Source organism: Martes martes (genome assembly GCF_963455335.1).
Source record: "Martes martes genome assembly, chromosome: 4".
NCBI lineage: Eukaryota > Metazoa > Chordata > Mammalia > Carnivora > Mustelidae > Martes > Martes martes.
The window spans coordinates 87035159-87174618 of record NC_137891.1 but is presented as its reverse complement, the minus strand read 5'-3'; the positions used below and the strand labels follow the sequence as shown (position 1 = coordinate 87174618).

Sequence of the window (139460 nt, the reverse complement as noted above, 5' to 3'; positions counted from 1 at the left end):
ACTGCTACAGCTACAGCCCAGGAACCTTGGCAGTGGGGAAATCAACAGTGCAAAAGGAATCAACAGTGCAAAAGGATAAAATGTCAAATATGTCAAAACAATTAAAAAAAAAAAAAAAGGATAGCACCCTCCACATTTCCTATTTCAGAGACCTTGGTAAAAATAAGCACCCCCTCGACCTGGAATCCTAGTCAGAAAATTTCACTCATTTCCTACAAATGCTAAATCCTTAACACAGCAGAAATGAATTCGTTCTTAACTCATAATATTCTCGTAAATGGTATGGGGTGGGGGGAGTGCAGAACTAAAAATGCTGGACTTGCACTGACTTCTCTGCCAGAGTTGCAGAGTGATTGTAATCGCTGCTTCCCTTGCAGATGCTAGTTTTCCCTGGTGCTGCTCTCATTGGTTCTTAAGTATAGTTGCTTCAACTGCAGTTCCTTCCAGTACACTTACAGGTTCTTCTACGAAGCCATCTTCCTCAGTCACAGCTGTCCATAGAAGTGATACTGAGCTCCCCTGAGCACACTGTGCTTCTCTGTGCTAGCTTCTCTGTGTCAAGAGAAGACTGGGAGAAAATGCCTCCACACAGAGAAACCCAGTCGCCTCAGGGAGCTAACTCTGGGGCTGTGGAATGAGTTTATCCAGCTGAAGTGGAAGCACAGATCATGGCTGTCATCTTGCAAGATGGCACCGTCTGAAAATTTAATAGGAGAATCACAGAAAATAGGGAAGTGTTGAGTGTCAGTTACTTCTTAACAGCTGGAATGGGTTGTTTGTTGTTTTTGGGGTTTTTTCTGCCAGCATTGCGTGCCTATTGATGGCCTCTGTCAGGACTGACCAGTAATGTGAATGTGTTCATTTGTCAAATGATGACCTTAAGCAAAAATTTGAGTTATTGAGTTATTTGTAAATATTCATACATTTGAATAAGTCATAGTTGCTTCTGGGGTGCCTGGCTTAGTGGGCTGAAGCCTCTGCCTTCGGCTCAGGTCATGATCTCAGGGTCCTGGGATTGAGCCCCGCATCGGGCTCTCTGCTCAGTGGGGAGCCTGCTTCCCCCTCTCTCTCTGCCTGCCTCTCTGCCTATGTGTGACCTCTCTCTCTGTCAAATAAGTAAATAAAATCTCTTTTTAAAAAAGTCATAGTTGCTTCTGATTCTTAGTCAGAATTGCTGTTATGGGGTAACCCTGCTTCAGGCTTATCACCCGAAACAGTGACTAGATTTGTATGAAATAAAACTATTTTACCAGTATATATGCTATTTTTAAAGATACTCCTGGAGATCAACCCATTTTATAATTTCCATTTTGTGGTATAACCTGTTCTCCTCCTTCAAGTCAGGACTGATCAATAGACTAACACAAGTCACTGCCTCGGGCCAAGTCACCCAAGCCGGGTTTTCAAATCTTAGGCTGATTAGTACATGAAAGAGGAATGCAGTAGTAGAATGCTATTATTAAGTAACAGCTGCAGAATATCGTTGCATCCAGTACTAGGAACTGAGGGGAAATTTTCAGCAACTGGGAGAATGCCACATGTTCCAAAGCCTCTCTTTAAAATACAGAAGGAATAAACACTACTTAAGTGTTTTGAATCACAATCTCACAGAATTGCTTCATTATCTAACACCACCAAAAACCTTTAGTGTAGTTCTATCATTTTCTTTAACCAAGGGGAAAAAGGCTTTGAATCTTTTAAGACATAAAACACATGCACACAAAAATACTAATTTTAATAAACAATTTCTATAGTTGAGATATACTTCAATATTTTCCATATCTCAAGGAGCAGAGTTCTGTAATTAAAATACCTTTTCAATATTAAACCGTAGGCAATCATGAAAACATTACTTAACATGTTTGTGCCTTGACTTTGTAAGATACATTCCAGAGTTGTCTATAAATGAAACATGATAAAGATTTTTTTTAATTTGACAGAGAGCACACAAGCAGGGGGAACAGCAGAGGGAGAGGGAGAAGCAGACTCCCCATTGAGCAGGGAGCCCAACGAGGGGCCCGATCCCAGAACCACAGGATCATGACCCGAGTCCAAGGCAGACACCTAGCCAACTGAGCCACCCAGGCGCCCCAACAAATGAAACGTTAAAAATCACTTCTCCCTTGAAAAACAAGAGACAGCAGAAAAAGCGTTGGTTCAGGTTTCAATCAAGGTGAACACGTAAGAGTTGTTTGTATTATATTATCTAAGGATTCTGAAGAAAAAACTCTGCAGCATAAATGAAGACTTTAGATTCATTCGTTAAAACTATTGGTATACAGGGGTGCCGGGGTGGCTCAGTCATTAAGTGTCTGCCTTCGGTTCAGGTCATGATCCCTGTGTTCTGGGATCGAGCCCCATGTTGGGCTCCCTGCTCAGCAGGGGCCCTGCTTCTCCTTCTCCCCTTCCCCCTGCTTGTGTTCTCTCTCAAATAAGTAAATAAAATATTTTAAAAAAAAAACCTATTTGTGTACAGCAGATTTATAATCACCGTAGTTAACTGTAGATAAGTTACTTCAACTATAGGTAACAAAGTTACTACTTCACACTAAAATACAGAAAGTACTGGCTCATTTGCCACAAAGTGAATGGAACTAGAGGGTATTACACTAAGTGAAATAAGTCAATCAGAGAAAGAATTATCATATGACCTCACTCATATGTGGAATTTAAGAAACAAAACAAGAGGATCAAAGAGGATCATAGGGGAAGAGAGGAAAAAATAAGATGAAACCAGAGAGGGATTCAAACCATAAGAGACTCTTAAATCATAGGAAATAAACTGAGGGTTGCTGGAGGGGAGTCACGGGGGGTTGGGGTAACTGGGTGATGAACATTAAGGAGGGCATGTGATGTAATGAGCACTGGGTATTATATACGACTGAAGAATCACTGAACTCTAATTCTAAACTAGTAATACATTATATGTTAGTTCACTGAATTTAAATTTTAAAAAATTTAAAAGTACTGGCTCAGTTTGCAACTCCGAAAGGAAAATTAAGGGAATCCAGAACTTTTTCTGCTTCTTGGACAAAAAAAAATAGGCAGATGATGGGTTAAATTATTACATTGTAATACCTCTTATGACATCCAAGTGTTTGAGAACTTCCAAGCTGTTTGTTTTTAAAAAGACTTTCAGGGACGCCTGGGTGGCTCAGTTGGTTAAGCGGCTGCCTTCGGCTCAGGTCATGATCCCAGTCCTGGGATTGAGTCCCACATCAGGCTCCTTGCTCAGCAGGGAGCCTGCTTCTCCCTCTGCCTCTGCCTGCCACTCTGTCTGCCTGTGCTCACTCTCTCTGACAAATAAATAAATAAATAAAATCTTTAAAAAAAATAAATAAAAAGACTTTCAAAGCCCTCAGCCGTGGTGTTCAAAAAGTGAATGTCATACACTGAAACTAATAATTAACAACAAATCTTCCATTTATTTGAAGCAATTCAATTTCAAAACTTTAAGTTACAGCAGTCACAGAAAAAAAAAAACGGGGAACGGTCAGAAACAATAAAAGAATAATCAGGAGTGCTGCATTTTTTTAACACTGTCATGGCTTTATTCAAAACACAGTTGCACAAAAGTATTAACTTCAAAGTTTTTAAAGGAGAGTTTTGAGGAAATTTAACACACTATATACATACTGCCATACAAAGAGCATTAAAATAGGACCAAAAACTTCTACAAAATATAAAACCCACCCTTCCTTATTTGCGTGAAAATACCACCCACAAAGCTAAATAAGTCTTAAAAAGTTATCTGGAGGCTCTAAATGTTGTTTTCAAACCAAAGAACTCTAATTTTGATTGCACAATAAGATGATTGATAAGAAAGTCAGTATATAGATTTCATTTTAAAAATAAGTATTTTATAGTCTGGCATATACTATGCAATGAGAATTCTTAGGGACTATAACAGGGCATTTCAAGTGTTAAAAAAGGAGTAAAATGTTAGCCTTTTGGAGATACCAGTCCCCCCACTGAACTTATTCCAAGAGTTTTATTTCAGTCACTTGTACAACTTTTTTAGTTTACCCACAAATAACTTTGTAATTTTTACTTTAAAACCCCAAGTCATACATCTGAAACTAAAAAAGAAGCTCTTCACTCCATTATTTAAATGTGTCCCAGTATAGAAGTATAACTTCAATTAATTTGCTGATGCGAACATTAAAAAACTCAGATATTCAAAACAGTGGAAAAAAACCCAAGATTTAAAAAGCAATTGCCTTGAACACGGAGCCTCTGCAAAAAAAGGGGAATGTACTTGTCTACTTATATTATCATATTTAGTAGCTGTATAAAGAAACACAGCCAGCCTAAATATTTTTCTACTTTTAGTGGGTTTCCACTTGAAAACAAATCTTAATTTTAGCATTTAGTTTCAAATATTTTTCCAATTGCCCAGTGTATTCCAATTAGAAGTTATATCTGGTAATACCTTAAAACTGTAGGAAGAATAATTAAAGGTTCTACTCCAAAAAATTAGAAATACTTTGCAGTGTGGTATCTAAACCATTTGGGAAGCTAACCTCCCCCCAAATTTGACCTGAATGTCTCACTAATTATCAACAGGCAATTGTTCTAACTTTTGTGGAACAGCAATGCTGTTTCTGAAAGCTTCCTCTGCTTTCTTTCTTCACCCTATTAATACAGTCTATACATCTTGTCAACCAAGAGAGTTACAATAACCAGAATCTGTTACATAAAACTGTATTGATAATAGTATTCATAGCTCAGAAAATACTCAATTTCTTTCATTTAGCTTGTTTAAAACTGAGACCGTCTGAAAAGGTTGCTGAGGTATAAAAGACTAAATAAAGGTCTTCCTGGAGAGCCGTAAGTTTCCCAACTTTTTTTGGAGATAGAGAGAAGGGAGTGAAACAAGGAATGAAAGTGATCATAAAGGAATTGCTGGGAGGAAGAAAAAGAATGCACACTTAAAAACAAAACAAAATTAACAACCGCTGGCATGTCGTGATTTTCAGCTAGAAAAACAAAGGGCTCACCTGCATGTCTCTGAACTTAATACAAGCATTTTTCCTTCAAAAATAAAATCTTATTAGTCACCTGGCTTAAAAGGTTTCAGAAGCCTCCACAAAAGCCTTGAACTATATTGTTGAATAGAACCTTTGCTATTCTGCTCCTACTTTCTAGGTTACTCATGTGACAAAAAAAGCACCCAAATACCCATACCCCAAAAAACAAAAAACAAAAACAAGTCATTGCCTTCAAACTAAAGATCTCTGGGTCACCTCTAAAAATATAACCAACTTATCAGTCAAGAGACTATTTTCATTTCATATTCCAGCCGACTGTGATTTCAGTTGACTTATAAATAACTTTATAACCTTATGAATGAAATGCACCAAACTACACCTGTGTAAAAGTGATCATGTTTTAATTATGGGCTAAAAATAACTAATACAGTGAGCCTGAATGAGAAAAATGAAGATTCTAAATAAATTTCACAATGGGGTCAAGGAAAACTTTTTCTCTACATATGATATGATCATTAACAGACTAGTAAATCTTATTTGGAATGATAAGGCAAAAATAGTAAAACCACACTTTTCCTATAAAAAGTTACAGGTTATCTTCCGTAGGGATCGCTATGGTACATGAAGAAACAAAGAAGATGGGATCACTCTATTGCACACCCAGGAACATTAGGGAATCTGGTCTTAGAATGATCTAGTCATCTTCTTCATCTCCATCATCTTCAGCATCTCGTTTCCTTTTTTCCCCTCGAAGACCTTCTTCTTCTGAAAGAAGAATGAAAGAAAAATTTACAATGTATTTTCCACAAATGAATATTTATCAAATTACAGTTGTGAATCTATCTTATTGAAAACTTAATGGCAGGGGCACCTGGGTGGCTCAATGGGTTAAGCCTCTGCCTTCGGCTCGGGTCACGATCTCAGGGTCCTGGGATCAAGCCCCACATTTGGGCTCTCTGCTCGGCAGGGAGCCTGCTTCCTCCTCTCTCTCTCTGCCTGCCTCTCTGCCTATCTGTGACCTCTGTCTGTCAAATAAATAAATAAAATCTTTGGGGGGAAAAAAAAAAGAAAACTTAGTGGCATAAAAAATCATACGTCAAGTTTCCTCTCTGAATTTCTTTCAATTTTGGTGTACTGAACAGACTTAATAGACTTAGAAATCCATAAATAATGATAGTTTGCTGTGCACCCTTGTGGCCAAATCATGAAGTACAGACCAAGAACTAGGGGTCAGTCATTAAGAGTCATTAGTAAACTTTTAAGTTTATTTTGAAAGGCCTAGGTAAGGAGTACTAGAGAGCAAATCTCAAAAGAACATTATCTCGGAGTTCAACTGCTCTTCTCTTAGGGACAAGGCTTCATTCATCCTCTTCAAAATGAAAGACCTAAGAAAATAATAAATTAAGCTCAAGGTTATCTCATCTCTTCATACCAGTTTTGAAAATAAATGTTATAGGCTGGGGGTTTTTTTTAATGAAATTATTGAATGCCTTGAGAAAATTACTTTTTTAAGATTTTATTTATTTATTTGATAGACAGAGATCACAAGTAAGCAGAGAGGCAGGCAGAGAGAGAGGGAGGAAGCAGGCTCCCTGCTGAGCAGAAAGCCCGATGCGGGGCTCGATCCCAGGACTCGGGGATCATGACCTGAGCCGAAGGCAGAGGCTTAACCCACTGAGCCACCCAGGCGCCCCGAAAATTACTTTTTTTTTTTAAAGATTATTTATTTGACAGAGAGAGAGCACAAGTAGTCAGAGAAGCAGGCACAGACAGAGGGAGAAGCAGGATCCCTGCTGAGCAGAGAGCCCCATGCTGGGCTCAATCTCAGGACCCTGGGATCAGGACCTGAGCTGAAGGCAGATGCTTAACCGACTGAGCCAGGCGCCCCAGAAAATTACTCTTTTAAAAGGTTTTATGGGGCACGGTGACTTAGCCAGACATCTGCCTTCGGCTCAGGTCATGATCTCAGGATCCCGAGATGGAGTTCCACATGGGATCCACGCTAGACCTGGAGCCTAAGATTCGCTCTCTTAGGGCACCTGAGTAGCTCAGTTGTTAAGTGTCTGTCTTCAGCTCAGGTCATGATCCCAGGGTCCTGGGATCGAGCCCTGCATCAGGCTCACTGCTCGGCAGGAAGCTTGCTTCTCCCTCTCCCACTCCCCCTGCTTGTGTTCCCTCTTTTGCTGTCTCTCTCTCTGACAAATAAATAAAATCAATCTTTAAAAAAAAAAAAAAAAATCCCTCTCTCCCTCTCTTACAACCCCCACTACTACTTGCACGCTCTCTCCTTTCTCTTAAAAAAAAAAAAAAAAAAGAAGGTTTTACACCTCTCAAGGCACTCTATGTTACCAAAATCAAATCAGGGGCCAGTAATAATTTGAATTATTATAAACACATTCTTTAAAGCATGTGAATAATAGCTCTAACTTTAATGTCAGGATTCCTTTTATGGCTAATGCAACTCACCCTCTTCTTCCTCTTCTTCCCCTTCTTCAACATAGTCATCATCATCTTCTTCATCCTTGAAAACCAAATATTCAGTTTGAGAATAAAAAGCCTTTACATACTTTTTCATCGTTTCGTAGTAATACATTCCAACAAAAGCAAAAAAATCTATGGTTATTCTGTGAATGTTCTAACAACCTCTGCCTAACATATAAGTCTTTTTTAAGAACGCAACTAAATCTAGCTTATGAAAATAAGTTACATTTTAGACCAGCGCTGTTTAAAAGAACTTTCTGGAACAATGGAAATGTCCTGCATCTGTGCTGTCCACACGTGGCCACTGAGCATTTAACATGTGACCAGCACAAGGGCGCCTGGCTGCCTGAGTCAGTAGAGCATGCAACTCTTGATCTCAAGGTTGTGAGTTTGAACTCCAGTGAGTGTAAAGATTACTTAAAAATAAAAAATCTTTAAATAATTATAAAATAAAATAAAATGTGACCAGTACAAATGAGGAACTCAATTTTTCATTTTATTTAATTTTAACTGAAATAACCAAAATGTGCCCAGTGGCTACTATAACGGACAGAGTTAACTTGACAATTTCAAAGAAAGGTTTCCTATTTTATAGAGTGAGATAGAAGTTACCTGAATCCTAGCCCCAACATAGTTAACATGCATTGAATAAGTCACTTAATCTCCCTGGACCTCATTTTTCCAATCAATAAAAGAAAAGTGTTCATCTAGAAAGATCTCTAAGTTTCTCCTACATCTAAAAATGTACACATCAAAATAGCAATGTCAATAAACCACAAAACTTGATCTACAACCTTTATGGAAGGAGCTATTCTGGATAGCTAAGATGTAAACACAGCCTTGAAACATCATAACAGGTTTTTTTGTTGTTGTTTCTTGTTTTTTTACTTTAACCAATTGGGATAGAAATCTCTAAAGTGCCCTCCTACCATTTTATGCTAAACCTAACAAACCTTTCTCTTGAATAATCAGTCATAATCATTTGATCATGAACATAACACTAATTAGTATTTCCTGATTCCCTCAGGGCCTATCAAAATATGTAGGATGGTTTTCTCCTTTTAAAAACAACCTTGGGGGTGCCTGGGGGGCTCAGTTGGTTGGGCGACTGCCATCAGCTCAGGTCGTGATCCCGGACTCCCGGGATCGAGTCCCACATTGGGCTCCCAGCTCCATGGGGAGTCTGCTTCTCCCTCTGACCCTCCCTCCTCTCATGCTCTCTCTCTCATTCTCTCTCTCAAATAGATAAATAAAATCTTTAAAAAACAAATTAAATATAATTTATTATATTTATTATTTATTTATTTATTTTATATTTTTTAAAATAAAGTAAAATAAAAAATAATAAATTAAAATGACCCTGGCCTCTACTTTAAATTGTATCTTTTCCTAGTTTTCATGCCTTGTTCTTTTCAATTTCACTACTTCAATTTTAATCTGCTATAGATTCAGAAAATAGACTGACAAGCTTATTAGAGAATTGAATATAAAACAGGTTTAGAATAACAGCTTGAACACTCACCTACGTAGAAAGAAAATGTCTTTTGTTGCTATATTTTGGCTAATCAGAGGTCTTTTACACTTACCGCCATGTTCTAAATAGTTGAGTTCTACCATATGTTTGAAAAAAAATGGAACAAATCTAGGGTCTCCCCTCCAACCCCACAAAAGTTTAATGCTCCTTAAAAATACTTTTAAGTGGCAAATGTCAAGAATTCCTGGGTAGTTAGGGGAAAACTTGGACAACCCATCCTTTTCATAGTATCCACAGCCCCATTTGTGTCTAAAAATACTAAACAGAACCTAATTTCCCAGCATGTAGGTAGAATCCCCTGAGAAACTCGACTGTAGGAAACTTGTATCAGAAAACAATCTTATACAACCAATTCAAACACTGGAAAGCATTCTGTACCAGAACACCATCAAGATATAAAGAGGAGAAGGAATAAATGGGGTAGTCAGTAGCATAAAAAGGAACCACAATAAAAATCAGAAAATCTAAAGCTTTAAACTAAAGTGGAAAAGAAAGGAAGTAGAGGAGAGGGGACAGGGAAGGGGGAGGGAGGGGAAGGAAAAGGAAAGAGAGAAAAGAGAGAGAGAGAAAGAAAGATAAGGGACACATTTTAAATATCTCAGATCTGTGGAGAATGATAAATGAGGATGTTTAAGTATTTGTGATTTTAAAAAAAAAACACTTGAGATACTAATCACATTTATACTTTGACAATTTAGAAAACCCCAAGTCTCAAAATCTAATAGCGTCTCCAGATTTTGTTTTAAACAAAATATGCTTAGATTACTTGATTCATACTTTTAAGCCTTTCTTAAAATGGGAAGTACAGCTGACATACAGTATTACGTGAATTTCAGGGGCACAACACAGTGATTCCACAAGGCTGCACCTTAAACTTGGCTTACCACAAGGAGAGCTATCATCCAAGCCTTCAATGTTTATAGTGTCATCTATTAGATGATATCCCTCAATAAAAACAGCTTTTACCAGCTTGTTCAGTAGTAACTATGATCTTTCCCTAACTAATGGGAAAGAACTCTTTGCTCATTGTACTTTGTATAGTCCAGAGGGATTGCAATTCCCAATTCTTCTAAAGTCCCCATCCCCATTTTTAAAGAAATATACTACAGAAACATAAAGCCCCTCTTTATACACATTAATTTCTGACCTCTGAAGAGTAACTGAAATAAAAATGATAATCAAACCAAAAACAGCTACTCAATTCCCGTTTCCATCTCCTTCTACTTTCTTTTTAAATCTCAACAGTCTCGGAAGCTTGTACTGACTTTCATCTTCTAAAAATATGTTTAAAACGTAACTAATTAAAAATACTAAAAACATCGTTTTTAGTATTCAAACCATTCATGTTTGAAAGCTTCTGTAGCCAGGTACTACACTGACCTGACGTTGTGGTTATCATCTCAGAGATTTTTACTCTTTACTTGACTGTGCCACTTTTATTTTACTTATTTATTTTTGAGGGAATCTTTTTTTTAAAAAGATTTTATTTATTTATTTGACAGACAGAGATCACAAGTAGGCAGAGAGGCAAGCAGAGAGAGAGGTGGAGGCAGGCTCCTTGATAAGCAGACAGCCCAATGCAGGGCTCGATCCCAGGACCTGGGATCATGACCTGAGCCGAAGGCAGAGGCTTTAACCCACTGAGCCACCCACGCGCCCCAAGAATCTTTTTTATTTTTAAGATTTTATTTATTCATTTTTGCAACAGAAAGAGAGAGGGAGAGAGAGAGGGAAAGCATGGGCAGGGGGAGGGACAGAGGGAGAAGCAGACTCCCCACTGAGCAGGGAGCCCCACTGGGGACTCAGTCTGGGAGGGAGCCCCACCTGGAACTCAATCCCAGGACCCTGGGATCATGACCTGAGCCAAAGGCAAATGCTTAACCAACGGAACCTCCCAGGGACCCTGACTATGTCACTTTTAGTTAATGTTCCCCAAAATTCAATGGAATGATAAACACAAACATCTGCAGTTGGTTGAAAGTCATTTTTAAACTACTTAATACTATACAGACTTAATAAAGAATTACTGACAAAGACAAAAGCCAAATAACATGAGTCCATTATTTTATTAAATAACTTAAAACTTAGGGGAGGGACACCTGGGTGGCTAAGTCGGTTAAGCACCTGCCTTTGGCTCAGGTCATGATCCCAGGGTTCTGGGATCAAGTCCTGCATCCAGTTCCTTGCTCAGCAAGAAGCCGCTTCTCCCTCTGCCTGCCGCTTCCCCTACTTGTGCTCTCTCTGTCTATCTAACAAATTAACTCTTTTATAAATAAACATACAAACAAACAGGGGCAAAATATTCAAGCTGTATGCTGATGTAAACTGAACGGGCTGATTTTCTCTAGGAATGCTTATTGTACAGCTGCTGACTCACTAAGGCCCCAACCAAGTTTAAGTTCTATTTTTCCACATTAGTTTCATATTTAAAATGGTATCAGAAAAAAATTATCATTGATCAGTGATATTATCTATCTAACCAATGTAAAGGTCATTAGGAGAACAAATAAGAATACTAACAATTTCTAGTCTAAATAAGACATATTATTTTTGATAATAAAAAACTTGAATTATGAAAATAAAACTCAGTAATTTAAAAACATTAGGAGGAAACTAATTCCCAGGAGCTAAAGATCATTTGTTCAAGTCAACTGACACTTCCTGTGAGCTTACTATGTCCCTGTCAGTGCACGAGATGCTGAGATACAAAGACAGATGAGCGTCCCCTTAAGGAGCTCACCATCTAGGAGAAAGTGGCCAAACAAACAAGTTTTTACAAAAGTGCCTACAGGCAACAGAAGACTAAATGAGATTCAAAGGTAACGGAGGAAGGAGAGATTATCTATAAAAAGTTACAGAAAGCTTCAATAATGAGACAACTCCAGAACTAAGTTTTTAAAGAGCTCACAAAGCATGCACAAAGTGTGCTCTCTCTCCCTCTCTAGTATATATGTAAATAAAATGTCACGAATGTGTACATAAAATCAGTGCACTTGTCAGGCTTCAACTATACTTATGTTTACCTTCGTAAAAAAGAAAATAAAGTTGATCAGAGAGCATGGGTAGAAAGTCTTTTCAGATAAGAGCAAACAATGTATCTACAGACAGAAAGGCAAGAAACAGCCTGGTATGACAATTAAATTTGGTATTGGGGGAGAAGAGGCTGGAGAAGGAAGCAGGGGCCAGATAATGATGGGCCTTGTATGCCTGGGTGGCAACAGGGAAACATTAAAGTGTTTCAACATTAAAGTGATACCATCACATCTGCATTCAGGCTAGGCAGGTACAAACCGAACCATTGAAGAGACACTTAAGTGGTGACACTGTTTTCAGACAGGCCATTTGGAAAGCTACTACAAAACTGTAAGCAAGAAATCATCAGGGCAACGAAAGTTTTCCTGAGTGCCTACAATGTGCCAGTGACTAGACACTTGACATATATTATCTTGTTAAATCCTTCAAAGAAGCCTAAGAGGTTGATACAATCTTTGTTTTACAAAGGAAGCTGAGGCTCTGAAACTTTTGTAAAATGTTTCCACCACACTTTGAAGTACAGCTCCGGGCAGACTGGATTTGAAAGATACCTGGGCAGTAAAATCAATATGCATTTAGGATTATCTGGATACAGTCTGAGCTGGGGGACAGTGAGGAAAAATGACAGGCAAGACAGATACACTCAGACCCACACGTTAGGAACAACTTTCAGATTTCTACACAACTCACTATTTACAGTACTTGGCGCTATGCCTAAATAATTAATTTTCAGCACACATAAAAGGTGCCCATTCACCTGGATTTCTTCTTTCATTAAGTATGAGAGGCCCACTTCCTCTTCTCCCTCTCCCAGTTCTGAGCCTGCTTCATCTTCATCCTCATCCTCCTCCTCCTCCTCTTCCTCCTCCTCTTCTTCATATTCTTCAGGTGGACCGGCTTCATCTTCCTCTTCCTCTTCATCATCTTCATCTCCATCTTTAATAATATTTTAAAAGATGAGCAAATGGCTGAGCAAATTTTCTTGCAAGTATGTTGATCCTATCCACCCTTGCTCCAGTCACTTCAAATTCTTAAGCCAACGGGTAAGCGGAAAGTATCTCAGGGTGATTTTCTTTTTTTAAGATTTCCCTTTTAAGGGGTGGGTGGGTGGCTCAGTCGGTTAAGCGTCCAACTCTTGATTTCAACTCAGGTCATGATCTCAGGGTCATGAGTCAGGCTCCATACTCAGTGGGAAGTCTCTTTGACTCCTTCCCTCTGCGCCTCTCCCTGCTTATGCACACATACGTGCTCTCTCTCTCTCTCTAAAATAAATAAGTAAATCTCTTTAAAAAAAAAAAAGATTTCCCTTTTACAACATCCATATTTTCTATTTGAGAAATATGGTTTCTATTTTTTTTTTAAGATTTTATTTATTTATTTGACACAGAGAGAATGAGGACAAGCAGGGGGTAGGGACAGAGGAAGAGAGAGAAGCAGACTCCCCACTGAGCAGGGAGCCTGAGGATGTGGGGCTTGCTCCCAGAACACTGGGATCATGACCTGAGCTGAAGGCAAACACTTAACCTACTGAGCTACCCAAGTGCCCCAAGAAATATGGTTCCTATTTTATTTATTTATTTATTTATTTATTTTAAGATTTTATTTATTTGAGAGAGAGCGCAAGCAAGCTAGAGCATGAGCCGGGGAAGGGAGAGGGAGAAACAGATTCCCCTGCTGAGCAGAGAGCCCCATGTGGGACTCAATCCCAGGACCCTGGGATCATGACCTGAGCCAAAGGCAGATATTTAACCCACTGAGCCACCCAGACGCCCCAAAATATGGTTTCTAAATACTGAAATATTTCCAACATACACATTTTCATTGAAACATTACATGCACTAAAGTTTGTTTTACCTTGTGGACACTTCAAAACCACCTTCTCTATCATTCTATCATTTTCTATTAGATTTCTTTTTACAGTAAAAAAATTTTCAACCAAGAGTAACAGTGTCGGGACGCCTGGGTGGCTCGGTTGGTTGAGCGGCTGCCTTCAGCTCAGGTCATGATCCCAGCGTCCTGGGATCGAGTCCCGCATCGGGCTCCTTGCTCAGCGGGGAGCCTGCTTCTCCCTCTGCCTCTGCCTGCCTCTCTGTCTGCCTGTGCTCACTCTCTCTGACAAATAAATAAATAAAATCTTTAAAAAAAAAAAAAAAAAAAAGAGTAACAGTGTCCCATTACTAACAACAGCCATTCCATCATCTGATCTGTTAGTCACCCATTTATCCAATAATATATATTCACCATCTAATACTAGAACATTTCCATCACCCCCTACACCCCCCCCTCACTTCGAAAAAACCCATAATCATTAACAGTCACTCCCCATTCTCCTCTCACCCAGCCCTGGAAACCACTACTCTACTTTCTGTTTCTATGAATTTGCCTATTCTGGGCATTTCATACAAATGGAGTCACACAAAATGTGGCCTTTTGTGTCTAGCTTCTTTCACTACACAGAATGTTTTCAATGTTACAGCACGTATCAGTAGTTCATTCATTCTTAGACTGAATAATATTTCATTGTATGGCTATATCGCATTGTTCATCCATCAGTTGACAGACCATTTGGGTTGTTTCTATTTCTTGACTATTATAGATAACGTTACAAAAAGGAACGATTCCTTTTTTTAAAAAAAGGTACTATTTAACAAATTCCCACTTTTACCAGGTAGTGGTTAAACAAGTTCATACGGATATAAAATTTCACAGAGCTTGACAGTATAATAATCATTTAATTCCCCAAAGGTATCAGAAACCTGAAAGAACAAATACAGGATTAGGACTGTGGGTTTTGTAGTTTTTCTTGTCTTACTAACATCTTTTTTTTTCAACACCTAAATATCCAAGCCCAATCGAAATGGCATAGCTAGGCTGGAGCCTATATTTACAAGCATCAAGAATGATTACCCTCATCCTCCTCTTCTGAGTCTGGTGCTTCGTTATCCTCCTGATCAAATCCATCTAAGTAGGTGATTTGCTGCAGCAGCTCAAAAATACTTTCTCTGTAATCTTCCAGGTTTGTGATCTCACAGTTAAACAAGTCGAGACTTTTCAAATTTTTAAGATTTTGCTGGAAAAGTAAAAAGTTAAAACTTAAACATTTCAAGATTTTAAATACTATGTTCTTTCTTTTTGATTCATGAACCAGAAAATATATATTTGAAATCAAAAGAATGACTTGGGGGTTTTTCAAATTTTATGACAAAGAGTTTTGGTATCAATTATCTCTCTTTTTTAAAAGATTTATTTATTTGAGAGGCAGAGAGAGGGAGGGAGCAAGTGAGCACAAGGGGAGGAGAGAAAAGGGAGAGGAAAAAGCAGGGAAGCAGGATCCCCATTGAGCAGGGTAGGGAGCGGGGCTCCATCTGACCTCAGAATCACACCTTAGCTGAAGGCAGAAGCTCAACCAGCTGAGCCACCCAGGCACCCCACCCCCACCCCAAATAACAATTCTCTTAATGAGGCCCTGTATGTAAACTCCACAAGAATAGGAACTTTGTTTTTCCACCACTGAATCTCCAGCACCTGGCTTAGTGCCTTACTATAGTAGCCATTCAATATATTTTGTTGACCAAGTAGGTACATAAATAGGCAACAACAATAATGTGTTTAGCTTAAATCCAGTCAAGCTCATTGTCAACAATTTCAACCTCCTCCCAAGCTTTTTTAAATTGGAGCAACAATTTTTGTGAGTTTCACTTCATCTCATACCAGGAAAGAAAGGAGCAAATAAAATAACTAAAAAAAAAAAAAAAAAAAGAAGGAAGGAAAAAGAATAGTACTTAAGAAAATACTGGGAAGTTTAAAACCAGATATTCAACTCCTGAAGTTAATGATAAATAAATTTCTCTTAGATTTAAAAATTTATCTGTTTCACTCTAAGAGAAAACAGTAAAACATATAGCTACATATAGATAAAAACCTCTAAGAAATTCAGAAGTTTCAAAGAGTGAAATATAAATCAGCAAGATAAAACACAATCAAATCTCAGCAGAACAACCAAAAAAGACCAAGTTCGGAGACTTTCCACTCACCAAAGCTTCTACTGTACTGAGATCTTTGATTTTATTTCCACTCAGATTGAGGTAGGTAAGATTAGGACATTTCTCTGCCAGGACTTCCAAACCTCCAGAAATTATATTGTCACTAAGTTCCAACTATATATTCAACATGGAGGAAAAACAAACAATGATGAAGGCTTAGAGCAAATCAGATTTTTTTTAAGTTTTTGTTTTTTAAATAGTCTTTACACCCCATGTGGGGCTCAAACCCACAATCCTGAGATCAAGAGTTACATGTTCTGACTGAGTCAGCCATGTGCACCCAGATTTTTAAAATATACCAATTTGAAGAAGAAAAACAACTGTCATTCTCTCTAGCTTCAAGAGACTGTCACAACTTATTAATTTCCAAATTCCTACCCATAATCACCAAATAATATATTAGAACTTCTATATAATAAGTTTCTAATCCAAATTTGGTTCCAGATGTGTTACAGATAGATTTTATGTTTCAGAGAAAAACATTTGGTAGATATTAAACCCAAATTGATATCATAAAACAATTTCATTATTAAACTTAAATTTGTAAAAGCTGTATTAGAGCTGATTCTAAAAATCCTACATAACCCATTCTCTTATCTCTAAAAATTTAGAACCTTCTAATTAAAAGGCAGAATGGTGGTTTCATTTGGCCAAAACCTAGACATACTAGCCCTTGGCATCAGAACTATGATGATTTCACACTTAATACCAACTTACCTTTCGAAGTTTATTTAAGCTGGGCAACCGGGCCAGTGAACTTAGTTCCACATTAGCCATACTCAGAAACTCTAGTTTTTTAAAAGCATCATTCAGGCCTTCAATTTCCCCATTGACACACAGGCAATTATCAAGGACTAACTCTGTCACCTGTAAGACAGAAAATGAATGATTCTTTACTCTGAGTCTGTTTAGCAAAAGACCTGGGTCAAGACACACTGGAAATCTGAATATTTAAACCATGAATCCCCCTTACACAGATCCTTTTCATTCTCTCCTCCCCCATCAAAAATTTAAATACAATCTAAAGTCATCATTATAAGTTAAACTTTTAAATTTAAACTTAGACCAAGAAGTTCAATGCCTGCTCAAATACGTGATGCATAAAAAATAAAACTTTGGGGACGCCTGGGTGGCTTAGTTAAGCCGCTGCCTTTGGCTCAGGCCATGATCCCAGGATCCTGGGACTGAGTCTCACATCGGGCTCCTTGCTCCACAGGGAGCCTGCTTCTCTCTCTGCCTCTGCCTGCCACTCTGCCTGCTTTTGTGCGCTCTTTCTCTCTCTCTGACAAATAAATAAATACAATCTTTTTTAAAAATAAATAAATAAATAAAACTTTGAAAAAGGTCCCATGTGAAACTTGCTTCCGCCCCTGATAAGAAGGATTCTCAGGGCATATATTTACGTAGTGAGGGGATGCCCAGACTACTGGGAAAGGATTCAAGTGAGCTGCCCTAAAACAGCAGGGAGAAGAAAGGAAACTATTTTATTCACATTAAAACCCCCTTATCTTCAGTTGATAAATGCCACCATAGCTCAAAAATACCTTGTTACCTTTCATGAAGAAATGTTAGAAAGCTCATTTTGAGAAAGCTGGCTTTCGGAGGTTATTTGTTCTTAATGGCAGGGCCAAACAATGTCGCCCAGAACAATACATCCTTGACAAGATGTTATTTCTCCGTAACACCCTGGTAGCATTTTTGTGGACTTCTCCCCATTGGGGGGTGGACGGGGTAGTTAGGCTGCATCCCCTTATCACATCAGAGTTGTAGAACAAAACCTGCTGGTTTTGTTAGACTTAATCTAAGGGGGAGACAGGAGATCCCGGATCTCTACTCCCAGTGCAAAAATATGTTTGAGGAATTCTGAGGCTAAAAACTAAACAAGGAATGCCACCTTCTTTATTTGAATATGACTTTGACATAATTATTTTAGAGACAGGAGTAGACATATGATCTCCTGTTCAGAAGTAAGGAAGCCAAGGGGCGCCTGGGTGGCTCAGTGGGTTAAAGCCTCTGCCTTCAGCTCAGGTCATGATCTCAGGGTCCTGGGATCGAGCTGAGATGGAGTCCCGGATCAGGCTGTCTGCTCAGCAGGGAGCCTGAGCCCCCACCCCACCCCCAACCCCAACCTCTGCCTGCCTCTCTGACTACTTGTGATCTCTCTCTGTCAAATAAATAAATAAAATCTTTAAAAAAGAAGAAGAAGTAAGGAAGCCAAGACCCAAAGGGTTAGAATGACTTGGCTAGGGTCACACACTTAGTATGACAGAGCTGTGCTTCCACTCTAAATTTTCTGACTCCTAGTCCAGGTGAATGGAGGAGAGAGGGCCACCAGATTTGGTATCAGAAAACCAGTTCTTCCACTTGAGTAAAGAACTTCACTGCCCTGGGACTCCGTTTGCTAATTTGGATTCTAGAACAATACAATCCACCTTACAAGTCTGTCTGAAAGAGAAAGGTAAATAACAAACACAAAAAGTGTTTTGTAAACTATAAAGAGCTATACAAATATAAGAGATGGTTATTACACCCTAAGGGAGGAAGGAGAGGCTGCAAAAAGACAACGTCTGGCGCCCCCCAAAATTGTAGAGGAAATTCCTATGGGTAGCATAGGTAAACAAAAGAGGGTGGGGGAGCAAATCTACTTTTCCAACCCAAGACATACAAAAAAGCATTCTAAATGTGTGCTCCTGAGAGGAAGTTTTTAAAGTTTGATTTTGTTTGTTTTCCTGCAGCCCCCAAAGAGTAGGCCCTAGAAAACTCCCAGTTCCCCTCGGATGATAGTACCGACTCTTTCCTTCTCCTTGCCTTTTGCTAATTTCAGGGAACCAGAGACTTAAAAAAGAAAAAAAAAGGTATATAAAGACCTTGGGTTCCCACTCTGCACGCCGCCACAGCCCACCAAACAGACCTACTCATCTTCTGCTCTGGTAGGCACTGGCACCACCCTCACCCGTTGAAAACAACTACATCCCTTAGAATCCACTTCTAGTGTTTATTTCAGAGGCCGCAATTAACAAGACTCTTGACGCTCTCGTCTGCGGTCTGAAGTGCCAGGTTCCTAGCTGGCCAGAGGCCGCGCTCTCGCGACCAGCGGCTCCGACCCACGGGAAACCCCACACGGGGCGGGGACTCCTCAAGAGAAAGAGGGGTCGCCTCCCCGCCGGCGTTCCCAGCGCCTCCGCCCCGGGCGGGGAGGGCTGGGAGAAGCCGAGGAGGGTGCCCTCGAAAAGGAGGCGGAAACGCCTCCCGTCCGACCCCCGAAAAGTTGGCCGCGACCAGCTTCACGTGGCCCCTCCCAAACCCGTCTCTTTAACTAAGGAGACAGCAGCCAGAGAGCATCATTTCGTTTCCCCGAATCCATCTTTAAAGCACAAAACTACTACGACCCATTTGAGTTTTTTGAGACCTTTTCCAGGGATCAAATTCGGAGTAGCGGCCACTACGACACGACACGCCGAATATCGTGACACCGCGGGGGGACGAAGAGGATTACGCCTCGCGTCCCCTCCTCACCTCTAGTCTCTGCGGCGACTCCCAAAACTTACCCGCGTTGGGGGAACCGACCGCTGACCCAGATTCCGCCCCACGGCGGTCAGCGCGCGCCGCTTCCCCGGGGAGTGGGCGCCGCTAGCAGCAGGCGGTCCTGAAACCGCCGGGGACCCCAGCCCGCGCCCGGCGCGACGTCAGTCACCCGGGCCTCGAGGCGGGGGGCACCCCCCAAAAAAGAGAAAAAGAGTTGGCAGCATTGCAGAAAAGTTGGACTAACTTCTCAGGCGACGATGGCTGCGGCAGGGGCAAGTGGGACTGGGGGGTCGCGCCCACGCCGCCGGCCCCCGGGAGGAGGAGGGAACCAAGCGGCGGAGCAGACCCCAGCACCCCGCTTCCCGCCCCCACCAGGCCTGGACTCCCGATTAGTAGAGAGCCTAAAGAGGCTAAGACCCCCAGACACACAAAAACGCCCCTAGAAACTTAAACCCTTCGCCATTTTAAGTAGAAGATTTTAATGATTTAACACTTAAAATTAAATATCCCCCAACCCTAATCCCAGGTGGGGAATAATTCATTACCCCTCCGCACACACATACCCGGACCCCCAGAAGCCCGAACCTCTGAATACAAGTCTGGTGGGGAAGGGAAGGGGGCTGAGTCATCTCACCTCCTCCGGGGCTCTGTTCCTTAACTCCAGGTTAATCCTCTTCTTCATCTCCATGTCCTCCTCCTGCTCTTCTGCTACTACTCCCTTCCCTTACCCTTTCCTGCCTTTCCCACTACCCCCAACCCTTAAATTTTAAAAGATCTGGAAATGAATGAAAAGAAAAGCAAATATAAACGCCCACCACCTCCAGATAGGTGTGGGGGAGAAAGAAGAGAATAGCAAATGGAGTCCAAGGAGTTGGGACTCTAACTCGGCTGCCCCCACCTCCTTGTCCACACACTCGCGCGCACTCACACGCACGCACACACACACAAGCACGCACACACGCGCGCGCGCGCACACACACACATACACACACACAAACACACACACACACACCCACACCCACACACACACACACACACACACACACACCGCAGTTCCTTCCCCTTCAATGGCTGCTCTGAGACTGAGCCTCCATGACACGGCACAGCCAACCCCCTGGCCTACACTCCACCCACCTCCCGAATGTATTGGTTAATTCTTCAGCATCACACTGTTTCATTGGGCCGCATAAGTGTCCATCAGTCTTCTGGGTGGACCTGAACCAGAAACGCTGTACCTATTGGCTACAACCAAGCGCGCAGTTAACTCCGATAGGTTCGGGAGGGTGTTCGTCCTGGGGAAACGATTTTGAATCCCAGTAGCCCCCCTCCTTTTCTTTGTGTGGTTGGCGCGCTTTCCCTGGGCGTTCGGACGGTTTTGATACCTGCTGGATTTGTTTCTTTCGGTTTTGTTTTTAGTGTGAAAGGGAGGAAGAAAGCAACCTTATTTTGGGCCCAGGTTGCAGGACTGATAATTTTGCATACAAATACGCACTAGCTCTTGGTTGTTTTAAAGCCCCTTGCAGCCGAGGTGCACGTGAGCTTTCGTGGCACTGCCCGGCTGGGGATAGGCTTCTGGTGCAGAGCCAGACGCTGGATAAAGATAGTATTTTAACTTCCAACATGAAGGACTGAACGTTTTTGAAAACATTTGGGTGAAGTATATAAGTTAGGCATCTTTAAACAAAACTAGCCTGGAGGAATTGTTACTGAGGTAATTGTTGCTGTAATGAACACTAAGCAAGACCTTGGAGGAAAAACAGTGCTGGACTAGTGAAAATCAGACTTCAGTTCGCATAGAAATGGTACTGCAATGCCTCTCCTTTCTCATTTCCCTCTGGTTGGTTTCCATGGATATCTCTAGGTTAAATGTGCTTTTATATTTTTTAAGAATTTTTTTTTTTAAGATTCTATTTATTTGACAGAGTGAGAGAGCACAAGCTTGGGCGGACAGTGGGGAGAGAGAGGGAGAAGCGTACTCCCCGCGGAGCAGGGAGCCCGTTGCGGGGCTTGATGGGGGGTTCGATCCTAGGACCCTGGGATTACGACCCGAGCGGAAGGCAGACGCCCAACCATCTGAGTCACCTAGTCGCCCCTTAAATATGCTTTTCAAAGTCTATGAATGGGAGATATAAAAGAGCAGGATAAGAATGATTTTTTTTTAAATTTTGTTTTGAGAGTCTAACTTCTTAGTTCTTGCTTAAATTTGCCCTTTTCATTCCCTTAATCCGTTTTTAGGATAAATACCCAAAGAAATTCCAAATGATTTGGGGAGAAAGTGGGTGCGTTAGTACAACCCCTCTCAGAGCGGGGTGCTTGCTTGCAGTTTTAAGTTGTTTGGCGTTTTCATTTTCTCTGGTTAGAGACCGTAGCGTTTCAAACAGACTCCTCACCACTTTGCCACCACCCCTCCTCCTCCCACACAGAGACACACAACTCCTCAATTAGGCTTACATTTAAAATGTAGATATTTGGTAGTTAGCATGTTAAATACTTTAGGAAAACAAAATAGTGATTGTCTTCTCCTGGATAAGTGTTTCCTTTGAATTTTTGTTTTAAGATTTTATTTATTCATTTGACAGTCAGAGATCACAAGTAGGCAGAGAGGCAGGCAGAGAGAGGGGGAAGCAGGCTCCCAGCTGAGCAGAGAGCCCTATGCGGGGCTCTATCCCAGGACCCTGGGATCATGACCTGAGCCAAAGGCAGAGGCTTTAACCCACTGAGCCACCCAGGCGCCCCTCCTTTGAATTCTTGAAAAGGAAATTTTGTGAAGATGAAAACAGAGGGAGAGGGAGAGCTTTTGGTATAAAATGACATCTTTGCAGGGCAATTTGGTGTCGGTTAAGTTTATTTGTTTTCACACAGACTAAAAGAAGCCAGATGATAGGAAAACAAGGAAAAGGGATTGAGGAAGAGTTTTAAAAGGGAGGAGGGGGGCAAAAGAGATAAAAACAACCCGGAAAGCATATTTTAGTACCAGCTTGGGAAGAAGCCATGTGGTCTCATCCCACCAGCCACTGGAACTCTGGAATGGAATCCCAAAGAGAGTTCTGGAAGGAGATTCAGAGTTAGGAGTCATAGACACATGAGTGATAGGTGACCCTGTGAGAAAAAAAATAAGATGCCCACAGAGAATATATTTAGTAAGAAGGCTATCAGGCAAAGGGGAGCAAAACATGATTGAGGGGAAAGAGGAGAGAGGGATTGTCTACCAAAGTAGTGGAAGAAACTGAGAAACAGGTAGAAAAGAATGAAGTGAATTTGGGGTTGGAGGTGGGCGATTGTATGAAGCCAAAGAGTTTCAAGGGAGACATGATTACTGAGGTTAAATGGTAGGAATCAGAATACATTAGACAGAATGGGAGAGTATGTTGGAAATAATGAATGTGAAGATAGGCCATGAATTCATTTTACCCTTGGATAATAGTTTCGCAAAATACACTGTAGGAAGCATAAACAGGGGTCCACCAAAGTGAGCCTCCCCCCCCATACCCATGGTCCCCACCCTCATGTCATCTCTCAATGCCTCACCACAATACCTTGAAACCCACCTCTTTCTAGTCTATTTTTTTTAAGATTTTATTTATTTATTTGAGGGGAGGGAAGAGGGGAGGGAGAGTATGAGAGGGGGTAGGGCAAGAAGGAGAAGCAGACCCTCCTCGGAGCCAAGGAGCTGGATGTGGGCCTCCATGCAGGGCTCAATCCTGCGACTTCAGGATCATGACCTGGGCGGAAGGCAGACACTTAACCCACTGGGCCACCCAAGTGCCCCTCTTTCTAGTCTTAATCAAGAAGCCAGGATAAGGGGACCCTGGATGGGTTAGTCATTAAGCATCTGCCTTCAGGTTGTGTCATGATCCCAATGTCCTGGGATCCAGCCCTGCATCGGGCTCCCTTGCAGGGGGAGCCTGCTTCTCCCTCTCCCACTCCCCCTGCTTGTGCTTCCTCTCTCAATGTGTCTCTCTCTGTCAAATAAATAAATAAAATCTTTAAAAAAAAAAAATCTACACCCAAAAGGACAGAGAGAGTGAGCAAAAAGAAGACAGCTGATGAGAGAGTGAAAAACATCTTTTTTAAAGATTTTATTTATTTATTTATTTGAGAAAGAGAGCACAAGGGGGCGGGGAAGGAGCAGAGGCAGAGGGTGAAGAAACAGACTCCCTGCTGACCAGGGACCGCAATTCGGGGGCTTGACCAGAAAACCCGGAGATCATACCAGGAGCCGAAGGCAGATGCCTAACAGACTGAGCAACCCAGGCGCCCCAAGAGCAACAAAATCTTAACATCTGGAAAGTGATGTACCATGTAGTTTAGAAAGGCTTGCTTACTCCTAAGGTCTTACTTCTTGTGAAAAGAGCTCAGGTAGTGTAACTGGGTCTTTCTCAGACATTTATTCACCCACCCTAAGTGGAATGTTCGGCCCTGCTCCATCCTCCTTGCTCTTGGGAGAGGGAGCCTGTTCCTCAGAACACAAAATTCTGCTTTGGTCCTCCACAGGGAACCCTGTCTCTGTCCAGGCTGTCTGGTTCTGGGCACAGTTAGCAGGCCCATTAACGCCCATACTAAAGTACACCTCCAATCTGTCCTCTAACAGTAATAAAGGTGATGTGTTTACCTCCATATTTGCCTTATTGATTTATTTCTCAACTTGTTCAGGACCCCTGCATCAAGAAGGAATGCCATTATTGGGATCCCCTTCAGAGATCCCGGTAGATTAGAAGTAATCAGCTTAGAAGAAAGGAGAAAGTTGAAACCTAACAGCCTGCAGGAGATTGAGATACAAACTAATTCACATTAGAACTACCCAAACATTTGGAATTTGGAAGCACTAAGAACCCTTGAAGATGAGGGTGAGGGGAGGGCTAAAATAGATTTGAAGTTCATGGTTTTTTTTTTTTTTTTTGAAGATTTTATTTATTTGTTTGACAGAGAGAGACAGTGAGAGAGGGAACACAAGCACAGGAAAACTGGAGAGGGAGAAGCAGGCTCCCCGCTGAGCAGGGAGCCCAACTCGGGACTCAATCCCAGGAGGATGGGATCATGACTGGAGCTGAAGGCAGATGCTTAATGACCAAGCCGCCCAGGGGCCCCTGAAGTTCATATTAAAAGTAACTGAATTCCTTCCCAGCTCTGACCCACAGAGGTCAAAATAAGGTATTCTAAACTCAGAGACACCTGCCATAACAAAGACCAAGTTAAATGTAATGAAAATTGGCAGGAAAAGCAAATAAATCTATATTTCGAACAGTGAGAACTCACCGCCACAAACCAACCCCTTTCTGTCCTCCATCCATCATACAATTGGGTGTACCTTCAGGTTAAAAGTTGAGCTTTCCTGTCTGGAGAAACTGATCAGCCTAACAGACAGTCCAGAAGTATTGACAAAACAGTAGGAAATAGCCAGATACCTGCCCCATCCCCTCACAGTACAGTCTACCGGTCAACAAGCTTCCATGCATGGTAACACACACTCCTTAAATGCCTCACTCTTAAATGTAAATGGATAGGTAAGGATCACCAAATATTTTAGAAAGACTTTTCACATAAAAGCAGAGACCAAAAATAAACAAACTGGGGAAAAAAAATAACTAGAGGAAAAAGAGAAGCAGAATACAATTCTTGAAAGAAAGCCTAAATTAGCATGATACAAGATAATATATTTGTGAAAGCTTAAAAAAAAAATAGTGCTATAGAAAAAACATTCATGGGACACCAGGGTGGCTCAGTCAATTAAGCATCTGCCTTCAGCTCAAGTAAAGATCTGTGAGTCCTGGGATTGATTCCCACATCAGGCTCCCAGCTGAGCGGTAGTGGGCTCCTCCCTCTCTCTCCCACTCCCTCTGCTCATTTCCTCCTCTCCCTAACTCATGCTCTCTTTCTCCGTCAAATCAATAAATAAAATATTTTTTTTAAAAAGAACATTCATGGAAGAAAGAGCTTATGAAAATTAAATAAATGAATGCAGAAATTAACAATTTAATAGAGGTGACAAAATTGAGCAAATCTCCCTGAAATTAGAATAATAAGCAAAAACATGGGGGGAGGGCGCCTGGGTGGCTCAGTGGTTTAAGCCGCTGCCTTCGGCTCAGGTCATGATCTCAGGGTCCTGGGATCGGGTCCCGCATCGGGCTCTCTGCTCGGCAGGGAGCATGCTTCCCTCTCACTCTCTCTGCCTGCCTCTCTGCCTGCTTGTGATCTCTCTCTGTCAAATAAATAAATAAAATCTTTTAAAAAAAAAACAAAAAAACATGGGGGGAGACTGGCTGGCTCAGTCGGTAGAGCATGCAACTCTTGATCTTGATCTTGATGAGTTCGAGCCCCACATTGGGTGCAAAGATTACTTAAATAAATAGATAAATAAGAAGTAAAAAGATGGAAAATATGGGCGCCTGGGTGGCTCAGTTGGTTGAGCGACTGCCTTCGGCTCAGGTCATGATCCCGGACTTCCAGGATCGAGTCCCACATCGGGCTCCCGGCTCTTTGGGGAGTCTGCTTCTCCCTCTGATCTTCTCCTCTCTCATGCTCTCTCTCACTCATTCTCTCTCAAATAAATAAATAAAATTAAAAAAAAAAGATGGAAAATAGAAGAAAAAGTTGGGAATATTAGAGACCAGTCCAGAAGGTTCAACAAACAATTAATAGGAGTTTCAGAGGAAGAGAACATATAAAACAAAATTATCAAGGAAAAATTAAGAAAACATGGCAGAGCTGAAGTGTATAAACTTTTAGGCAAATGAGCGCACAAAACACTCTTCCAAGAAATAAAAAAGACCTACACTATGATACATTATCATGAAATTATAGAACATCCAGGGTAAAGGAAATATATTAAAAGCTTCCTGAAAGAAGTCAGTCTAACTTCAGAACTGAAGGATAGAGAGTTCCATGAGGAATATTCCTTTTAAAAAATGTTATGACCAGTTACTTGATACATTTGAACATGAAAAGAGTTACATTTTCAACAGTGAGTTTAGAGATGAATAAGCAACTATTAAATTAAAGCAAAGAGAAGAAGGAAGGGCATTATCAATTCAAGGGAAATTAAAAGTTGTACAAGAAAATACACTGCTGCTTGGCTCAGCTGTGAGTAAATATTGATGATTTTCTAAATGCTGACTTAGCTAAAATTATGATTCAATAACTAATCACCAGGGAAATGCAAATCAAAACCACAATGAGTTATCTCACACCTGTCAGAATGGCTAGAATCAAAAAGACAAGAAATAACAAGTGTTGGGAAGGATGTGGAGAAAAAGGAGTCCTCAAGAACTGTTGGTGGGAATGCAAATTGATGCAGCCACTGTAGAAAGAGTATGGAGGTCTTTCAAAAAATTAAAAATCGAATTACCATATTATCCAGTAATTCCACTATTGGCTACCTACCCAATGAAAACAGAAACACTAATTCAAAAAGATATATGCATCCCTATGTATTGCAGCATAGCCAAGATATGAAAGCAACCCAAGTGTCCATCCATGGATAAAGAAATTGTGATGTATGCAGTATATAACACAATGGAATAGTCTTTATCCATTAAAAAAAAAGAGAGAGAGAGATTTTGCTATGTCAACAACATGGATGGACATGGAGGGTAGAATGCTAAATGAAATGTCAGACAGAAAAGGACAAATACCGTATGATTTCACTCATATATAGAATTTAAGGAACAAAACAAATGAGCAAACGAAGAAACCAAAAAAAACAGACTTTTTTTTGTTTGGTTCCCAAGTTTTATTCAAGAACTCATATAAAATATTCCAGATAGGGGGCCTGGGTGGCTCAGTGGGTTAAAGCCTCTGACTTCGGCTCAGGTTGTGATCCCAGGGTCCTGGGATCGAGCTCTACATCGGGCTCTCTGCTCAGCAGGGAGCCTGCTCCCCCGCCCCTCTGCCTGCCTCTCTGCCTACTTGTGATCTCTGTCTGTCAAGTAAATAAATAAATAAAATCTTTTAAAAAAAATATTCCAGATAAATGAGTTTTAATCTCCATCTTCCTCCTCTTCCTCACCCTGATAAATCTAGACGTAACAATTCCTAACTGCTGTTAGCAACTAGGTACAACCAATCACGTAGATTATTTTTCAAATATTTTTCGGTGAAATATTTCAAACGTCTGCTGGAAAAGACACCTCAAAAGGTACAATAATCTTGCTCATGTTCCCTTCCATGGTTACAAGTCCTCCCCCAAGATTCCCAGCTTTTCTATTCACTTTGAATCTCTCTTGAATAAACCGCTCAAAAGGGGCAGCATCCATGATTCCATCTTCAAGGGTAAACTTCAGAACTTGCTTCTTTTCTTGCCCCCCTTCCCCACAAGCTTTTCCAGGGGTCTCAGTGTGTCAGTGGAGGCAGAAAGGGAGGTGGGCATACTACACAGAGGCAAAAAGCTCACCAAAAAAAAAGGTGATTTTTTTATAAAGATTTTATTTATTTATTTGAGAGAGAGAGAAAAAAAACAAGCAGGGGGAGAGGTAGGCAGAGGGAGAGGAATAAGCAGACTCCCTGTTGAGCAGGAAGCCTGATGTGGGGCTCCATCCCAGGACCCTAGAATCAAGACCTGAGCAGAAGGCAGATGCTTAACTACTGAGCCTCCCAGGTGCACAAAAACAGAGTTTTAAAGACAGAGAACAACCTGATGGTTTCCAGAGGGGAGGTGGATGGAGGGATGGGTGAAATAGGTGAAAGGGATTAATAATACACTTACCTTGCTGAGCACTGAGCAATGTACAGAATTGTCGAATCATGGTATTGTACACCTGAGACTAGTGTAACATTGTTATGTTAATTATACTTCAATTAAAAATATAATAACTGTATCAGGAGGATAGGGTAGAAATATGTGTTAGGGAGTAACACAAGATGAGGTAAATCCTCATCTTTTGTAGTTGGAAATTAAAAGGTAATAATATCTGGGGTTGCCTGGGTGGCTCAGTCGGTTAAGCTTGGACTCTTCATCTCAGTTCAGGTCTTGATCTCAAGGTTGTGAGTTCAGGTCCCACATTGGGCTCCACTCTGGTCATGGAGTCTCCTTAAAAAAAAAAAAAAAAAATATATATATATATATATATAGGCACCTGGGTGGCTCAGTTATTAAGCATCTGCCTTCCACTCAGGTCATGATTCCAGGGTCCTGGGATCCAGCCCCACATCATGCTCTCAGGCTCCCTACTGAGCAGGGAGCCTGCTTCTCCCTCTCCCTCTGCCTGCAGCTCCCCCTGATTGTGCTCTCTCAATCTCTCAAATAAATAAATAAAAATATTTTTAATAAAAAATATTAAAAATGTCTTTTAAAAGATAATATCTAAAACTGAAAAATTGGCGCGGCTGGGTGGCTCAGTGAGTTAAGGCCTCCACCTTTGGCTGGGGTCGTGATCCCAGGGTCCTGGGATCAAGCCCCACATGGGGCTCTCTGCTCAGCGGGGAGCCTGATTCCCCCTCTGTCTCTCTGCCTGCCTCTCTGCCTACTTGTGATCTCTGTCTGTCAAATAAATAAATAAAATCTTTAAAACTGAGAAATCAAGAAATAGCAGTATAGGGGCACCTGGGTGGCTCAGTGGGTTAAGCCTCTGCCTTCGGCTGAGGTCATGATCTCAGGGTCCTGGGATCAAGCCCCATGTCGGGCTCTCTGCTCAGTAGGGATACTATTCCCCCTCTCTCTCTGCCTGCCTGTCTGCCTACTTGTGATCTCTCTCTGTCAAATAAATAAATAAAATCTTAAAAAAAAAAAAAGAAAGAAAGAAAGAAACAGCAGTATAAACAGGTTTTTGGAAAATTTGGAGTTCTAGGGGTACCTGGGTGGCCCAGTCATTGCACATTTGCCTTGAGCTCAGGTCATGATCCCAGGGTCCTGGAATCCAGCCCCATAACAGGTTCCCTGCTCAACGGGGAACCTGCTTCTCCCTCTCCTCCCCACTTATGCTATCTGTCTCTCTCTCTCAAATAAATGAAAATAAAACCTTTTTTTCTAAAAAGAAAGAAAATTTAGAGTGCTAGACTGCAAGACACCATTAAGAAGTTGCAATTATTGAGGAAATACAAGTTGGATATGGGGAGAATAGAGTATTATGACTTTTAGCAATCTATTTGGCTTTTTAAACTATGTACCTATACTGCTTTGATAAAATTAAAAGTTAAATTTAAAAAATTAATATGAGGTAGCAATTCCTGGGTGGCTCAGTCAAGTAAGTGTCTGACTCTTGATTTTAGCTCCAGTCATGAATTCACAGTTGTGAGATTGAGCCCTGCGTTGGGCTCCAAGCTGGGCACGGAGCCTGCTTAAGATTCTCTATTTGCCCCCCTCTCTCTGCCCCTCCCCACTCCTTCCCCCTCTAAAAATAACAACAACAACAACAATATAGGAGGTATCTAACAACTGACTTGTGGATCTTCTACAAAGAAGAAAATAAACTGAGTGTTTTAGTTTTGCTTTTCTTATTCTGTAGTAAAAGATAAGAATATACATATATTTTGTTATAGAGGAGTTTAGCATGCCAAAGCCAAACTCGCAGTTACAGGGTAGAGAGCTTATTCAATGCACAATGCCTGTTGACGGGATTTTGGTATTTTCTTCTGCCATGTGTTTGCATAAGTGTGTTCCTCTGTTTTTTTCTTAATACAGTCTGGATTTTTGCCAAGGCTGTGTTTGGGTTTCCATTTAACTTTAGTTCAATCATGTCAACAGCTTCCACAAAATACCAAAAACCAAGTCTTAGTAACCCAAGAGTTTAATGCAATTCTACTGAAATATATTGAAATTTGACAGAAGCTGAGTGAACTGGTGCAATGTGGTTCATTGAATTCAGGTTTTCTCCTGCTTGGTTATTTGAGCTGCTTTGACAAGCAGTATTTTGTATTAATATAAATTATTTTGGTGTTACTTTTTCTTACAACATGGTAGGTTTACTTTCAATATATGTCTTTTATTTGTTGCTTTGTTTTTGTGCCTTTTTTTTTTGTTTCTTCTTCATTGTTTCAATGTGTCTTCGAACAGCTTGCTATACTCCCTAATGTAGACTTTACTCAACTTTAAACCAAAATTTCCTCCAATTGAACATATCTCTTACTTTATGCTGAAAATCCATGAAAAGATGGGATTTGTTGTACAAAAATTTAACCATGGTACAAGTGAATCTTATTTCTGCAAAATAGCTAAAAGGTTATGAGGGAGAGAAAAATAATAAATTTTTGCCCAGCCATGGAACACCAATTGTAGGGTCCTTTCTCTATCTCTCCAGAAAAAGAAGGAAAGAGTGACAACTTATGTATATACCATTGGAGGAGTATGACCTTTAAGGGGGGCAATATTACAATAAATATAGAAAAAAAAAACTCAAAAGGAGCACACCCCAAATTAAAAAGAAATACTGCAACAGACCTATTAGGATGGCTACTTTTTGTTGTTTTGTTTTATGTATATACACGTGCATATACATATATAGATGTATCACAGACAATGCCCAATACTGGAACAACTGGAGCTCTCACACATTGCTGGTGGAAATGAAAAACAGTACAATCACAACGACAGACAGTTTCGCTGTTTCTTACAAAGTGAAACATACACTTACCATACAACTCAGCACAGGGTGTTCACTCCCACTATTACTCCCACTCAAGAACAATTAAAAAAATAGGCTCATTAAGGGGCGCCTGGGTGGCTCAGTGGGTTAAAGCCTCTGCCTTCAGCTCAGATCATGATCCCAGTGTCTTGGGATTGAGCCCCGCATCGGGCTCTCTGCTCAGCAGGGAGCCTGCTTCCTCCTCTCTCTCTGCCTGCTTCTCTGCCTAGTTGTGATCTCTGTCTCTCAAGTAAATAAATAAAATCTTTAAAAAAAAAAAGAATAGGTTCATTCAAAAACTCGTACCCCAATGTTTACAGTGGCTTGATTCTTGGTGGCTAAAAACTGGAAACAACCCACATGTTCTTCAACTGGTAAATGGATAAACAATTTGTGGTACACCCATAGAGTAGAAAAATGCAGCAATAAAATGCAACAAATTTCTGATATGCAACAACACGAATGAATGCTAAGTAAAGAAGGCAGACTCAAAACACTACATACTGTATAATTTAATATTTAAGACATTCTGGGAAAAGCAAAATCATAAGGTCAGAAAACAGATCAGTAGTTACCAAAGGATGAGTGTGGGAAGAGAAGCTAACAACAAATGCACAAGGGAATTATGGAGAGCAGGCATGATGAATTGTTCTGTGTCTTGATCATGATGGTCGTTACGGGAATGTATGCATTTGTCAAAACACATAGAATTGTACGCTAACAAGGACTAATTTTATTGCATGTAAATAACACCTTCATAAACCTGACTTTTTAAAAAGGATTGGGGACACCTGGGTGGGCAGCAGGTTAAGCGCCCAACTTTTGGTTTCTGCTCAGGTCCTGTTCTCAGGGTCGTGAGATCGAGCACTGCATCAGGCTCCACTCTCGGCATGAAGTCTGCTTAAGACTCTCTCTCGCCACCCCTCTGCCCACCCCCACCATGCACGCACTCTGTCTCTCAAATAAATAAATCTTTTTTAAAAAGGGTTGAGTTTGGGGCACCTGGGTGGCTCAGTGGGTTAAGCCGCTGTCTTCGGCTCAGGTCATGATTTCTGGGTCCTGGGATCCAGTCCCGCATCGGGCTCTCTGCTCAGCAGGGAGCCTGCTTCTCTCTCTCTCTCTCTCTGCCAGCCTCTCTGCCTACTTGTGATCTCTCTCTCTGTCAAATAAATAAATAAAATCTTTAAAAAAATAAAAAGGGTTGAGTTTGAACTTTTTCATAATAAAAAGTAAAAAGAAAAAGCATAGACCCTCTTGCAGTTCTAGGAAACAAGGGGATGATGTGTAAATATGTATAAACAAGAATATTCTCATTGAAGTATTATTATAGATACAAACTGGAAAAAAAAAAAAACTCTAAAAATCCCAAGGCAGAAGAGTGGTTAAATATACTAGGTTATTTCTATACAATACTATGATGCTTAAATTGATGACAGAGAAGGGGAGAGTGGGTTCATAGTGAACTTCTTTGTCTCACTGTGTTCATTCTGAAGTATAAACATTTCCCTATCAGAAAATCCAAACATATCTGGTGCTTAGAGGAACTCCAGAAACACATGCGAGGTTACTATGTTCTGCTTAGTTAGAATATTGATAAATGTAAGATTAGTAGGGGAAGGGGGGAATGTAAATTATAATTAAAGAATTTTTTGAGGGGCGCCTGGGTGGCTCAGTGGGTTAAAGCCTCTGCCTTCAGCTCAGGTCGTGATCCCAGGGTCCTAAGATCGAGCTCCACATCAGGCTCTCTGCTCAGCAGGGAGCCTACTTCCCTCTCTCTCTCTGCCTGCCTCTCTGCCTACTTGTGATCTCTGTCTGTCAAATAAATAAATAAAATCTTAAAAAAAAAGTAAATTTTTTGATACTGATAATACTCTGTAGCTCTAGTGAATATGAATATATATTGCATGTTATATATATTCAATAATTTAATATGTAGGTCTCATTCCTTTTGTAACTAAAGAAAAGAGCAAGCCATCTGTTAAAGCAAAAGAAAGGGGCACCTGGGTGGCTCAGTGGGTTAGGCCTCTGCCTTCAGTACAGGTCATGATCTCAGGGTCCTGAGATCGAGCCCCACATCGGGCTCTCTGCTCAGCAGGGAGCCTGCTTCCCTTCCTCTCTCTGCCTGCCTCTCTGCCTACTTATGATATCTCTCTGTCAAATAAATAAGTAAAATCTTCAAAAAAAGTATAAGAAAGAAAAACAGGGATACATATTTATGGACATTGAAGAATGTTCACAAAATAATGTTAGAAAAAAAGGTTACAGACCAAATATGTGTATGGTATGGTTCCATTTTTGTAAAAAGTACATTTGTACACATAAATGTATGCATTTTTTAAAAAGATTTTATTTATTCATTTGAGAGAGAGAGCACACAGAAGCAGAGGAGAGAACTAGAGGGAGAGAGAGAAGCAAACTTCCCGCTGAGCAAGGAGCCCCATGCAGGACTTGTTCCCAGGACTCTGGGATCATGACTTGACCCCAAGGCAAACGCTTGACCAACTGAGCCATCCTGGTGCCACAAAATGTATGCATTTAGATGTAACTTCATAGAAAAATGATTACAGAGGCAAGATGGCAGAGGAGTAGCAGACTGAAATGACATCAGATCCCAGGAGTTCAGCTAGATAGGTATCAAACTATTCCAAACACCTACAAACTCAACAGGAGATAGAAGAGAAGGAGAGCAATAATTCTAGGAACAGAAAATCGACCACTTTCTGAAAAGGTAGGATGAGCAGAAAAGAGAATCCAAAGCATTGGGAGGATAGACCATGGCAGGAGGGACCATCTCCCAGCAAGTGGTGGAGCAGTGAAGCACAAAATCAGAACTTTTGGAAGTCTTCTCCACTGAAGGACATCACTCCAGAGGCTAAGCGGGGGTGGAGCCCTTGCAGGGACAGTATGGTCTCAGGTCCCACGGGGTCACAGAAAGATCAGGGGTGTATGAGTGTGGCAGAGCTGCCAGGTATCAGAGCGGGGATGCCAACTACAGAGACAGAGCCAAGGAGTGAGCTCTCAGTTGGGGTTACCTTAAACCATGAGCCAAGGCACAGTCGGACCACTACTCTTCAAGCAGGGACCCCCCAAGTGGCCAATCTGGGAGACATACCTTCCTCCTCTGGGAGGAGCAGCGCGGCAAGAATCTGCTGGATTTGGAGACTCCAAGTGGGGCCATGCGCCACAGATAGAAATGCTTGGTTACAGACCAGGTGAGCTCGGAGCACAGCCAGAGACCAGGGAGATGGGAGTGATTGCTTTTCTCTGAGGGCACACTGAGGAGTGAGGCCCCAAGTTCTCGGCTTCTCCAGGCAGGAGCCTGGGAAGCTGCCATTTTCATTCCCATCCTCCAAAGCTGTACAGAAAGTGCTCAGGGAACCAAAGCTCCCAAAAGTGAACCTGAGAAGATTACTTAGCCCGGCCCCTGGCAAGGGTGGTGCAGTTCCACCTCGGCCAAAGACATTTGAGAATCACTGCAACTGGAGCCTCTCCCGCAGAAGATCAGCAAGAACATCTAGCCAAGACCAAGCTCAGCAATCAAGAACAGCGGAACTCCAGAGCTAGGGGAAAGCAACTCATAGAAGTCACGGCTTTTCCCCCATGATCCTTTCGTCTTGCAAAGTTAAATTTTTTTTAATTTTATTTTTTTCTTAATCTATTTTTTTAACTTTTCCTCTTTCCTCTTTTAATGTTTTTCAACTAGTTTATCTTAATAACACCTTTCTTTAAAAAAATCTTTTTAGACCTTCATTGTTAATAGTCATATTTTATCCCTTCATTGTTTTTAACCTTATTTTTTGTATACATATGGGTTTTTTTTTTTTTCTAAAAATTTTTGGGATACAATTTCTTCTAATAGATCAAAATATACCCTAATCTAGCACATGGCTTTGTTCTAGTCTCCAGCCTGAGCACATTCCCTCCCTTTTTTTTTTTCAACTAACTTAACTTATCAATTCCTTTTTTTAGAATTTTTTCAAAATTTTCATCTTTACAGTCACGTTCCATCCCTTCATCGTGTTTACCCTTATTATTGTATACATATAAGTTCTTCATTCTTTAAAATTTTGGGAGGTAGTTTCTTCTAAGGTAAGGGAGGTAGTCTGGGATGTAGTTTCTTCTACACCCAAAATCAAGTGGGTGGATCTGTTCTATTCACCAGTCTAATATATATATTATTTTTTATTTTTTATTTTTATTTCTTTGTTTCCCCTTTCTTCTCCCCCCGGTTTTGGATCTCCTTTGATTTGGTTAGCGCACATTTTTCTGGGGTCTTTGCCACCCTTTTAGTATTTCATTCCCTTGCGGAAAAACTCACCACCAAAAAAAGAACAAGAGGCCGTAATGATGGCTAGGGACCTAATCAATACAGACAATGGCAATATGTCAGAACTAGAGTTCAGAACAATGATTCTCAAGGTGCTAGCTGGGCTCAAAAAAGGCATGGAAAATGTTAGAGAAACACTTTCTGGAGAAATAAAATCCCTTTCTGGAGAAATAAAAGAACTAAAATCTAACCAAGTGGAAATCAAAAAAGCTATTAATGAGGTGCAATAAAAAATGGAGGCTCTTGGGCGCCTGGGTGGCTCAGTGGGTTAAAGCCCCTGCCTTTGGCTCAGGTCATGATCCCAGGGTCCTGGGATCGAGCTCCACATCAGGCTCTCTGCTCAGCAGGGAGCCTGCTTCCTCCTCTCTCTCTGCCTGCTTCTCTGCCTACTTGTGATCTCTGTCTGTCAAATAAATAAATAAAATCTTTAAAAAAAAATGGAGGCTCTTACTGCTAGGACAAGTGAGGCAGAAGAGAGAATAAGCAATATAGAAGAACAAGTGATGGAGAATAAAGAAGGAGAGCAAAAAAGAGACAAACAACTACTGGACCCTGAGGGGAGAATTTGAGAGATAAGTGATACCATAAGATGAAGTATTAGAATAATTGGGATTCCAGAAGAAGAAGAAAGAGAGGGGCAGAAGGTATATTGGAGCAAATTATAGTAGAGAATTTCCCTAATATGGCAAAGGGAACAAGCATCAAAATCCAGGAGGCACAGAGAAACCCACTCAAAATCAATAAATGTAGGTCCACACCCAGCATCTAATAGTAAAACTTACAAGTCTTAATGACAAAGAAAAAATCCTGAAAGCAGCTTGGGACAAGAGGTCTGTAACATACAATGGTAGAAATATTATTTTGGCAGCAGACTTATCCACAGAGACCTGGCAGGCCAGAAAGAACTGGCATGATATAGTCAGAGCACTAAATGAGAAAAATATGCAGCCAAGAATACTATATCCAGCTAGGCTATCATTGAAAATAGAGGGAGAGATAAAAAGCTTCCAGAACAAACAAAAATTAAAAGAATTTGCAAACACAAACAAGCCCTACAGGAAATATTGAAAGGGGTCCTCTAAACAAAGAGAGAACCTAAAAGTAGTATATCAGAAAGGAATAGAGACACTATACAATAACAGTCACCTTATAGGCAATACAATGGCACTAAATTCATATCTTTCAATAATTACCCTGCATGTAAATGGCTAAATGCCCCAATCAAAAGACACAGGGTATTAGAATGGATAAAAACCAAAATCCATCAATATGCTGTCTGCAAGAAACTCATTTTAGACCCAAAGACACCCCAGATTTAAAGTGAGGGGGTGGAAAAAAATTTACCATGCTAATGGACATCAAAAGAAAGCTGGGGTGGCAATCCTTATATAAGATAAATTAGATTTTAAGCCAAAGACTATAATAAGAGATGAGGGAGGACACTATATCATACTTAAAGAGTCTGTCCAACAAGAAGCTCTAACAATTTTAAATATCTATGCCCCTAACATGGGAGCAGCCAACTATATAAACCAATTAATAACAGGGAAATACAAAGCAAAACCACAATGAGATACCACCTCACCCCAGTCAGACTGACTAAAATTAACAAGTCAGGAAATGACAGATGTTGGTGAGGATGTGGAGGAAGAGGAACCCTCCTATGCTGTTGGTGGGAATACAAGCTGGTACAGCCACTCTGGAAAACAGCATGGAGGTTCCTCAAAAAGTTGAAAATGGAGCTTCCCTAAGACCCAGCAATCACACTACTGGGTATTTACCCTAAAGATACAAATGTAGTGATCCGAAGGGGCGTGTGCACCCGAATGTTTATAGCAGCAATGTCCACAATAGCCAAACTATGGAAAGAACCTAGATGTCCATCAACAGATGAATGGATAAAGAAAATGTGGTATATATATATAATGGAATACTATGCAGCCATCAAAAGAAATGAAATCTTGTCATTTGCAACAATGTGGATGGAAATACAGGGTATCATGGTGAGAGAAAAACAATTATCATAAGATCTCCCTGATATAAGGAATTTCAGAGGCAGAGTAGGGGGTTAGAAAAAAATGAAACAAGATGGGATCTGGAGGGAGACAAACCATAAGAGACTCTTAATCTCATGAAACAAACTGAAGGTTGCTGGGGGCAGGGGGGTATAGAGAGGGTGGCTAGGTTATGGACATTGGGGAGGGCATGTGATATGGTGAGTGCTGTGAAGTGTGTAAGCCTGACAATTCACAGACCTGTATCCCTGCGGCAAATAATACATTATATGTTAATAAAAATAATTAATAAAAAAGAAAATTGATTATAAAATACCAAATAATAACACGGTTATTTCTTTTTTTTTCCTGAAAGATTTTATTTATTTATTTGACAGAGAGAGACACAGCAAGAGAGGGACAGTAGTAGGGGGAGTGGAGGAGACAGAAAGGCTTCCCACCAAGCAGGGAGCCCAGACAGGAAGCCCATCTCGGGGCTTGATCCCAGAACTCTGGGATCATGACCTGAGCTGAAGGCATACATTTAATGACTGAGCCACCCAGGTGCCCCCTACACGGTTTTATCTAATTGAAGGAATTTCTAACTGAAGGAATAGGACAAAGTGATGTTACTTTTTTTCTTTTTGAATCTTCTATTTTCCCTAAATTCATCAGGTATTACTTGTATAATTAAAAAATAATAAAGAGGGGTGCCTGGGTGGCTTAGTGGGTTAGGGCTTCTGCCCTTGGCTCGGGTTGTGGTCCTGGAATCGAGCCCCTCGTCGGGCTCTCTGCTCAGCAGGGAGCCCGCTTTCCCCTCTCTCTCTGCCTACTTGTGATCTCTCTCTCTGTCAAGTAAATAAATACAATCTTTTAAAAATAATAATAAGAAGAAGAAGAATTAATAATAACTAAAAGGAAAAGTGACAAACCATTGCTAAGATCCAATGTTTTCTACCATTCTAGAGCCAACTCCTAGTAATTATTTCCTTTGTTTTTATTTATTTATTGTTTTAAGTAGGCTGCATGCCCAGTGTGGAGTCCAAAGTGGGCTTGAGGGACACCTGAGTGGCTCAGATGTTTAAGAGTCTGCCTTCAGCTCAGGTCATGATCCCTGGGTCCTGGGATCAAACCCCATGTGGGGCTCCTTGCTTGAGGGGGAGTCTGCTTCTCCCTCCACCTGTTTTTTCCCCTGCTTGTGCTCTCTGTCTCTCTCTCTCTCTCTCTGATAGAATCTAAACAAGAAATAAAGAAGGAAGGAAGGAAGGAAGGAAGGAAGGAAGGAAGGAAGGAAGGAAGGAAAGAAAGAAAGACAGACAGACAAGACAAAAAAGGGGTGCCTGGGTGGCTCAGTTTGTTAAAGGTCTGCCTTTGGTTCAGGTCCTGATCCCAGGGTCCTGGGATTCAGCCCCGCATCCCGTTCTTTACTCAGCGGGGAGCCTGCTTCTCCCTCTCCCTCTGCCTGCCACTCCCCCACTTGTGTTATCTCTCTCTTTCTCTGTCAAATAAATAAATAAAATCTTCTAAAAATTAAAAAAAAAAAAACCACGAAGTGAGGCTTGAACTCACGACCCCAAGATCAAGATCTGAGCTGAGATTTAGTCTGAGGCTTAACCAACTGAACCACCCAAGGGCCCGCCATTGTTTTTTTTTTAAGGAGGAAAAAGTCAATTTTTCCCAATGTGAATGGATTTATAACCACCCTGTGAAAGTACTACTTAATTAAAATACATGTAATACCTGAAATAATAAGTGCATTGGAAAGTAGAACAGTAGAAAGAATGCAGGATCTATGAGCTCATTAATAGCTGCATTCCACTTTTGCAGATGTTCCTTAGAAATTACTTGAAGTTGGGGCACCTGGGTGGCTCAGTGGGTTGAGCCTCTGCCTTCGGCTCAGGTCATGATCTCAGGGTCCTGGGATCGAGCCCCGAATAGGGCTCTCTGCTCAGCAGGGTCCTGCTTCCCTTCCCCTCTCTCTGCCTGCCTCACTGCCTACTTGTGATCTCTGTCTGTCAAATAAATAAATAAAATCGTGAAAAAAAAAATTACTTGAAGGTTAAAAAAAAAATAGATTTGTTGGGTTTTGGACTTCCTCCTCCCAGCAATGCCTCCTCAGCTACTACAGGGAACTAACTGAGGCAGGAGCAACAGCCAGAACCAGAAATGTCCTTTATTTAAAAAACAAAACCAAACCCTCTATTTTCCTTAAAGGTTTTTGGTTTTGTTCTTTAAAGCATTTTAACATGTTTTGAGTGAGGGATCAGTCAGAACCTGATTCTTTGTCCCAGAAATATTTCTATATGACTTCAGCCAAGTCACTTGACCTTTTAAGACTCACGTCCTTTTATTTTCTTTAAGATGTTCTTTATTTATTTTGACACAGAGAGAGAGATCACAAGTAGGCAGAGAGGCAGGTGGCAGGCAGAGGGAAGCAGGCTCCCCACTGAGCAGAAAGCCCGATGTGGGGCTCGATCCTAGGACCCTGAGATCATGACTTGAGCCGAAGGCAGTAGCTTAACCCACTGAGCCACCCAGGCGCCCCTAGACTCCTGTCTCTTTTAAAAATGTGTTACTTTTTGATTAAAGTTACAAGAGTGTGAACTGGAAAGCTGAGAAAATGATCCAGAATTTTGACCAGCCCTCTCCCAAATTACTTGGACTTTAATTTTTTTTTTTTTTTTTTACTCTGACTTCAATTCTTGAAGTTCTTGTGTTTGCTTAAGGGGCTTCAGTACTCATATGTTAGAAGACAAGCACGTGATAATAAATGTGATCATCTACCAAATTAGAATATCTCTGCGTCTACATTATTTCATGGCACAAAGTTACTTGCTCTTTTACGAAATCGGATTCCATCTAATTGTCTCCTCATTGGTTCTCTTTTCTCAGTAATTAGTTACCAACTGTATTGCTTGAGTAAGTTCCTGCGTTGGCCATTCTCCTTTCTTTTTGCTTTTATTATTATTATGTTTTAATTTATTTGCTAGAGAACATGAGGGGTAGGGAGAAGCTGGCTCCCTGCTGAGCAGGGAGCCCGATGCAGGGCTGGACCCCAGGATCCTGAGATCACGACACAAGCTGAAGGCAGACCCTAAGTGACTGAGCCACCCTACTTGCCTACTCACAAGTAGGCAGAGAGGCAGGCAGAGAGAGGGAGAGAGGAGCAGGCTCCCTGCTGAGCAGAGAGTCCGATGCGGGACTCGATCCCAGGACCCTGAGATCATGACCTGAGCCGAAGGCAGCGGCTTAACCCACTGAGCCACCCAGGCGCCCACCCTCCTTTCTTTTTGATTAGTCTCCCTCCCACACTGAACTCTTGTATACCCACCACACAAACTCAGAGGTCTTAGTGGGCTCCTGTAAGGTGTTTTAGACTATTTAGGACATTTATTGAGCTTAAATATCCTTTTTTTTTTTAAAGGATTTTACTTATTTATCTGACAGAGAGAGAGAAAGAGTACGCACAAGCATGGGGAGCAGCAGTCAGAGGCGCCCCCTAAATATCCTTTTTATTTATTATTTTTTTAAAATTTTATTTATTTATTTGACAGACAGAGATCACAAGTAGGCAGAGAAGCAGGCAGAGAGAGAGGAGGATGCAGGCTTCCCGCTGAGCAGAGCCTGATGCGGGGCTCAATCCCAGGACCCCCGGGATCATGATCTGAGCCAAAGGCAGAGAGGCTTTAACCCACTGAGCCACCCAGGCACCCCCTAAATATTCTTTTTAAAAGGACTTCTTAATGGGATGCCTGGCTGGATCATTTGGAAGAGCATGACCCTCTTGATCTCGGGGGTTGTAAGTCGGAACCCCACATGAGGTGTAGAGATCATTTAAGTAAAAATTTTAATAATAAAATAAAAAGGACCTTTTAAGAAAGAACAAACCAAAAAGCTACCACAGTTGGACACTTGATTCTCTGACCTGTTCACATTTCACTGCATTTGAAAGGACAGGAGATGGCGCCAGAAGGCAGTGGAACGCCTTGGGTTTAGCCAAGTTGGGCTAAGGATTGTGCTGGAGAAGTAGGAATTAAAACAGAAGTGCCGAGTTTGAGTAGCTACTAAGGTGAAGGGAGTGGGAGGTGGGATGGCATTTTGTTTTGTTTTAACGTATAAAGGTCCTCTTGACACATACTCCAAATTAGCTTGGTGACAACAGAAATATCCTAGTGGAGCCAAAGATCAAAATAAGGACAAGTGCCCTGTGGTCAGTGCTTACCTTCTTTCTCCCTCCCACCCAGAAACCAAGGCCTTTGTCCGCTTAGGAAGCACCAGGGCCTGGAGAGGCTGCTCACTTAGAAGTGGGAAACTGCTGGTCTGGGGTTGGACATTTTTGTGAAACAATGTTTATTCCTGTAGGCAAAAATCCCAAGTCCCACCAGCAGCAAAACACTTCCCTGAAACAATCACACACACACACTTAAATTAAAATTTTAGAATTTAGGGGCACCTGGGTGGCTCAGTTGGTTGGGCCTCTGCCTTCCGCCCAGGTCATGATCTCGGTCCTGGGATCGATCCCGCATCAGGCTCTCTGCTCTTCCGGGGAGCCTGCTCCCCACCCCCCTCTGCCTGCCTCTCTGCCTACTTGTGATCTCTCTGTGTCAAAATAAATAAATAAACTCTTTTATTAATTAATGAATTAATTCTTGGTTTCAAAAAAAATTCCTGAGACAACCAGGAGGTGGCGCCTACAGGCCTAGGGGAAGCTGAATTAGAATTCCAGCTTCTGGAAGGGAACTCTGACCTGGCGGAGGTCATTCTGTCCAGGCCCACTCTTTACCCCCAGGCAATAAATGTCTCCGCTTTTCTTCTTTTCTGTTTCTGTATTTAGCTCTGTTAACTATCCTGATTCCCAAGATGTCTAGTTTACACTTTATGCCTTGTACTCTTCTTAGACGAGAGGGGTGGAGCTTTGGGGGAACCTCAAAATATAAACTGCGCCTTGGAAGGGAAAAATAATTCTGAGGGTGATGATGAGAAAATGAAGAAGGAAATGATATCTGCTGAATAGTTTTGCATCGCAGATCAATGAGGGTGGGGGGTGCCAGGAAAGCATGGCGGCTCCTGCCTGGGCAGGCACTGATGAGCCGGCGCTTGCATCATTCTGTTCATTTGACTTTTCTCCTGCTCCCTTATTAACTTCTGCTCCCTTTGTTTTGGCTATTTCTTGCTCCTTGGCAGGAGGGACCAGCGCAGAGGGAGTTCGAATGGGCGCATCCTCGGGCCGGTGACTCTGGCGAAGGGCACGGAGGAGAAAGAGGTCTCGGTGCCTGGCTGGAAATTATTTCACATTCTCTAATGGGGGATTTAGGATGTACATTCCGATCGGGATTTCCAGTCCCGTGGGGAAACAGGCACCAGCCCACATTCCTGAGACCCAGCAGCCGCCATGCTCTACACATCCAGCTCCCAGTGGTAGATTTCACTCAGTCCCACAGGTCGGGCCCCTCGGCCCTTTGTTGAGCGGGAGGGAAGACCCTGGGCCCCACTTCCAACTAGATCACATGGTCTCTCAGCTCCCTCCCCTCCCTTTCTCTAGAGTCCGCCTTTTTTTTTTTTTTTTTTTACGGTGGTAATGATTGTTTCAGAGGTCTCCCCCATCTCTCCTCCTGCCCTGGCCTCCCTGCCAAGGGTCAGTGTCCTCTTCAATGACAAAAGCCGCCCTAGATCTGGGCTCCCTGGGGAGGGAGGTGCCTGGGTCTGGCAGTTGGAGCCGCTGTCTCTCCATGGTGCTGCTGCAGCCCCTCCCCCGCTGGGCACACAAATGGGCTTTATACAGCAAACAAAACCACCCCCCCACCCAGGCCACACAGGCACGTGGACCCAGGCCTCACCGTGGGAAGGGGGTGGTGACAGGCGCATTAAGAGATCGCTCCAAACAAGTTCTCTTGCCTCACTTCTCTTCTTTATTTTCCAAAAGCTGGGTTTTAGCCCTGGACTTCCTATCCTTCACCTGCACCTGGGTCTCCAACTCCTATCTCGGAACTCTGGACTCTTCCATTCCGGGGCAGCTCCGCTTCTGCAGGGGACAGGGAGCAGTTCTTCCCGCCCTCTACCCCAGGCCACCCAGAGGAGTTGCTCCTCCGAAAAGCCAGACAGACTGGGAATGAGAGCACAGTGTCCCCCTCAGGGGCCTGCATTGGACCCCCAAGCCCTCCTTCCATGCCCCAGGCCTGCTCTAGGGGACACCCACCTGGCCAGTGCCCATGAGAAGAGCAGAGGAAGGAAGAGCGAAACCCCAGCTGCGCTCCTGAGCCAGGGCCAGGGCTCCCCGTGAACCGGCTGCGCGCTCCAGCTCCGCATGCCTAATAGGCTATTTAAGGAGCTGTTCGCCAGCAACCCAGGCAGCACCCCACCACCACCACGTACACTCGTCCAGAGCCACCTTAAAAGCAGGAGGCAATTGTGAAGTCACCGGCCAGCAAGTGGAGTGAAGACTGTAGAGGTAGATTAAATAAGAGAGAGAGGAAGCAAGACATTTGTCCCAGGGACCCCAAACCCTACGCTATCCTGAAAACCAAATCCCCTGGAAGCCCACAGAGACACAGAGACAGCTAGAGAAAAAGAGATAAATACAATCAGTTCAGCTCCAAGAAATTCCTCTCTCACTTTTTCCCGCTCTGTCCCTCCCCCCTTCTCTATTTTTCTCTCTCTCTCACTCTCACTTTTTCTCTTCCCCCCCCACTGTTTCTCGGCCAACCCTAGCCCTCTATTCCCCAAACTCCCAGTACCTGCTTATTCCGGGGATACCATGTTGTTCTTCACTCTCCTGCTGGAGGTGATTTGGATCCTGGCTGCCGAAGGGGGTAGGTACATCTGGATATCTGTGTGTCTGTCTGTGCTGATGTCCATATGCTGCCAGGTTTACTTAATGGAGAGGGGGGAGCAGGGGAGGGGGGCGGGAGGGAGAGAGATATAAAAGGAAGACTAGGAGCTTGGATAATAATGGACTCAGGGATGTGAGAGAAGAGAGAGGAGTGGGAAAAAGAGCACTTTCCTTCTTTCCCCTATCCAGCCTTGCTGTTTGTGGGGATGGGGGAGGGTTGGGGAGCTAGCTGGGGAACAGGATGTGGACACACACTGCAGGAATCTCCTTGCAAGCTACAGATTCTCTCCACATTCTTTCCTGCACTGCCTAGTCCCAGGCAACCCTCCTGGGCCTTCTTTATTTCCGACCTCCCTCAACTAAGGGAGCCAAGGAGGTAGGGAATAAAAAAATAGAGAGGACTGATGGGGGTGGGGGGCATCCCCTGCACCTCCTGACTAACTCAGACCCTGATCCCCACTCATGAACCTCATGGCCAATGTCCACGCTTGATTCTATGGAGCTACTGCCTTCCCAGTCTCTCCCTGAAAGCAGTAGCAATAATCGTCAACATTGTTGGGCCCTTTACAGCTTACAAAGGATTTTCAGAAGCTCCCAGGAGATGAGGAGAACAGGCCTCGGTGCTCCCAAGAGAGTCCCCAGGACCCCTACCCCCTCATTTTTGTGTTACCTATGCCTAGCACAGTAGCGGTACACAGTAGGTGTGTAATTAAGATCCCTTGGAGGAGCAGGGTGAGGGCAAGGGCCTGGAGAGCAGAAGGGGACTGCAGGGAGGATGAAGGAGTGAGGGGGCCAGCCAAATGGAGAGTTGGAAAGTACATCTGAGGGAAAAGAAAAAACCAGGGAAAGAAGAGGAAGAGGTGAAGAATCAGCAGGTTGAGGATCTGGCGGGAGGGAGGGGAAAGGCAAGGCTGTGAGCCTGCCCCAGACTGCGGAATTCAAGTTGACTGAGAGTCCCAAGGAGCTGGTGAGGGAGAGGCTGCCTCCAGTCCTGCCCCTTGGGCTGCCTTTCAGAGTTGTCTGAACCAAGGGATGGGTGAGAAAAGAGCTCAAGGATGAGATCAAGGATATCTCAGAAGTCTGAGGAGTTTGAGGGAGCAAGAGAGAGATCGGAAGGAATTTAGGATTTTTTTTTCCCCAGAGCTTGAATTTGAACTAGAATGGGAATAACAGAGAGAAAACCTGCGGGAAGGCCTTCCTTTTCCCGCTGAAGCCCTTTGGCCCTGGGTGAGACTGGACCAGAAGACCCCCCCACCCCACCTCAGGCTTTCAGCCTGAGATAGGACTGCACGGGAGCCTGGCATGTGACCCAGTTGGCAGCTCTCTGTTCTGCACACAATGCCTCACTTTCAGCCTGTGTCTGCCAGCCTGGCTGGCGGTGCCCACCCACCACCACCCTCAACATGGCGTGGACCCTGCCCCAACTCCCACCTTCCCTAGCCATCTGGGGATCTAGAGAGCAGAGGCTCCTGGTAAAGGGCAAAGTTTCCTTTAGAGCTCCGAGGACCCGAAGAACTTGAATGTTAATTCACAGCCAAGGGCCTCGCCTCACGCCCGGACGGGGTGCTTCAGACCCAATGAATAATGGCTCTTCTCCCCTGGGGAGCAGCATCTGTCCTCCGCCCCCCCCCCACCGCCCTCTCCCCCGGACACAACCTTCCTCCCCTCCCACTGCCCCGTTCTAGTCTCTCTCTTCCAAATCCTCTGTCCACACCCTCACCTCACCCTAATCTTCTAAGGGTCCGACTGGTTTGGCTCCGGCGGGAGCAAAGGGAGGGCGGGGCAAACTGCACTTTTGAGTCCGGGTTAATTTTAGTCTCCGGGCTCTACCTATTCCTCTCTCCTCCCCCCTCAGCTCAGCACGCTCCCTCGCCGCAGGGCTGGTGATTTTAAATAGGGCCCCCGACCTTTCCGCCGAGGTGTCCGGTTTCAGGGCTTCCTTCGAGAAATGCTCTGGGAGGAGGGTGAGGAAAGAAGAGAGGGAGGTGGGGCAGCGCAGTGTCCGCGGGAGGGAGAGGGCTGGCGGCCACCCCGCTCTCTCTGCCTTGCAGGTCAACACTGGACATACGAGGGTGAGAGCAGAACCCAGGGCCTTCCGCTACCCCTTTCGCACTGGGACCTCTTCACCTGCCGGGAAGACTTCTTTCGAGTGGGTGGGGAGTTGCCTTTAGCTTCCGACCCCAGCTCCTCCCTCCCCCAGACCCCCAGGCCCTACCTTTTACATATATGACTCCTAGACCCGGTTCTGTCAAATCCCACACCTCCGGATTCAGCAGAAAGGCCAGTGATGTCCTCAGTCACTGTGTGTGGGGATGAGGGAGCTGGGGTGGAGAGGAAACCAGGTAGGGAAAGGAACACTGATCTTAGCCGCCCATCCACCACTTCCTGCTTTTTCTGACCTCAGAGATCCTACTTAATCTGGAATTGAGACAGAGTCTGAGGTCCGTCCAGGAGGCTGGCAGGATAGTTGGTGACCCTGACGGAGGCAGACTCAATTCCTTTGAATTTCTGACTAATAAGCAAATTCCAGAGTCAATGCAAAGTCCTGTGTGAGAGTGAAAAATGAATGGTGGAGAGTCAGCAGAGGGAACTGAATCCCCAGGCCATTTCCTAGGGGGGCCCCCAAGAATCATTCTAGGATCATTTTATTTCCCCAGCTTTCCTGCTTCCGCTCTAGTCCCACCTTTCCAGGCATGCAGGTTTTCTATCCATCCCCTTTTCCTTTCATTCAGCTTTCTTGTCCCCAAACTACAGGTAAGTAAAAGCCACTACTCTTATCTATCAGAAAAGCAGGGGAATCATCACTGTCTCAGGGAAGGTGAAGGGTGCTGCCACATCAAGTCCACCAGGGACCCCTTCCCCACGTAGCCCTACACCTGGGGTCTTCGCCAGAGGTTGGGGTGGGGGGGAGTTCCTGAAGGGTGGCTGGGGCTTGGAGGGCAGGACAAATGACCATGGTAATCTCCACCAGGCCCACATGGTCAAGACCACTGGCCAGCCTCTTACCCTGAATGTGGAAGCAATGCCCAATCCCCCATCAATATCCAGACAGACAGTGTGACTTTCGATCCTGAGTTACGTCCCCTGCAGCCCCATGGATATGACCGGCCTAGCACTGAGCCTTTCGACCTGCACAATAATGGCCACACAGGTAAAAAGCCCAGGCTCCACGGAGGGATAAACTCCAGTTCCAGTCTTAGGAGTCAGGGAAAAGAAGCATTTGCCTAACTTCTAAATTCTCAGAAGGCTTCATCTACAAATCTGGAGGTATGAAAGCCAAAGGTGGGGAGTGAATGTCTACAATCAGGGTGGATTTAGCATCATAACATCAACTTGATCCTCACTGAGAAAGGGAGAGATATGCTAGGAAAGCTGTGGTGGGAAGGACTGGGTGCCACTGGGGAACGGAGGCAGAAAAGGCCGGCCCAAGTCTCCCAAGGAACAGTGGCATCAGAGGGGTAGGAATGTCTCCACACTCCTCCACCAACCCTAGCTTGCTCTCTTGTCATCACAGTGCAACTCTCTCTGCCCTCTACCATGTATCTGGAGGGACTTCCCCGAAAATATGTAGCTGCCCAGCTCCACCTGCACTGGGGCAAGACAGGATCACTGGGCGGATCAGAGCACCAGATCAACAGTGAAGCCACAGCTGCTGAGGTACCGGGGAGCAAAGCGTGGACTGGGACATAGCGACTGGCATGTTTGGTGCCAGGGAAAGGAAGAATCTGGAAACTGGGGAAAGTCATACTTGGAGAATAAGGCCAACCTTCATGGGACAGGTTTAGGGCACTCTGGAGGTGGCGGTGGTGGCTAGAGTCAAAGCCTTTGGGAAGGGGTAATGGAGAAACATTAAATGATTTAATTCCCTCTCCCCTCCCTCAGCTCCACATTGTACATTATGATTCTGATTCCTATGACAGCTTGAGTGAGGCAGCTCCGAAGCCCCAGGGCCTGGCTGTCTTGGGCATCCTCATTGAGGTCAGTGGCCCCCCCAGACCCTCCCAGGTTTCTCTCCAATCTCTCTACACCCTTCAGTCCTATTCTCCCCATGTCTATTGCTGCTCTCCCTCCCTAGGCTAGTCAGCAACCCACTCTGTCAACTTATTCTATATGTGAACATCATACTTCAAACGGGGACTCATTCCAAACTCTCTCCCTTTCCAGGTGGGTGAGACCAAGAATCCAGTTTATGAACACATTCTGAGTCACTTGCATGAAATTAGGCATAAAGGTGAGCCTGTGAGATTGGACCTCAGGGGTACTTGCCCAAAAAGGCCTATGAGGCCTAGGATGACAATGAGTTAGGGGCCAGGGGTTTTGCTTCTGGGAGCTCTATCTAAGTAAGCTGGGGTAGAGTGAGGGGAAGAGGAGTCCTAGTCTGTTCTCCTCCAGATCAGAAGACTTCGGTGCCTCCTTTCAACGTGGGAGAGCTGCTCCCCCCACGGCGGGACCAGTTCTTTCGCTACAATGGCTCCCTCACCACACCCCCCTGCTATCAGAGTGTGCTGTGGACAGTCTTCAATAGAAGGGCTCAGATTTCAGTGGAACAGGTGAGTCGTGGAGAAGTGAGGCAGCAGGGACATAACCTCAGACCCTTTCCCGCTCCACAAAGTGACAATTCTCCCCTCAACCCACCCTTCTACTCCTCAGCTGAAAGAGCTTCAGGAGACGTTGTTTTCCACAGAAGAGGAGCCCTCTAAGCTCCTGGTGCAGAACTACCGAGTCCCCCAGCCTCTCAATCAGCGAACAGTCTCTGCTTCTTTCATCCAAGGTGACTGCACCGGGCTTGGAAAAGGAGATGGGAAATTGGGGGGCACGGCAACAGGAACTAGGGCCCCATGGGAATACAAGAAAGGCTGGGAGAGGAAGGGGTTTCTAGGACTTGCTTGGACTAGGACTACCACCAGTCCCTTGAGTGCCAAGTGATGATCTCCCCCAGCATGGAGGTATAGTGTGCTGCTCCCAGCTGGAATGGGGAGCTCAAGTCCCACTGACTGGCGTCTTCTTCCCTTACAGTGCAATCCTCCTATACTACAGGTAAGACACCCTGAACCAGGTGGAGGCCAGGGGGGCGCACCACAGTGAGCGAGGCAAAGTCTCAGTATCTTTGTCACTCTTGGATGACACCTTCCGTGTTTGTCTCTCCCAGGTGAAATGCTGAGTCTAGGAGTGGGAATCTTGGTTGGCTGTCTTTGCCTTCTACTGGCTGTTTATTTCATCGCTAGGAAGATCCGGTGAGGTCCTACTTTCCATTCCTTCGGTCCTTTCTTTTCTACTGAAAAGCACTCTATTCTATCTGTAATCTGTTTCACCTAGGACACTAGTAATTTCCATGAACCATTCCCCCTTCCAGAAAGAAGAGGCTGGGAAACCGGAAAAGCGTGGTCTTCACCTCAGCACCAGCCACAGAGGCGTAGATCCCCCCCTTCCTGCCCCCTGCCCCATTGCCAACATCATGGATGCCTTCCCCTTGTGCCAATTGGAGAGCTTCTAAAATGAGGTGCAGGGACTGGTAAGAAAATGCTGTAAGAGTAGTGGGCAAAGAAAGCTCCTTCCTCCAGACAGCCCCTACAGAAAGGCACGGACAGGCTCTGGTTCGTGGACTAAGAGCAGAGCTTTCAACCTCTCAAAATGTACAGATCAGGACAACCCTGTGTTGACAATGCAAATGGCAAACTGTGTTTAGCTGTGGAGGAAGTTGGGGATGTACCTCCCAAAGTTCTCCACTCCCTTACCTTTATGTCTTTTTCCCTAGATATAGGGCAGGACCTCCCCTTAGGAAAAAGAGTTGCTGCTGTTGGGGTTGTATTTTTTTTTTTTTTTGCTCAATATATCTGGAAATGAAAGTTTCTAATCCCACCTCTGGTCTTCCTTTGGGGCTCTTGAGAGTGGAGGAGTTCCTTAATCCCTCAGATGGCAGAGGTTGGCAAAGGACAGGGGAAAAGAAGCATAGGTAAATGACTCTCTTTACCCCAGTCCTGCAAGGGAAGATCTGCCTCTGGAAAATACTTAACCCAAAGTTCCTGACATGTGAGAGCGCCAGCCCAGATTTCTGTCCTCATACCAAAGCTATGCTGGAAGGAATCAGAGGTTGCCAGATAAGGAAGGAGGTTGGATAAGAGATGTGGGAGGGCAGAGGTCTCAATTAACATGTTATCCCCTCCCTTAAAAGCCAAGTTCCCCCACAATTATAAAGTCCTTTTTATTAGTCAAAATCACAATCACCTTGATTAAAAGGATGCGATATGCCATCCTCAGCAGAAAATGGTACAGTTTATAGAAAACCTCCCCACCCCCCCTTCCCATCCCCCATTTAAAAACTAGAAAAAAATCTGCCCTCCTTCCCTTTGATGTCATGGTAGTCTGACTTCTCCAGTGGCATTGCAGCTCTGGAGTGGGCCAGCTCACCGCAGCACCCTCCACTTCACCTTGGGGAGGGGAGGGATGCTGGTGGTCAAGGAGGTTAAAACATTAGTTCCAGTAATACCAGTTTCCCCAAACATGCACTTCCTTCCTTTCCCCCAAGGCCTGGGACAAAAGGGAAAGGTGGATAGATATAAGCCCCACCATGAGGAGCAATTTGGGGAGGAAAAAATATAGTTCAAGGAGGTTAGAAGAATTCCAACACACCTCTTCCCTCCCCCACTCAAAAAAAAGAAGAAAGAAAGAAAGAAAAAGAAAAAGGCAGTTTGGGGTCTTTATCACACCAAAAATGGTTCCCCTCAGACCTGAGAAAAAGACCAAGACGCCCAGTCTGGGGAGGAGGTACTGGGAAACTGAGAGCTCATCTACCCTTGAGCCTCCATTAATTTCATCTCCACAGCAACGGCTAAGCTAGGTCCCTTTTCTTGGCAACCTGCACTGTCCAGGACTGGAGATGGAGAAATACAGGGCGAGGAGATCAGGAGGGCACCCCAGGCCTAGGGGTCCCCCCCACGTTCCCTCAGTCCTCGGGTGGGATGCGCAGGGCAGAATACACCATCACCCGACTGTCCTCCTGCCGGCGGCCTGCAGAGGGGAAGGGGGGTGAGTCTTGCGCAGGACGAGAGCAGAGCACTGACACATGGGGAGTCCTGGACAACGAGGGGGGTCCCCAAATGGTGGGGATAAGTACAGATTCAAACCCACCAGTCACTGACTGGCTGAACCCAGGCTGCTCCTGGTGAAGCCTAGAGACTAAAGGTGATGAGTGGACAAAGCAAAACCCTGAAGGTGGTGGGATGGACCGACGAGGAGACAGAGAATGGTGGGCAATGGACCCGGGCTAGGGCTGGGCTCAGTCATGGGCAGTGGGAAGGCAGGTGGGATCTGTCAGGCGATCAGTCCAGGTAGTCAGTCCTTACACGAGAGGCTGCGCTGGATACTTCGGAGAGAACCTCCAGCTGTGATGAAGGCCCAAAGCCCCATGGAAACAGTGACTGCATAGATGGGCAGCAGGCTAGCCTCGTACCAGGGGTTCAGGAATGTCTAGGGATAGGGTAAGAGTAGAAAAGAAGTTAGTTTCTCCCTCTGCCTAATCCCCACATTCTCTTCGTGCCTTTGACCCAAACCTCCCCCCACCGCAGGTGGCTCACTCAAACCCTCCCCACCCCCCACCCCTCCCCCATCCTTCCCTTCAGGGCACCAACATCATGTGGTTTAAGAGGACTTTTGATTTTCAGCTACCCCAAAGGTTTCTGACCCTCCTGCTCCTCTCAGCCATTTGTATGACAGTCGGACTAACCCATTCAAACTCCTCCCAAAGCATCCCCAGAGCAGGTTATACTACTGATGCTGAGGTGAGAGACTTCTAGACACTTACCTTTCCGCCGCCGGTACATTTTAAAATGTTAAGAAGTGAGAATCTATCTCCCCTCCATCCCACTCACCATTAAAGTTTTTTCTCTCTAACTCGGCCCGGTATCCCCAACTCACCAGTCCGGATGTCAGTAGGTGACTCCCAACCACCAGGCCCAAAGCCCAGTACCGTCTCCTCTCACAGGCATCAAAGAACACAACTCCCCAAAAGGTATGGAGCAGGATAATGGCTGCTGTCAGAAAGGCTGCAGGGAGGGAGATGGGGATGAGCTGCATCCCTCATCTTCTCCCAGCCTCCTGAGATGTTGAGCCAAAGAGGTCTCCCAGCGAAGGCTAATAAACCAGATCAAGGCCAGGGATGGATAGGGCAGGAAGGCAAGCCAGAAAGCAGACCTTACCTGAAGTCAGGAAGTAATAGGGTGAGTCTCCATGGATGCCAACCACACCTGGCCCAAGTGCATCAGCCAAAATATTGATAACAGAGAAGACACCACTGATGATACCGAAGGAAAGACCAGAAACTGGGGGGAAGGAGGGTCTCATCAATGTTACAGATCTCTATAACCTGATTACCAGTGATCCTGCCCCGTTCCCAGTGGCAATTCCCCCACACCTACTCTCCCCTCCAGACCACCTCTCCTTGGAAGTCAGGTATGAAGGAAAAGCAGCAGCCACTTAGAACACGTGGATGTTTTTTACTTCCCTGGGAGGGGGGGGGGTGTCCAATTCCCTCCTCCAGTCCCTCTCCCTTGGCTCACCATAGGCCATCTGGCGGATGGAGATGGGTGATCTTCCGTCCTCACTCAGCGATGCTAACCCCTCATCTGCCTTCCTGAGATGGGGCAGGGTGGGGTGGGGTAGGGGAAATATGAGGGAGGGCAGGAATGCTCCTTTCCCTCTAACGTCCTCCCTTAGTTCCTCCTCTTCCAAACCCACCAACCAGCATTTTGCCCCACTTCTCATAGTGCAGTCCTCTGCCCTTCTCCCCTCGGAACCATCCCATCTTCTTACTTAAGCAGCTTGTAGTAGGCAAAGCGGAACACCTCCTGTAGAAGGACGGAGACCGCAGCACCAAAAATCAGGAGGCCATACTGGAGCCGGGCATCTGACCGGTCGGTCACATGGACCAAGACGAACCAGACCACAGAGGCCAAGAGCAAGGAGACCAGCCAGAAAAATGCCCTGAGGAAAGACAAGGGCAATCAGAGAGGTCAGGGTAGGGAGAGCCAGAGAAATCAAGGAGGGGAACCAATCAAGGCTGCAGCATGGAAAGTGGAAGTTAGACTTCCGGATGGTCAGGGAGACTGGGAGGAGACAGGATCGGTGTCTCCACCAAGGGAGTCATACAGGGATCTGGACGCAGGGGAAGGGATAGAAATCTGATTAATGAGTCTTCAGAGCGATGAAAGCCAGAATGTACGCGCGCAGTAGCGAGAGGTATCCATTCCCGGATCCTCCCGTAGGCCGCCGGAGGTCAGCACACCCCCCTCACGAGTCTTGGCCTTGGGCCTCCTCTGACGTCGCCGGGAGGAGTATAGGAGGAATCTGTGCAATCCCTGGAAGGCGGAAACCAACTGCGGGAAAGGGCAAATCATCTACACCCCTGACTCGACGCTTTCCAATCTTCACCTCCGACTTGTCTCCCCCAACTCAGGCTCCCAAGCTTGCCCAGCCCCTTCCGGATATCTCTCTCTCTCTCTGGCGCCCTCCCGCGTCTCCTCGACCCCCTACTCACCCCGCGACCAGGATGATGACGCGAAGGGGGTCCCCAGCCACAGTGATCAAGAAAAGCGCAAAGGCCGGGCCGAAAGCGACGAAAGTGCATCCGAAAAACACCGCGGCCCCCATGGCTGGGCAGCTGGGGGCGGAGTGGAAAGCCTGGCCAAGAGGGGTGGATGGGGGCAGGACGCCAGCTGGGGAGTCCGCTTGGGGTGGCGACGCGACCCCGTGAGGGGCGCGGTGCAATGTCACCCCCGGACCCCGGGGAAGGGGAGGGGGGACAACGAAACCCCAGATACAGGTCCGCGCGACTTCCTCTACGGAAGCCGAAGAGGGAACAAACCCCTGCCGCAGCCCCATGGCCACCTCCCATCCAATCCCCACCCACCGAAGGCCAATGGAGACTCGGCGGGGGCGGAGCTGCGGGGGCGGGGCAGTACTACCTGCTGGGAGTTGTAGTCCTTCTGCCCTACTGAGCCTTCAACAGGCGTTCTGGGAGTGGCTCGAGCCGGTCAAAGAAGGGAGTGGGTTGGGACTGGCCTGGGTTCCTGGGTCCCGTTGGGCCTTGCCTGCGGCTTCCTTTCGTTATTTTGTGGAAGAGTGGTAGCAATTCTACGTCTTCGTGAAGAGCTGCAGGGGTGGCGGGGGGTGAGGGGAAGATCCTGTTGGAACCTAAAGGGCAAATACAAAGAAGCACAGGATAGAGGGTGCAGGGAGATAGGGACGGGTATTGTTCTTACTTGAATGAGAGGAAATGGGCTAGAGCTATTGCCTAAGAGATGAAGGTTAGACTTAAAAGTAAGATTCTTTTAGCAGGCTAGTATAGGAAACATGCAATTCCGTGGGTATATCGCTAATGAAGCCTTCATCTGTCATGACCAGTGAATCAGAAGAATAGGAGCCTGGGAAGCAATGTTAGGAAGGAGGTTACTTGGGCTTTGGTGTTAAGATTCAAAGTTAAGACTGTTTGTAAAAAAGCAATTCGAGCTATGGGGTTGAAGGAAAATCACACACACATACACATACACACACACCAGCCAAGTCACACAGTTCCTTTTAGGTCACACTTCCTCCATTTATTTTCTGAAAATGAACCCCGGTGGTGTCTTTTCCTTAGGCTGGCGGAAGGCACAGTGGCTGTGTGTATCACAGTGAGATTAAAGTAGGAGAAGAGGGTATTGTAACCTCATTTGGATGGGGCTAGGGTCTGCCTTTAGGAAGGATATTTAAGTAAAAGAGTACTAGGATGGGAAAGTGAGGACATCTGGAAAATTGTTTTTGAGAGACTATCAAAGTACCAAAAAACTACAGAAACTGTTCAAAGAGAACCAGGCTTCCTTTCTTTCCTGGAAATGACTTATGACTTAATGCATATGGGTACATCCACATAAAGATTTTACATTTTTTTCCGGGAAATTCTTAAAAGGAGCTGAAGGAATAGGTTGTGTAGATTTACATGGAAAACACCACAATAAAGCAAATCCCCCCCCCCCCCCGCCCCCAAAAGGCTGAGAGAATGGAAACATCCTGGCCAGTGCTCAAAACTCCAGTAGGTCTTGCTTCCGAGCCTAACAGGCTGAGTCAGGGGAAGAGATAGGAGTGAGACAACTTTTCTTATCTCTCCTTTGAGCTATTACCACAGCACCTTCTGACTGATGAGAGCAGGCACCTAAACCTGTCTTGTCCACAGGTGGTTCCACAGAGACCCTCATAGCACCTGGCTCTTAGTAGATGTTGAATAGAAGCGTATCAACTTCCTCTTAAAAAACATAACGACTCTCATCCCCTTGCCAGTAGTCCCTGCATTGCCTATCAGACCAGGCCTAGCATATATGTTACTAAATGTTTCTGAGTTGAATGAAATGAAAAGGGGAAATATAAAAGCAGAGAAAACAGTGAGATGACCTCTATCCCCGTGGGCTGGAATGAAGGAAACATACCAAATGACTGAAAGTGGGAGAAGGACGGGGGCATCTATACGGGGAAAGAGGCTGTTTCCTCCCTTCTTCCATCCTGTATCCAGAAAGTAGAGAAAGAAATGAAATGAGGTCAGTACTCACTAGAGAGGAAATAACTAGCCTTGGCTGAGAGATTTTTATCAGAAGTAATGCAGTAAGTGCTTTGAGTATCAGACAATGATGTTGATATTGCTCGTGTACTTTATAATCCAAGATAGGCAGAGGAGAGGGAATTTTTTTCAGTCCAGAAAAAATGCTCATCCCTTCCTCACATTTTGCCTGTGAAGAGAGACTACATAAGCCTCAAGTCTGCTTGGTGATGGTAAGTCAGGGACAGTGAGAAGGAGGGGGATCTTGTTGTGAGGACTGAGGAGGGAAGGAGAGGAGGGGAGACAGGAAGTTCCTAGGCCAGCTGAGGTTTTTTGTTTTGATTTGGCTTTTTGCTTGTTTGTTAGCTTGTCTTGGTGGTGGCCACCTCAGGAGTCCTGAATGGATCTACTCTAGGGCTAGGGAATTCAGTGCACCCATTCACCTCAAAACCCACTTTGCCTCTCTTAACCTGGGCAGATCTGGCTGACCAGTCACAACTGAGGATCTAGTCCGTCAGCAAGTGGGTGGGGAATTCAACCCCCTGGGAGAAGAGTTGCTGCAGCGTTGGAGGAGGGCAGAAGGCGGGGTAAGTTTGGTGAGAAACTCTGTAATTTCCTTTTTTACTTTCACAACAATAGTGCAGAATCCAGAATGGATGTCCTCTTCGTAGCCATCCTTGCTGTGCAACTTATCCTAGGTAAGTTCACTTCTCTCTTTGAGCTCTTGGGCCAGGTCTTCTATGATAAGTGGGGTGGGAGAAAATAAAAATGAGCCGAGGGTGAGAGGCGCAATTTGATGGAGAGTGATAACACCCATCTGTGCCAGAGTCCAGTTGGGGGCAGGGGGAAGGATCTGGAACATAGAGCCAGGAAAAGGGGAGGAAAGCAGAGTCCTGTCAAAGAAGAGACAGCTGATGTGGATGGAGCCCCAGATACTTGGAGGTCCTAACAAGAGTGACCTTAGCTCTCCATCACCAGAGTTGAGTAAGATGGAGAGGGACTCCAGAGAGGGTGGAGGAGAGAGGTGGGCTCCTGGAAGGTGGGGCAGTCTGAAACTGGTGAGAGAAGCGGGGGTATCTTCTTTCCCAGAGGGCTAGAGAAAAACCGTTATATTAGTAAGGAAACAGAAATGGGGGCGGTGGCCTTTAGGGTAGTGGAGAACTGGCTTCCCTCCGGGAGAGAGTCCCAAAAGTAACTTGGCTCTTTCCCTCCTTTGTTCCCAGGCTGCCAGGTACTCTCATTGTTTCCTTTTCCTCCAGATTCGTGTGTCATTGCCTGGGGTTCGGGGAGAGCATTCAAGGAGCTTAGGGAAATGTGTAGTTTGGAGGCCTGGAGTCCTTGATCTAATCATGCCAAACCCACATATTTTTAGTCCTGGGAAGGAAGAAAAACTAATGCAGATGGGTCATTTAGTCCAGCTGACTCATTTAAAGAGAGCGGATGTTAAGTGACTTCTTCAGGATTGTTCTGCTAGTTAGCGGTGAATCCGGAACTAAAACCCAAGTCCAAAAGCCTAAGGGTGTGTGTTTGTGTTATGTGTGAGACACACCAAGAAGAGGAGGGCTCTCACAAATCCAATATGGTGTGCAGAATACTGGGGAGGCGATTTGGAGTTCTTCTTTGCTGGCACCTCTGCTTCCTATCTTTTTTAGCTTTAGCTCTCATTTTGGGTTTACAGAATGTGAAGGGATCTGTTTTCTCTCTAGGAGTTCCTAAATTGAAAGGGCATGGAGTAACAGCCCTCATCATAGATAAGGAGCCCCAAAGACTGAGAAGGGTTTAGAGGCAGTGAGATAGTAAGATCCTTGGAGGGGGAGGCAGAGAGAAAAGAAATTGATAGAGCTGAGGTCACCTTCTGGTGTCCTTCTCTTGCTAAGGAGTTCCAGATGCTCCCTGACTTCTAGTCCTTGTCCCCATAGGACAAGAATATGAGGATGAAGAAGGACTGGAAGAGGATGATTATTATCAGGTGGTCTATTATTACACAGTCACCCCCAATTATGGTGAGTATGTATAAGGCTCTGAGCTATAGCAGGATGCACAGAGGTTTTGGGGATATTTAGTTCTGAGACTTTGCCTTTCTCTTTGCAATGGGAACAACTAGATCAGAGAGAAATTAGGCTATGAGCAAAGCCCTTATCAAGCCTCATAATGTTATTTCTCAAGCTAGTGATTTTCAATTCTTTGGAAACCAGCTGAAACAATTTGAAGATTTTCAAATTTGTAAATTATTTTCAATACCAGGTTGAAAACATAAATGTAGATACATTCAAAAACATTATTAAGATTCAAGTTCATTAGGGCGCCTGGGTGGCTCAGTGGGTTAAGCCGCTGCCTTCGGCTCGGGTCATGATCTCGGAGTCCTGGGATCGAGTCCCGCATCGGGCTCTCTGCTCAGCGGGGAGCCTGCTTCCCTCTCTCTCTCTCTGCCTCTGCCTGCCTCTGTCTACTGGGATCTCTCTCTGTCAAATAAATAATAAATAAAATCTTTAAAAAAAAAAAAAAGATTCAAGTTCATTAGAATTAGATTACACCAGTAAATTTTGCAACTTGAGCAAGTTAAAGTATTCTGAGCAGTTTCTTCCTCCTTCCATTTCTTGACCTACTGCTACCTTTTTCATTTGTCACTACTGATTTTTTTTCTCCTCCCCAGATGACTTTGGTGCAAATTTCACTGTTGATTACTCCATGTTTGAATCTGAGGACAGACTGGTGAGTAACCTCTACATCTAAGATGGTCGGGATAGTTAACAGTTAAAAAAAGAACTGGGCAATGTCAAAATATAAATGATTAGCAGGAATGCAAATAAGTTAGTGAAATGGAACTGGGAAAGAGGCCCAAAGCAGACATGTTAACCACAGTTGGAGAAGAGAATAAAACCAGAACTCAGTAGGTTTGCGAAGACATTGAGAGGGAGGGGCACACCTTGACTCTGGGGAATTGGTGATGGGATAGGGTACATAATCCATGCAAACGTAAAATAGGGAGGATCCCTGAGCTTAAGTTTTGGGGGATGGGGGTGCAGGAGAGAAGGAGTCTAAACAGAAAAACTCTGAGGATGTTGGATGGAAGCAATGATAACTCTGTGTTTCTTGATCCTACTGAGGGCAGAACAGGTTGGATAAGGAGGTAAGGGAAGCAGCAGAGACTACCATTAGTCATGAAACAGAAGGTGCAGACACTCAGAAACCGGAAACAGTGAAACCAATGACAACGGAACCAGTAAGTGGGTTGGGGATGGCGGGGTGGGGCGGGGGTAGGGGGCAGTGGCAGATCCCAGGGCTGGTGACAGAGAACAGAGGGAGGGCTGAAATAATAGGCTTCGGTGGAAGAAGGAACCAAATAACTAATATAGCAATGCAGGTGTCTAGCTCAGCTTGGCCGTCATACCTCTTGCTGAGATTTTGTTTAGTTGCCTTTTTTTTTTAAAGATTTATTTATTTATTTATTTGAGAGAGAGAGAGTGTGTGTGTGTGCGTGCCAGGGGAAGCAGGGCTGAGAGAATCCTCAAGCAGATTCCCTGCTGAGTGTGGAGCAGACATGGGGCTCTCAATCCCAGGACCCTGGGATCATGATCTGCGCGGAAACCAAGAACTGGGCGCTTAACTGACTGAGCCACCCAGGGGCCCCTTCATTGAAATTTAATACTAACCCTGTATTCAGAAAACTGGAAAGGTTTGGTGCAGTTAAATTTCAGTTCAATAGTACTTAAATGTGTATGTAACCTATGACCACCCACTATGAAGGATTCTGCTGATGATAGAAAGGAAATCTATGATATTTTTGATAAAGTATTTATAAAATTCAATTCACAGTTACAAAACATTTAGGACAAAATGAAAAGGTTCATAACCATGTTCAATTACATATATATCTGAGAGCATCTGACATAGGCAAGTGTTTTAGTCAGTGGAAGGACAGAAATCAGAATACACTGGAGTTGCCTCGAAGCCTCTTAGAAGGTGAGATATACTTTGAAGCTTTGTAAGCTTTTGAGTGGCAGTAAGTTATGAAAGTAGGAAAAACAATTAGAAAGAAGAATGGCAGATGGAAGAGCTGCATTGGTGAGGGGATAGAATATGGCATGTTTGGTGGATAGGTATGATTGAAGGAGAAGGTGTATGGGAAGGAACAGTGGGAAATTTTTAAAAAAATTAACCTTTACAAGTCTCCTAATATTTGCTTGGTAATTTCACATAGGGAAAGCAATAGGGCTGAATCACAAGCGAATCCGAAGTGTCAGGCTGAAGTTTGGACTTAAAACAATGGGAGTCTAGTAAGTTCTTCAGTGTGGTAAAGATACAGTGAAAGTGGTATTTTAGAAGAACTATTTCTTTTTTTTTTTTTTAAGATTTTATTTATTTATTTGCTAGAGATTACAAGTAGGCAGAGAGGCAGGCAGAGAGAGAGGAGGAAGCAGGCTTCCCACTGAGCAGAGAGCCCGATGGGCTCGATGCGGGGCTCGATGCGGGGCTCGATCCCAGGACCCTGGGATCATGACCCGAGCCGAAGGCAGAGGCTTAACCCACTGAGCCACCCAGGCGCCCCAAGAAGAACTATTTCTTATATGCAGGATGCAGTGGAATGGAGAGAGATGCATGAGATTTACATCATTCTGGAAACAATCCATTAAAGGCTTGGACTAGGGAAATAGCATTTTGAATGGAGAGGAGAAAAATAAATATTTTGAAGAAAATGCAATGAACAATAAATGAGGAGAGAGTTGAAATAGCTTACAAGTTTCAAATATGGATGTCTGGGAAAATGGCTGACCAAAAGGTCAGAATGGTTTAGGACTGAAGTTATAAATTAGGTATTGGCCAAGCTGAATTTATGGTGACAACCCTATGTGGGTGTCCTAAAGGTAGCTGACCTACATCAGAGCTACAGTTCTAAGTGCAAAGTCAGAGTTACGAAAGTAGACAAGCTCAATAGAGCCAGCACACAGAAGACCAAAGGCCAATGACTATGCCTGTAGTTAGCAGGAGGAAGAGGAATCAGCCAAGAAAATGGAGAAGAACTGATTGAAGAGGTAGGCAGAGAGCCAAGTCTGTATTATAGAATCTAGAAGATAAAGTTTAATATAATCAATAAAAAGCAACCAAGAGGCCAAAGAAAAGGAGGTCATTGGAAGCTCCAAAGAAAGAAGTTTTAGAGTTGTTAAGCAAAATTTAGGTTTTTGTGGAGTTAGAGAGGGAGTACCTTGTGAAGAAGGTAAGGGAGAATATAGACCAATTATTTGAGAAATCTGGTAATGAAAAAAGAGAAGCAATAGCCAGAAAGGGCAAGAGGATCAAAGTGTAGCCTGAATATAGTTGAACACAGATGGGAGGAATCAGTAGGAATGGAAAGTTGGTGATTGATGACAAGGACGAGGAAACATTTTAAGGTATATAGTAGGCTCCATTTAAATTGTAAACTCTCTGAAGAAAGGAGCAAGGTCTTAATCACACTTATATTCCCGCTGTAGCACCTAGAGCGGTGACTAAGCATAGTGTCATGCACATAACAGATAAAAAAAACACACATTGTTGAATGGAGCTGACCCTCCCTGGTATGCTCAGGAGGCTGAAAGGCACAGAGGAAAGGACTCCTCATAGTTATGGGGAGGAGAGCTGGATCTTTCTCTAAGCTCAGAAGAAAGAAACACTGAGGTTGTTATAAAGAGATGGCTATCCTTCCAGAGGGGGAGGAGGGATGGTAGGAAGGATGACACTGGCCTACCGTGGGGGAATGTCTGTATTTTAGCAGAGTCCAGATCTGAACGATGCTGTATCCAGTCTGCAGAGTCCTGTTCCCCTCCTCCTGTCCTGGGCCCTCGTTCAGGGGGGGATGTATTTCATGTAGAAGGTGAGAGTGCAGCCACTGGCCTTGGGGGAGTCCATGAAGTAATTTTTTACAAATATCTCTGGCTAGTGTTTCCAACCTGGTCAATCAATTCTCTGCTGCTTGAAGGACAAGGGGTCCCGTTTAGAAAAATCTTCTCTAATTTTAAAGAGGTTTAGGAGATGTTGAGGCAAAGACTTTTCAAACGAGAGTCATTACTTTTTCTGAACTGGGAGAACTTCAGGACCTCCTACAGCAGAAGCAGGTGAAACAGAAGAAACCTCTCCAGATTTCCTTGAGGAATTAAAGCTTGTTCCAGCCAGGAGGTAGTTTAAGATATGGCAGTTGCCAGAGGGCATAGTGGGAGGTGCCCTACAACCTGGCAGAGTCAAGAGGCAAAGTTCAGAAGCAGAAGGGGTGGTGGCTGGTTCCTAAAGTAGAGGAGAGATGGTGGAGGCAAGAAGGAGGGAAGAGCCTGTACTATAGGAAAGGGATTTAAAATTGGGATTCTAAATAACTATGGGTGAAGAGATTTACCAGAGGAAGGAGTGAGGAGGGGAGGGGACATATCTTCCAGGAGATGAGGGAAATCTAGCCCAGAATATGAAATCTGGGGAGTTTTCATGGGGGGGGGTGGCACGAAGGGCTTCCTGAGCCTCCTGAGCCCCATATTTTTCCCTTTTTCTTTGCTTTTTTAGGAGAAAGAAGGCTGCTACAACTCTTTTGATGGGGATTTGGGAAGAGGAAATTGGAAGATAAATAAATGAAATAATCTGGTTTCTGTCTACTCCTTCATAAGGGTCTGTTCTAATCTCACAAGGCTAAAGAGAGCACCAGGATATGGGGATGGAAGGGTAGATCAGAAAGGGAGTTAGGTGGCAGTAGAATTAGAGGGAATAGTTAGGACTGTGAATAAACCTGAAATGTTGTGAAGGATGGAGAAGAGCACCAACAGACAGTTAATTTCATCTAATTCTAATATTTTATTAAACATGGTGTTGAGACAGTGTGTTCGGGAAAAAGAGAGTTGAGGTTTATGTAGAACACTTTTTTCTTTTTATAAAATAAGCACATTGTTAAACATATGTAAAATATTAAAAACTACTTAGAATAGATCTTAAAAATTCACACCCTCCTCCACTTACACCCCCAACCCCCAACAATGTGCCTTTTCCAGCGCTTAATTAGGGCAGGCAGGGACATACTTTAACTCTCTGTCCTCGAGACCCTAATCAGAACTGGGCTGCCCCCTTGCGGTCTCTTCGATGCCACAACCTGAATCAACCCTCGGTCCCTGAGCCTCTCCTTCGCGGCGCTGTACTTTGAGTACTGCAAGGGGCACTGAATAGTAAATTCCTGACTCTGTCACCTCCGGACTCGCCACCTTCCCTCCTTCCAAGCCTTTCGAATCTTCTCCAGGGAACAAATAAAGGAAATGAAGCTGGACAAAGGTATGATCTAGGAAATCAGGGACCTACCCATACTCCGTTCCCTGCGCTAGGAGTCACAGAATTCAGGGCGCAGGGGCCGAGGAGCCCGGATAGAAAAGTCAGGAACAATCGAGTTCGGCTTTGACCTCTAGAGTCCTGGCTGGCTGGCATCTGAGCTGGTAACGTGCGTGGCGGGTTATGTAAGGAAAGGGCCGGAGGAGCCGCCCCAGTGGGAGTGCGCGAGAGGACGCGGTGTTCTCGGCGGCAGTCCCCACCCTCCTCACCCAGCAGGGCAGGAGGCACCCAACTTGTAGAAGGAGGAGGCGGAGAGGGTAAAGCAGAAACCCGAGAGTCACGAGGGCCGCGCGGCCCAGAGGGGGAGAGGATACACAGTGGGATACATCCATTCTCTCACTACACGTTGCAGACTCAAGTCGCTGATGGCTTCCACGTGCTGCACTCGTGAGATGAGGCGCTCAGAGGGGGAGGGGGCTGCGGGGGGGGGGCGCTGCTACCGAGGAGGAGCCCGGAGTCCCACATCGCAACATGCGAGCCGCAGATCTCACAACCAGTTTGCACACTCCAACCGCACGTCTTCTGCCCACCATCATCCTATTTAACGCCACGGGCTCCGCCCGTTTCCACTCTTTTCCCGTCCTCCTCCTTTTCTCATCACCGGGTCCTGTTCGCAAGCCGCATGTAGGGGCGGGGCACGGAATTCTTCCCTTCCAGCCAATCGTCATCTACCTGGGTCTCTATTGGCCGAGCCCCTGTAGGCTGTAGCAAATGGAATGTGGACTTCAGTTACAAGAGTCACGTGCCACCGGCTAGACGGCCAATGAGGGTGCGAGGTCTGTGTACGCAGGGGGAAGGCACGTGCCCAGCCGCACGTGTCGGGGAGGGGGGAGAGAAGGGGCGGGACCCAGTGGGAGAGAGGCGGAGGTGGGCAGAGGAGACCCGCAGAGTTAGAGAAGGAGCAGGAGACAGCCTGGGCTGAGCGGATCGGTACAGGTGAGGCGGCTTGCAGGATAAGGAAGCGATCCGCGCGAGAGGATCAGACCCGGAGGGAGTAAGTTTGGGGACCGAAAGCAGATCTTGGTATTGGGAAGGATAGCATCACGTGGCAAACGCGACTGTAGAGGGTCCCGGCTCAGGGATCCGGATCAGAAAGATTGGGAAGAGGCGTGAGGGTCCTGTGGGGAGTGGTCCCTACGGGGTCACTCGTCCGTACGGCTGGGTGGGTTACCGGGGATTTAGGGCTCTCCAGTAGCCCTCACTGCAGGGTCAGGCTGGGAAAAGACCCGGCGAACAACTGTCAGGGGATGGTGTCAAGTCGGTTAATTTACTCTGAACAGAGGGGAGGGAAGAACAGTCTGTATCATACTGAGAAACTGTTCTGCGGAAGCCAGAGGGGCAGTCCAGGTTCTTAACTGGGGGGGGGGGGGGGCGGGCAGAAGGAGATGACTTTTTCTATTGTCTCTGAGACATGTAATGCTGGGGAGGAGAGAAGAGGTATTACCGTCCCACACAGTACACCCCAGTCTCCCAATCCATTTCCTAATTTCCAGGTTATGGTTACAAACTCCCTCGCTTTGCTCTTCAGTTGCAGGTTCCGATCTTTGGGTACTCCGGGAGTTGCTCTCCAGCCCCTGCTTCTGAACCTATGGATTCTCCAGCTAGCGTTTCTTCCTGTTCTTCCTACTCTCTCTCTTCCTCTTTTTCCACCTCCCCAGTGAACAGTGACTTTGGCCACCCCTCCGATAGTGAGGGGGAGGACAAGGGGACCCATGACCCCAGGTCCGACCCTGTTGGGCAAAGGGGAGGTTCTCGGCCCAGCCCTGGTCCTATCCGCTGCAGGCAACGGCCCAGGGTTTCCAGCAACCAACATACAGTATCTCACTTGGAACAGCGGGGCTTGGCATCTCCTTTGGCAGGATCTGGGGTCAAAAGATCAAGAGATGGTGAATTACAGCCCAACATAAACATCCAAGGTTGTACTACAGAAGGAGACCTGCTTTTTGCTCAGAAGGTAAGAGAAAGCAGGAGAAAGGAGACAATACTGGAATGACTTAGTACCCAGATTGTTAGTAAGGACCCTATGAAGATAGTGTTGGTTCCCAGATTTGGAGGTGGGGAGGAACAGTACTGTATGGGCAATTCTCAGTCCTCTCATAGCCTTTGTCCTGTTTTCCTACAGTGTAAAGAGCTTCAAGGATTCATTCGCCCTCTCACAGACCTACTGAATGGGCTGAAGATGGGTCGATTTGAGAGAGGTAGTTATCTGATTAGTTGCAATTATCTGGGCTAGGTTCATCTCTTTCTCTTTCTCTCAATGTTTTAAATGTGTATTTCTCTTAAATCTTCATAGGTTACATTATTACCTTTCTGCATCTGTGATTTAATTTCTTTAGGTGCATTTATTCTAACCCTATTCTGCCCTTCCTTTCCGTGATGAAATTCTTGAATCTCAACCCTTGATGTCTTTCTCTCTCCCTGACCCCAGGATTGAGCAGTTTCCAGCAGAGTGTGGCAATGGATAGAATCCAGCGTATTGTAGGTGTTTTGCAGAAGCCACAGATGGGGTAAGTTCCTCTGGTTCTTTCCTCAGTACTCCATAAAAAGAGTTATCTATAATCCTGTCTTGTTGCTTTTTCACACTTAATGGCTTTTTAAAGAAATGTCTTTTTCACAGGGAACGTTACCTAGGAACCTTGCTACAGGTAGAAGGGATGTTAAAGACTTGGTTTCCTCATATAGCTGCACAGAAGTCTTCACTGGGTAATAGCAGGCATCAGCTGACCAAGGTGAGAACTTATAAAACTGAGAGGGAGGTGGGGAAATAAGGAAACAAAGTGTACCTGCGGAAATGGGTTCCTTCTGTTTTCTCTTGAGTCTTTTTCCTCTTTTCCAACAGGTTTCTTTTCATGGGAGGGAATGCCTCACCTTCCTACACTGTCTTGATTCCTGTATGGTTTTTGTTCTGTTTTGTTCTGACCACTACAAAGAACTCCATGAAGTTTAACCCTGTCCTTCATGTTGCAGCTTATTTGCTTTCTGCATAGATACAGAAGGCTTCTCACCTGGCCAAATGAGTCATGCAGGAAGAGTCCTTAGCTTTTCTCTACAAATCCTTTCTTCTCTGTTGCCCTAAAACTCTTTCCTTCTCCCTCTTTTTACTCCTACCCAAGTATCCTTGTACCAAATCCTCTGGAAAGGTGGGCTTCAAGGACTGGTCATAACAAGTATATCACTGGGAGAGGAGGAGGGCTGTCATGCATGCATAGAAGGACCTGTGTGGAAGTGACCTGTTTTTTTGTGCCTTCAAATAATAGGATATTTATTATCTCCTCGAATGACAGGGAGGGTAAAATCTCCTATAGATAATGGACAGTCCTTCTTGTATTCTATTAACCATAGTTATTATTGCTTTGAGGATAACTCATTTAAAAATAAGCAGGGGCACCTGGGTAGCTCAGTCATTAAGTACCCTGGGATCGAGCCAGGAACTCTAAGCCCCACATTGGGCTCCCAGCTCAGCGGGGAGCCTGCTTCTCCCTCTCCCACTCCTCCAGCTTGTGTTCCCTCTCCCACTGTGTCTCTGTCAAATAAATAAAATCTTTAAAAAAAATAAGCAGGAGGATGTTGCCTGCATATTAATTTACATTTAAGAAACTCAACAAAGGGAAATTAAAATTTAAAATACAGAAATTGGTGAATGATGATTCCAACTAAAAATAAACTTTTAAGAAAGAAGCTCCAAAACGAATTATTTTATAAACAGTGAGAACCTATACTGTTTGTTTTATTTTGCCTGTCTGAATGTCCAGTGCCTGATATAGTGTGTAGTACATAACAAGCCTTCAAGTATTGGTTCAGTAAGTGAAAGTATAATTAGGTTATTAAAACTTTTAATCATTGCCTAGCAGAAAATGAGCTGTTGCATAAAACGAGGTATGTTTCCATTGCAAACAGAGTCCCCAGGGAAAGAAAAGTTTTAAGCAACCAAGTGGAGTTAATTTGAAAGCTCTCTCACATTTTTTTTTTCTTCTTGTCTCCCCTTTCTAGCATTTTCCAAGCCACCACAGTTCCTCAGCTGCTTCCTCTCCTGCACCTCCCATGGAAAAGACAGACCAGACACAGCTAGGACGTCTACTGTTGAAACCAAAGCAGCCTTGGCATCTCACTGAATGGCCAACTATGCACCTGACTTGGATCCACACCACTCCAATTTGCAACCCCCCCCTCAGTTCCCCAGGTACCATTTCCTTTAGCCATGGTCCTTTAGGCACTGGAGCCAGCATTGGTGTCATCCTTTTTGTCCAGCCCTTCACCCACTCTGCCCCAGCCACTCCAGTTCCACCCACCACAGCGTCTCCTGTCATCCCTGGTGATCCTAAGAAACTCTCTGGAGATGGACCTCATTGCCACCGTTTGCCAGTAACTCTGCCACCAGACTGGGGCTGTACCCGATCTGGTCCTAGTCTACCCACCATGGCCAGAGAGATGACTGTGGGACATCTAGAGCAGCGGAGAAGCCATCCTCCAGTTGCTCCTGATGTCCATTCTCTCAACCCCTAATCCAGGACTTGAGACTGTGGTTTCTGATTTGTGTAAATATATGTCTCTCTCATCTATTCTTTTTTTACTTTTAATGTGTGCATTTGTGTTGGGGGAAGAGAAGTCCTTTTTGATTAAAGACATTTTATACCTAAACAGTTTGTTGAATGAAGGAAGTTGCAACTTTCTTCTCCAAATACCAGTATCGATCCTCAGAGCTGCAGAGGAGAAAGGGGGTGGGAATGTTTGTGACAGTGAGCTCCAGCAAGTTTTTATATATATATATATATATATATATATATATATATATATATATATTTTTAAAAGATTTTATTTATTTATTTGACAGAGAGAGAGATCTCAAGTAGGCAGGCAGAGAGAGAAGGGGAAGCAGGCTCCCCACTGAGCAGAGAGCCCGATGTGAGGCTCAATCCCAGGACCCTGAGATCATGACCTGAACCGAAGGCAGAGGCTTAATCCACTGAGCCACCCAGGTGCCCCAATATATATATATTTTTTAAGATTTTATTTATTTATTTATTTGAGAGAGAGAGAGAAAGAGAACATGAGAAGGGAGAAGGTCAGAGGGAGAAGCAGACTCCCCTCCAAGCAGGGAGTCCGATGCGGTTCTTGATCCCAGGACTCCAGGATCATGACCTGAGCTAAAGGCAGTTGCTCAACCAACTGAGCCACCCAGGTACCTGAGCTCCAGCAAGTTAGAAGTCTGGATGGGATGATAAAAATCCTGTGGACAAAAATGATGACAAAAATCCTTCTCTCTGCGGAGAGCAAATGAGACTACAGCTGGCTTCCTAGGGACCACTCCTGGGATGGTTACAGGGTTTGGAATTGGGCTTGTGTTTTCATTTAGTCTCAGAGACTAGTACCTTTCCCTTTTGTAGTCTTCCAGCTGGCCCAGACTAGCAGGTTCTTCTCTGGGATACCTCTCTGCTTTGATGAGAGCTGTTGATGCTTGTGGATAAATGCATATGTCATCTTCTGTGGGCAGAGGAGGGACACAAGAACCAGAACACCCACTGTCGTTGTCAGTTTCAAAGAGGAAGGGGTGCCCTAGAACTGTCAGAATGGGGAGTCTTCTCAGACACTGGGCCACATCTTTATTCAAAAAGCTGCAGGAGGGGCGCCAGCGTGGCTCAATCGGTTAAGCTTAAGCATCCGACTCTTGATTTTGGCTCCGGTCATGATCTCAGGGTTGTGAAATCAAACCCCATGCTGGGCATGGAGCCTACTTGAGAGTCTCTCTCTCTCCCTCTCCCTCTGCCCTTCCCCCACTAAAATAAATAAATAAATCTTAAAAAAAAAAAGGCTGCAACTAAATGTATGCAAGAGTAAAGAAAGCTACCCAGCGTTAAAGGAGGCAAACATGAAAGTCTGTTAATTTATCTACATCTACCTTTCTCTGTATATCACACTGACTCATTTGTCCCGGTTTCCACCAAAACCATGTCTTCTCCCATCCTAAGCCTTGGCAGTGTATCAGACTATTTGGTCATTTTAGTTATTGTTTATTGGCTCCTTAGCATGTTTCTCACAGCTAGTTATACATCTTTCCCCTATTTCTCAAGTCCCTGTTCTCAGGGAACAATTATCTTTGGTTTCAGAGAACATGACCTCCTTTCTATTTCATTTCATTAATTTCATTTCATTTCATTCATTTCATTTTATAAGGGGCATGAGCAGAGAGAGGGGGCAGAGGGAGAGGGAGAAGCAGACTCCCTGCTAAGCAAGGAGCCCCCATGCAGGGCTCAATCCCAGGACCCCTGAGATCATGACCTGAGCCAAAGGCAGATGCTTAACCAACTGAGCCCCCAGGTTCGCTGCATGACCTCCTTTCTAAAGCAAACCTCTCCTTTTGTGCTCTGGATTACCTTTCTCCTCTGGAACTTTTGCTGTATCACTTATCCCCTCTTTATCTTGTCACTTCACATTGTTCTTGAATTATTTATTTTTTCTCCTACAAATAATATTTATTCCTCCCACAAGTAGGACCAGATCTCCCCTTCTGGAAAACATCTCTTGAGTCTGATTGTCCCCCTTCTCCTCTTTTCCTCAAGGATCCAAGGACCCTTGGGATCCTGGGATCCAGCCCTGCGTTGCGTTCCCGGCTCAGCCAGGAATCTGCTTCTTCCCCTGCCCCTTCCCCATTCTCCACCTCTGCAACCTGGCTCATGTTTGCACTCTCTCTCTCTCTCTCAAATGAGTAAATAAAATCTTTTTTTAAATAAAAGAAAAAAGATTTTATCTATCAAAGAGAGCATGCACACACAAGCAGCGGGGAGGGGCAGAGGGAGAGGCAGACTCCATACTAAGCAGGGAGCCCAATGCGGGGCTTGAACCCAGGACCCCGAGATCATGACCCAAACCTGAAGGCAGACAGTTAACGGATTGAGCCACCCAGGAGCCTCCAGGATCAGGTATTCTAATGTAGCTTCCACCAAATCAATAGCTAGATCCAAGCACAAAGGCTATGTGCTTTGAGCTCTCTGTAGCATTTGACATTCTTGATGCTACCTACTGAAACTCTCCTCCCTTGGATCCCATGACAGCACACTATCCTAATTCTCCTCTTACCTACCTGGCAGCAACTTCTCTATCTCTTAATGGCCCCACTTCTGCCTGCTCTAGAGCGTGGGTATTCCCTTAGGTTCAGTCCTTGATCCTCTACTCTTCTCTGACTATATTCTTTCACTTAAAGATTTCATCTCTCATGGCTTTATTGCCTCAACTTTGAAGACTTCTGAATCCCCATCTCTAGTCCCATTCTCTCCTCTAGAAGACATACTGAAAGTCTACATCTCTGCTGAACAATTCTATTTATATGTTATTGACACCTAAATACTGTTGAAAATTTCAGCATTTTAGAGCCAAGAGGTATCATTCACTCCCCTAATTTTTTATTTTTATTTTTTTAAGATTTTATTTATTTGACAGAGGGAGACATAGTGAGAAAAGGAACACAAGCAGAGGGAGTGGGACAGGGAGAAGCAGCCTCCCCACTGAGCAGGGAGCCCAATGTGGGGCTCGATCCCAGGACCCTGGGATCATGATCTGAGCTGAAGGCAGATGCTAACACTTAATGACTGAGCCATCCAGGCGCACCATCACCTCCCTAATTTTTTAGATGAGGAAATTTTGGTGGCTTGTGCAAGACAACACAACGTGGGTACAGAACTCTGGGATTCCAGTCCGGTGCTTTTTCCAGTGGTCACCGATCAAAATATTACCTTTCCTTTAAAGATGTCCTGTTCTTCCTTTTTATACACTTTTTCTTCTGTTAACACTATCTATGCTACTATTGTTTTTCTAGATAACTAAACTTAAAACTTGGTGCCATTCAGTCACCAAATTCTATATATATATATATTTTTTTTTTCTTAAGATTTTATTTGTCAGGGACGCCTGGGTGGCTCAGTTGGTTAAGCAGCTGCCTTCGGCTCAGATCATGATCCCAGCGTCCTGGGATCGAGTCCCACATCGGGCTCCTTGCTTGGCGGGGAGCCTGCTTCTCCCTCTGCCTCTGCCTACCACTCTGTCTGCCTGTGCTTGCTTGCTCTCTCTCTAACAAATAAATAAATTTTAAAAAAATAAAAAAAATAAAAAAAAAGATTTTATTTGTCAGAGGAGAGCATAAGCAGAGGTAGAAGCAGGCTTCCCACTGAACAAGGAATCTGATGCGGGGACTCAATCCCAGGACCCTGGCATCTAGACCGACCTGAAGGCAGAGGTTCAACCTACTGAGCCACCCAGGTGTCCCACCAAATCCTTTTTGTTCTGTATTTGGAATGCCTCTTAAAATCCATTTCTTCCTACCCATTTCATTGTCACATCTTTGGCCTAAACTTTAATTATAGCATTAGTCTCTCTTACTTCTAAACCCTTCTCATTGATACCAGAGTACTCTTCCTAGAACAGTGTTTTGCATGTCATTTCCTTTTTTTTTTTTTTAAGATATTATTTATTTGACAGACAGAGATTGCAAGTAGGCAGAGAGAGCGGGAGGCAGAGAGAGAGAGACAGAGAGAGGGAGGCAGTCTCCCTGCTGAGCAGAGAGCCCCATGCGGGGCTCAATCCCAGGACCCCAGGATCATGACCTGAGCTGAAGGCAGAGGCTTTAACCCACTGAGCCACCCAAGTGCCCCTTCCTTTTTTTTTTAAATAAAGATTTTATTTATTTATTTATTTGACAGAGATCACAAATAGGCAGAGAGGCAGACAGAGAGGGAGAGAAGCAGTCTCCCTGCTGAGGGAGCCTGATGCGGGGCTCAATCCCAGGACCCTGAGACCACCACCTGAGCCAAAGGCAGAGGCTTTACCCACTGAGCCACCCAGGCGCCCCCAGTTAAGACTTTTTAACTCTAAACCTTTGTTCATGCTCATCACCTTGCCCAGCCTTTCTTGCTTCTGTCAATTAGACCCTACCCCTTTTAAGAGACTAACTCAAGTCCTTCTACCAATTACTTTCTCCACTAAACATGATATACAAGCTGTCTTTGGCCCTTTATTTCATCAAATGATATCATGCACATCAAGTGCCCATACAAGTTTTGGAATATAACAGATTCTCAAAACATTACTTTCCTTCTTCTATTTTAAAAAAAAATTATTTTATCCCATTTGATTCCCATGACAAATTTTTTTCCCATGACAAATGTTGTGTGATTGAAGGCAACTACCCAAATCTGCCATTGTTGCCCAGACCAGTCATATCTAATATATGTAAACAAATGAGCACAACTTTGTTCTAATAAGGTTTTATTTACAAAAACAGAAGTGAGGGGCACCTGGGTGGCTCAGTCACTAAGCGTCTCAGGTCATGATTCCAGGGTCCTGGGATTGACCCTGCATTGGGCTCCCTGCTCCCCATGGGAAGCCAGCTTCTCCCTCTCACTCTCCCCCTGCTTGTGTTCCCTCTCTCGCTGTGTCTCTCTGTCAAATAAATTAATAATTTTTTTAAAAAGTCTCTTTTTAGGGGCACCCGGGTGGCTCAGTGGGTTAAAGCCTCTGCCTTCGGCACAGGTCATGATCCCAGGGTCCTGGAATCAAGCCACGCCGCATCAGGCTCTCCACTCAGCGGGGAGCCTGCTTCCTCTGCTCTCTCTGCCTGCCTCTCTGCCTACTTGAGATCTCTGCCTGTCAAATAAATAAATAAAATCTTAAAAAAAAACAACTCTGCTTTAAAAACAAAAACAAGAAGAAAAAAACAGGAATGGAACTGGATTTGACCTACAGGCAGTAGATTTCAGACTACTGGTTTAAGTGACGTAAGACATATGAGTATCAAATTTGGACAGAAATCAGATCTCTTAACTTCTAATCCAGTGCTTTTCCATCGTATTATCCTTTTGCCTATATAATTTATTTTGCACTTCTCATATGCTAACTTGTTTTACTATTTTTTTTTCTTAAAGATTTTATTTATTTATTTGACAGACAGCAATCACAAGTAAGCTGAGAGGCAGGCAGAGGTGAGGGGGGGAAGCAGGCTCCCTGCTGAGCAGAGAGTCTGATGCTGGGTTTCATCCCAGGACCCTGGGATTATGACCTGAGCCGAAAGCAGAGGCTTAACCCACTGAGCCACCCAGGTGCCCCTGTTTTACTATTTAACTTTTATATCTACTGTACTGTCTTCTGATGGTCCAAAGGGCACTGGAATGGTATCAAAAATACCTAACAGGGGTACCTGGGTGCTCAGTCAGTTAAGGGTCTACCTTCTGCTCAGGTCATGATCCCAAGGTTCTGGGATCCAGCTCCATATTGGGCTCCCTGCTCACCTGGGAGTCTGCTTCTCTCTCTGCATCCCCCCTTGCTTGTGCATTTTCTCACTCTTTCTCTCTCAAATAAATAAAATCTTGAAAACTAACAAAGAGTAGGCATTCAATAAGTTTGTTAATAAGCATAATGATGTCCCTGTCTAGCTCTAGCTCTATTAAGTACTGCTTGTGTACCTTTCTTTCTTTCTTTCTTTTTTTAAAGATTTTATTTATTTATATGACAGGCAGAGATCACAAGTAGGCAGAGAGGCAGGCAGATAGAGAGAGGTGGAAGCAGGCTCCCTGCTGAGCAAAGAGCCCACGCGGGGCTCGATCCTAGGACCCTGGGATCATGACCCGAGCCGAAAGCAGAGGCTTTAACCCACTGAGTCACCCAGGTGCCCCTTTTTCTTTCTTTTTTTTTTTTAAGATTTTATTTATTGGGGGGCACCTGGGTGGCTCAGTGGGTTAAAGCCTCTGCTTTCGGCTCAGGTCATGATCCCAGGGTCCTGGGATGGAGCCCCGCATCCGGCTCTCGCTCAGCGGGGATCCTGCTTCCCCCTCTCTCTCTGCCTGCCTCTCTGCCTACTTGTGATCTGTAAAATAAATGGATAAAAATCTTTAAAAAAAAAGATTTTATTTATTTGTCAGAGAGAAAGAGAGAGCGCGATAGAGCAGGGGGGAGTGCAGAGGGAGAAGCAGGCTCCCCGCTGAGCAAGGTGCCCTGTGTGGGACACTTGTGCACCTTTCTTATTTTGAGTCTTTCTCTACTGTTTTCCAGTAGCCACTAGATCTGAATTTATGTGAATAACCACAGATGGATATGTTAAGTAACATATGAATAAAAGAAAAGCTGTTTCCACAGTGAAGAAATAAAGGAGATATTACTACTAGGCCTCGCTGGGAGGCAAATGGATGGTAGTCATCAAAGAGTCTTCAACTCAGGCGCGTGGCTGGTTCAGTCCGTGGAGCAGCGGACTCGATCTCGGGGGGTTGGGGGGGTTGGGGGGGTTGGAGGGGGTTGGGGGGGAAGTGGGTGGGCTCAAACCCCACCTTTGGTGTGGAGATTGCTTAAGAACAAAATCTTAACTAAAAAAAAGAAAGAAAAAAAGAAAAGTCTTCGATTCTAAAACCTCAGGCGTTTCCTAATTCTTTGTTTAGTAATCTCACTTTATTTAGTGAAATGATGTTTTAAGAAAGTCATGTTATGTTAATTCCGTTTCTTTTCTTCAGTTTTTAAACAGATGAGGGGCGTGAAGCTGTTTTTTCCGGAGAGCAGATCTCAAAGAATCTGGTCCTTTGAGAAAACAGGAAGCATGTTCAGGAAGTTTTGCCTATTTCTCTCATTTTCCTTCCAGAAAAATAAATGACTTAAATATCTATTACAGATTTGATAAGATTGGGGGTAGGGAATCGCGCTGACCTTCTGAGACCGAGGGATGAGAAAACGAGGAACCTGTTTTGGGCGAGTTTAAGGCAACGAATATCAGGTGTAGAGTCCGGGCTGGAGGTGTTGGGGTGGAGGGCGTGGAGAAGCCATCAACTGGAGCCAGGAAGAATGTTGCCATGGTTTCCAGGCAGTTTTTCTTCTTCCAGCCTGGATTTCTTCGCGCGGCGCAAGAGATGACGTGTTTCCGCTTCCGGCCGCGAGCAACCTTTGCGGGGGCCGGTTCCTGAGGGTGTGGGGTGAGGATCTGGGCTTGGGGATGGGGAAAGCAAACCGGGTGTGGCGGGAGGGAAAGCTTGCCTGAGAAAGATTTCCTACCCATCTCCCACCCCAAACCCTCCTGGGGCGGTGAGCGGTAACTGGAGTACCCTGTGGCGTTTCCGGATCCTCCCGTGCCCGGCCACGTACATCTCCGTGATGACACCCCGCTATCATCTCTTTTCTTCCTGATGCTAGGGTTGTATTGGCAAAGAGAGCTAGGCAGTCTTGATTATGATTAGCGTATCCTTTCTAGGACATGAAAACTTCCACGTGCCCCTCTGTCCCTTGTTCCCGGGGACGTTGCTTTTCCAGACCCTGAATAAGCCACGCGGTAGAGTGTGCATTCTGCTGTGTTTCTCTTTCTTACCTGGTCTCTATACTTTCCCTTTATTCATTATTCTTTAGGTGCTGCAGAGTGAAGATTTAAATTCCAAGGTCATGGCAAAACATCTGAAGTTCATTGCCAGGACCGTGATGGTACAGGAAGGGAACATGGAAGGTGCATACAGGACCCTAAACAGGTAACCAGAATTGTGCCTAGAAAAGCTCTCTTGGAAAGTGCTTGGGTGGCTATTTTCTCCCTTCCCCCGTCATAGATTGTTCTCAAACCTCCGGCATCCCAGGTATTCACAGTCTCTTGAAACTTTTCAGCGCCTTAGTTTATTATCTTTAAAATGGACTTTTCCCCAAAACCTGATTGTATGAGGTTTGTTTATACACAGCCTGAATCCCCTCCCCCAAGACCTAAGGAACCCAAAGGGAAAATCAAAGTGTAAAGTTGTGGGGAAGCAAGGATGTAGTACATGATAAATAGAAGGTTGAGGGTGGGATTGGTGTAGGGCAAGGCTAATGGAAAGATGAATTCAGATTTGGGATCTTGGAGAAGCAAGCAAGAGATGGAAAAGTGTATCAGATTTAGAGGAAGGTTACAACATAAGCAAAACATAAAGATGGAAATGAACTGGGAGTAGAAGAGCTGTTTTGAAAGGTTTTGAATGCTCGACTACGAGATGTAGAAGGGCTGTAATAAAGAATACTTTATTGTCGTACATTCTCAGGCTAATAGTTCCTTAGTCTTCCCTTATCACTGATTGTAAGGATTTTGACTTTCTGGCTTGCTTCATCATTTTCTCTCCCCAGTGTGAAAGAAACATCCTTGTGGAGTTGAATTATCAAGGAATTGTATGAAAGAGATTTTTTTTTTAAAGATTTTATTTATTTATTTGACAGACAGAGATCACAAGTAGGCAGAGAGGCAGGCAGAGAGAGAAGGAGAGGGGGAGAAGCAGGCTCCCTGCTGAGCAGAGAGCCCGACGCAGGACTCGATCCCACGGCTCTGGGATCATGACCCCAGCCGAAGGCAGCGGCTTAACCCACTGAGCCACCCAGGCACCCCTGTGTGAAAGAGATCTTAAGAGAATATATGAGCTGTCCTTCTGCCTTAAGGCCAGTAAGGTGATAGCTTTATTACACAAGTGAGGGAAGCTTAGGACATGCAAATTATGCTTCTTGGATCACACAATTATTTAACGGTAGAGAGGAACATAAATCACACCTTTCTACTGCAGTGTTCTTTGCTTTATATCACTAAATTGCTTACTGGTTCCTCTGGAAATGTAGACACTTATGGCAGTCATTTTCCTGTTAAGAATCTGTATTTGACTGGGTTTATTAGTGGGGTTCTTGGGGACCAAGAATGTAAATAAAGCGAAACTAGTTCTTAGCAAAGAGTTTTAGGTATGGAGGGTTGGATGGCGGAAGACCATAGTAAATGAGGGCAACCACGCTGTCAAGCTGTGTAATTGAGAAGCACTTGCAAGCTCAAGATGGATTGTGTGTCTCTTTTTTACTTATTTATTTTTAGTTAGTTGGTTAGTTATTTGAGATAGGGAGCGGTAGAGCAGGAGTAGGAGAGCAGAGGGAGAGAGAGAAGCAGGCTTCCTGCTGTGCATGGAGCTCCATGCAGGGCTTGATCCCAGGATCCTGGGATCATGACCTGAGCCGAAGGCAGAGGCTTTAACCCACTGAGCCACCCAGGCGCCCCGGTAAAACAAATTTCTAAAGGCTTAGCTTAGGCTCCCCTAAACTACCCTGTTCCTAAAGTGCAAATAACACAAAAGCAAAAATTTGATTTTTAAGAAATGAACTACTTTGGCAAGGAATGAAGAAACAGTTTGTGGTACAGAACTATTTATTGAACCATTTCTTACGTTTGTATCAAGAGAGTAGCTACAACTTTAATACTTTTGACTGTAGTCATGGCTTGAATATAAGAGCACAGACACCCCCGCATCCCCATATCTGAGTGGCTCAGTCGGTTGAATAACAGTCTCTTGATTTCAGCTCAGGTCATGATCTTGGGGTCATGGGATTGAGCCCTAAGTCAGGCTCTGTGCTCAACGGGGAGACTGCTGGAGATTTTCTCTCTCCCTCTCCCCTACCCCCCAACCCCAGCCTCTGCTTGCGTGCACTCACACTCTCTCTCTCAAATAAATCTATTTTTAAAAAGGTTTTATTGATTTATTTGATAGAGGGAGAGAGAGCACAAGCAGGCAGAGCAGCAGGCAGAGGGAGAGGGAGAAGCAGGCTCTCTGCTGTGCAGCTTGATCCCAGGACCCTGCAGATACCCAACTGAGCCACCCAGGTGCCCCTAAAATAAGTAAATCTAAAAAAAAAAAAAAAAGCACAGACCCTGAAGCAGATGGCCCAGTTCAGACAGATCTCAGCTCTGCCATTCATTAGCTGCATGATCTATCATAAGCTACAATGCCTCTCTCTCTGCCTCAGTTTCTTCCTCTGTAAAGTGGAACTAATAATAGTACCTACCTCTTGGGGTTGATGTGAGGGTTAAATCAGTTAATATGATTAAATTGTTTAGAACAGTGCTTGGCACATAGTAGGCATTGTGTGTTAGCTATTATCATAAGCTGGAACTCATCGTAAGGAAGTTTTAACCCTTTCGGTTTTGCTTGTGGGTGATTTATTTACTTATTTTGATTGATAAAGAATTTATATTAGCTGTTTTTTCTCTATCTTCCTTGATCATTAGGTTATGCTCAAGGTGGCCTGGAGATGAAAAAGTGAGAAAATTAAGCTTTATTTTGTCAGGACGATCCAGTTTGCTACTGATACTGGAATGACTTTTCTTATAGACTCTTTTTTTTTTTTTTTTTTTAAGATTTTACTTATTTACTTGACAGAGAGAAGGAGAGAGAGCACAAGCAGGGGGAGAGGCAGAGGTAGAAGAAGAAGCAGGCTCCCCGCAAAGCAGGGGAAGCCTGATACGGGATTCAATCCCAGGACTCTGGGATCATGACCTGAGCTGAAGGCAGTTGCTTAACCAACTGAGCCACTCAGGCGTCCCTTCTTATAGACTCTTATAGAGTGATACTTTCCAACAAAGGCTCTTCTATTTAACCTATTGCTAATCTCATTTTGAAATAATAACATTTATTCCCTCTATATGGTCTGTTCTTTTTTTTTTTTTTTTTTTTTAGATTTTATTTATTTGACAGAGAGAGAGAGAGTGCACACAAGCAAGGGGAGCGGCAGGCAGAGGAGGAAGCAGACTCCCTGCTGAGTAGGGAGCTGATGCAGGGCTCAATCCCAGGACCCTGGGATCATGACCTGAGCTGAAGACAGATGCTTAACCCACTGAGCCACCCAGGAGCCCCTGCTGTGCTCTTTCATCTCCATTTCCAGTTACAAGTTTAAAACCTGAAAAACAAAATATTTCTAATTTCCTGCCTGAAGGAATTGATCTTTCCATTGATGTCAGACCTGAATTAGGCCTTCTGTCTTCTGAGAGAAGACTTTTCCATTGTCTTTGTCTGAGATTGTTCTAATTAACTTAGAACCAAACCTCTATTTATCTGCATCTCCCAAATCCAATTATATTTTTGTTTTAATCAACATTAGTTTTTCTTTTGCTGGTTTTTTTTTTTTTTTTTCATTTTATCTAAAAATCCTTCCTGATTCCAGATGCAAGTGGGTGGCAGGTGAGGGAAGAATAAATAAGTGGCAGAAGGTGAAGCATGTTTGGATTCTTTCTGCCATCTGGCCTGGCCTGGTACTATCTCACTTTTGTTCTTAGGAATCTGTTTTCACATTCCTCTCTGTCTTTTTTTTTCTCTCTCTCTCGTTCTTCTTTTTGTTGAACAGCAGCCCCATAATTCTTTCAAGATTCTCTTTTTGTAGATGAATGGCAGTTTATGCATACTTTTTTCCTAGGTATATGTGCTAATTTTAGTCAGAAACCGCAGGAGATTGGTCATTGTGACATCATGTGGTTTTCAACTCTGACTACCAGTTTAGAATTACCTGGGGAACCTTCAAAAAAAAATTCTTGATCCCAGGGCCTAGCCTGAGACTAAGTCTGGGCAGTTGCGGCTGACCAGCATTTTTAAAATGTACTATGAGGATGCCTGGGTGGCTTAGTCGGTTAAGCTTCTGTCTTCAGCTCATGATCCCAGGTCCTGGGATTGAGTCCTGTATCGGGCTCCTTGCTCAGCAGGAAGCCTGCTTCTCCTCCCTGTGCCTGCTGCTCTTCCTGCTTGTGTTCTGTCTCTTTCTCTCTTTCTGACAAATAAATAAAGTCTTGAAAAAATTAAAAAAAAAAAATGTCCCATGAGATTTTAATGTTGAGCCAAGATTGTAATGACCTTCTTAAGAGCAGAGACCTGTGCATTTTCATTTGTATATCCCTTGGATATGCCAAAGTGGCCCAAGAAAGCTCTCAATAAATGTCTGTTTAATGAATGTAGATATTTCTTTATCTTCTTCAGTCTGTTACTTTAGTGTTTGTCAAACCTTTCCACTGAAGTATCCTTAACAACAAAGGAGAGTGAAGGAACTATAGGGGTTCTGCTACTATAAGCAAACATGGAAGCTCTTTGAAGTCTCTCTTTTTTTAATTAAAGTTTTAGGTGATTTTTTTTTTTAAATTCATTGCCATTACATCTGTTCTAGGGCTAGCACCTCTTCCCCTATTCAAGTTAAAATTGGTGCTCTGGGCAAATGCATCAAATTTATCCAGAGACTTCTGTCTCTGGATTATACCCTTGGCACACTGTCAAGTATCCTAATTAAGAAACATGAAAAAAAAAAAAAAAAGAAAAGAAACGTGGCATTGGGGCACCTGGGTGGCTCGGGTCATGATCCTGGAGTCCCACATCGGGCTCCCTGCTTAGCAGGGAGCCTGCTTCTCCTTCTGACCTTTCCCCCCTCTCATGCTCTCTCTCTCACACTCTCTCCCTCAAATAAATAAAATCTTTAAAAAAAAAAAAGAAAAAAAAAGAAATGTGGCATTACTGGGTGGCCTGGGTTGTTCGTATGGTTAAGTGGCAGACTCTTGATTTTGGTTCAGGTTATGATCTTAGGGTCCTGGGAATGACCCCCTCGTCACACTCCTTGCTCATTGGAGTCGGCTTGAGGATTCTCTCTTCCTCTCCTCCACCCTGCACTTCTCCTGCCTATCTCTCTCTCCCCCATCTCTAAAATAAATAAATAAATGTATACAGGAAAAAAAAAGTGGCATTACTTTTTCTTCATTTCAGGGATTAAAACACCAATTTAGAAATAGCTTTTGGGGAAAAACTATGTATTACTTAAAAAGGAAAGAATTTGATCGGAAAGAAGAGGAATGATTGGAAAGAAATACATGAAAAGATTCAAGTCCCAGAGACTCAGGACCTGAGGTGTGATTATCTCTTTTTGGCTTTCTTACAAATTTAGAAAATTAATACTTTGTGGTTGGGATTATCTAGGAAAGCAGTGCAAGATGTGCATGTTGTTGGGGTGCTTGGTGGCTCAGTCGGTTAAGCGTCTGCCTTCAGCTCAGGTCATGATCTCAGAATCTTGGGATCAAGCCCCGCATTGGGCTCCCTGCTTACCAGGGAGTCTGCTTCTCCGTCTCCCTCTGCCCCTACCCCTAGCTTTTCCCTCTCTCTCTCTCCTCTCAAATAAATAAATAAAATCTTTGGGGCGCCTGGGTGGCTCAGTGGGTTAAAGCCTCTGCCTTCGGCTCAGGTCACAATTCCAGGGTTCTGGGATTGAGCCCCGAATTGGGCTCTCTGCTTGGTGGGGTGCCTACTTCCTCCTCTCTCTCTGCCTGCTTCTCTGCCTACTTATGATCTCTGTCTCTCAGATAAATAAATAAAATCTTTATTAAAAATAAAAAAAATCTTTGGGACGCCTGGGTGGCTCAGTTGGTTAAGCAGCTGCCTTCGGCTCAGGTCATGATCCCAGCGTCCTGGGATCGAGTCCCACATTGGGCTCCTTGCTTGGCGGGGAGCCTGCTTCTCCCTCTGCCTCTGCCTGTGCTCGCGCTCTCTCTCTCCCTCTCTCTCTCTGACAAATAAATAAATAAAATCTTTAAAAAAATAAATAAATAAATAAAATCTTTGGAAAAAGAATTTAAAAAGGAAAAAGAGAAGTGTATGTTGTTGGAATGTGCCAGGTTGGAGCAGTGTTACAGTAGTGATTTTTATAGTCTTTGGGGAGGATACTTATTTTGTCAATTTGCGTTCCATCTTTAAGGAAACTACATTTCTCTTCCTTTTAATCTTGGAGTATTAGGTATATATGCTATAAATTGTATTTTAGTTTCAGGGGGAGAAAATGGACAAATATTTTGCTCTTAGAATGATTTTCTAGGCAAGGACTTTTAAGCATGAAAATGTGAATCCACCTAGTTCTGGAGTATCCCAGTCTTCCTGTCGGTCAAACACAGTATTTTCTGATGCACTTTTCTTATTTTTCTCTGCTTTTTCTTTATATCCTCTTTGGCCACCTTTTTTTGTATTAGACTTTTTCTGTATTCTGTATTCTTTATTATATCCCAAGCTTCTCCTTATCTCTCCCAGCTTTCTGATGGTTGGTAGTTTAAAAATTAGTTGAATGTCCTGTGGTCTAATTACAACAGTAGGTAGGAGAGCAAGTGAGAGAGAGATGGTTAAAGCTTTGACGTGTTTGGAGCACAAAGGCAGTCTTAAAAAGGAAACAGGCTATGTGTCTGTTCAATGAGACCACCACAAAATGTTTGTTATATAACCAAGGGCCCTCATTCCTGCCCTGGGATGAGGAGAGGGGGAGTGGGGGTTGCTAGGAAGCCCTGTATGATTGGCTAGCCCCCAAGCAAGGAAAGGCAAGCACCCTGGAAGTATGCCTAGTTGACCTCTTTTATTCCCAGTAGGCGAGCTTTGGTGCCCAGTGAGACCTCGTGCATACACGTTATCCTGATGTAGGCTGGCTATGCTGACATGTGAGTTTGCCACTTCCAACCTCCCCCAGCCTGGGCAGCTTAGCTCCTTTTACATAATCTGATGAATTTAACTAAAATTGGCAGCTGATTTTTCCTTCAGTGTTAGGTTGCCAAGCACCCGAACTCCAGGCTGATCTGTTTACTCTAAAGCTGTTGGTCTCCTAGTCCCTGAACTACCTTTGGAAGCAGAAGCATCATTACTTCATCAGTTCTACAAAGCTCTTCTTGCAATTTTTTTTATTCGAAATGAGTTGAGGGGTGCCTGGGTGGCTCAGTGGGTTAAGCCTCTGCCTTCGGCTCAGGTTATGATCCTAGGGTCCTGGGATCAAGCCCCATATCTGCCTCTCTGCTCAGCGGGGAGCCTGCTTCCCCCTCTCTCTCTGCCTGCCTCTCTGCCTACTTGTGATCTCTCTCTCTCTGTCAAATAAATAAATCTTAAAAAAAAATGAGTTGAGTAGATGCCTCTACTGTAGGGACTCTGGAGCTTTTTTAGGATAACTAAAAAGAGCTGGGTAAGGGTTCGCTAGAGTAGTTAGAGCCATCCAGGGAACACCATTTAGTTATCCCATCATTATGTTGGGGACCATGATCTTTTCATTCTTTCCCTTCCTCCATTCTTAAATCCTTCTGTACTTTTTTCTTACCTTGCTTTTTTTTTTTTTTTTTTTGCCTGATCACACAGGCATTTACTTGCTAAGGTGATCACTTTTTTTTTTTTAAAGATAGAGAATGAGAGAGAGAGCATAAGCAGGGGTGCAGACAGAGAGGGAGAAGCATGTTCCCCCTGAGTAAGGAGTCTGATGCAGGACTTGATCCCGGGACCCTGGGATCATGACCTGAGCCAAAGGCAGAGGCTTAACCTCCTGAGCCATCCAGGCGTCCCACCTGGGAGTCTTTTAAAACATCTCCAGTGCATAATTCCATGCTAGACCAATTAAATCAGAATCTTTGAGGAATAGGGCCCAGGAGTTAGTACTTTTTAAAAAAAAAATTTATTTGAGAAAGCGAGCTTATGTGCATGTACGTGAGCACATGCGTGTACCTGTGCAGATTTGGGAGAGGCAGAGGGAAAAAAACCTCCTAGCTGACTCCCATTGAGTGTGGAGCCCTGCCACAGGGCTTAATCCCAGGACCCCAAGATCATGACCCAAGCCAAAACCAAGAGTTGGCTGCTCAGCCAACTGAGCCATCCAGGTGCCCCCAGGAATTAGTACTTTTTAAAAAACCTTTTAGGGGATGATTCCATTGTGCATTAGTGTTGAGGCTCACTGGCAAAGGTTAAGGAGGTCGTGTAGAACCAGAAAGAAGGTTTTTAGTCAGAATCTGGAGGGATACCAACATTCAAGAGTAAATTGAGGAATAACATTAGCAAAGGAGAACTTTTGTGGGCCAGGATATGGAGTCTTTTAGGCTTTGGTGCCTCACTTCTCTATTGTAAGATTCTAGTGTTGGGTCCACATGACTTCTGGGCATGACTGTGTTTCCAATAGAACCTGAATTATCTGCTTCTCCTGCTTCTGGGAATTTGCAGCAACTCCCTTGCCTCCTATTTTCCTAACACTAATACCTAGACAGACTGATTTATACAAATATGATTTTCTAGTAGCCTATAGAGCATTCTTGATATTAAACAGCAGGAGCCTGGGAGAGGATCCCATAGGACAGTGGTTCCTCTGTCTATTCACATTTGTAATTTACCTAAAGCTCACATCTTTTTTCAAGTTCATATTCATTCTGTAGTTGTTATCTTGGGCTTTATGGTATAACATAGCAGCAAGAAATATGGCTTCCCACTGGGCAGAAGTAGCTGGTGATTTCTCTTATTTTGATTTTCTTTTTCCTCTATCCCCCTTCTTCCACTTAACCTCCTTAACTCCAACTGTGTTTGTGACTTACTTTTTACCTGTAATGAAAGAACAGGGTGAGCAGTAAAGGGACCATGTAAACAATGCCAGAAATGGAGGGCGGCAGCAGCAGATGCCTCTAGACCTCCCTAGGACGGACTGGTGATGAATTGAGAGGAAGCAACAAATTACAGAATGGAGCCAGAGTTCTCAAGAGCCTAGGGATTGAGTAGTTTATAGAATAAGCTCTTTGTGGAAGAACAAAGAGGTAAGTTTGAGTTAGATGTGTTGTAAGTCCAACAAGAGTACCCAACAACCCTGCAATTGCACTACTGGGTATTTACCCAAAGAATAAAAAAAGACAGGTTCAGAGGGGTACATGCACCCCGATGTTTATAGCAGCATTATCAACAATAGCCAAACTATGGAAAGAGCCCAAATGTCCATGGACTGGTGAATGGACATAGAAGATTGGGGGTGGTGGTGTGTGTATGTTACTGAGCCATCAAAAAGAATGAAATCTTGCCATTTGCAGTGATGTGGATATAGCTAGAGGGTATTATGCTAAGTGAAATAAGTCAGTCAGAGAAAGACAAATACCATATGATTTCACTCATGTGGAATTTAAGAAACAAAACTGATGAACATTTGGGAAGGGAAAAGAGAGCAGGGGGAAGCAAACCATAAGAGACTCTTCACGATAGAAAACAAACTTGAGAATTGATAGAAGGAGGTGGGCAAGGAATGGGCTAAGTGAAGAGCAGTAGGTGTTATATGTAATTATGAATCATTAAATTCTCCTTCTAAAACCAATATTTTACTATATGTTAACTAATTAGAATTTCTTTTTTTTTTTAAGATTTTATTTATTTATTTGTCAGAGAGACAAAGCATGAGCAGGGAGAGTGGCAGGCAGAGGGAGAAGCAGGTTCCCCGCTGAGCAGGCAGCCTGATGCGGGATTCCATCCCAGGACTCTAGGATATGACCTGAACCAAAGGCGGACACTTAACTGACTGAGCCACCCAGGCATCCCAACTAACTAGAATTTCAATAAAAATTTGAAAAGAAAAAAATATATACAACAAGAGGAACTGCATTCTAAGGAATTGGGTGGGCAAGAAAAAAACAGATTGAGCTCAATTTTATAGACCCTTAAAGATTAATAAAACATGGTTTCTTTCTTCAGAGATTTTCAGTCTAATGAGGGAGACGTTTGTATTAATAATTAACGGAATGGAGGAATGAAATAATTACAAGGTAGGTATACAATAATAGAAATGATTTTCTCTGAGAAGATGAGAAGCCTTTTTGGAGAGGTGACATCTAGGTTTGGCATCAAAAAGATGAGGAAGATTTTACTCAGAAGGTTGGCAACTGGAGGTGAGGGTGGCATTCTCGGTTGAGGAAGCAGCATGAATAAAGACTTGGTACCAGAGTGTGTTCAGGGAGTAGTCAGCAGACTAGTGTGGTTGGAGCATGTGGTACATGGGGAAAATGGTGGGTGAGGCTGTTACTTAATACTCCACTCCCATTTGTATCATTGGTGTGATGAAGGCCTCTTCTCTCCTTGTGTTAATTAGGTCCAGGAATATCTCAGGCCTGCAGACTTCAGCTGTGTCCATTAAACTGTAGGGATGAGGCAGCATTTGCCACTAAGGATGAAGCAGGAATCACCTCCAGTGATTTTTTTTTTCTACTACGAATGAGTCACCCCATCTGAAGATTCTGAAATGATCCCTGCCATTTGTGAACCCAGATCACTGCCATAGAGAGCCACTGTTTATAAGGACTGTGTCACATTCCTCAGATGTGCTGTAGGAGAATAAAGGTTGAAAATAGGACCCTGACTATAAACTCCCCAAGAGCAAGGATTATGTCATTAATTGCTTTGGTATTTTGCACAAATTCCTATTTGGAGCCTCGATAAGTAGGCAATTAATGCTATATAATCACCATTTCACATCATAATTTTTATAGACGCCAGTTGTTTGGTCAGTTGACTTCTGGCCATCTGTGAACTGGAAAAGAATAATGAGCCCAGGTTTCTAACTTCATTGCCTGCCTTTATACAGAATCCTCACTATGGATGGGCTCATTGAGGACATTAAGCGACGGCGGTATTATGAAAAGCCTTGTCGCCGACGACAAAGGGAAAGCTACGAAACCTGTCGGCGAATCTACAACATGGAAATGGCTCGCAAGATCAACTTCTTGATGCGGAAGAATCGGCCGGATCCATGGCAGGGCTGCTGAGGCCTGTGGATAGTAGGCCCAGTATGAAAATCCCTATCCAGCTGTTGCCTTTCTCCAATCCCATTTTCTCTTACCTTTCTTATAATAAATTCAATCCCGTATGTGCAAGAAAGCCTGCATATATAGAAGGAATCCCTTAGTTAGCAATGGACCCTCTGTTCTATTGTGTGAAAGAGAAACTAAGCCAAAAAATAGTCTAGGGAGTAGAATGGTGGTTGCCAAGGGCTGGTTGGGAGTGGAGAATGGGGAATTAGTGTTAAGTGGGTACAGAATTTCAGTTGGGGAAGCTGAAGAATTCTAGAGACAGATGGTGGTGATACTTGCACAATAATGTGAATGTACTTAATGCTACTGAACTGTACACTTAAATGGTGAAAATGGCAAATTTCATGTATATTTAGCTGTAATTAAATGCTTTAGTCTAGGAGAGGTAAGGAACTTTTCTAAAATGTAGTGGAATATATCTACCATTTCCTACTCAATTCTTACAAAACCCAAAGCAAGACATTATTGGAAAAGCATCTGTTACTCTTTCCTGAACTGTCTCCTCCTACCAACTGTTAGATAAAAGGAGAGGAGGCATCTACATATTTGGAATAAATTTTGCTACTGAAACACCCACCAATGAGACTAGAGTGCTGGAATCCTTATGCAGAGGAATCCTTAAGACAAATCTGTTTTCTTTTTTTTTTTTTTCCCCAAAGATTTTATTTATTTATTTTGACAGAGAGCGAGAGAGAGAACACAAGTTGGGGAGCGGGAGAGGGAAAGGGAGAAGCAGGCTTCCTGCTGAGCAGGGAGCCCACTGTGGGGCTTGATCCCAGGACGCTGGGATTGTGACCTGAGCCGAAGGCAGGCACTTAACAACTGAGCCACCCAGGCACCCCATCCTTTAGTTTTCCTAAAGGAATCTGCTGAAGGGATAGTGGAGAAGAAATAAAATAGTAGGTAGATGGTAGAAAAGAAGGAATGGGCAAGTATTAAGAGATATAAGGGCACAGAGCCAGAAATGCCCACAGCAGTGATTCTCAAAGTACGGTCTTAAGATCAGCAGTATGAACATAACCCAGTTAATTGGTTGAAATGCAAATTCTGGGACCTACTTTAGACTTTCTGAATAAGAAATTGGAGTTAGAGCCCAGTAATCTATTTTAACAAGCCCTGCAGGTGATTTTGATGTCCGCTAAAGTTTGAGACTCCCTGCCCCATCCTACTCAAAAGTAGTTTCCAGGCAGAGGTCTCCTCTATCACCCCTACTTCTGCTCAACAGGCACTCTTGGGTATGTGAGCCGCTCTGCTTCCTTTCCTGCTGTTTCCTTTGGCCTTGCTCCCCTGACAGCCACACTGCTGGTATAAGGAAAGTTGGTGTCAGCCCCTGTAGAACACAGTGTGTAGGTGGAGCGACTAGCCCATCTCTCCTCTCCCAGGCTCCAGCCCTCAGTATGGTGTTGAAAAAGGAGGTAAAGGGCAGACTGCCAAGCACCATGTCTCTCCAGATTACTAATGTTCAAACACTGCCCCCTTGTGGTATAGCTGCGTGAAATCTGATTTCTCTGGTCTTAATTTTAGTCTTTTCAATATCATTTCTCCTTTTCATAATTATCATACTTATTGATTAGGCAGGCCTGCATGAAGATATACTGGAACCATGGTTCCTTGCCTTTCAGCGCTTGATCATCTTTCTTCCCCTCATGAGTAAAGCTCATGGTGAATAAATCATATCTTAGGGCAGGGCATAGAAGTAGCTTAGAGATAGAAGATCTGGTCCTTGCACTCCAGAAACTTACACTGCAGTTGGAGAAATGCTATATACAGACTGTGTTCAATTTTGTTACCTTTGTACAACCTCATTTTCAAGTTAGACATTGATACTTCTGAATCCCTTTTCAGTCTCTGAATTTGGTCTTTAATGTATCACTTTTGAGTGATTTTGAGCCATGGCACTGGTTCACCTCCTGCCACTTGCTGCTGCTGAAGAATAAAGGCCTGGCCTTTGCCGAAATGGTAGGGTATGTTTGTGATAGAAGAGCTAGGCCTCTTTTAAAAAAAAAAAAAAAAAAAAAAAAAAAAAGGGAAGAAGAAGAGGAGCCAGGCCTGTTACTTGGCAGTATTCCTCTGAGATTACATTTGCTCCTGGGCTCCCTCCAAAATATCAAGTGGTGGCTTAAGATCTGGAATTTCCTTCATCTCCGAAATGATCCCCTGCTTGTTCTAGTCATTTTCCTGACCATTGCCCATGTACCCCAGCTCAGTGAACAGTGATGGGTTTTAGCAGATAGCTAGTTGGGAGGCCTCTTGGGTAAAGGGGTTCATTGACTGTCTGCCTGAAGTCCACTCAGTTTGTGTTGTCATGGCAGGGAAAAAGACCTTCCAGTCTCTGCTCTGAGAAGCTAGAAGGTACCTCCTGGTCATCTAATGAATAGGAATTTCTGTATCCTTTTATCCCTGCCTTGGGTTCAAGAGAGGGTTGGTTTGGTGTTTGACCCAGTTGCAGTGTGATAGATGTCGTACCTCATATCCTGATCCCAGGCACCCATGACATTTCTTAGATGTCCACTGGATTTCCTCTGACAGGTCCATTCTAGTTATAATTTAAGGATCTTACAATGTTTAGTGCTCTGGAAACAGGTACCCCTTTAAAACTGGGACTCTGTTGTGGAACTCTGACATTGTACTCTAAACGAAGTTGTTTACTTAGATCTGGATTTAGTCATGATGTCGGCAAATTATTTAATATAAAATCTAGTTTCCCCTGTAGAATGAGAATAATTGTATATAGGGGTTTGTGGTGAGGATTAAATGAGATCATGCATGTCAAATGTTCAGCATGGTTTCTGGCACGTAGAACTTAATAAATGTTAGCAATAATCCCTCAGTTGTGCCAGGCAGAAGCCTGATCATTGAGTCCTACTCCACACTCAGCCATCACTAGCATCCACTTATTCCCCATCTTGAAGACTAAATGCCACAACCCGAGTCCCAGCTCCGTTCTGGATTACAATAGTCATTTAGCCATCTTGCATCAGTGTTGCCTGGCCTTCAATTTCCTCCACCCTTAGTTCAGTATGATTGTTCTAAAATGCAATCTTGAGGGGCGCCTGGGTGGCTCAGTGGGTTAAAGCCTCTGACTTCAGCTCAGTTCATGATCTCAGGGTCCTGGGATCGAGCCCCACATTGGGCTCTCTGCTTGGTGGGGAGCCTGCTTCCCCCTTTCTCTCTGCCTGCCTCTCTGCCTACTTGTGATCTCTATCAAATAAATAAATAAAATCTTTTAAAAAAAATGAAACCTTGATCGTTTCACTTTCCTGCTTAAGGAGGTATTTGGTTCCCATTGTTTTCAAGATAAAGTCCAAACTACTAGCACAGCATTTAAGGCCTTTCATGATTGAATCATGCTTTTCTGTCTAGCCACTGTCCCCTCCAATGTACTTCTGGGACATGCTGTTTTCTCCTTCTGCCTGTTTACCAGCTCTTAGTTCGGACGTTCTCTGAGATCACTTCCATGATCTCTATACCAACTTTTCTTCTATTCTCTCTTATCAGCTTAATTCTGTAATAGTAGGTTCTTTCTTTCTCTCTCTCTCTCTCTCTTTTTAAGATTTATTTGTTTATTTGACACAGAGAGCACACACACACAAGCAGGAGGAGCAGCAAACAGAGGGAGAGGGAGAAGCAGGCTCCCTGTGGAGCAAGGAGCCCAATGTGGGGCTTGATCCCAGGACCCCAGGATCATGACCTGAGCCGAAGGCAGACGCTTAACCGACTGAGCCACCCCGGTGCCCCAATAGTAGTTTATAATTTGTTGTGATGTACTGCTTAGTTGCCTTTCTCCCTCCATTAGATTTTCAGTTACCTGGAGGCTGGATCTTTGTTGGTGGTGGTGGTTTGTTTTGAACCACTGTATTCCCAGTGCCTGATACAATGCCCAGCATCTAAATGTTCAATAAATGGGGCACCTGAATGGCTCAAGCAGTTGAGCGGTTGAGCATCTAACTCTTGATTGCAGCTTAGGTCATGAACATCGGGTCTTGAGATCAAGCTCTGTGTTTGGTGGGGCGTCTGCTTGAAATTCTCTCCCTCTGCCCGCCCCCCCCCCCAAAATAAAGAAATCTTTAAAAAAATAAATGCTCAGCAAATTTTTTTTGGATTTTTTTTAAAGGATTTTATTTGTTTGACAGAGACACAGTGAGAGAGGGAACACAAGCAGGGGGAGTGGGAGAAGAAGCAGGCCTCCCACCGATCAGGGAGCAAGATGCGGAGCTTGATCCCAGGATCCCATGGGATCATGATCTCAGCCGAAGGGAGATGCCCAAAGACTGAGCCACCCAGGCATCCCTCTTCTGAGATTTTTTTTTTAAGATTTTATTTATTTATTTGACAGAGAGATCACAAGTAGGCAGAGAGAGAGAGGGGGAAGCAGGCCCCCCGCCTAGCAGAGAGCCTGATGTGGCGCTCAATCCCAGGACCCTGAAACCATGACCTGAGCTGAAGGCAGAGGCCTCAACCCACTGAGCCACCCAGGCGCCCGGAGAATTTTTTTTTTAAGGTCATCTCCACACCCAGCGTGGGGTTCAAGATTTAAAACCCCTAGATCAAGAGTCAAATGCTCTACTGACTGAGCAGCCAGGTACCCCTCAAAAAATATTTCTTGAAGGAGCGTATGACAGTAGCAATGATCAGTTGAGTTTTACTATGCTTGACACTGTACTAAATATTTCTTTATTGAAACAAAATATACATAACATGAAGTTTATCATTTAAACCATTTTTTTAAGGATTTTATTTATTTATTTGACAGACAGAGATCACAAGCAGACAGAGAGGCAGGCAGAGAGAGAGGAGGGAGTGGGCTCCCTGCAGAGCAGAGAGCCTGATGGCGGGGCTCGATCCCAGGACTCTGAGATCATGACCTGAACTGAAGGCAGAGGCTTTAACCCACTGAGCCACCCAGGAGCCCCTAAACCATTTTTAAGTGTACAATTTAGTGGCATCAAGTACTTGCACAATGTTGTGTGACTATTACAACTATTTCCAAAACTTTTTCATCACTTGAGACAAATTCAGTCATCATTAAGCAATAATTCCCCACCCCTCCTCTCCACAGCCCTTGATAGCCTCTAGTCTATCTATTTGTCTATTCTAGATACCTCATATATGTGGAATCATATAATACTTATCATTTTGTGTTTGGTTTATTTCACTTAGCATATTTTCAAGGTTTATCCATGTTGTAGCATATGTCAGAAGGCCATTCCTTTTAATGACTGAATAATCCATTGTACATATGTACCACATTTTGTTTATCCATTCATTTTTTAAAGATTTTTTTTAAGATTTTATTTATTTATTTGAGAGAGAGCAAGAGAGAAAATGCATACATGAGCAGGGCTGGGGAAGGAGAGGAGTAGGAGATGGAGAAGCAGTCTCCCTGCTGAGCAGGGAGTTGGATCTCTGGACTCCAAAGGCAAATGTTTAACTGACTGAGCCACCCAGGTGCCCCATTTTATCTATTCATCTGTCAATGGCACTTAGGTTGCTTCTACTTTTTAGTTATTTTGAATAATGGGTGTGAATATGAGTGTTCAGATATCTCTTTGATACCCTGTTTTCAGTTCTTTTGGGTATTTACCCAGAAGGAAAATGCTGGATCCTATGGTAATTCTATTTTTAATTTTTTGAGAAACTACCATACTGTGGTCCGTAACAGCTGCACCATTTTACATTCCCACTACCAGTGCACAGGATTCCAATTTTTCCCCCCAATTTCTTTATATCCTCACCAACACTTGTTATTTTCTGGGGGGAGATGTTTTTGGTTGTTTGTTTTTAGTAGGTTCCACACTCAGCGTTGAGCCCAACGTGGAGCTTGAACTCATGACTCTGAGATCAAGAGTCCCACTCTTAACTGACTGAGCCACCCAGGCGCCCCTGTTTTGTTTTGTTTTTAAATTTTTTAAATAATAGTCATTCTGATGGGTACAAGGTGAAATCTCCTTGTACATTTTTGTTCCTTATGGGTTTTGATTTGCTTTTCTCTGATGACTAATGATGTTGAACATCTTTTCATGTGTTTATTGGCCATTTGTATATCTTTGCAGAAACGTGTATTCAAGTCCTTCACCCATTTTTGAATTGGATTTTGGTGGTTTTTTTTTTTTAAGTTTTTGAGTTATAGGAGCTCTTTATATACTCTGGGATATTATTCACTTATCAGATATATGACTCACAAATATTTTCTCCTGTTCTGTGGATTGTCTTTTCACTCTCTTAATAGTGTCTTTTGATGCACAAAAGTTTTTAATCTTGATGAAGTCCAATTTATCTATTTTTTGCTGTTACATGTGTTTTTGGTACCATAACCAAGAAATCACTACCAAATTTGATGTCGCGAAGATTTTCCCATGCTTTCATCTACAAATTTTACAGGTTTTGTCCTTAAGTTTAGGTCTTTGATCCATTTTGTGTTAATTTTTGTATATGATGTGCAAAAGGGGTCCCGCTTTATTCTTTGCACATGGATACCCATTTTTTTCTGCACCATTTGTTGAACAGACTGTCCTGTCCCTATTGAATAGTCTTGGCACCCTTGTCAAAATATCAACTGGCCATATATGTGAGGTTTATTTCTGCGTTCTATTCTGTTTTGTTGGTCTGCATGGCTGTCCTTTATGCTGGTACCACACTAACTGTGTTTTTATACATTGCATTTAATCCTCACAATAGTCCTTTGAAATAGAGATTCTTACTCTTGTAAGAAAAGTTAATTACCTGAAGGAATCATAGCTAGTAACTGGGAGACTAAGGATTTAAACCCATTCATTTTCCAAGCATTAGAAATAAAATCAGTTTGTAGAAAAACATCTCCCTCTGGGGAATTGAGCCCAGACAGTTAAAGGCACTGAAAAGAATAAACTTATAACTCTGCAGAGTTGGAATCATTAACCCATTTAGCAGACTTACAGTGAATGTTCTGTGAGACATTGGTGTTAGGTGCTATAAATACAATGGGTAAGCTGAGGCATGAATAACTTGAGCAACATGCTGGAGCTCCCTCAATTTGTTACTCAAAACCAAGCTTTATTCCATGATGTCATGGTGCAGCATCAGGGAAGATGGGTCTTGTTATGTATTTCTCATATTTGTTTAAAACCAGCCTTTAGAAACAAAAGTCTTATCTTCCCTGGGAAATTCTAATAACCTCGCTAGAGAATAACTGCATTTTGTGGTGAGCCTATCATCTAAGAAGACATCTTGGAATTTTAGTTTCTGCAGTTTGTAATTGGATATAGCAGAATAGTTTGTTTCCCGTATATGAAACTGTACCATAATACTGGATGTATTTTTTCCAAACTATACTTTGCCCACATACATGCTTTTCAGAAGCAGTGGTTTAAAGGGTCAGTAAGGTGTAGAGCCTCATTCTGAAGAAAGGGAAAAATACAGGCTTACTGATAGAATGAGAAAATCTGTTTTGTCAGGTCTTACTCATTTATCGTTTGTTGAGCCTTTACTTTTTTTTTTTTTTTTTTTTGAGCCTTTACTTTATTTGATACTCTCCTAGGTCCTGGAGATACAAAGACAATGTGACACAAAATGCCTTAAGGCATCTCCATTCCTTAGGTGAAAAACAGTTTTTTTGTTTGGGTTTTATTTTTAGATTTTGATTTGAAATTTACTTCTCTTGGAAAATTAAAGATAATCTTTTTCTGGTACATGTGATAGGAATTTAAAAATGCTAAGGTTCCCAGTATTATTTAAATTTTGTATCCCTTTTTTAAAAATTTTATTTATTATTATTATTTTTTAATAAACATATATCCCCAGGGGTACAGGTCTGTGAATCGCCAGGTTTACACACTTCACAGCAAAGGTGAAAAACAGTTTATAGCCAGTTCTAAGGCCTGCAAGATCTGCTGCTGAAAAAGCTTCATTCTTTAGTTCAACAAATATTAATTTATTTAATTGTGCCAGGTGCTACTATAGGCATTTAGGATATTTCAGTGACGATGATTCCTCTCTTTAAGGAGTTTACATTCTACTAGAGGGAGTCAAATGATAAGCAATAAAACGTAAACTAGTACTAGTATGGTAGGTGGTGATAAGTACTATGGAAAAAGAAAAAAAGAAACTTGGGTCTCCAGAGTGCCAAACAGGCTTCAGAATTGAATGGGGTGATCAGGAAGGCTTTACTGAGGCCATATTTGAATAAAAATCTGAAGAGGATGGAGGGAACAAATCTGAAGAGGATTAAGACCAATCCAGGCAGAAAGCATCAAGTCCCAAGGCCTTGACAAAATTATCCTTGGCATGTTCAAGGAACAAAAGGGATTGGGATTTTGGAGCTCAATGAGTGAGGGAAAGAGTGGTAGTAGATGAGATCACAGAAGTAATGGAGTGGGGCATTTTGTAGGGCATTTTACTCAGTGAAATGGAATGCCAAGGGATGGTTTTAAGCAGGGGGATAATAATGACCTTTCTGATGTGTTTACATGATCACTATAATACTTGCCATTCTAGTACTAGATATTTTGCTTATTAGCTTATGTGATGAGACTAAAGGAGGGTAGAGGGGAAGCAAGAGAGAAAGCAGGAGGCTACTACAATAATCCCAGGCATAAAAATGAGAGTAGTGAAGGTGGTGAGAAGCAAATGGGTCTATATATTTGAAAGTAGGGCCAATGGAACAGGAGTCCAAGAAGATTCCAAGATTATTCGCCTGAATAACTGTAAGAATACGGTTGCCATTGACGGAGGATGAAGACTATGAGCTGTTCTTTTGTGGGGGTGGGCGAGTGGGGGGATGGTTGGAATCAGGAGCTTAGTTTCATCATGTGAATTTGAAATGTCTGTTACACATTTATGTAGGCAATTGACTATCATTGTATATAATGTAGCTTTATTGAACTCTATGAGAGGCACTGTTTTAAGTGCATTGCCCTCAGTCACTCTTGTAGTCCTCAGAGCAGCCCCATGAAGTGGATTTTTTTACAGGTGAGGAAACGGCTTAAGTAACATGCCTAATGTCACAGCTAAGGAGAGAGGCTACAATACAAATCTAGGCAGTCTGACTTTAAAGTCATGGTCTTAATCATTAAGCACTATGAATTTTCAGAGGATGCCTGGCACAGAGTAGTGGGCAGTCAACAAATATTACATCAGTGAATGAATAAAACAAAAGGCACAGGGGCTACTATCTTCAGAGTCCTTCTATGTTCGTCATTCTTCTTGGTGGTCTCTGGCACCGCGCTCAAGTAAGGGAGAAAGATGAAAGGGGTAGCTAATGCTAGTGACAACGACTCTCAGATGGTTTCGTTTCTACCAGAAAGGCCCCGTTTAGCGCGAACGCAGAAGCTCCGCTTTTAGCGCATTTATTCACGCCAGGAGTACTGCAAGCAGCCCAGTTTCTGCTTCAGGCAACATTAACTTCGCAGTACTCTAGTTACCAGATTTCGCTGGAGAAACTTAAAGAGGTAGGAAATTCTTTGTGCAAACTTTACAGCTCCCGCACGCATGCGCTCCGCCGAGGGGAAAGTGGTTACTACGGCTGCGCGAATCGGTGGCCCGGCCCTTCTCCGTCACATGTCGGGGGACCGCGGCGTGGCGGCGGCTGTGGCGGTAGCGACGGCAGGCCGTAGGGCGGTCAGAGGGTTTCCGGTTCCGGTGTAACGTTCGGGCTCCGTCTCAGGGGCTGAAGTTTGTGAGGTGAGTAGTGGCCCCGGGCCCTGGGAGGGTATCCTCCGGTATGAGCGGTGAGGGTCAGGGCTCAGCTCAAGGGGAGGACCGAGGCGGGAACGTTCAGTGGGAAGGAAGCCGAAAGAAGTACAAGGTACTGAGGGAGAATGGGTTGGAGTGAGATTGTGGGGAGGAAAAGGGCGGGGGCGGGAAGGGGACGGGGTGGGGAGACTAGCTTTAGGATGAGTTTGGGGAGAACAAGGTGGGGTAGGGAGCAGGTCGGCGATAGGAAGAGGGCAAACAGAAGAATAGGGGTTGCATCTTATAGCAACTCAGCTTCTAGCAAAGAAGAGCACGGAGTAAGGAAATTTCTTCAGAAGATTGGATTCTGCTACCTGCTCATTCAGAGATCCTCTGCTTTCCTCTTCCACCCCACCCCGTCCCGCCCCAGGCATTTATTGTTGAACATTGGATTAGTGACAAAGCTGGTTACTGTTTGAAACTTTTATTTTTGCCCACTGGCTGTTTAGTTTCCTAGAGGATTGGATCGAAGTTGAATGCATTTGTTAGCATGACACTTGGGCACACATTTCATCTGATAGAGTGGTACCTCATTTGTTGCTTTGGATTTTCAAATTGCTTACACTTTCCAGCCCACGATTGAGTTCTTGTGGAATATAAGATCAGTTAAAGCGAGGATTGTCTGTTATGTTCACTGTCCTATGTATCCTCAGCACACAGTACACTACATGAGACCTAGTAATTATGCAATAAGTATTTATTGAATGATTAAGGATGATTTAGGTGTGGGAATGGGCCTCATTTTGTAAGATGAGTAAACTAAGGCACAGAGGAATTATTTGCCCCAAAGCTGGTAGAGTTCAGTGTTCCAAATGTTCAGGGTGAACTCTTTCTTCACTCTCTTTGGTGTCTGAGTATGCTTTTTTTGAGTAATGCACATTTAATATGTAGAGATTTATAGGCTCTACTGCTATCTCATGAGAGTTGAATAGAGCTGCCACAGAATTATTCATATAACATGTCCCTGAGTCACAAAATCTTTCACTCCTGTTTTCATGACTTTAATCTGCTAGCTTCCTGTGGTTATACCAAAGTTAAATTTGCTGTTTAGCAACAGGTCTTACAGAGGATAAACCTGCCAAGAATGTAGAAATTAATCAGACTATTTTTTAGGAGAAAAGATGTCTTAAAACATCTTGAAAGATTGACTCCCAGAGACCCTGATTTGTAGCACTGCTGGGAGGAAGTTTGCTTGGAAATTGAGGTCAGTGCTGTTTATTGACTTTAGGCACTTACGGAGAACATTAGAGAAATAAAATTTTCTCTATGCTCATGAGCTTTGCTGTTTAAATAGGAGAGCAAAATGTAAACATGAATAATGTTGAAGAGTTATACTAACTTCAATTAAATAACAAAGGTTTGTTGTAGAAGGTCCTTTGTGATAGTGTTTTCTCTGCTAAACTAAAAAGTAGAAATATAAAGATGAAAAGGGAGAGAGAGAAGGTACATCCAAAATGAGGGTATTCTTTTCTGAGCCGAAGGATTAATCTTATGAAGTCAACTGACAGATCCTATAGAACATGAGAGAAAATGATCTGGGTACAGAATTTCCACAGGGATGAATATGACTATAGAGAAATGTGACAACATTCTTAAGGATTAGGAGCTTTAATTAATTAATTAATTTATTTATTTATTTTAAAGTAGGCTCCACATTCAGTGTGGGGCTTGAATTCACAACCCTGAGATTGAGAGTCACATGCTCTATCAGCTGAGCTAGCCAGGCTCCCCAGGATTATGAGCCTTTTTTTTTTTTTTTTTTTTTTTTTTAAAATCATAGCTGGGGGAAGGCCTGTGGAAGAGGGAGAAAGAGAATCTCAAGCAGGCTCCACACCCAGCATGGACCCTGGCGTCGAGCTCAGTCCCATAACCCCAAGATCATGAACAGAGCCGAAATCAAGAGCTAGATGCTTGACCAACTGAGCCACGCAGGCACCCTCGATTATGAACTTTAGTGTACAATAACTGACCCGGATAAGCCCTCCTTTTTTTTTTATTCATCCCTTAAAGGAAAGGAAACTTACGGGTCAAGGCTGGGTTAAGGAATGCCTGCCTGGAAGCAGGAGAAATAGAAAAGCTGGTCTCTGGGTGGGCTTTTCAGTCTTGTTTTCAGGTTATGTGTTTGCCACCAACCCTTGTTATGACAGGACCAAAACAGAAGCTAAAACTCAGACTAGATTATTCCCCTGGTTTCCTTGTTTATTCCACAAATTTACTGATGCACTTATACTTACTGAGTTAGGGTTACAAACAGAATGTGACTCTTTCTGCTTTGAAATATGGGTTTTCGGGGAAGTATTTGGCTTGAAATGAAATACAGGCACTTGCCTGATTGAGAAGAGGGATGGAGATGTCATTCCTGATATACTAAACATTGCCTGCAATGGTCTTTTCCTACCCCTTAACAGAGCTTTTTCCTGGTTTCTTTTTAGGTGCAGTACTGAATCCCATTTGAGCTACCCCCTTTTTCCTGAAGAATGGCACTGTCTAAGAGGGAGCTGGATGAGCTGAAACCATGGATAGAGAAGACAGTGAAGAGGGTGCTGGGCTTCTCAGAGCCCACAGTGGTCACAGCAGCACTGAACTGTGTGGGGAAGGGCATGGACAAGAAGAAGGCAGCTGGTATGTCCTTTCATGAATCTTTGGACTTAACATATAGTATGATCCCAAACGCTGCTTTGAATTTCCCCAAATTCTCTGTTGGGAGTATCTGAAAAAGATTAGGCCACATTTTATTTTCTCCTGCATTATAATAGAAATAGCCTAAGTGACTAATTTTGCATTTTTTTCTGGCTTTTTATACTACTCTTTTAACCAGTATATTGAATTGACGAGGTTATATTTACTTAAGAAATATACTGAAGTAGGTAGGTATATTCAGATTGAGATTGACATCTAAATATATCAAAGTCTCTGAAAAATAAAAACACGAAAAAAAGTTGAGGATGGTAGAATTTGTTTATGGTAGTCTCCTATAGCTTGCTCTTTGGGAAGAGTTGGGATGATTATTCATCATAAACTTTTTTTTTTTAGATTTTATTTATTTAAGAGAGAGCATGAGCAGGGGGGAGAGGGAGAGGGAAAAGCAGACTCCCCCCTGAGCAGGGGGCCTCCTGACCTGGGACTCAATCCCAGGACTCTGGGATCATGACCTGAGCTGAAGACTGGCGCTTAACTGACTGAGCCATCCAGGTGCCCTATTCATCATGAACTTCGATGCTCTGGCTGTGCTACTTCCTACTGTAAAAAAAAATTCTAACTGTACTTTTACCTCAAAAAGTAAAGTTATTCAATGTAAAAGGATTTAGGGGAATCCTACAAAGAACTTAGGAAGACCTTTCCCTCCCTCCTGGAGTTAAAATTTCAGTGTTGGTATCTGTTACATGCCTAGTGTTGGACTAAGTACTCTTACTTTTTCAACCTTATCACCTCTTTTTTTCCTGTCAGACCATCTGAAACCTTTTCTTGATGATTCTACTCTCCGATTTGTGGACAAACTGTTTGAGGCTGTGGAGGAAGGCCGAAGCTCTAGACATTCCAAGTCTAGCAGTGACAGGAGCAGAAAAAGAGAGCTGAAGGTAGGTTACAGTTAACTATCTGATGAGCTGGGGAGTGTTTTGAATGGTAACAAAGTTGCTGAGCTTATATGCCCCACACTTTGATATCCCCTATTAGAATACATAATATTTAAGAGAGGTACTTAGACATTAAAGGAGAGGTGAACTTGTATTATCACCATTTTATGGTGCTGAACTACCTGAGTTCATGGGTTGAAATACTCCAAAGAAACAATTGGTAGCTTTGTCCTTTTTCATGTACAGTTAGGAGTTTTTGGTTCTTATATTTTCTTACGTCTCCTCCACCCTCCCCCTTGCTACTACCTGTAAATTGATTGTCTAAAGTTTTATTCTTTGTATTACTTGGTAACTAATAGAGTGATTCAGAATATGACTCCACTGCTGTAGACCTCATTGTTGCACCTTTGAGAGAGGTTTCTCTGGAATGGACCTGTAGATGGAATACCTAACAAAAATTATTATTTACTGTATGTCTTGAGAGCCTACTGTTTGCTATATAGCATTTTTCTGGTCATCAGGCCCCATGAGTGGAGTGCTTAAAAGGACCATTATTACTGTTTTACCTCCTTCACTTTTTATTCAGTGACTGCTGATTCATCGTGCCTTCTTTCAATATTAGCAGCTTCAAGTGGCTGATTTCTCTATCTCTTTTCTGTCTCTTCCATTAAGAAACTCTTTTCTGTGAGTCCCATCAAACCTTCCAAAGTGCATTTGAAACCTTAGCTATCCTGTTGCTTTTCCTGAGGCACAAAGACTGAATAAGCAATGTTGGCTTGGTCCCTGGCCAGGCTATGGTACCAAGAGAAGTAGAGAATTGTGTGCCTTTTATGTTTAAGGCATTGTAAGGTGTTCAGAGGAATGAGAAATAGCCCTTGCTTTAAAGGAATTGGCAACTTGGGGGTGGGAGGGATGTAACAACAAAATACAGTCGCAAATTATAAAATCTAAGTAGCGGTTTCCTATATATTTTAGAGTTGACTATAGAGCCAGACTGACGTTGAATTTGTTTGTTGAAGGGGAATGCTTGATCCACAGTATATACAGATCTGTGGAGTGAAGTTAGTGCTATAATAGGGCATGTGGCTGTGTAAGTTCTGAGGCATGCTGTGAATGAAGTCACTACATGGGGTGGGATTAATGAAAACGGTTTCTTGAAGGAGGTATCTAGATAGCCTTGGGATATGGGTCCCATTTTGGTCCATTCAGGTCCCCACCCCACACAATATATTATGGGAGAGTCCTTTTTCTTGAACTGTAGGAGTTCCAGGAAGCGCTCGCCCTTGGCCGAGGATATGTCCTTGCAAAACACGAGCCCTCCTAGTGAAGAGGGGATGTCACCCAAAGCCTACCACCGGTGTGTACATTTGCTTTTTCCCGTTGTCCCTTCCAGTTGGCCACTCTTGGTCCTGTTAAATTCACCTTGCAAATTAGTCAACATATTTGAGTTCCCATTGTTTGATGACAACAAGTGTTATTGGGGAATACTGAAGAAGAAAGAGAAAACCCCTGTCCTGGAAGAGCTTAGACTCTAGTTGGGAGAAAGTACTAACATTAAAAGACTTAACACTTGGCAAGCAGAATATCAGCGATGTAATTTTATGTAGCATGAGCCCAGGTCTTAAGTGCTAAGAGGATATGAAACAACAGTTTGATCAGAGTGGGATGAGATTATTTATGAGGAAAACTTCCTGGAGGAGGTGAGTTTCAGGCAGGATTTGGAATAGGGGTGTGGAAAAATTGAGGGAAATCATTACAAATGTAGGCAATAGCTTTTGTAAAGAGCTTGAGATGGGAACATTTATAAGGACACGGAGATGAAATTTGTTTGACTGGAGTAGGAGAATGATGAAGTTGGGTGAGATGGTCCATTTGGTGGAGGGACTAGAGGACTCTGGGAAAAGCCACAAAATGCTGATAGGGACTAGGTTGATTCTTCCCTTCTCCCATGGGCAGGGAGACAACTCTCCTTTCGTCTTGGGTTTCCTTAGGAAGTGTTTGGTGATGACTCCGAGATCTCCAAGGAATCATCAGGAGTAAAGAAGCGACGGATACCCCGTTTTGAGGAGGTGGAAGAGGAGCCTGAAGTGATCCCTGGACCACCCTCAGAAAGTCCTGGTATGCTAACTAAGCTCCAGGTGAGTAATTAGGAACTGAAAGCAGTGATTTTATGAGTTGAAGAAGCAAGAGATGCATGGGTCCAGATTTGTTGTGACCTTAATTTGGATTAGTGTTTAGCATTGGGAAAGACTATTGAAGTTGTATTTACTGAGCACCTGTTATGTGGCAAACAAGCTGTATTACATATGTCATTTGCCTAGTTGTGTACCTCATTGAGTCATTGAGAAAATTACTGAAATAATCAGAACTCAACTTGATGGCAGAGGAGAATTTCCAAATATAATGCAGAGACAAGACGATATAATCCACTAAAAATAATTTCAAGTTGACTTTGTCGGGGTGGCAGGGGCGGTTTGTGGGGGTTTTTGTTTTTTTCCTTTGATGTTATTTGTTTAAAGAGAGAGAGCTCACACAAGCAGGAGAGAAGGGCAGAGGGAGAGAATCCCAACCAGACTCTGTGCTGACCAGAGCCCAGCACAGGGCTCAATCCAAGAGCCAAAACCAAGAGTCAGATGCTTGACCAACTGAGCCACCTAGACACCCCGACTTTGGATTGTTTGTTTTTTTAGTAGGAATTATCTGGGGGCGCCTGGGTGGCTTAGTCAGTTAAGCATATGCCTTTGGCTCAGGTCATGATCCCAGGGTCCTGGGATTGAGCTCCATGTCAGGCTCCCTGCTCAGCAGGGTGTCTGCTTCTCCCTCCTCCCTCTTCTCTGATTTATTCTCTCTCTCTCTCTCATATAAATAAGTAAGTGAAGTCTTTAACCTTTATAAACAGTAAATATTTCTTGTGCCATTTAAAATTTCTTAGAAGGGAAATAGAATATATACATATATGTGTATAGATGAGTAGATGAATTTCTTTTCTTTTCCTTTTTTTTTTTTTTTTTAAGGTAGGGGGTGCAGAGGGAGATGGGGGGAGAGAGAATCTTAAGCAGGCTCCACTCCCAGGGTATAGCCTATCATGGGGTTTGATCTCATCACCCTGAGATCATGGCCTGAGCCGAAATCAAGAGTTGGACACTTAACCGATTGAGCCACCCAGGTACCCTGGAAAGAAACGAATGTTGGTGCTTTATAGAAAATAGGGGGTAGAAGAAATAATATACCTTTTTGTACTTTTTTTGCATTTCGAACTATGTAAATACATTACCTACTCAAAAAAATGTTTAAAAAAAGTGAATTTTAAAGGGGCTCCTAGTGGGCTCAGTGAGAAGAGCACGCAGCTTGGGGTTGTGAGTTTGACCACCATGTTGGGTGTAGAGATTACTTAAATAAATAAAACGTTAAAAAAAATTTTTTTTCAGGGCCACCTGGATGGCTCAGTGGGTTGAAGCCTCTGCCTTCAGCTCAGGTCATGATCCCAGGGTCCTGGGATCGAGTCCCACATCGGGCCCTCTGCTCAGCAACGAGCCTGCTTCCCTTCCTCTCTCTCTGCCTGCCTCTCTGCCTACCTGTGATCTCTGTCTGTCAAATTAAATTTAAAAAAAATCTTTAAAAATTTTTTTTTTTTTTTTTTTTTCCAAAAAATACCATGAAGCACCTTGGCAGCAAGGTCTCTTTTGGAAAATTCAGAAAGAGTTACTTGATTGTATTTTCAAAGCTTATCATTTTCATATTCTTTAGGACAAAAGGGTTTTACAGAGGCTAGGAAACAGGTCTTTGGTTTGTCATCTCCAGTTACCCAAAGCAGGTATTCATAAAAAGTATGATAATGTGGGGCACCTGGCTGGCTCATTCGGAAGAGCATGAAACTCTTTTTCTCAGGGTCCTGAGTTTGAATCCCATGTTGGATGTAGAAATTCCAAAAAATAAATAAATACACTTAGAAAAAAAAAGTATGGTCATTTGTGTTGATTCTGTTAGGAGTTTTGTTTAAATGCTCGTAATAGTCTTGTAACGTAGGTACTGTTTTTACCCTATTTAGACACTTGGAGTTTTATAGATTAAATACCATGTCCAAGGTCACACAAGCATTAAGTGTCAGTTAAAATTCAGGCTTGGGTTTCTCTTAACCTAAGGCTTTTTTTTTTTTTTTTTTAAGATTTACTTATTTTGAGAGAGGTAGAGGAGAAGCAATGGGAGAGGGAGAGGGAGAATCTCAAGCAGACTCCCTGCTGAGCATGGAGGCTGTCGCAGGGCTCCATCCCACAGAGATTATGACCAGAGCCAAAAACATGAGTCGGACACTTAACCCAAGTCTTTTTTTTTTTTTTTTTTTTAAAGATTTTTTATTTATTTGACAGATGGAAATCACAAGTAGGCAGAGAAGCAGGCAGAGAGAGAGGAGGAAGCAGGCTCCCCGCTGAGCAGGGAGCCCGATGCGGGGATCGATCCCAGGACCCTGGGATCATGACCTGAGCAGAAGGCAGAGGCTTAACCCACTGAGCCACCCAGGCACCCCCTTAACCCAAGTCTTAATCGTCAAATTATGTTACTACCTAACATGCCAGTCCTTCAGTAGGATGATGGGCTGAAAAGTTTCAGTGCTCAGCTGTATAGGCTTATCTTTACTAAAATTTCTAGCCAATTGTATAGGCAGAATATGATGGGTTTACTCAAACATTTTAGTTCTCTATACCTAAAAGCCTTTTGTGTTTAGGAACCCATACAGGAGAAATAAAAAAGAGATTTTGAGGTGCCTGGGTGGCTCAGTTGGTTAAGCATCTCCCTTCGGTTCAGGTCATAATCCTGGGGTCCTGGGATCGAGCCCCAGGTCAGTAGGGAGCCTGCTTCTCCTCCCTCTGCTGCCCACCCTGCTCGTGCTCTCATTCTCCCTCTGTCAAATGAATAAATCTTAAAAAAAAAAATAGAGAGAGAGATGTTAACAGTTTTTTGACTTTTTCCCCCCATCGAGAACAGATCAAACAGATGATGGAGGCAGCTACACGGCAAATCGAGGAGAGGAAAAAACAGCTGAGCTTCATTAGCCCCCCTACTCCTCAGGTACTGTGAAAAGAAGACTCTTTAGCAAAGATTTCTTGCCGTCCACTCATTTGAGAGTCTGGAAGGTGACTGCATGTTCCACCCTACAATCTACCAGTCTGTGTATGTGTCTTTTTGTGTGACCTGTCTGCCCAATTTTTCTGATTCTGACTTTTTTTTTCTATTCACAGCCAAAGACTCCTTCTTCCTCCCAACCAGAGCGACTTCCAATTGGCAACACTATTCAGCCATCCCAGGCTGCCACTTTCATGAATGATGCCATTGAGAAGGCAAGGAAAGCAGCTGAATTACAAGCCCGCATCCAAGCCCAGCTGGCACTGAAGCCAGGGCTCATTGGCAATGCCAACATGGTGGGCCTGGCTAATCTCCATGCCATGGGCATTGCTCCCCCGTGAGTATCTGTTTCATGGAACCTCTTGTTATTGCTGGAATAGCGATAAATACCTTTGAAAATTAAAAAACAACAACAAACAAAAACCCAGAAATGTTACTGATCCTCTTCTTCCAAGGAACCTACATCATTTCTTAGTTTTATATTTCTTACATATGCTTCATAAATACCATTCTTTTAGCTTCCTTGTTGCAGAACTTATCTTCTTTTTACAATTGGTAGAACTGAAGTTAAGATTATTTATCTATTGTTGGAGCTAGGAATAGAACCAGGTCTCCTGGTTCCTAACTCAGAGCCAAATCCATTAAATCACAGTGAGTGATCCCAGATCTGAGTGTTCCCTACACTGGGTAAAGATAATAGGCTTTATTTTTATCACCTACAATTGGTTTGGCATATTACATCTTACTCAGAAATTTAGGAGTGAAGTATATATAAATTCATTTCATCTGATTGTCTTCTATACTCAAATATTTAGTTTAATGTTTTCAATCAAGCTGTTACTATTCACTGATGGGCTTATATTCCCTAGAATTTTGTAACCTATTCTCTCTGTTGAGTTTGATTTGTTTTCTTTTGTTTTTATTTGCTTTATTTATTGTCCCATATGGCGTTTATTTCTTGGTGGGCTGTTTCTCAGGAAGGTGGAGTTAAAAGATCAAACTAAACCTACACCACTGATTCTCGATGAGCAAGGCCGGACTGTAGATGCAACTGGCAAGGAGATCGAGCTGACGCACCGCATGCCTACTCTGAAGGCCAATATTCGTGCTGTGAAAAGGGAACAATTCAAACAACAGCTAAAAGAAAAGCCATCTGAAGACATGGAGTCTAATACCTTTTTTGACCCCCGAGTCTCAATTGCCCCCTCCCAGCGCCAGAGACGCACTTTTAAATTCCATGACAAGGGCAAATTTGAGAAGATTGCCCAGCGGTTACGGACAAAGGTACCTGGTTAAGAACATAACCCAGAACTAGAAGTTAGGAAGGGGAAAAGGAAATTTAATATAGTCCTAAAATACTATCAACTCAGTTCTCTTAAGTTTTAGCAATTAGATACACAAGTAATAAAACAGTGACTTAATTTTTAAAATACTTCATTTATGCCTGGAATCCTTGATTTTTTTAGCTGATTTGTCTTCTTAATTACGCTCTGCTTACATGGAAATAAAACTGAGTTTGAAAATTCACATACAAACAGTGGAAGGAAACAATTCAGAACACTCTGAGTGACTGAGGAAAGGTAGCCTGGTGTTAACATTTACTGCAGATAAATTAACTCCACACGTGGAGAGTTGGATTGACTGTATATTCAGTGAGTTTTGCTCTTGTTTTCATCCTCTAAGAATGGTGTTTTCATGAAATTCCATTTCCGTGTATTTGCTATAGGCACACACTGTGAGGTGAAGCGGGTGGTGCTGAGAGTAGTTGTATGTAAGTCAACTAAGGATAAAATAAAGTGGAAGGTTCTTCTAAGCTTTCAGAAATTATGAATTCTTTGCATTAGGCATAAAGAGTTCAATAAGAGAGTGCTTTAAAATATGGGGTTCTATCATATCCCCGTGTTGTGTAACTCTAGTTTATCTTCAAGTCTTGTTTTATCTTGTCTTTAGGCTCAACTGGAGAAGCTGCAGGCAGAGATCTCACAGGCAGCTCGAAAAACAGGCATCCATACTTCAACTAGGCTGGCCCTCATTGCTCCTAAAAAAGAGCTAAAGGAAGGAGATATCCCTGAAATTGAGTGGTGGGACTCTTACATCATCCCCAATGGCTTTGACCTGTGAGTTTATTAGTTAATACCATTTAATAAAGCTGGAGTTTTATTGGGAGAGATGATATTCATGCATTAAGTAAAATTTTAAAATCCTGGGGAAATAGGTAACCATAACACAGACTCATGTGTTTGTGAAGAATATATTGTATAGGTTTTTTTTAATTTTGGGGGTTAACACAGGAAGGAACAGGCACAAATAATCTAAAAGAAAAAGAATATAAGTTTTATATTTGCTTTTGTTATACATAGTTACTTGTTTTCTTAATTACATTTTCTGCTACTTATAATAGGTTTTTATATTTCTTAAAGATCCAGTCCTGGAATAGTGGAAGGATTCTTAATTGATGGGGAGAGAATGGTAAATAAAGCATTTAGGAAACATTTGAAGAGCTTTAATTATATCTGCTCTGTAATTCTGATACATGGCTTTAGGAGACTGTGTCTCAGGCTTTCCCCTTACCCTTTCTTTGTCAACCACTGTCCCAGGGAGTTACCATTATTAGTGAGAGAATGTGACATCTATCAAGGATGTTAGCGTAGGAAAAAGATTGAGAATGACTGGTGTGGAGAATATGTCCAACCTTAATGGGAGCCAGTTTTCTCATCTTGAAAATTATGTGTAATATAATTACATGTTGTAGATAAACAAACACTAAAAAGTGCTAGAACACAACGGAGAGTGCATTTTTCATTGTGTTTCTGAGACTCCCTCTCTCTTGGAATTGTCTCTACCCACATATCGTGTTTTCCCTTCTTCCTCCAATTTTAGTACAGAGGAAAATCCCAAGAGAGAAGATTATTTTGGAATCACAAATCTTGTTGAACATCCAGCCCAACTCAATCCTCCAGGTAATGTATAGCTTACTCAGTTAAGGCTCTAGAGAAGTATTATCCAATAGAACTTCATGTGATAATGAACATGTTCCCTACCCATGCTGACTGTACAGTACCGGCTGTCCACTTGTGACTACTGAGCACTTCTAAACGGAGTTGCACTAATACAACTGAAAGACTAAATTTTAAATTATGTTCAATTTTAATTTCAATTTAAATAGTGTATGTGTGAGGCGCCTCAGTGACTCACATGGTTAACATCTGATTCTTGGTTTCAGCTCAGGTCATGATCTCAGGGTTGTGGGATCAAGCCCTGTGTCAGGCTCTGTGCTAGGTGTGGAGCCTGCTTAAGATTCTCTCTCTCTCCCTCTGCCGCTCCTCCTTGTATGCATGCACGTGCTCTCTCTCCATATATATATGTAAATAAGTAATTTTTTTAAAACCCAATTTATTACATGCATCAGTGTGTAATAAATTGGGTTTTAAAAAAATCATTCTTGGGGCACCTGGGTGGCTCAGTCGTTAAGTGTCTGCCTTCGGCTGGTGTCCTGGGATTGAGCCCCACATCAGACTCCCTGCTCGGCAAGCCTGCTTCTCCATCTCCCTCTGCCTGCTGTTCCCCTTCTGTGCTTGCTCTCTGTTTTATTTCTAAATAAATATAATCTTTAAAAAAAATCATTCTTGGGATGCCTGAGTGGCTCAGTCGGTTTAGCATCTGACTCTTGATCTCGGTTCAGGTAGGATTGTGCGTTTAAGACCTACATTGGACTCCACGCTGGGTGTGAAGCCTACTTAAAATAAATAAATGAAAAGCATTCTTATCTTCGACTCCAAACTCCGGTCTTGTACACCATTACTGAATACCTGCCCTCTTCAGTCTCCTTTGACTTTACCCATTCTCTCTTTCATTTCTATAGCAAAAGTCTGTTGCCTCACTCAAAAGAAAGATAAGTTTTAGTTGTGGCTCTGTTTTTACCTAGCTGAATCCCTTGGGTAAATCATTTAGATTTACTTGGAATTTTCTCACATGTAGAGATTAACTATTACATCTTCTTCAATAAGAGTTATGCAGATCATTAAAGATTTTATTTATTTATTTGACAGAGAAAGAGATCACAAGTAGGCAGAGCAGCAGGCAGAGAGAGAGGGGGAAGCAGGCTCCCTGCTGAGCAGAGAGCCCGATGCAGGGCTCGATCCCAGGACCCTGAGATCATGACCTGGGTAGGAGGCAGAGGCTTAACCCACTGAGCCACCCAGGCACCCCACAGATTATTAAAGATTTTAATACTTGCATCAGATTTGGGATGACTAAAGGAGACAATACCTCAATTAGTAAATTTGGAAAAATAGGTTGAGACCTTGAGGTAATACAATGTATGGAAATCACTGAATAGCACTTAGTAACAGTCTATTTAGATGTCATCAGTGTGGATCATTGGAAGAACGTAGGGATTGTGTTTCTTTTAAAAAGTTCAGAGGTTGGGGCACCTGGGTGGCTCAGAGGGTTAAAGCCTCTGCCTTCGGCTCAGGTCATGATGCCAGGGTCCTGGGATCTAGCCCCGCATCGGGCTCTCTGCTCAGCAGGGAGCCTGCTTCCTCCTCTCTCTCTGCCTGCCTCTATGCCTACTTGTAATCTCTTTCTCTGTCAAATAAATAAATAGAAAAAAATAAAATAAAAAGTTCAGAGACATGTGAGTGGCTCAGTTGAGTGTCTGACTCTTGGTTTCACCTCAGGTCATGATCTGAGGGTCAAGAAATCCAAGGGAGGGCGCCTGGGTAGCTTAGTGGGTTAAAGCCTCTGCCTTTGGCTCCAGTCATCATCCCAGGGTCCTGGAATCGAGCCCCGCATCAGGCTCCCAATTCAGCAGGAAGCCTGCTTCTCCCTCTCCCATTCCCCCTGCTTGTGTTTCCTCTCTTGCTGTGTCTCTGTCAAATAAATAAATAAAATCTTAAAAAAAAGAAAAGAAAAGAAAAGAAATCCAGGGGAGCCCCGAGTCAGGCTTCACAAATTCCACGGGGAATTTGCTTGAGATTCTCTCCCTTTCCCTCTCCCCCTCCACCCCCCGACTTGCATATATGCACACACTCTCTATAAAATGAATAAATCAATCTTCAAAAAATAGTAAAAAGTTGAGGGGTGCCTGGCTGGCTCAGGTCAGAAGAGCATGTGACTCTTGCTTTCAGGTCCATGAGTTTGAGCCCCACTTTGGATATAGACATTGTTTAAATGAATAACCTTTAAAACTAATAATAAGTAAAATTAAATAAAAATTTGAGTAAACCTGCTTTGGGAGTCTAAAGGATTTTCCTCAATCCCTGTAACTTTAAAAGTATAAATCTCATCATCATGGCCCCACCTGCCCCAAATCCTCAGACAAGGCAACTAGAGCCCGCTCTCACTTTCTTTTCTATATTGGCCATTTTTCAGTTGATTAAAACATTCAACTCCTTCAAGAAAAAACAAGTTAGAACACTCTCATGAAAGATAAGAATGCTTTAAAAAAAAAAATAGGTAACATACTAGGGGCATCTGGGTGGCTCAGTTCTTAAGCATCTACCTTCAGCTCAGGTCATGGTCCCTGGGTCCTGGGATCAAGCCTCACATCGGGCTGCCTGCTCAGCACAAAGCCTGCTTCTCCCTCTGCTTGTATTACCTCTCTTGCTGTCTCTCTCTCTGTCAAATAAATAAATAAAATCTTTTAAAAAAAAGGTAACATACTGCCATTATCACAACCTAAAAATAGTAAGAATTAAATTTCTTTTAATGTGATTGATATTCACTTACATTCCTCTGATGGGTTTATTGCTTTTATACTTTCATTTCTCTACCTGGCAGTTGACAATGACACACCAGTTACTCTGGGGGTATATCTTACTAAGAAGGAACAGAAGAAACTTCGAAGGCAAACAAGGAGGGAAGCACAGAAGGAACTACAAGAGAAAGTCAGGCTGGGCCTGATGCCTCCTCCAGAACCCAAAGGTATGTATCTCAGAGGGAGGGAAGAAAGGGTGGTGCGTTTGTTTATCTCTAATTCTAGAAGAACTTTCTCATCTCTCTATATTTGGGTGCTTTCCATTTCTTGGAATCATTCATTGATTCTTTTCTTCCTTTCCTAAATTTTCTGCAATCTTACTAAGACAGGTCAGCATATTCACTATAGAGGTCATTTAAGGCTTATAACACTGTGATCTTCCTGAAAGAATAATGGTCTTGAAATACGTGAAGATAGTAGCTGCAGAGTGTGCATAAATTTGTTTTGTACATAATTCTTAATAGCTGAAAAACAAAGATACTGTTAAAAGAAACCTTCACTCCTGCCAGTTCCCATTACCACTCAGTAACCTTTTGAGTGAACACTGTAGGATCTTTAACTAAATGCTGTGATCAGAGTGAAAAATACTGAAGAAATTAAGTTCCTTATCTTTCGTAAATTTTCAAGCAGTATAAGTAAATGTATACCAACTATTTAGATTGTGTGTCCTTCCACAAATGCTGAGTTAATTGGATGGGCTTTTCAAGGTAGGGATTTTTGGAGGAAATGAACTTTAAGCAGAGATTTCAAGTAGGTAAACAGTATGAATTGAGAAGAGGTGACAGGTTATCTCAGCTGGAGAATTAATTGTTTTATATCCTCTCTCCACATGCAGTGAGAATTTCAAATTTGATGCGAGTATTAGGAACAGAAGCTGTTCAAGACCCCACGAAGGTAGAAGCCCATGTCAGAGCTCAGATGGCAAAAAGACAGAAGTAAGTGCCATGGGATTGGGTGGAAACCCAGGGCAAGTACCTTTCCCAGACTGTTCTGGGGGGATCCATATTTGGAGGGAGGGGAGAGTCCTCTGTTGCTCTCTCTTTCCCTCAGCTTTGCCTCTGATCTTCAATGCCTTTCTCACTTGTGGATGTCCTTCCTGTCACGACAGAGCGCATGAAGAGGCCAACGCTGCCCGAAAACTTACAGCAGAACAGAGAAAGGTCAAGAAAATTAAAAAGCTTAAAGAAGACATTTCACAGGGGGTACACATATCTGTATATAGGTAGGTGTCCAATCTGGGCCAGGCTTTGCCTTAGAAATACCAAAAATTTTCCAAGTGCTTAAGGCAGAATCACTGTGGACAAAGCACACTTAACATCAGTCCCTGCTCTCTTCTATGACCCCAACATGAATCCGGAGCTAGTGAATCTTTTATAATGAGGGAGGTTTAAGGACTTAATCTTCGATCTCTGAGGCTTTTCAGTGAACCAGTACTGGTTCTGAAGAATGAATGAATGAATGAATGAATATACCTGTTGAAACAAACCTGTGAACTAAGGATCATCATCCTTTGTTGAAATATAAACTAACCTATTTCTTCAGGAAGCATTAAACCAGAAACTATATTCTTATCCTCACTTATTGCAGTAATCCTCTTATTTCTACTCCAAAGTATATTTTATACATTGTAAATATTTTCTATCTTCCTGTTGATTTAATGTTTTCATTTTATTCTTTTATGTTGAGTGCTTGTGTGTACCTTCCATTTTTTAAAATGTGCTTTTTAATAACTAGTTCTTTATTAGAAAGTACTTTATTAGAAAAATAGTGAAAGCTTATTAAAAATTTTTTTTTATCTAATACTATAGAAGGCCCTTACTGAGAAAGTCCCCTTTCTACTCTCTGATCCCTTGACCACCTACTGTAGGTAATTGCGACTAACGGTTTTTTGTGTAGCTTTCTAGAAATTTTCCATGCATAGCATTCTGACTACTTTACGTTATAAGCATCTAGGAGACAGAGTTTGTTGATCTTTATACTGTCAAGGACAATTAGCTTACACATATTTTTGGATGATGGCAAATACCTCTCCTTTCTTAGAGAACATTTCAATTACTTGCTATTTGTTGTAGGGTGTACAGTACTAGTCTTTGAAGCATAAGACAGTGGAATTACTTTGATACTCATTGATTCTAGCTTTTAAGCATTAGTGTATTTGCTTACTTCAAAGGGCTTTGTTTTTAGAGAGAAAACCATTTTGGATCCATCTGTTTATTTGCCATTCCATTCAGGCAGCAACTGATGCTAAAACAAAAGCCGTAACTAAACTTTCCCTTCTCCAGAGTTCGAAATTTGAGCAACCCAGCCAAGAAGTTCAAGATTGAGGCCAATGCTGGGCAGCTGTACCTGACAGGGGTGGTGGTACTGCACAAGGATGTCAACGTGGTAGTAGTGGAAGGGGGTGAGTCTGAAAAAACGGAGGGAGACCGTCCCCACGCAACCCTAGGCCTTGAAGTGATGAGAAATGGTGGGAAGAAAAGAAAAGATAAGAGTTTTAGAGCCATACCTGGCTGTAATATCCTGGGCCTCTGTTTCTGTGTTTATTGGAGAAGGACCTAAGATGTGGTTCCTGGGATCACTTCAACTACCACATTAAGGTCTGCGTAACAAATGCGCTTAGAGGTTCTTTCTACTTCATCATCTTCCGCCTTTCTGGCAAAGTTCTCCTCCTCTGTTTCCAGGCCCCAAGGCCCAGAAGAAATTTAAGCGTCTCATGCTGCATCGGATAAAGTGGGATGAGCAGACGGCGAGCACAAAGGGAGATGGTGAATGGGGGTTCAAGGGGACTCAGCGGGGGTTGGGGGTGGCGCTCTGTCCCGTCAGCCGTTCCTTCCCAGTGAAAATTGCTCACACTAGATAATGTTTAGGAATTTTAGAAAGACCCATTTGGATTGTGAACATGATAGGCATTCATACAGTATTTATTCTGTGGTGATGCGTGTGACTGTTAGTTATTCTTCTGCCTGACCTTTCTTTCTTTTTATTTTTAATTTTTTAAAAAAATTTATTTATTTGTTGGAGAGAGAGAGCGAGCGAGCACAGGCAGACAGAGTGGTAGGCAGAGGCAGAGGGAGAAGCAGGCTCCCCACCAAGCAAGGAGCCCGATGTGGGACTCGATCCCAGGACGCTGGGATCATGATCTGAGCCGAAGGCAGCCGCTTAACCAACTGAGCCACCCAGGCGTCCCTGCCTGACCTTTCTATGAGCTGCTTTCCCTGTCTGCCTGGTCACTAGCTATGGGAGTGTATTGAGTTTGTGAAAATGTAGCAAGGTACGAATACTCTCTTTTTTAAAGATTTTATTTATTTATTTGACAGAAACAGAGCATAAGCAAGGGGAATGGCAGCAGAGGGTGAGAAACCAGGCACCCCACTGAGCAGGAAGCCTGATGTGGGGCTTGATCTAAGGACCCTGGGATCATGCCCCAGGCCAAAGGCAGACACTTAACAAACTGAACCACCCAGGCAGCCCAAGCTATGCACTTACATGTGCATTGTCTAAGTATTTTTGGGGGGGAAGCTTTTTAAAGGGTTGAAGGCAAAACATATATACACTTTTATTCTTTTGCTGACTTTATATATGTACAAAATATAAAAGTATAAATTACATGTATATATTTGATATCCCCCAAAGGTCACGAATCATCAGTATTCATTCTTCCCTTCTTTGGAAACCTGGGTTAGCATTTAACATGCACAGAGAGCCTTACTTTTCTTAATTTTACCTAACTTTGGACCTCTTAAATTTTTTGTTCTTAAAGTATTTTTGTGCCCTACTTAAAGTACACTTTTTTACTACAGTTGACCTATATTTTCTTTCATTTTGCAAGGTTTCTAAGATATTTTCATTTAGTTTATCTGCCCTCCTCCCCTAGATTAAAAACTCCTTGATAAGGTACTCTGTCATGTTATCTGAAGCCTGGCTCTCAAAGTGCTTATGACAAGTTTTTTATTTTGTTTTGTTTTTTAAGATTTTATTTATTTATTTGACAAAGGCAGAGGACAAGCAGGAGAAGTGGCAGGGAGAGCTTCTCCAGCAGGCTCCTGCTAAGCAGAGAGCCCAGTGTGGGGCTTGATCCCAGGACCCTGCAATCATGATCCGAGCTGAGGGCAGACACTTAACTGACGGAGCCACCCAGGCGCCCTTTAAGACAAGATTTTTAGTCTTGATTACTTGTCTTTTTTATTTTTCTCCTTATTCCCAGTACCTGGGCAGCTCTTGATATATAATAAGTACCTGGGCAGCTCTTGATATATAATAAGTGCTCAGTAGATGTTGAATTAATTAATATCTCTGGCTGTTTGGAGCTTTCAGTCTAATTCGGGGGAAATAAAAATAACAAGAAATTTGACCCTGATACAAGGCGAAGAGGGGGACAACATTTAAAAGAATTGGGGTAGACTTGAATACTCCTTGTTTAGAACCTAAATCTTGATCTAGTCTAAGTATAGAGCAAGATTTAGCTATATTGTCTTTTCCAGATGATGAGGAATCTGATGAAGAAGCTGTGAAGAAAACCAACAAATGTGTACTAGTTTGGGAGGTAGGTGATCTTCTGTTAACCACTGAAGTAGAACTTTAACTAATTCCTGGTTGTTTATAGCATTCTAGAGGAGCAGTGGAATGGTAAAACTAAGTGATGACTGAGTCCTTAAGCAATTTAGGTTTCTTTTTGGAGTTCAGTGGTAAATGTTTGGCAGCAGATTGTTCCTGATTATATTTCAGTTAAATTGATGAGTATATAGTGTATGTCACCTGGGGGCGGGGGAGAGTATGGAAAACTGGTGGCAAGAATACAAACTCTCGGCCAATTTGTTTATTTCATAGTCCTGGATATGAGATGTGGAAAGAGGAAAATGGATTGTGGGAATTTTTTTGGTCTGAATATGATGAAAGAAGTACTAGACGTAAGAATATCAAGTTGGGAGACTGGGCAGTACCACTCACTAGCTGTTCAACTGGACAAAACACTTAACATCAATTACTGTTGGTTTGTCTACAAAATGTGGATATTATTTTCCCTTTCTATTTGTCAGTTTTTTTCTGAGCAGAATTAGATTACTATGTAATAGTGCTCTGTAAAATGGAGCTTGTTTATGGTTATACAGTTCCCTCATTCCTGAAATCTTAGTGAACCAGTGTTCGTTATGAAGAATGAATTAATGAATATTATGCTTACTCAGGCCAAAATGTCAATTAAGGATTGTTCATTGTTTGTGAAGCATAAAATACCATCCTGTTTTTCCAGAAAGCATTAAAATTTTCTTTCTTGAATAATTATATCCTTATCCTGATGTGTTGCAGTAATCCTTTTATTCCCACTCCAAAATACATTTTTTACATTGTAAGTATTTTCTACCTTTGTGTTGATGTAATGTTTTTATTTTATTCTTTCATATTGAGTACATGTATATCTTTCATTTTTTAAAAGTACTCATGTTTAGTAACTAGTTCTTTATTATAAAAGTATTATTTCAAAAGTGGTAAATGCTTATTAAAATAAATTCTAATAACACAGAAGAACACTTACTGAAATGGTCTCCTTCTAATCTCTGATTCTTTAAGACCACTCTTTATAGGCAGTTGTTAATGTTCTTCATGTATCCTTTTGTCTTATCCCAGACTTGTCCAATTTATGCATACAAATTAGAATAATAACCATAATACCCCACCTGCATATCTAAGATCCCAACCCCTTCATCTCTTCCAGTTTCTCTTCCATTTATCTCTGAGAATCCACAGGAATTGTATCTCAGGTTCAGAAACAAGCCAGGTTCTACTCTAGCTTCTTACTGGAATTTCATCCCTGAGAGTCTCTTGAGACAGCACTAAAGTGCATGCCAAAGTGACTGCCATTGCTGCTGGCGCCTTTGGCAAGATTGTGGTTACACACCCAGTACTGTATGGTTTTCTGTTGTAGTTCTCCTTGGGTAGCCCCCACACTGCTCCCATTCCCCTCTTCCCCTCACCCTCATATTGTTCTTGGTCTGTGGGCCCCAAAGCCTCCTGCTTGTATACAGGGTCCCACTGAGTCTTGGTAGAAGGAGTCCTTTCAGCCTTTGGTTCTCTCCTTTAAGGCTCAAATCTAGTTCTGGAGGCCTGGTGGATTAGTGGTTCATCCCATCTCACCCTCCGTAGTCCTTCCTGACTTGCTCTTTAACCCAGGTACCAGAGCACAGAATTCCTCATCCTTTGTTCATCAAAAAAAAAAAAAAAAAAAAAAAAAAAAAAAAAGGGGCGCCTGGGTGGCTCAGTGGATTAAGCCTCTGTCTTCGGCTCAGGTCATGATCTCAGGGTCCTGGGATCGAGCCCCACATCGGGCTCTCTGCTCAGTGGGGAGCCTGCTTCTCCCTCTCTCTCTGCCTGCTGCTCTGCCTACTTGTGATTCTATCTCTCTCTCTGTCAAATAAATAAAATGAAATCTTTAAAAAAAAAAAAAAAAAAACACCGTACTTAAAACCAAGTCTTTTAAAAAAAAAAAAAAAAAAAAAAAAAAAAAGAACTGTAAAACAACAACAAAAACAACCCCTGAAGCCTTTATGCCTATAAATTCATGAAGACTTAACAAATATCCAAGGGAGTGAAGGTTGGAATAGCTTTTACTGTAAAATCATGCTCACTAGGCACATTGCTACACAAATGTTACTAAGTTTTAAAGATTCATTTATTTAAGGGGCGACTCCTGGCTCAGTCAGTTGTATCTGCCTTTGGCTCAGGTCATGATCTCATGGTCCTGGGATCAAACCTTGGGTGGAGCTCCCTGCTCAGTAGAGAGTCTGCTTCTCTCTCTCCTTCTGCCCCTCCACCCTACTTGTATGCAAACAACAGCCCTGCTTTTCTCTCTCAAGTAAATAAAATCTTTAAAAGTAAATGAAGATTTATTTATTAGAGAGAAAACATGTGTGCATGTGCACATGGCAGGGTAGATGGAGAGGGAGAGAGTCTCAAGCAGACTCCCTGCTGATTGCAGAGCCCAACGCGGGGCTTTATCTCACAATCTTGAGATCATGACCTGAGCTAAAATCAAGAGTCAGATGCTTAACTGACGGAGCTACCCAGGCACCCCAAAAATGCTACTAGGTTTAAAAAAAAAAGTATTATATCTGATTTAAATTAGAAATTGCAATGTTTTGGGGCACCTGGCCGATTCAGTTGGTGGGGCTTACAACTCTTGATATGGGGGTTGTAGTTTGGAGCCCCACGCTGGGTGTAGAAATTACTTAAAAAAATAAATAAAATCTTTTAAAAAATTGCAGTGTTCTTAACTACAGATGTCTCTTTCCCAGGGTACAGCCAAAGACCGGAGCTTTGGGGAGATGAAGTTCAAACAGTGCCCTACAGAGAACATGGCTCGAGAGCACTTCAAAAAGCATGGGGCTGAACACTACTGGGACCTTGCACTGAGTGAATCTGTGTTGGAGTCCACCGACTGAAACTACTGCAAGCCCTTGCCTCTCCCCTCCTGCCTTTGTCTCTTCAGTCCTCTTACTCTACTTCCCAACCCAGTCCTATTTGTGTGTGTGATCTCAGAACTGTGCCAAGCTGACATTGGGTCAAAGGGAAAACACCTTAGTCCCTTCCCCAGTCAGCCTGGTGCTGCCCTTTATTCCCCTTATGTGCATATGATTAAAGAGTTATTTTTAAAGTTGGTATGATATTTTTCACACATTTATAGGTATCGGAGTTTGGGTCTTCAGGTGATCTTTTCTCCCAACTTCTAGCAATTGCTGTGGAAAAAGAAAATTTTGTCATTGATATCTGTGTATATATTGAATGGATGAATGGATGGATGGATGGCTGAATGGATGAATATGAATATTTGATGTCTGATGGAAATTCCTCACCTCATTTTGGAGCAAGAATAATAAATACTGTTTTTCTCCAGCAGAGTAGAGGAGGAGGTGTTCAGTGGGTAGAAGAGGGTGGAACAAATCTGTTAATCTTCAAGAGAGTCACAGGCAGATTACCTCTGGTCTTGGCTATAGTCTTAACAGGAAGTCATTTCCTTAAACAGGTACATAGATGAGAGATGTGTGTTGTGGGTGAAGTGGACACAGGAAGAGTCCAAGGAGGATGTTATGGGTCAGTTTGTAAAATGGAATAGGATTCAGGAATTTAGCCTATTTCCTCTCTTTACTAATTAAAAAAATAGAAAATCTTTTTCTAAAAGGCAACGTGTAGTTTGTTTTTCTTTTCCAAAGAATCTGACTAGATGTAGTTCTGTTCAGAATGTAATGTTTCTGGTTTGATTTTAGGAGTATTTAGGTCAGCATCAGTATCCATTGAAGTCCAGAATTCTTACCATATCTATACTTCCAATTCATGTTGCCTGTTGAGAACCTACTGGGAATGGATCGAACACAGGAGCCATTAGAGCTCCTGTAACTTCCTCTAGTTGGAGTTTACCAGGAAGTGGTGTTGAAAAATGGATACTTGATTAGAAGTTAAAACATTCCTTATTATAAAATTAACCCTTTATTAAAAGTTTTATGTGTTCAGGTCCTAGTTAGAGTTCTAATTTCAAAACAGTATGAGAGAGCTTTAGGATAAAAAAAAAAGGTGAAAGGAGGTAGGAACTGCTAAAGGCCTTAAGGAAAACCTAGTATGATCTCTTTTAGAGATGAGTAAACTATAACCCAGACAGGTGAGGTTAACTAATTATTCCTGGAGCAGGATGAAATCTGAAAAGCTCACCAGGCCTCAGCAATGAACTGGGTACTTACTAATAATCATCTGTATCTGTGAGATGGGAGCCAGAGAATTGAACTTGTTTTTGATACTTCTTGATTTAAGCAAATCCAGGGGAAAAATTCATTGTCATAGAAATAAGTGCTTTTGCTCTTATTAAAGGATTTATCACAATAATGTGTGTAAATAATTTATATACTACAAAAATGTATTATTTGCATAAGGCCTAAAGAGTATTTATACACAATTTTTCATTGTAAAGTGTAGTGAGACTTTTTTTTTAAGATTTTATTTATTTATTTGACACAGAGAGAGGGATCACAAGTAGGTGGAGAGGCAGGCAGAGGCGGGGGTTGGCGGGGGAGCAGGCTCCTTGCTGAGCAGAGAGCCCAATGCAGGGCTCAATCCCAGGACCCTGGGATCATGATCTGAGTGGGAGGCAGAGGCTTTAACCCACTGAGCCACTCACTCCGGCACCCCCGTATAGTGAGACTTAACCATGCCTTGAGCAAGTCTTTTTTCTTTTTAAGATTTTATTTATTTGACAGATCACAAGTAGGCAGAGAGGCAGGCAGAGACAGAATGGGGAAGCAGGCTCCTCGCTGAGCAGAGAGCCCAATGCAGGGCTCTATCCCAGGACCCTGGGATCATGACCTGAGCGGGAGGCAGAGGCTTTAACCCACTGAGCCACCCAGGTGCCCCATTGAGCAAGTCTTTAATCTCCCTGTGCCTCACAGTGTTTTTGTTGTCTTTAAATTTTTTTACCCCATCCATACCGTATTGAGCATTGTGTTCCATAAGCATTGCCTCTTTCTTTTATCAGAATAAATGTAAGATAGAAGTAGATTTTAGAGATGAGGAATTTGAGGCTTAGAGTAAGTAATTTGCTCCAAGGTTCTGGCTAGTAAGTAACGGAGCTTAGTTTGAACCCAGGTTCTTTTGACTAGACCCCAAACTCTTAGTCCCTACATATGCTGCTTCATTTGTGAAATAAGGTGGTAGGGACAGCTGTGTTCTTTCAAATGAATATTATTCCCAGAGTAGTTCCTACTTAAATGTTCCTAGTTCCTACTTAAAATACATTGTGAACTTTAGCAATTCCTTTCATAATGTTTGAAATTATGTATATTATATCAGATATGTTAATGTCCGTTGTTTGTCCTCCAGAGTTCTGGTAAGAATTTTAAAAGTCATTTGGAATTTATGATAGGGGAATTAAGTGAGACATCAAGGTAGAAAATCGCTTTCTTGGTTTAAAAGTAAATATAAAATAGCTGGACTATTTACTCCTCCCTGTATGTCGCTTACCTTGATGAATTTCCATAATTATCATGAAAATGTTAATATCCTAGGACTATAGGTACCAAATAATTATTTTTGGATAAGATAATTCAGTAATAACTAACACTTGACCATTTTACAGTTTTCAAGGTGCTTTTGCATGTTATTCAATGCAATATTCCTGGAAATAAGAAAATACAAATAATTTCACTCAGGGCAGAAAATGTTATTGCACAAAAGAGGCAATTTAAGATAGCTCTTGAAAGATGGGTAGAATTTTGATAATAGGATGTTTTAGGCAGAAAGAACAGAATTAATTGCAAATAGAAAATTACAAGGAAAAGAACAGTTTGGAGCCCAAGGAACCTTGGAGGGGAGGCATTTGAGATTATACTGGGAAGTTAGATTGGAACCATTGTGGAGAGTCGTAAAAGCCAGGCTTTTACTTAATGGGTAACAAAGAACACTTTCTTTTTAAGATACTTATTTATTTGAGAGAGAGAGAGCACTCACAAGTAGGGGAAGCAGCAGGCAGAGGCAGAGGGAGAATCAAGCTCTCCTTTGATCAGGACCTGAGCCAACACTGAGCTACCTAGGTGCCCCAAGGAACACTTTTTTGTTTTGTTTTAAGGGGAGGGGAAAAGATGTTCATCTGATAATGGTATATAAGTTGAAGAGATAGACTAAGAAGCTGATTGTGATGCTCCTGTGCTGATATCATAGTTTTTTAGAATGGTAATGATAACCATAAATAGTAGAGGGCAAAGGGAATGGAAAGGGAATTCATACAAGAGTTGTGGGGGTTTTTTAAAGATTTTATTTGTCAGACCAAGAGAGCACAAGGGCGGGGGGTGGGGGGCGGCAGGCAGAGGGAGAGGGAGAAGCAGACTCCCTGCTGACCCTGGGATCATGATCTGAGCCAAAGGCAAATGGTTAACTGACTGAGCCACCCAGGCGCCCCCATACAAGAGGTTTATAGGTAAAAGTCTATAGGATTTTATAACTAGATGGAAGAGGTGGAAACAAAAATAACTAGAATATCCCACTTGAATATGTCTGAATGCAGGTGATAAAATTTAATCTTTAAGAGAGGGTAAGGAGAAAGATAACAAAAGGGCTAAAAATGGAGCTGTGGCAAATAGGGTGGGAAAACTAGCAATGGGCAGAGAAATCCATTAATTTAGTACAGTCTGATTAAGGACTGTACATTTAACAGAAGCAAAAGGAAATAAGTTTTAAGAAAAGTTCAAGTGTAATAATAGCTGACATCATCATCAAACCTTTTCTGACTCAGGCACTACTCGAACCACACATTCATTAACTCATTTAATAATTGTAGCACCACGGAGATTAAGAAATTTACCTAAGGGGCGCCTGGGTGGCTCAGTGGGTTAAAGCCTCTGCCTTCAGCTCAGGTCATGATCCCAGGGTCCTGGGATCAAGCCCCACATCAGGCTTTCTGCTCAGCAGGGAGCCTGCTTCCTCCTCTCTCTCTGCCTACTTGTGATCTCTGTCTGTCAAATAAATAAATAAATCTTAAAAAAAAAAAAAAAAAAGGAAGAAAGAAATTTACCTAAAATTGCTGCTGGTAAGTGGCATAGCCTGAATTTCAACAGTCTGGTTCTAGAGGTCTTGTTCTTAGCCATTACATTCTCTAGCAGAAAAATGGAAGGTGAAGCCTGCAATAATACACTGGAATTGGCAGTTAGCAGATAATTAGTGCCTTTGAAGTGGGTGTTTCCTCAGCACCTACTACAGTGCCCACTTATTTCACTGAGAAAATGAGCAGCTGAAGAGAATTTCTGCACATTGTGACCAACAATTTTATCAATATACCTGAATCTCTTACCTACATTATCTACTTTCCTATTAAAAACAAAACAAAACAAAACTGTGGACCTATCACTTGATTCTATCCTCTCCCATCTATTCAAGGAAATCAATCCAGCAATTGTCCCATCTCTATTCTGTATCAATATTTAACCCCCAATTTTCATTTGCATCAGCTATAATTATTTCCCATCGTAGAAAAAGGACTGATGCCTTGATTTCACATTTCCCTTCAGCTTCAATTCCATTTCTCTACTGCCTTTCTTCTTTTTATTTCTTTTCTTTTTTTAAAGTAGGCTCGGTACCCAATATGGGGTTTGAACTCATAACCCTGAGATCAAGAGTCATACATTCACCAACTGTGTGAGCCAGGCACCCCTCATTTTATTTCTTGAAAGAGTTGTCTATATATGATATCTCCACTTCTCCCGTTCTCTGTAGAACCCTCTCCAATCACTTCACTTCCTAGAAACAGTCCTTGTCAAGACCACCGATGATCACCATGTTGCCAAATCAGTGGTTATCTCAGTCGTCACCCAACCTACACAGCAACAGCTGACATTTTTTTTTAAGATTTTATTTATTTATTTGACAGAGGGAGAAAGAGCACAAGTAGGCAGAGAGGCAGGCAGAGGGAGGGAGGAAGCAGGCTCCCCAATGAGCAGGGAGCCCGATGCGGGACTCGATCGCAGGACCCTGGGATCGTGACCTGAGCCGAAGGCAATCGCTTAACCAACTAAGCCACCCAGGCGCCCCAACAGCTGACGTAATTGATTGGTCCTTCCTTCTTGACAAATTTTCATTACTTTTTTTTTTAAAATATTGTATTTATTTGTCAGAGAGAGCAAGAGTGAGAGAGCAAGCACACGCAGGGGAAGCGGCAGGCTGGGAGAAGCAGGCTCTCCCGCTGAGCAAGGAATCCAATGAGGGACTCAAGGCATCACTATCTGAGCCAATGGCAGCCGCTTAACCGACTAAGCCAGGCAGGCATCCCTTCATTACTTCTTTCAGAACATTATTCTCTAGGTTTTCCTTTCAGTGGTCATTCCTTTTCGATCTCCTATACAAGTTGTTCGTTATGTCTTAGTCCTTGGACCTCTTTTCTATCTACACCCACTCATTTCCTAGGGAACCTTAACCATTTCATGGCTTTATTACCAATAACTCTTTTTTTTATAAAGATTTTTATTTATTCATTTGTCAGAGAGAGTGAGCACAGGCACACAGAGAGGCAGGCAGAGGCAGAGGGAGAAGCAGGCTCCCCGCTGAGCAAGGAGCCCGATGTGGGACTCGATCCCAAGACCCTGGGATCATGACCTGAGCCGAAGGCAGCTGCTTAACCAACTGAGCCACCCAGGCGTCCCACCAATAACTCTTTTTAAAAATACAATTCTTTAAAATTCTATGTATGGGGCTCAGGTCATGATTCCAGGGTCCTGGGATCAAGACCCGCATTGGGCTCCCTGCTCAGTGGGAAGACTGTTTCTCCCTCTCCCACTCCCTCTGTTTGTATTCCCTCTCTCTTTCTCTGTCTCCTTCTCTGTGTCAAATAAATAAACAAAATTTTAAAAAATAGTAAAGTTTTATTTATTTATTTATTTATTAAAGATTTTATTTATTTATTTGACAGAGATCACAAGCAGGCAGAGAGGCAGGCAGAGAGAGAGGAAGGGAAGCAGGCTCCCTGCTGAGCAGAGAGCCCGACACCGATGCTGGGCTTGATCCCAGGACCCTGGGATCATGACCCGAGCCGAAGGCAGAGGCTTTAACCCACTGAGCCACCCAGGTGCCCCAAGTTTTATTTATTTTTTTTAGTAATCTCTGCACCCAACGTGGAGCTGGAACTCACAACCCCCAGATCTAGAGTTGCATGCTCTTCCAGCCAGTCAAGCTCCCCTAAATACTGACATTTTAAAAAATTCAACGTACAGACTTTAACAAAAGTAACAGAGAAGGTCAAACAAGCACTTATATTAAGAGAAAAACTGACTAGAAGGAATTTTATCGTATCATTTTATTTTTTAAAAGATTTTATTTATTTATTTGACAGAGATCACAAGTAGGCAGAGAGGCAGGCAGAGAGGGAGAGGGGGAAGCAGGTTCCCTGCCGAGCAGAGAGCCGGATACCTGCTCGATCCCAGGACCCTGGGATCATTACCTCAGCCAAAGGCAGATGCTTAACCCACTGAGCCACCCAGGTGCCCCTATTATTTTATTTTTTAATCAGAAAGAGAGGGGCGCCTGGGTGGCTCAGTGGGTTAAAGCCTCTGCCTTCGGCTCAGGTCATGATCCCAGGGTCCTGGGATCGAGCCCCACATCGGGCTCTCTGCTCAGCAGGGAGCCTGCTTCCTCCTCTCTCTCTGCCTACCTCTCTGCCTACTTGTGATCTCTGTCTGTCAAATAAATAAATAAATAAAATCATTTAAAAAAAAATCAGAAAGAGAGTGAGCATACACAAGGAGAATGGTAAGCAGAGAAGCAGGCTCCCCGCTGAGCAAGGAGCCCGATGCGGGACTTGATCCCAGAACCTTAGGATCATGACCTGAGCTGAAGGCAGCCACTTAAGCAGCTGAACTACCCAGGCATCCAGGAATTGTATCTTTTTTTTTTTTATTTTTAAAAATTAACATATAATGTATTATTAGCCCCAGAGGTACAGGTCTGTGAATCGTCAGGCTTACACACTTCACAGCACTCACCATAGCACATACCCTCCCCAATGTCCATAACCCAGTCACCCTCTCCCTACCCCCACCCCCCACAACCCTCAGTTTGTTTTATGAGATTAAGAGTCTCTTATGGTTTGTCTCCCTCCCCACAGGAATTGTATCTTAAACGCCTTATAGTAACCTACTTGATGCATTTAACTGAGTTCTGTTCCTGTGAAGAATATAGATAGCTCATGTACAGGTATGGAGGAATGATTTATACATTTTTACATCTGCACAGGTATGGATGAACATTTGTACATTCACATTATATACATATACATTAGATCTGAAAAATATTTAATTGATGATCACCAGATATACTTCATTTTTTTTGATCTTTTGGAAGAGGTCATCTAAAGACAAGAATATGTGGTTCTGGGGTGCCTGGGTGGCTCGGTGGGTTGAGCCTCTGCCTTCAGCTGGGGTCATGATCCTGGGGTCCTGGGATCAGGCCCCACATCGGGCTCTTTGCTCAGCGGGGAGCCTGCTTCCCTTCCTCTCTCTCTGCCTGCCGCTCTGCCTACTTGTGATCTCTGTCTGTCAAGTAAATAAATAAAATCTTTAAAAAAAAAAAAAAAGAATATGTGGTTCTGGCTCATGAATCATGTAATGAGCCCAGCCTGGACTCCGTTGGACACCAAGTCTCCTTTACTCTTCTTCAGACATCAGATGGATTTTTGGTACTTGTTTGGAAAGTTCTCTGGGTAACATGCTAGGTCACTATTTATCATAAAAAGATACAATTCAGGAACAGCCAGATGAAGAGATACACAGGGCCAACTATGGGGAAAGGCGCACAGCTTCCATGCCCTCTCTGGGTGCCTCTCTCCAAATCTCCACGAGTTCACCAACCCGGAAGCTCCAATACTGACAATTCTCTTTTTTCTTCAAGATTTTATTTATTTGATAGAGACACAATGAGAGAGGGAACACAAGCAGGGGGAGTAGGAGAGGGAGAAGCAGGCTTCCCGCTGAGCAGCGAGCCCGATGCGGGGCTCTATCCCAGGACCCCGGGATCATGACCCGAGCTGAATACAAACCCTTAACGACTAAGTGCCCCCTTTTTTTAAGATTTATTTTTATTTAGGGACGCCTGGGTGGCTCAGTTGGTTAAGTCGCTGCTTTTGGCTCAGGTCATGATCCCAGGGTCCTGGGATCGAGTCCCACATCGGGCTCCTTGCTCAGCAGGGAGCCTGCTTCTCTCGCTGCCTCTGCCTGCCTCTCTGCCTGCTTGTGTGTACTCTCTCTCTGACAAATAAATAAATAAAATCTTTAAAAAAAAAGATTTATTTTTATTTATTTGAGAAGAGAGAGTGAGAGCAAGTGGGGATGGCAAGGAAGAGGGAGAGAACCTCAGACTCCTCACAGAACATGGAGCCCGATGTGGGGCTTGATCCCAAGACCCCAAGATCATGACCTGAGCCAAAATCAAGAGTCGGATGCTTAGCTAACTGAGCCTCCCAGGCAACCCCCAATACTAACAATTCTTAAATTAATGTTTCCTACCTAGATCTTTCTAGTGAACTTCAGACTCCTATATCTAGTGCCATTTATAGATCTGATATCTCAAACTCAAGCTGTCCATAACTGAAATCCTGACTCCTATTCATTTCTCACATGACTGCTCCTCCATCTTTCTTCCCTGGTCCATCTGAGAAAACGTATATTTCATGCATTTTCAATGGGGGCATTGTCACCCCACAAAAGGGAAAAATTTGCCTCTTGCATGATGAAGAAGTCTTAGATATTATAGTGGTTTAGATATTATAGATATTATATACAGATATAATAGATATTATATATAGACTATATATAGATATACATAGATATTACATATAGATATAGATACTATAGTGGTAACCCACTAAAACTCAAGTATACCTAAAATCTTTTCTTCAAAGATTTTACTTACTCTAGAAAGAAAGAGAGAGAGGGAGAATGAGAGAGAGAACGAGCCTGTGCAGAGGGGAGGGCGAACAGAGGGAGAGAGAGAGAGGGACAAGCAGACTCTGCACTGAGGCTGGGGCCATGTTAGGGCTCGATCCCAGGAACCTAAGACCATGACCTGAGCTGAAGGCAAACACCTAACCAACTGAGACACCCGGGCACCCCCTACCCAACACAATCTTATTCCTTACTTAATTTCTCTATTTTTTTTGAATAGGACAAAAAAACAATAACATTGAGTTCATGGAAGATATACAAAATTATGCAAGGTCAATGCTATAAAACTTTGAGGCTGTGACTGGAGAACTTTCCCTTAATTTTGAAGTTCTGAATACAAGGAAGTGGCCTATACCCGATTTTTTTTGGCTGTCATGTAGTGCCTTGTGAATATCATTTTTGATTCTGAGTGCTTTTGTGTATGACTTGGGCTTTGAGGAGCAAATAAAAATAGTTTGTATTTTATTATTTAATTTTACCTTTGTTATTCAGTTCATCATTAACTCTGTCAAATGCTGAGAAGGAAAAAATGTCAACAATATCTGAACAACTAGCTAGTAATTTTCTCATGTCAAATAAAAGTTTAAAATTCATTAAAAATTTTGAAGAAACAGTTTTTTCAATTGTTTTGCTGGAAATATAAACAATTTTGAAGGATTTATTTATCTTTTTAAAGATTTTATTTATTTATTAGAGAGAGAAAGAAAAAGCAAAGCAGGGGGGAGCAGCACGGAGAGGGGGAAGCAGGCTCCCCACTGAGCAAGGAGCCTGATGTGGGACTCCATCCCAGGACCCTAGGATCATGTCCTGAGTGGAAGGCAGATGCCTAACCAACTGAGCCACCAAGGTATTCCTATTTTCATTTTTTAAAAAGATTTTATCCATTTATTCAACAGAGAGAGACAGTACAAGAAGGGGGAGCAGTAGGCAGAGGGAGAGGGAGAAGAAGGCTCCCCATTGAGCAAGGAGCCCAATGAGGACTTATCCAAGGATCCCAGGAACATGACTTGAGCCAAAGGCAGATACCTAACCAACTAAGCCACCCAGTCACAATTTTGAATGATTTGAAAAAGTGATTACATTGCTATTATGTATTTGTGTAAACCACTAATTTGCATATGTAATGGCAATAAATTATAATTTATGTAAGTAAATAAATTATTACATTAAAGTTCACTCAGCAAATGCAGTTATGAAGATTTTAAATATTAATAGCTTAAAAAATTTTTTAAGTTTTTTTTTAATTTTTTTAAAGATTTTTTATTTATTTATTTGACAAAGAGAGATCACAAGTAGGCAGAGAGGCAGGCAGAGAGAGAGAGGGAAGAAGGCTCCCTGCTGAGCAGAAAGCCCAATGCGGGACTCAATCCCAGGACCCTGAGATCATGACCTCAGCTGAAGGCAGTGGCTTAACCCACTGAGCCACCCAGGCACCCTAAAGATTTTATTTATTTATTTGACAGAGAGCACAAGCAGGGGGAGCAGCAGGCAGATAGAGAAGGGAGAAGCAGCCTCCCTACTGAGCAAGGAGCCAGATATGGGACTTAATTCCAGGATCCTGGGATCATGACCTGAGCCAAAGGAAGACGCTTAACCGACTGAGCCACCCAGGCACCCCCACTTTAAAATTTTTAATTTTTAACTTGAAGATATTAGTACTTTTTTAAAAAATCTATTTATTAATTTAAGTAATCTCTACACCCAACATGGGATTCAAACCCATGACTCCAAGATGAAGAGTTGCATGCTCTCCAAACTGAGTCACACAGGTGCCCCAAAGATTTTAGTACTGCTTTACTCTGCATTGAATAAAGCATATAGCACATAAACAGATATATAGTTTATGTGGCATTAAAATTCAATGTGAGCTGGGTGATTAGGTAAAAATATTTTAAAAGGATCTTCAGGGGCAACATAATAATAATAAAAAAAAAAGGCAGAGAAACACTGGTCTAGTTGCTCAGGTCACAAACTGTGGTGTTGTACCTGACTCATTTGTTTTTCTCACACTCACCTTAACTCCATTAGCAGTTCTTTTGACTCTATCTTCAAAATATATCCAGGATCATGGGATGCCTGGGTTGCTCAGTGGGTTCAGCGTCTGCCTTCGGCTTAGGTCATGATCTCAGAGTCCTGGGATTGACCCCTGAGCCCTGCAAGGGGCTCTCTGCTCAGCAGGGAACCTGCTTTCCCCTCTCTCTGACTTCCTACTCGTCATCTCTCTCTGTCAAATAAATAAATAAAATCTTTAAATATATCTATATCTATATCTATATCTATATATCTATCTCCAGGATCTGACACCACTTATTATCTCTTTGCTATCACTCTTGTACAAGCCATGGTTTCCTTGTCTGGATTATTCCAATAGCCTCATTGACTGGTGGCTCTTAAATCTGTTTTCAACATAGCAACCAGTTAAAAAGTTACATGGGTTGTAACTTCCCTACTTAAAACTTCTCTGCTTAAATGGCTCCCCATCTCAAAGTTAAAAGCCAGAATCCTTACAGTCGCCAGCAAGGTCTTCCAAGAACCCCCTCCCTCCATGTCAGACCTCATATTCTTCTCCTTGTACCCTCTCTTACTCTTCTCCAGCCACATCCGCCTCCTTTTTCTTCCTGGAATACGTCAAGACATAGTTGCAGTCCTTTGCACTTGGCTGATCCAGCATGTTCTTCTCCTCGTTCCCAAGACCTGCTTGGTTACCTTACTCTCAGCGTTCAGCTAAGTGTCACTTCCTTCCAGAAGCCTTCCTCGATCACCAATTGCCCTTCTCATATAGGATCTCATAAACAAAATTCTCTCTCTTTCTTACACTGTTTCAGAGAAGTAGCTTCTTGGTTCCATACACTACTACTTCATAGAACATAGACACGTATTTGTTTATGATCTCCTGCTACTAAGCGCCATAGGTAGAATATTTTTGTTTGTTTTGCTATTATACTTCCCAGTATCTAGAACTGTACTTAGCACAAAACGTTCACTAACTTTTTGTTGAATGAATGAACAGTAGATATGAGTTTGACTAAACAGGTTCCTTAAGGGCCTCAAGAAACGATGAGTTCTTTGGGGAGAATTAAAAGAATTAAAATACAGTAATTGCATGTGCTTAGTGGAACACCGGAGCCTCCAAATCTGCCCAGAGGATTTACATAAACAGATACGATGGGAAGGCTAATCTAGGTTGTGCTAATCAATACAATAGACGGCTAGGGCTCTTGTAAACAATAATGTATTACGCAGTTGTGAGGCTATTATAACCCGCAAAGGTGAGATCACATCTCGCCTTCTATTTTCTCGTCTCGAAAATTTTACTAGGCAATTCTTCGTTTCACTTCATTTACTTCCTCTTCCTATAATCCAAATAGCCTACTGGCTATGAATGGTACCGTCCAACGGGAGTGTAAAATATTGTTTCATCTGGGAGTCTGCGTAGTGAATGGCTCGCCAGAGCTGACGCATGCGCATCTTTTGAGGCACTGCAAGATGGCTGCCAGCCACTTTGTCGCGCGTCGGAGCCCCGAGGAGTTAAGCGGCGGCGGCGGCGGCTACAGCGGCAGCAGCTGCCAGAGAGTAACAGTGACCTCTCAGCGGTGGGAATTACCCGGCCTGCTGTAAGAGTTGACAATCCCAAGAGAGAGACCTCGCTAGGAAGTAAAGGGCGGGGCAGAGCGGTGAAGCCCCACCCGCAACCTCTCCTTAGTTTGACCAACTCCCTCACCCTTCCTCCTGGTTTTTCCTCCTAGCCCTCTACACGCTGGCCTGGTGCGCAAGCGCACAAATAATCGTAGCTCCTCCTTGGCCCTTAGGGCTTGAGGGCTTCTGCGCGCGCTTCTCGTTCTGGTCCTTTGATTGGTCAGACTGCCCCGCCATCACGCCTCCCTCTGCTTTCTAGGTTGAGAAGGAAGCGGGGAGGCGGAGCGAAGCGGCGCGTGCGCGATAGTGTTGCTGTCCCTTTGCTGCTATTGCGTTGCAAAAAAAATCCAGACTAGGTATCCTTGGGCCTTTTCTGTGCCAGAGGATCTCAAGGAGAAAGATTTCTGCAACTGAAGGGGCAGTCGGGTAGTATTAAATTTAAGATATTAACGCCCAGCTTTACAGGAGCGTGGTGATAGGAGTGGGGAAGAGCCTTAGCTTTGAGAGCTGAAGAGTGTAAAACCATTAGTTTCGGGGCCAGGCTTTGCAGGATCTGTTTTCTGCGCAGTTCTTCCGTGATTATTGACTGGTTTAAACACAACCCCTTGAACAATTCTGATAAACCTTCGATACCCGCAGCCCTTCCTTAGAGCGTGTAGGAGTCACCAGCGTGCCCAGCAGCTGGTCCTCCCGTCCTACCTCTAGAAGAGCCTAGCGCGTGCACCATCCCCACCCCCTGGCCTCCCTCCCCACCTACGGCTTTCACGCACTCGCAGTGATTGTTTTGCCCGCTCCCGCTCCCGCCGCCGCCGCCGCCGCCGCCGCCGCCGCGGCCGCCAGAGGAGCAGCAGCGCTTGTGCAAACCGGGAAGATGGCGGCCGGCGGCGGCGGAGGCAGCAGTAAGGCCTCCTCCTCGTCGGCCTCTTCGGCAGGGGCTCTGGAGTCCTCGTTGGATCGAAAATTCCAGTCGGTAACTAACACCATGGAATCTATTCAAGGCTTGTCGTCTTGGTGTATAGAGAACAAGAAACATCACACTACTATCGTCTACCATTGGATGAAGTGGCTCCGGAGATGTGAGTGTTGGGGGTGACTAGGGAAGGGAAGACTGGGGAAATGGAAGGAAATCCTTCCAGAAACGCCTGGGTTTTTTTTTTTCCCACGGAGCCACTGCATTCGGTTGGCGTTGTTCACATTAGTGCTTTGACGCGAGTGTTCCCAAACCCAGCCTCCATTCCTAGCCACAGTTGTCCTGAGCTGCAGGAGGCTCATCATTTCTTGGATTTTTTATTAGCTAGTTACCCACTTGGTGAGTGAGTGAGAGTGTGTGTGTGTGTGTGTGTGTGTGTGTGACCTTGGGCCGTTGGGCCCAGATCATTAGAGATTTAGGTGTTATTTTAGAGCCTTGTAAGGTGCTGTTGTCTTTACTGAACCTTCGCGGAAATTATCGCGTCCGTTTATTTCTTACAGGCCTTGACGTGTTCATGATTTCTGGTTTTCGTGATGATAGACAAGCTATGGTTTAAGCAGTAGCAAAACCACTTCTTTGGTATATGTTGGACCACTATTTTACGCTGAACTAAAACTCGTGATCTGTTATACGAAGGGCCTTGCTTGGGTGAATGTTACGAAGTAACGGGAGCTCCACGTAGAGCTGAAGCGACCACCTGGGAGGTTTCCCTGTACCTGTGCTTGGTGCAATAAAACACGGGCTTCTTGATACTGACCGGAAATAACCGCACTCAGTATCATCACTTAATACCTTAAAATGTAAAACATGTCTGGCTACTTTTCAGTCACTTGAGATACCTTTTTAAAGAAATAAGTTTGGCTTCATAGGCAATCAAAACAGGAAATCGGGAAATGTGCTTTTTGAATATATGGTACTTTCTTTCCCCAGTAACTGCTTTTTTGTCTCCCTCGGGGATTTTTTTCCACTTTGCTTCTTTTCTACAGAAAAGAGGTATGTATATTAAACTGTCAGGAAGCATGGATTATCTCCAAAACATTTCAAATCTTTTAGGAGCAAGTGTGGAGAAGTCATTGTTGCTTCCTGCTGAGAAGAGGGTTAACCCTAAATCCATATATATTTATTTGACTTTTAGGTCTTTTGTTGCTTCTTGTCTATGGCATGTCACCAGTGAGACCCCTCATCCAGTTACTCTTCTTATTCCACTTCTGCCATTGCCCCTATAGTGTTTTGATATGTGTTAACCTTTGAGGGAATAGATGGATAAAGCTTACAAAATCATAGGCCCCAATCTTCAGACTATGTGTATAAAGTTATTGTTGGTAGAGATGTTTTGTGGCACTTGGAGTAATATATACTGAAAAGATTGTAGAACCAAGACAAGATTACCTATATTTACCAATAGATTAGAGTTACTTTCTTCTGAAGAAGTAAAATTAGAACATACAATATAAACTATGATAACAGTCATCATTAAAGACTCACATGTTTAGGGGCGCCTGGGTGGCTCAGTGGGTTAAAGCCTCTGCCTTCAGCTCGGGTCATGATCCCAGGGTCCTGGGATCGAGCCCCACATCGGGTTCTCTGCTCGGCGGATAGCCTGCTTCCCTCTCTCTCTCTGCCTGCCTCTGGCTACTTGTGATCTCTGTCTGTCAAATAAATAAATATATAAAATCTTTAAAAAAAAAAAAAAAGACTCACATGTTTAAGGATCTGCTGTGTGCCCAACCCTTTATTGCCATTTACAATATATCCATCTCATTATACTTTAAAATAACCCTAAGAAGTAGATTTTTTTAAGTCATTGATTTACATATGGGGAAACTAAAGCCCAGAAGTGTTAAGTAAATTCCTTAAGATTACACAGAAAAAGTGTGGAGTTAGGATTTGACTCCACCATATCAGATGACAATGACCACATTTAACTTTGTAGTAATGTTTTCAAGATTAAAAGAAAATTGTTCTTTAATGTACTTGGTACACCAGGTGTACCAGTGGTACACCGTGGTAGCAAATGCTCATACAAGTCTGAGAACATACTTTCTTTAATTGTCTTAAAACATTTGTACAAAATTATACAAGCATTTAACATTTCCTACCTTTGAGCTCTGGTGCTTTAATTGCATGGTTACATCATTTGCAAGACTAAGTTGGTCCCCATCCCTGCCTTGTGGGATTTCAAATGACAATTAGAATTTTTTTTTTCTAGTTAGCAATAATGAGATATACTGGAGCCAGAAATTTTCTGCCTCTACTATTGTTGATATTTTGCCCGAGCTTATTTCCCCTGTTGATATCTTGAGTGAAAAAGTGATTGCTCTAGTAAAATACTTGATTTGAACTGCATTATATGTAGTTTACGTAGTTAAATGCTTTTGGCTTTCTAAAAACTTGGTTCTTTTTTTCCTAGTGGAATGGAACCTTCTAAAAATGGTTAAGGGTTATTTGTAGTCATTTTGTGTTTACCTTTAATGAACATCATCTATTTCAGTGTAAATAAAGCCTTTGAGAGAAATTTTCAGGAGAGTAATGAAGGGCACAGTGAAAATAGTTGATGCGTTAGGCTTCATTTAGTTTCATATTTCTTTACAGTTGGGATTATTTTAGTTTGAGTTTGGTTTCTAAGTCAGCTTTAGGCAAGTTTGCAAAATAGGTGTCTCTAGTATTCCCAGCCTTTGTGTCTGTTTTTCTGATATTACTTTTGCTTCTCTTTTTTATTCTGGCATCCATTATTTAATAATTAGTGTTTAGACCTCAGTGTGAATTTAAGTGTGTTAGCTCTTCCAAAGATATTTTCATATGACCCTTTATTTCATATGTTGTAATGAGAGGCTTTTGTTGATTTTAAAGGAAATAATTTGGAGAAAGCAAGTAGGCTTCTGGAAGATACACTCCATGGCTGGGTTCTAATTGATTTTATTTAAGCTTCTTTTAATTTGTCCTGAAGCATTTATTGCCATCATTTTTAAAACTGATCTTTCTGTAGCATAAACAGATGTCATTACTGTGTTTCAGAATCCTCCACTGGTGTCCCATTCCGACAGGTTAAAATCTAAATTTCTTTATTGTGGTCTACAAGTTCCTACACCATCTGCCTTGCCTATTACCTCTCAGGCGTCTTCCAGTTCCATTTCCTCATCATTTAGATTCAAGCTCATGTATTACCTGTTCAGAAAGGCGTTCCCTCAATTGACCTTATTCCAGGTGGTCACTTCGATTGCCTTCTGTCACTTCACATTGTTTTCAGTATATGAAATTACCTTGCTTATTTGTTTACATGTTTATTGTTTGTCTTCTCCCACCAGATGATAGAGCTAGGTCTTCTTTGCTGCTGTATCCTCAAGCAACTAGAACAGTGTTTGGCACAAAGTGAGCTGTCAGTAAATATTTGCCAACATAATTTTGTGTGTTAATCAAGAACTTGAATTGTTTTAATTTCTATTTATCAGAAAGATGTTTATAATTAGTGAAAGAAATGGTAGCTGTGGTTGTCAGCAGGTTCAAGATAGGGCCTTTTTTGTTTTGTGGTTTTTTGTTTGTTTGTAAAATATGGCTCTTTTTGGACTTGATGTTCAGATAATCAGACTTTCGTTTCTTTACTTCATTTGTCCCTCCCATTTTTTTTTTTAAGATTTTATTTATTTATTTGACAGACAGAGATCACAAGTGGACAGAGAAGCAGGCAGAGAGAGGAGGAAGCAGGCTCCCCGCTGAGCAGAGAGCCCGATGCGGGGCTCGATCCCAGGACCCTGGGATCATGACCTGAGCCGAAGGCAGAGGCTTTAACCCACTGAGCCACCCAGGTGCCCCTGTCCCTCCCATTTTTTTTTTTTTAATAGATTTTATTTATTTATTTATTTGACAGACAGGGAGAGAGGGAAGAGAAGCGGGGGTTGGGAGAGGGAGAAGCAGGCTACCCACAGAGCAGAGAGCCCGATGCGGGGCTCGATCCCAGGACTCTGGGATCATGACCTGAGCCAAAGGTAGATGCTCAACTCACTGAGCCACCCAGGCGCCCCTGTCCCTCCCATTTTTAATGTAAAATAGAAATCAATGTGGAAAAGTAGAAAAATGCAGACTTTAGAATTAGACCTAGATTCAGACCTTAATTCCATCATTTAATACTTAGGTGACTCTACACTTAAATTGCGAGCCCCAATTTCTGATCTGTAAGTAGAGGTAATATCTCATAGAATTGCTGTCTAGGTTTAAAAAGATTATTTATTTTAGCATAGGTTCTAGCATATACCGAACTTTCAAATTATCTAATATGATGACAGTGATGATGCAGATAAAGATTGTCTTTATCCTAAAGTACTGAGTATCCAGAATAATTACAGCAGAACTTTTTTTGGGAATAGTGCTGGAAATTCCCAGTTGGAGCAGATGGATTGGACCATACACTAATGAATTAACAAGAGCTCTGAAGAACTAGTAGGACAAAATGGAAATTACTGTGTTCATGATATTTCCATGTTGTCTTGTTTCTTTTTAAAAGTAATTTATTTATTTATGTATCAGAGAGAGAGAAAGAGAGAGAGAGTGCGCGTGCGCAAGCACAAGCAGGAGGAATGACAGGCAGAGGGGGAAGCAGGCTCCCTGCTGAGCAAGGAGCCCCATGTGGAACTGGATCCCAGGACCCTGGATCATGACCCAAGCTGAAAGCAGACACTTAACCCACTGAGCCACCCAGGTGTCCCATGTTGTCTTGTTTCTAACCATTGAATGGGTTGGTCTGTTTTAGAAGGTGGTCTGAGAATTTAAGTGAGTTTTTTAAGAAAGGCAGGATATAGAAAAATAGAATCATTTGTAGAGCAGAAAATCTGTTAAGAAGTCCCTTCAGCTATTTTTGATACAAACTAAATATTTTACACCCCACCCCAGACCTTGTACTGATTAACCCACTTCATTAGTTATCAACTTAATGGCCAGTCTTTTTTTCTTCTGCCTCCCCTTACTTTTTACCCCTTCCACCTCATTTGAAGGAACTCTTAGTATAATCTGGTATTTTTTTTTCTACAAGAGAAACTATTACATAAACATGGGCTAGCAAAAAAAAAATTCTCTTTTTACAGGATTAAATTGTTGGAGAGAATTTGCAAAGTGCAGTTCCTTTTTTTTTTTTTTTAAGATTTTATTTATTTGCCAGAGAGAGAGAGAGAGAGAGTACACACAAGCAGGCCGAGAGGCAGGCAGAGGCAGTGAGAGAAGCAGGCTCCCCAACGAGCAAGGAGCCCGATGCGGGACTCGATCCCAGAACCCTGGGATCACGATCCGAGCCAAAGGCAGCAGCTTAACCAGCTGAGCCACCCAGGCGTCCCTGTTTTGATTTATGGCAGTGGTTTCTCAGTTTGGTACTCATGGATCCTTAGCTGGACTATGAAGATGGTGATAATTTTATAGCTAACTTTTATCAAGTGCTTATTATGTGCTAGATAGCTTTCCAGGTATTTTGCACATTTTAATTCATTCAGTCCTCACAGATCTTTTTTTTTTTTAGATTTTATTTATTTATTTGACAGACAGAAATTATAAGTGGGCAGAGAGGCAGGCAGAGAGAGGTGGGGGACGCAGGCTCCCTGCTGAGCAGAAAGCCCATTGCGGGGCTCAATCCCAGGACCCTTGAGATGCTGACCTGAGCTGAAGGCAGAGGCTTAACCCACTGAGCCATCCAGGTGCCCCCAGTCCTCATAGATCTTTGAAATAGGTATTGTTATCCCCATTTTATGGATGAGAAAACAGAGACACTAAAAGATTGAGTAACTTGCTGATAGTTACAGAGGTATTAAGTGATAGAGCCAGGATTCAATCCAGACATTCTGGATTTAGGGTGAACACTCTTCACCACTATACTATACTGTTTTTCTGATTCATAAAATACTCTCTGCCATGCAGAAAACCTTTCATTACTTGCTTATTTATTCACGATTAGGCTTTGTAGATTAACCAGAATGTTGAAATTTTAAGTCTCTGTGGGTGTTTTTGTTTTTGCTTTCTGTGGCAAAACTGATTATCTTGTGTGGATTTTGAGTTCTGATAGGCATTTATGTTTTTGCTTGAAAACATGTTAACCATGAAAGCTGACTACTAGATAAAAATCTCTAAATATGAGGTGTATTTGGATTAAATAATAAAAGGTTTTGTTGTTGTTTTTTTTTTAAGATTTTATTTATTTATTTGTCAGAGAGGGAGAGAGCACAAGCAGGGTGAGCGGCAGGGAGAGGGAGAAGCAGACTCCTCACCAAGCAAGGAGCCTGATGTGGGGCTCAATCCCAGGACCCTGGGATCATGACCTGAGCCAAAGGCAGACACTTAAGGACTGAGCCACCTAGGCATCTTTATTTATTTATTTTTTTTTTAAGTAATCTCTGCCCAATATGGGGTTGAATTCACGACCCCAAGGTCAAGAGTTACTGAGGTGACTGACTCAGCCAGCCCGGTGCTCCATAAAAGAGTTTTCTTGATTAAAAAGTTCGGGGCATAGTACTGGTCAGTGGGGAATAGAGTCTGCTGTCATATATTTGATATTACGCAAATCTGAGGGTCTGGGACCATTTCTGCAGCTTTGGCTTCTGAAATGTACTTTTTTTTGGCACAGATTTTAAAATTTTTATTATTATTTTTTAAAATAATAGAAGTTGGGGTTCCTGAGTGGTTCAGTCAGTTAAGCATCTGCCTTAGGCTCAGGTCATGATCTGGGGGATCCTGGGGTTGAGCCCTGCATGGGACTCCAGGGAGTCTGCTCCTCCTCCCTCTTCCTCTGCCTCTCCCCCTGCTCACACACATGCTCTCTCTCTTAACAAATGAATAAAATCTTTAAAAACAACAACAACAGAGGTCAACCACAGATGTAGATCTCCAGCAATAAAAGCAGTATATCAAGTGCCAGATTCTTAGCAAATTAGGTTTCCTACCTAATAATACCTATACCTACCTATTAAGTCACAGGTAATAGTTGTAAGTATCTGTGATGTGATCCAAAAGCCTAAAAACAAAAAGCAAACACAAAAGCCTAAAAACAGCTGGCATAGTTAACTGTTTATTCTTTTTGAAATCCATCCTTGGTAGCAAATATGTAGGCTAGACATGTAGAATATATAAACAATACTGCCATAGGCATAAAGCTTTATAATTACGTATCACATGTATACAAACAAGTAATACAGGTGGACTAGAGAACAGATTCTAACTTTGAATATGAAGATGCATTTTGCTTATAAGTCCCTAGTGTACATTCGGTTCTTTAACAACTATTTGTTGAATACCTGTTGTACCAAGGCCTGGGGATATAGCACGTGAACCAAATGGAGAAAAATTTTTGCCCTCTTGGAGCTTATACTCCAGTGAGGTGAGACAACAAGCAAAATAAGTAAAATATTAAATATATTTGAAGGTAAAAGTATTAGAAGTGCTGTAGAGAAATGTAAAGTAGGAAAGGGAAATACAGAGTGTTATAGGGGTTTGCAGTTTGTTTGGGTTTTTTTTTTTAAGATTTTATCCATCCACTTGACAGAAAGAGAGAGAGAAAGAGAGTGCACAAGCAGGGGCAACATCAGGCAGAGGGAGAAGGAGGCTTCCCACAGAACAGGGAGCCCAACATAGGGCTTGATCCTGGGACTCCCGTATCATGACCTGAGCCTAAGATGCCCAACTGACTGAGCCACCC

General features: G+C 43.0%; 8 protein-coding genes and 1 long non-coding RNA gene across 34 annotated transcripts in view; 7 read left to right on the top strand and 2 right to left on the bottom strand.

Annotated features, from left to right (window-relative positions):
- Positions 1–3405: 3405 nt before the first annotated feature.
- ANP32E (acidic nuclear phosphoprotein 32 family member E) lies at positions 3406–20715 on the bottom strand. Of its 4 annotated transcripts, none has more exons than XM_080801247.1 (7): positions 20242–20715; positions 16800–16949; positions 16074–16196; positions 14947–15109; positions 12797–12975; positions 7458–7512; positions 3406–5756 (listed from the first exon to the last, which is right to left on the bottom strand). In XM_080801247.1, the coding sequence occupies exons 1-7, from the start codon at positions 20293–20295 to the stop codon at positions 5686–5688; spliced, it is 795 nt and encodes a 264-aa protein (XP_080657373.1). In that variant the 5' UTR covers positions 20296–20715; the 3' UTR covers positions 3406–5685. The 4 variants fall into 4 exon arrangements, with proteins under 4 accessions (XP_080657373.1, XP_080657376.1, XP_080657375.1 ...); XM_080801250.1 differs by having other exon boundaries at positions 16800–16870; positions 20242–20270; XM_080801249.1 differs by lacking the exon at positions 20242–20715 and adding an exon at positions 19631–20119.
- Positions 20716–43809: 23094 nt separating this feature from the next.
- On the top strand, positions 43810–50624 carry CA14 (carbonic anhydrase 14). 5 transcript variants are annotated; one of them, XM_080801583.1, is made up of 12 exons: positions 43810–43931; positions 44192–44292; positions 46364–46384; positions 47284–47463; positions 47827–47969; positions 48195–48290; positions 48477–48543; positions 48705–48862; positions 48963–49083; positions 49329–49349; positions 49462–49546; positions 49666–50624. In XM_080801583.1, exons 2-12 carry the CDS (start codon positions 44238–44240, stop codon positions 49727–49729), a joined length of 1011 nt encoding a protein of 336 aa, XP_080657709.1. In that variant the 5' UTR covers positions 43810–43931; positions 44192–44237; the 3' UTR covers positions 49730–50624. The 5 variants fall into 5 exon arrangements, with proteins under 5 accessions (XP_080657709.1, XP_080657710.1, XP_080657713.1 ...); XM_080801584.1 differs by lacking the exon at positions 46364–46384; XM_080801587.1 differs by lacking the exons at positions 46364–46384; positions 49329–49349.
- On the bottom strand, positions 50503–54156 carry APH1A (aph-1 homolog A, gamma-secretase subunit). Its single transcript, XM_080801588.1, has 7 exons — positions 53845–54156; positions 53121–53291; positions 52868–52941; positions 52508–52630; positions 52227–52354; positions 51656–51779; positions 50503–51320 (listed from the first exon to the last, which is right to left on the bottom strand). The coding sequence occupies exons 1-7, from the start codon at positions 53955–53957 to the stop codon at positions 51256–51258; spliced, it is 798 nt and encodes a 265-aa protein (XP_080657714.1). The 5' UTR covers positions 53958–54156; the 3' UTR covers positions 50503–51255.
- A 1772-nt stretch (positions 54157–55928) lies between these two features.
- Positions 55929–62479, top strand: LOC308341544 (uncharacterized protein C1orf54). 5 transcript variants are annotated; one of them, XM_080801590.1, is made up of 7 exons: positions 55954–56108; positions 56515–56573; positions 57795–57878; positions 58529–58587; positions 58988–59098; positions 61625–61726; positions 62401–62479. In XM_080801590.1, exons 2-6 carry the CDS (start codon positions 56528–56530, stop codon positions 61721–61723), a joined length of 399 nt encoding a protein of 132 aa, XP_080657716.1. In that variant the 5' UTR covers positions 55954–56108; positions 56515–56527; the 3' UTR covers positions 61724–61726; positions 62401–62479. The 5 variants fall into 5 exon arrangements, with proteins under 5 accessions (XP_080657719.1, XP_080657716.1, XP_080657718.1 ...); XM_080801593.1 differs by lacking the exon at positions 61625–61726 and having other exon boundaries at positions 55929–56108; XM_080801589.1 differs by lacking the exon at positions 55954–56108 and having other exon boundaries at positions 56430–56573.
- Positions 62480–62966: 487 nt separating this feature from the next.
- On the top strand, positions 62967–67859 carry CIART (circadian associated repressor of transcription). Of its 9 annotated transcripts, none has more exons than XM_080801573.1 (6): positions 62967–63153; positions 64736–65161; positions 65330–65405; positions 65636–65714; positions 65825–65936; positions 67198–67859. In XM_080801573.1, the coding sequence occupies exons 2-6, from the start codon at positions 64796–64798 to the stop codon at positions 67708–67710; spliced, it is 1146 nt and encodes a 381-aa protein (XP_080657699.1). In that variant the 5' UTR covers positions 62967–63153; positions 64736–64795; the 3' UTR covers positions 67711–67859. The 9 variants fall into 9 exon arrangements, with proteins under 9 accessions (XP_080657699.1, XP_080657701.1, XP_080657698.1 ...); XM_080801575.1 differs by lacking the exon at positions 62967–63153 and adding an exon at positions 64044–64201 and having other exon boundaries at positions 64990–65161; XM_080801572.1 differs by lacking the exon at positions 62967–63153 and adding an exon at positions 64060–64143.
- A 7214-nt stretch (positions 67860–75073) lies between these two features.
- Positions 75074–86628, top strand: MRPS21 (mitochondrial ribosomal protein S21). The gene is made up of 3 exons (XM_080800141.1): positions 75074–75146; positions 75574–75689; positions 86347–86628. Exons 2-3 carry the CDS (start codon positions 75607–75609, stop codon positions 86525–86527), a joined length of 264 nt encoding a protein of 87 aa, XP_080656267.1. The 5' UTR covers positions 75074–75146; positions 75574–75606; the 3' UTR covers positions 86528–86628.
- LOC308340772 lies at positions 80728–85983 on the top strand. Its single transcript, XR_013966634.1, has 3 exons — positions 80728–80864; positions 85461–85531; positions 85855–85983. It is a non-coding gene; the product is annotated as an uncharacterized lncRNA (long non-coding RNA).
- Positions 86629–96160: 9532 nt separating the features above from the next.
- PRPF3 (pre-mRNA processing factor 3) lies at positions 96161–118382 on the top strand. Its single transcript, XM_080803172.1, has 16 exons — positions 96161–96229; positions 98713–98902; positions 99728–99858; positions 101847–101993; positions 104839–104922; positions 105093–105313; positions 105954–106260; positions 106927–107093; positions 107857–107936; positions 110758–110901; positions 111570–111669; positions 111843–111956; positions 113017–113135; positions 113416–113499; positions 115216–115277; positions 118021–118382. The coding sequence occupies exons 2-16, from the start codon at positions 98758–98760 to the stop codon at positions 118165–118167; spliced, it is 2052 nt and encodes a 683-aa protein (XP_080659298.1). The 5' UTR covers positions 96161–96229; positions 98713–98757; the 3' UTR covers positions 118168–118382.
- Positions 118383–131280: 12898 nt separating this feature from the next.
- Positions 131281–139460, top strand: part of RPRD2 (regulation of nuclear pre-mRNA domain containing 2) — an 89458-nt gene continuing 81278 nt past the window's right edge. For all 7 annotated transcript variants that reach the window (XM_080801196.1, XM_080801195.1, XM_080801199.1 and 4 more), the window contains exon 1: positions 131281–131900. In XM_080801196.1, coding sequence (XP_080657322.1) covers positions 131696–131900 — 205 coding nt within the window. In that variant the 5' untranslated portion in view covers positions 131281–131695. The remainder of the gene's footprint in view (positions 131901–139460) is intronic.

What these genes read in the sequence shown, in the direction of transcription:
- ANP32E (XM_080801247.1), bottom strand. Translation starts at nt 20,295, where the DNA reads ATGGAGATGAAGAAGAGGATTAACCTGGAGTTAAGGAACAGAGCCCCG. An exon ending in GCTTAAATAAACTTCGAAAG is followed by an intron (nt 16,197 to 16,799) that starts GTAAGTTGGTAT and finishes TTGAATATATAG; the next exon opens with TTGGAACTTAGTGACAATAT. An exon ending in GGAAGAAGAGGAAGAAGAGG is followed by an intron (nt 5,757 to 7,457) that starts GTGAGTTGCATT and finishes TTCTTCTTTCAG; the next exon opens with AAGAAGAAGGTCTTCGAGGG.
- CA14 (XM_080801583.1), top strand. Translation starts at nt 44,238, where the DNA reads ATGTTGTTCTTCACTCTCCTGCTGGAGGTGATTTGGATCCTGGCTGCC. An exon ending in TCTTGGGCATCCTCATTGAG is followed by an intron (nt 48,291 to 48,476) that starts GTCAGTGGCCCC and finishes CTCCCTTTCCAG; the next exon opens with GTGGGTGAGACCAAGAATCC. An exon ending in TTCATCGCTAGGAAGATCCG is followed by an intron (nt 49,547 to 49,665) that starts GTGAGGTCCTAC and finishes TCCCCCTTCCAG; the next exon opens with AAAGAAGAGGCTGGGAAACC.
- APH1A (XM_080801588.1), bottom strand. Translation starts at nt 53,957, where the DNA reads ATGGGGGCCGCGGTGTTTTTCGGATGCACTTTCGTCGCTTTCGGCCCG. An exon ending in GCCTACTACAAGCTGCTTAA is followed by an intron (nt 52,942 to 53,120) that starts GTAAGAAGATGG and finishes GCCCCATCTCAG; the next exon opens with GAAGGCAGATGAGGGGTTAG. An exon ending in CTATTACTTCCTGACTTCAG is followed by an intron (nt 52,355 to 52,507) that starts GTAAGGTCTGCT and finishes CCCTCCCTGCAG; the next exon opens with CCTTTCTGACAGCAGCCATT.
- LOC308341544 (XM_080801590.1), top strand. Translation starts at nt 56,528, where the DNA reads ATGGATGTCCTCTTCGTAGCCATCCTTGCTGTGCAACTTATCCTAG. An exon ending in TTGAATCTGAGGACAGACTG is followed by an intron (nt 58,588 to 58,987) that starts GTGAGTAACCTC and finishes TACTGAGGGCAG; the next exon opens with AACAGGTTGGATAAGGAGGT. An exon ending in AACCAATGACAACGGAACCA is followed by an intron (nt 59,099 to 61,624) that starts GTAAGTGGGTTG and finishes TCTGTATTTTAG; the next exon opens with CAGAGTCCAGATCTGAACGA.
- CIART (XM_080801573.1), top strand. Translation starts at nt 64,796, where the DNA reads ATGGATTCTCCAGCTAGCGTTTCTTCCTGTTCTTCCTACTCTCTCTCT. An exon ending in ACCTGCTTTTTGCTCAGAAG is followed by an intron (nt 65,162 to 65,329) that starts GTAAGAGAAAGC and finishes GTTTTCCTACAG; the next exon opens with TGTAAAGAGCTTCAAGGATT. An exon ending in TTGCAGAAGCCACAGATGGG is followed by an intron (nt 65,715 to 65,824) that starts GTAAGTTCCTCT and finishes TCTTTTTCACAG; the next exon opens with GGAACGTTACCTAGGAACCT.
- MRPS21 (XM_080800141.1), top strand. Translation starts at nt 75,607, where the DNA reads ATGGCAAAACATCTGAAGTTCATTGCCAGGACCGTGATGGTACAGGAA. An exon ending in GCATACAGGACCCTAAACAG is followed by an intron (nt 75,690 to 86,346) that starts GTAACCAGAATT and finishes GCCTTTATACAG; the next exon opens with AATCCTCACTATGGATGGGC.
- PRPF3 (XM_080803172.1), top strand. Translation starts at nt 98,758, where the DNA reads ATGGCACTGTCTAAGAGGGAGCTGGATGAGCTGAAACCATGGATAGAG. An exon ending in TTAGCCCCCCTACTCCTCAG is followed by an intron (nt 104,923 to 105,092) that starts GTACTGTGAAAA and finishes TTCTATTCACAG; the next exon opens with CCAAAGACTCCTTCTTCCTC. An exon ending in GTACACATATCTGTATATAG is followed by an intron (nt 111,957 to 113,016) that starts GTAGGTGTCCAA and finishes TCCCTTCTCCAG; the next exon opens with AGTTCGAAATTTGAGCAACC.